Source organism: Camellia sinensis, chromosome 1 (genome assembly GCF_055761805.1).
Source record: "Camellia sinensis isolate YWXY chromosome 1, ASM5576180v1, whole genome shotgun sequence".
Taxonomy (NCBI): domain Eukaryota; kingdom Viridiplantae; phylum Streptophyta; class Magnoliopsida; order Ericales; family Theaceae; genus Camellia; species Camellia sinensis.
The window spans coordinates 209,731,399-209,875,577 of NC_138961.1; the positions used below are offsets into that span (position 1 = coordinate 209,731,399).

The window sequence follows — 144,179 nt, forward strand, 5'->3', positions numbered from 1 at the left end:
GCTTCCTACCCCCAGCTGGGAGTGACACCCAATGAGGTGTCAGTTGGGAGTTGGTCTGAAAAAAATAATTTTTTTTTTTTTTCTTTTGATTTCCGACCAGTGGGGGCGCGCCACGTCACTGGGGCGCGACGCCCACTGGGTGTATGAAGCAAGGTTGATTCTATGTTTATAATTGTCTCACTACTTTGTGCTGACTTCATGATTAATTTAGGTAACTCAATAATTGTCTCTGCAAAAGCAACAAATTGAAACAAGGAAATCTATTTAGTTTTGCAATTGTTAAAAATATTTTTTTAGTTTTCAAATTGTAATTTTTTTTAGTGATTTTTTTAATATATTATATTATTTTTTTATTTTTATATTTATTTAATCTAAATATACTTAAAAATTATAAAATTTGAGATTTATTTTTAAATTTACTAAATACAAAAAATACAGCAATTTTTTTTTGTATTCATTAAATTATTTTTAAATTCCTTTATAAATAATTTATTTTTTAATTACATTTAGATTAGGTGTATTTAAAAAATACTAAAATATAGTTTTTAAAAATTCACTTATGACAAAAGATACCAATATTAAAAATTAAAAAAATTATTTTTGAAACTCAAAATAAAAAAGTGTGAATATCTTTCTCCGTTGTTTCCATGTTAATTAAGGGTGTGTTAAGGAATTGACTTTTTTATTTTTTACTTTATGATTTTTTATTAAAAGACAAACCCAAAAATAGGAAGAAAAAAAAAAGTATTAGACCATGAGACCCAAACAATCAAACATTGAACACAAAATCCATTGGAAAATGATTTTTTTTATTAAAATAAGCACATATAAAAAATTTAAAAAAAATTAAATTATCACAACATTCTTTTTATTTTTATTTTTACAAATTCTTTAATAAAAAATTAAAAAAAAAATCAACTAGTGTAACTAATTCGCAAACCAACTCTAAGCCCTTCCAATAGGTAACACTTATATTTTCAATTTTCTGTTTATATTTATAAAAATTTTAAAAACTCAAACAAAAACTTATTTGGTAAATTTTTAATTTATAAATCAATGGTCTCAGTTTATAAATTTGGCCAAAAAATATAAACTCAAAAAATGTGTTTCCGTTTTGAGTTTTGAATTTTTTTTTTTTTTTTTACCACCAAAAACTAGCACCACCCGCCACCATTTTCCACCACCGTCTTCCGCCACCACCCACCCCCCACCACCACCTGCCACCACCACCCACATGCCACCACCACCACCCACCTGTCACTCACCACCCAACACTAGCCACCACCCGCCACCATTCTCCACCACCGTCTTCCGCCACCTATCACCCACCCCCCACCACCACCTGCCACCACCACTCACCACCCACCATCCACCTGCCACCACCACCACCACCGGCCACCCGCCACTACCACCCACTTGCCACTCACCACCCACCACCACCCACCACCCACCACCCACTCGCCACCACCACCACTAGTCATCCGCTACCCACTTGCCACCACCACCACCCACTCGCTACCACCCGCCACCGTCACCCACCCACCCACCCACCATCACCACCCGCCACCACCACCCACCCGCCAACCCCCGCCATCCACTACCCACCTGCTACCACCACCCGACATCGTCACCCACCCACCTACCATCACCACCCGTTACCTACCCATCGCCACCACCACACACCTGCCACCACCACCCGCCACCGTCACCCACCCACCTACCTACCACCACCACTACCCGCCACCACCACCCGCCATCCGCCACCCACCTGCTACCACCACCCGCCACCCACCTGCTACCACCACCCACCACCCGCTACCACCACCACCTCACTCGCTACTGCCCACCACTCGCTACCGTCACCCACTCACCCACCACCACCACCCACCCACCCATCATCTACCGTCACCACTTTCCACCACCGTCTTCTGCCGCCACTTGCCACCACTTGCCATTTCTTACTCTTTTTTATATTTTTAAATTTTTTTGAACATTTTGTCAATTACCAAACACGTTTGTAGTTTATGTTTTTCTAAAGGGCAAATTACAAATACCCCCCACGAGGTTTGGTGAAAATACAGATTCCCCCTGAGGTTTGAAAAATTACATCCCGCCCCCTGAGGTTTATATTTTCATAACAAATTGCCCCCTGAGGTTTTTATTTCCATACAGATCCTCCCATAATTTTTCCTAATTTGTTATGAAAATTTGACCATCAAGAAGTAATTTGTAAATTCTCAAACCTCAGGGAGGAAAATGTATTTTTACTAAACCTCAAAGGGAATGTTCGTAATTTGCCCATTTCTAAAACTAAACAAAAAATAAACAAAAATTAATTTAAAATTTTTATAAATATAAACCGAAAATGTAAATGTTATCAAAAGACATATGTTTGGGACTCTTGGGGTGAAAGTTTGGTGACCCATCTGGTCTTTCAAAATGACTTTGCGTTGGGTCCGCATCAACTCAGGACCACTGAAAGTCATATCAACACTATAATCACAAAACCGACCAAAGAAATTGCAACTTGTTCTGTTGACTTCATCGTTTAAAATAAATTATTAAATTTAATTTTTAAGATTTAAAATAATTAGTGATTTAATAAAGTCATAATAAATTACTGAAATTTGGAAGCATTTCACTGTAATTCTCATTCCTTGGTTTGATTCGGTAAAGAGAAAATATAATTTTACGTTGTGATCGAAAGAATGTGGATGACAATTCTATTAAAATGTCAAAAACATATAATCAATCCATTATTATTGCAAACCAATTTTATCTAATACTTGATGTGTTTAGACAAAAAAATATTTTTTAAAAAATAATTTTAATTTTTTTCATGTTCAACACAACAAGAAAATATGAAAGTGAAAACAAGCCTATTTAAACATAAAAATATTTTACAATTTTAAAAAGCAAAAACATTTTCTAAAATAAAGTCATATTAATGCCATCAGACTAAAGTGATTATTTGGTTGTATTAGAATATTAGTCCATACTATTTATCACTCAACACTTGTTAAATTGTTCCCCAAAAATTTAATAAAAAACACTAAGTTTTACAGTTTAAAAAAATGAATATCAAGTTAAAATATCGTCTGATATTATCCAAGGAAGAAAAAATAATTTCTCCATCATACTACCACCCTTGCCACACTTCCACCACTACACTATTGTCACCACCAACAAAAATGTTTGTTCTTCAAAACAAACTTACTAAGATATTAGATTTTTCTTTTAATTTTTTTTTTTTTTTTTTTTTTTTGTGTCTAGAATAAAGTATAACTAATATTGATGATACAGTTACTACACAACGGGTCTCAGGTGGAATGGGTCGGACTAATCCACGCTTCTTCAACCGATAACTGAGTGTTCAAGCCCACTAGAGAACCTGCACAGGAGTTCAATGGGGAACGGGGAGTCCCCCAGCGAACCCTCCGACGAGCAAGTTAGAGAGAGAGAGAAGTGAAATGTAGAGATATGAATTGGAGATAGAAAACTTAACCTTCTTCTTGTCTTCAACGTCTGCTTATATCCTTTGGTAATCATTTCGCTGTCCCTTCCGACCTGCTACCTTGGCCGAAAGTCTATGCTGTAGCTTACCTTGTTCAGGGTGAGAGGGTGTTGTTCCGACGGAGAGGTGTTGTCATAATAAATGCTGTGATGGGCTGCATTAATGGTGATGTGCAGTGGCAATAACTTTGCAGATCTTTGTCTGTTGATGTGGCTTGTCCTTTACCTGCCGTATGTCTGAATGTTATTGACTCTTTATGCCACATTGGATTCCAGTTGTTCTAGACTTCACCAACTGGGTTATGTATTGGGCTCTAAGTGATGGGCTTGGGTTGTTCATAGTGGGCTATGGCCTTTGTGGGCTTACCCACGTCAGTAGTCCCCCATTCCCGAGTGCAGCTTTAGTCCAACGAAGGGAATACTAATGAAGAGAATGAGGGTGTTAGAGATTGGCAGGATGGAGGTCAACTGACAGGGGTGACCGAGTGGGTGGACCGACCGCGAGGTGGACCGACCGCGAATCGTGGCCGAGTGGAAGGGCCGACCACGAGAAGGCCGATCGCAAAGGTTGGCCGAGTGGGAGGGCCGACCACGAGATGGGCTGACCGCGAAGGTTGGCCGAGTGGAAGGGCTAACCATGAGGAGGACCGACCGCGAAGGATAAGGTGGAGCGGCGCGGGGCTCAAGAGGCGGCGTGTCACGTGGTGATTTGAAGTGGAAAAGACAGGGAAAGGGGAGGAGACAGTGGATCGTGGTCGTACACGTGACAACATCTCGTGGGGGGGAGATTAGACGTTGGATCAGAAATGAAACGATAGGTCATTATGGGTGTTGAAAAGACAGTTTTGGCAGATGTTTGGAAAAGTTTTCAAACTGGCGCAAATTAATTGCGACCCTTGGAATACGGGCAAGCCTTGGGCTTTTGGCATTATTCGATTTACCTACTTTTTTGCGAAAAATCAAAACATCCCAAGTGTTAACTCTTTTGTTGCTGACGATACACCGCTGCAAAATTTTTTTAATTTTCTTGCACCTGCATCCGAAGCGATCCGCAGACATACCATAGAAATGGCCCAAGAAGAAGCTATGAATGTCAGGGTGGATCCGTTTGGTGATGACGACGCAGTGGAGTTAGCAGAGCAGTATAGAACGGAGAGGCAAATGGAGAGGGTGGGGGAACCGGTGGTACGATCTCATGCTTCTACCATGATAGCAGCTCTGAAGCTAATCAGCCAGGCAGAACCAAATCACTGGCACACGAAGGCTGACAAATCAACAGTTACCGCGGCGGAGTTGGAGGCTATTCGCGAAAAATACCAGGTGCCTGCTGAAATAGAATTACTGTTGTCGACGTCAACGGAAAGGCCGTCCGACGCAAGGCCGAGGGAGTTTGCCCTTTACGAGGAAACATTGAAGAGAGGACTGAGGTTGCCACTGCCGTAAATGGTGGTAGATGTTCTGAACCGTTTGGAGGTGGCACCGGGCCAACTAATGCCCAACGTGTGGAAGATTGTACTGGCCTGTGCAAGCGCGTGGCCGAAGGTGAACAAAGGGGCGGCCATGACAGTAGACGAATTCTTCGCATGTTATAAGGCCTCAGGACAACAAGAGACTTGGGTGACGTTGCAGGCGACGGCAGGGAGAGGTCTGGTGGCGGGGCTGCCGTCATCAATTAAAGGTTGGAGGCCGCGGTGGTTCTATGTGTCTGCGAATGGAGGGGCTGGGGTGCGCACGGTGTGGAGAGTGCCCACCAAATCTGTAGAGCCAAAACTGGGAGCAGCAGCAGAGGAGAGAATAAAGAAGGTGAAGGCATGGCGGGAGAAGGAGGGGGTCAGGTGGGACGAACTCGTTCAACCCTCAGCCTTGTTTGGAGAGGGGTTGGGTCCTCAGCCGAGCGGTGGAGATCTAGGGCGAGCTGAATTGAAGGCAAGGAGGAAAGTGCAAGAGGCTGAGGATATGGCCATCCTCGCCAAAACCAGTAAGTTCAAAGAGTCCCGGGAAGACCGACTGTCAAAGCCGATTGCGAGGGAGAGGATCCAACCTCGCCCCAAACCCTTGGGGAAGAAAGACTTAGGTGGATTTGTGCCCCGACCGCCCCCTGTAGATCCTTTGAATGAGAGGGCTTTGAAGGAGATGGATGTGGAGGGTGTGGTAAAGAAGAAGAGGAGAGTGAGGAGGAGTGAAGAAGAGCCTGCCATGAAGAGGAGGAGGGAAGTGATGGCAGAAGAGACCAGAATGGCCAAAGAGGCAGAGAATGGGGGAATGGAGGAGACCCTAGGAGGGGTGGTCGTCCCAGAAGTGGTGGAGATCGCCTCGGAGAGAGTGGAGGTCGTCCCAATAATGGTAGAGATCGCCTCAGAGGTGGCGAGGGTCGCCCCCGAAGTGCAAGTAGAAGGTGGGGCAATTGGCCCTGAGCCAAGGGGAGGAGAACAGCCCCAGGGGGGTCCTCAGCCCCAAGGAAGGGGTGTCAGGCTGACGACCGGGATCTACCATGCTCGCGCAGTGGCCGGACGGCTGGAGGGATAAGAAGGCCCAGCTAGGGCAAGTGCAGATCGCCTTGTGGGAATAGTGGATGAGGCAGCTGTGTGCTCAGTAGCCAGATTCAATGAGGCTGAGTTGTTGAGGGGGTTATGCTCTGCTCAAATGGAGGTAACCACCTTAGCAGGAGCTCTGCTGAGAAAGGCGGCGACTGCAAAGATGAAGGCAAACGAGGCCAAGGCTCAACTTGCAAGTTTGAAGGAGGAGCGTGCAGGCTGGGAGAGTGCCCATGCTGAGCTGCAAGCGGTCAAGTTAGAGCTGGAGAATGAACGCCGCCAGGTTGTGTCGCTCGAGTTCCAACTAGTAGGCGAGCAGAAGAAGCTGGGGGATGCTCAAAAGGACTGCGCGGTTACCATCGAACGATTTGAAGAGGCTATGACCAGCAATGAAAATCTGCATGCCTAAAAGATCAAGGAAAAAGAAGACGCAGACCTAGAGATTGCTAGGCTGTAGAAGAAGCTGGAAGATGAACGTGTTAAGGCAATGGAGGGGAGGGAGGACCTGTAGAGGGAATTGTAGGAAGAGAGGGCCAAGGCGGCTGCTGAAAGGGCGACCCTGCAGAAGGAGTTGGAGGATGAGAGGGCTAAGACAGCCTCTGAAAGGGCGACCCTATAGAAGGAGTTAGAGGAGGAGAGGGCCAAGGCAGCCTCTGAAAGGGCGGCATACCCCGATCTGTGTGTTGCAGCATGGATCAGTTCAAGGGGTCTGCTGAATTTCAGATGGCAGTTGATGCCGTGGTCGCCAGCAGCTTGGCAAGGGAGGAGTCTGGGGGGGCGGGCCCGTCGAGGACAACCATTGAGGGCAGGATTGAGGCAGAAGTTATTGAGAGCTTCCAGCAGTCCGACTTCTATAAACACAAAATGGCTGAGTTCTGGGACAGTGGTTGGAAGATGTTCAAGTGTAAAGCTGAGGAGCTGTTCCTAGACTTATACCTGAGTAGTGTAAAAATTGACGACGATAATGTGGCCCAGACCCTCCTGGTTGAGGGTATTGAAGAAGAAGACCTCGTGTCTAGTGAGGAGGAGTAATTGAAGAAGAAGAAGACCTTGTACTTAGAGTTATTTTTGTGTATTTGTTTTTGTTTTTGAATTACTGTAATGAACTTATGTACAAATTTGTGAATAAATAAAATTTTAGTTGTGCTTTCATTCGATTGTCTGTGCTTGTGCATCTGAAATGAATGAAAATGGTGGCTTGTGTGCATCTGCAAAGTGGAGGTAAAGTTGTAATAAAAACTAAATTTAAGAACTCCTCAATGTAGAGTGGAAGTGATATGTAATAAAAAATCAATGCAGAGTAAAGTTAAAGGCTCCTCAATGCAGAGTGAAATTGAACTTGTAATAAAAACTCAGTGTAGAGTAAAGTTAAAGGCTCCTCAATGCAGAGTGAAATTGAACTTGTAATAAAAACTCAGTATAGAGTAAAGTTAAAGGCTCCTCAATGCAGAGTGAAATTGAACTTGTAATAAAAACTCAGTGCAGAGTAAAGTTAAGAACTCCTCAATGCAGAGTGGAATTTAAAATGTGATAAAATTATGAGTTTGTGTTTGCCACACTGCTAAAGTAGATGAGAATGGTTTATTGGAGTTAGGCTTGACTAGTAAGGAAAGAGGTTGACTTGTAAAAGTTGATGGAGAAGAAAATGATCTGACTAGTAAAGGAAACATGCAAGAACGTCGTTGGAATTTGACTAAGAGAAAAGTGGAGTAAAAACTTGGGCCTGGAATTGTGACTAAGTGTGTCTACTAATGCCACAAGTATGCGTGCTCAGTTGGGGCTAAGCTGTGATTTACTGACGTTGCAAGTAGCTCATTTTGGACCTGGAATTGTGGCGCTCAGTTTGGCTGAGACTTGTTATGCTTGGTCTGGCCGAGTGTTTCATGCTCAGTCTGACTGAGGCTTGTGGTGCTCAGTCTGGCTGAGGCTTTTGGTGCTCAGTCTGGCTGAGGCTATTGGCGCTCGGTCTGGCCGAAGCTTTTGGTGCTCAGTCTGACTGAGGCTGTTGGCGCTCGGTCTAGCCAAGGCTTTTGGTGCTCAGTCTGTCTGAGGCTTTTTGGCGGTCGGTCTGGTCGAGGCTCTTGGTGCTCAGCCTGGCTAAGGCTTCTGGTGCTCAGTCTGGCTGAGGCTGTTGGCGCTCGGTCTGGCCGAGGCTTTTGGTGCTCAGTCTGGCTGAGGCTGTTGGCCCTCAGTCTGGCCGAGGCTTTTGGTGCTCAGTCTAGCTGAGGCTGTTGGCGCTCGGCCTGGCCGAGGCTTTTGGTGCTCAGTCTGTTTGAGGCGTTTTGGAGGTCGGTCTGGCTGAGGCTTCTGGTGCTCAGTCTGGTTGAGGCTTTTAGTGCTCAGTCGGGCTGAGGCTGGTGGTGCTCAGTTTGGCTGAGGCTTTTTAATAAGTGCTGCAACAAAAATGTTATTGAGACAACACACAGATAGCTGAGATATAAAATTGTTGTCATGGAAAGTGCGCGATCCAGTTGATCAAAATTTACATTATGCCAAGGGAGAACAAGTATGCTCATGTGTGTAAATTCGTCAAAAAGAAAATACAATAGCTGAGCAATAAAAAGGTAGGAGTTTATTGAAAGTAGCGCTTCAAGTGTTCAGCGTTCCATGGGTGGGGGAGGTCTTGACCTTCCATGTTCTGAAATCGGTAAGTACCCGAACGTGGTCAGGCTGTCACAATGTAAGGTCCCTCCCATTTGGTTGCCAGTTTACCTTCAGTCGGATTTTTGGTGGCAAGAGTTACTTCTCTCAAGACAAGGTCCCCTACAGTGAACTCCCTTGGTCGGACTTTGCGGTTGTAGTGTGTTCTCATTTTCTGTTGGCATGAGGCTAATCTGACAGTGATGGTCTCTCTGAGCTCTTCGATTAGGTCTAGGTCTGCCCGACGGAGTTCTTCAGTTAGTTCTGGATTTGGATATAATACCCTTGGGGTAGGCAGACCGACTTCCACTGGAATATCTGCCTCAGCGCCGTATGTTAAGCGAAAGGGGGTCTCCCCAGTGGGAGTCCGAGCGGTAGTACGGTAAGCCCAGAGTACATTCGGTAATTCCTCAGCCCAAAGTCCTTTAGCAGCTTCTAGCTTAGTTTTGATGATCTTCAGAAGAGAACGGTTGGTGACCTCGACTTGGCCATTGGCTTGGAGATGACCTGGGGAGGAGAAATAGGGTTGGATCTGGAGGTCTGCACAGAACTTCCTGTACTTGGCGTTGTCAAATTGTTTGCCGTTGTCGGAGATGATGGCTTGAGGGATGCCAAACCTTGCATACGATCGACTGCCAGATGAATTTGGTTGTGTTCCGTTCAGTAATGGTGGCAAGGGGTTCTGCTTCCACCCACTTGGTGAAGTAATCAATGGCGACAATCGCGAACTTGGTCTGGCCTCGGCCGGTGGGAAGTGGACCAACTAAATCGATTCCCCATTTGGCGAACGGATAAGGACTGCAAAGTGTGATCAACTCGGTGGGAGGAGCATGGGAGATGTTGGCGAAGCGTTGACATTTATCACATTTGAGCATGAAGTCGGTCGCATCTTGGTTGAGGGTAGACCAAAAATATCTAGTGCGAAGTATTTTATGGGCTAGGGACCGGCCGCCTGAATGAGTACCGCAGATACCCTCATGGATTTCTCGCATCACATAGGTTGCTTGAGCTGGACTGAGGCATCGCAGATATGGGCGTGAAAAACCACGTTTGTACAAGACACCACTGACGATGATGTAATTGAACGACCGGGCCTTAACTTTGGCGGCTTGCTGTTGGTCATCTGGAAGTTCCCCCGTTGTCAAAAATAGAAAGATGTCCGACGCCTAAGCGATGGGCTCATTCTGGAAGAACTGCACTTCTCGCTGATACGGAGAAATGGTAGGGTGGGCTAGGTATTCGAGACGGACACCATAGCTGAGGTCGGACTAGTCTACAAAAGCCAACTGAGCCATCTCGTCTGCCTTTGAGTTTTTCGCCCGAGGAATGTGTTGGATGTGGAAGGTATTGAAGAGGCGAACAAGGGGAAGGGCAATATCCCTGTAAGCCCGCATTGTGTCCTCCTTTGCATCGAATTCCGCCGTAATTTGTCTGACAATGAGCTGGGAGTCACTGAACACCTGGATGTGGCTGACACCAATGTCCCTGGCCAGGCGGAGCCTTGCTATCAATGCCTCATATTCGGCCTCATTGTTACTGGCATCGAACAAGAAACGGAGAGCACATTTAAAATAACCACCCTCAAGGGCGGTGAGAATGAGGCCAGCCCCATTGCCTTCTCTGCGGGATGATCCATCGACATTGAGAGTCCAAGAATGAGGGTCCTTTGGCTAGGTAGGGGTTGGTGAGGGCGGAGTGGCTGGGGTTGGGGTAGGATTAGTGAACTCCAGGATGAAATCGGCGATAGTCTGCCCTTTAATTGCTGTTCGAGGTCGGTAGGAGATGTCAAACTGGTTGAGTTCCACAGACCATTGCATGAGTCTGCCAGAGAGCTCTAGTTGTTGCATTACCTTCTTCAAAGGTTGGTCGGTGAGGACCACTATGGAATGGGCTTGGAAGTAAGGACGGAGTCATCTGGAGGCGATGACCAGGGCCAAGGACAATTTTTCTAACAGTGGGTAATTCTGCTCGGCGTCCCTGAGGGCCCGACTGATGTAGTAGACCGGCCGTTGAACAAAGTCGTCTTCTCTGATAAGAGTTGCTCTGACTGCGGTGCTTGAAACAGCTAAGTAGAGGAAGAGGGGTTCGCCAGTGATTACTTGAGATAAGAGGGGGGGTTGGCCATGCATTGCTTCAACTGCTGAAAGGCCTCTTCGGACTCGGTCGTCCATTCAAAAGTTTGCCGAAGAACTTTAAAGAAGGGGAGACACTTATCTGTTGCGTGGAAAATGAAGCGGTTAAGGGCGGCAACTCGGCCAGTGAGTCTTTGAACTTCCTTAATCGTTTTGGGTGACTGCATTTCAATCAAGGCTTTGATCTTTTCAAGGTTAGCTTCAATGCCTTGCTGACTGACCATGAAACCCAAGAACTTCCCAGATTCTACGCCGAAGGCGCACTTCTCCGGGTTAAGCTTCATTTGGTACTTCCGTAGGGTGGCGAAGGTCTTTCACAGGTCGGTCAGATGGTCAGCGGAGAGTTTGCTCTTGACTAGCATATCATCGATATATACTTCCATGTTTCGACCGATCTGATGATGGAAAACGGCATTGACTAATCGTTGGTAAGTAGACCCAGTATTTTTCAGTCCAAATGGCATCACTTGGTAATGGTAGGTGCCTCGGTCGGTAATGAAGGAGGTATGTTCCCGATCAGATAGATGCATCAGAATTTGGTTATACTTAGAGAAGGCATCCATAAAGCTGAGCATTTGGTAACCGGCCGTGACGTTGACCAGCAGATCTATGCGCGGGGAAGAGGATAACTGTCTTTGGGGCAAGTTCGGTTGAGGTCTGAGTAGTCGACACAAAGTCGCCATTTACCATTGTTCTTGCGAACCAGGACCACGTTTGACAACCATCTAGGGTAGTCCACGTTCTTGATGAATTGGGCCTCAAGGAGCTTGTCAACCTTTGTGGCAATAAGAGTATTGCGCTCAGGATGAAAGATACGCTGCTTCTAGTGGTAAGGTCAGAAATGGGGTTCAATGCTGAGGCGATGGGTTATGAAGGAGGGGTCAATACCCAACATGTCTGAATGGGTCCAAGCAAAGACATCATTGTGCTTGGTCAGGAGGGCAGTAAGGTCGGCCTTTGCTTGGGGGGATAGTTGGCTGCTGATTTTGGCAGTTTTCGTTAGGTTGGTGGGGTCGATGGGAACCTCCACGAGTTCCTCCACAGGTTCTCATCTGACCAGCTCGTTCTCATCTTGGACGTCAAGTCCTTTAATGATCATAGCTTCCTTCAGCTTGACTTCTTTTAGTGAGGCAACATAGCATTCCCTGGCTACGGTCTGCTCTCCCTTTACAGTCCCGACCCCCAGATCGGTGGAAAACTTAACGGCAAGGTGATAAGTTGATGTGATAGCTTGGAAGGTATTTAGGGCAGTGCGACCAAGGATGATGTTGTAGGCGGATGGGCAGTCGGCAACAAAGAAGGTGAGTAACTTTGTAGTCTGTCGTGGGTACTCGCCGATTGTGATGGGAAGATCAATAGAGCCGATGGAGGTGACCCAGTCGCCAGTGAAACCGACCAAAGGAGTTTGGAGAAGAGACCGACTTTTCTCTCTAATTTTGAGCTGGTGAAAGCAGTTGAGAAAGATGATGTTTGAAAAACTGCCGTTGTCAATGAGAACTCGTTTGACCTTGTAGTTTGAGAAGAGGGCAGAAATGACGAGATGGTCATTATGAGGGTAGCGGATGCCTGTACAGTCGGCGTCCATGAAGGTGATAGGCTCGGTCCACTGCTTGGGCTGTTTGGAGGGTCGATCGACTGTGGCAACTGCTTTATCTGAGCCCTGCCTTGTCTTCCTGAGTTCTGCCCTCTAAGCCAAGCGGGATGGTCCTCTGCAAGTAAGGCCGTCTGAAATGACTCTGATCTCTCTAACAGGTGGAGGGGGGTTACCTGGCGGCCGAGGTTGCTGTAGAGGGCGATCATGGCCTTGGTTAGGTTGGGCTGGCTGCCGGGGGGGTGCACCGGCAGTTGTTTCTGAGGGGCTCAGTTCTTTGCCTCTGCTGAGGGCGGGTGTCCGTGAACCAGCTAAGACGTCCCTGGCGTATGAGGGTCTCGACCTGATCTTTGAGGTTAACGCACTCATCGGTGTTATGGCCATGGTCTTAGTGGAAGCGGCAATATTTGGACTGGTCTTTCTGATTAGAAGGGGTTCGTGACGGTTGGGGCCATTTAAGGGGGTAGTCCCGCTGGATCTGATTGAGGACTTGTTCCATGGGGGAGTTAAGGGGTGTGTACAGCTCGAACCGATCGGGCGGTCAGGCTGGTGCCGACCGGTCAGCTCGGGGGGGCCGGTCGGTATAGTGTGGTGTTTGGCTATTATACTGGGTGTTTCTGGGTTTTGAATCTTTTCTCTTTTCTCTGGGGGCCGGGTTTTTGGTTATGGGATCTTGCCGGGCGGCTAGAGAATCCTCAGCATTCATGTATTTTTGGGATTTTGAGAGTAGTGCTGCCATGGAGGTCGGGGGGTTTTTAGAGAGGGAGAACAGGAAGTCGGACGATCGCAGACCGGCCATGAAAGCAGTGAGGATGACCTTGTCATCATTTTTCGCTACTTGCAGGGCCTCGATGTTGAAGCGGGTAACAAAACTGCTTAGCGACTCCCCCTCGGTCTGTCGAATGTTGATGAGTTGGGTTGCGGGGCGTCGCTGGCGCTGGGCTCCAATAAAATGGCTGAGGAAGGAGTCATTGAGATGCTGGAAAGTGGAGACGGAGTCTACTGGTAATTGGCTAAACCACAGCCGAGTTGACCCCTTCAGTGTCACGGGGAAAGCTCGACACATGATCTCGTCAGGGAATGCATGGAGGATCATAAGGGTTCTGTAGGTCTCCAGATGGTCGACTGGGTCCGTCGTACTGTCAAAAGAGTCGATGGTAGGCATCTTAAACTTGGGGGGTAGAGGTTTGTCGCTGATGGAGGCGACAAATGGTGAGTTTGCTGTGGTAGAGGGTTTATGCTGGATGTTTTGCATGACCCCTTGGAGTTGGAGCTTCATGGCTCGGAGTTCCGCGTCCCAGAGAGGGATGTGGTCACCTCTGGAGGACAACGAGGGCTGGACGCTGCTAGCCTCTCCTTCAAGGATTGGTGACGGGATCAACGGATGTGGGCCCCGGGGTGGTAGGTTTATACTTGGAGAAGGGGGTTGCAAGCCTTTTCTATTGGGCGGATTAGGCTGGGGAATAGTATGGCTCGGGGCTTGTTCGTAGTTGGGGGGAATATCGGGAGGTGGTAGAGGGGGCATAGGAAGGTTTCTTTGGAGTAGGGCATTGATCAAGGTTTGGTTTTTCTCGACCATGCGGTTAATACTGTTGGTAAGCTCGATGAAATACTGTGATGGGTTGTTTTGATTGGGGGGGTCGACAGCATTTTGGTGAGAAGCCATGGATCTAGTCGTAACCATACACTTCGATGGGTAGCGAGAAAGGGTTATTGGAACGGGGTCTTCGATGACAGTGAACACAACTGGCGCGAGAAGCAAAGCTTTCCCACAGAAGGCGCCAACTGATGATACAGTTACTACACAACGGGTCCCATGTGGAATGGGTCGGACTAATCCACGCTTCTTCAACCGGTAACTGAGTGTTCAAGCCCACCAGAGAACCTGCACAGGAGTTCAATAGGGAACGAGGAGTCCCCCAACGAACCCTCCGACGAGCAAGTTAGAGAGAGAGAGAAGTGAAATGTAGAGATATGAATTGGAGATAGAAAACTTAACTTTCTTCTTGTCTTCAACGTCTGCTTATATCCTTTGGTAATCATTTCGCCGTCCTTTCCAATCTGCCACCTTGGCCGAAAGTCTATGCTGTAACTTACCTTGTTCAAGGTGAGGGGGTGCTGTTCCGACGGAGAGGTGTTGTCGTAATAAATGCTGTGATGGGCTGTATTAATGGTGATGTGCAGTGGCAATAACTTTGCAGATCTTTGTCTGCTGATGTGGCTTGTCCTTTACCTGCCGTATGTCTGAATGTCATTGGCTTTTTATGCCACGTTGGATTCCATTTGTTCTGGACTTCACCAGCTGGGTTATGTATTGGGCTCCAAGTGATGGGCTTGGGTTGTTCATAGTGGGCTATGGTCTTTATGGGCTTACCCACGTCAAATATTAACACGGTAAACACACTATCATCTCCACCACAATAGTACATATACTTGACCCTTGTCACTGTCACTTTTAATACATTAATTTTATAATTTCAATGTCCTGATTAAGGAATTGTTTAAAAGTTAAAAAATCAACGGATATCAAAAGTTAATTGTTCATTCTGATTTACTCTATTTTTTGTATGTTTTTTTTTGTAAAAATAAAAAATATATATATTTAAGAGATATAATTGAGCACACAAGAAAGACGAAAGATAAGATTGTCCAGATCGAATGCTTACCCTTGAGAGAGGCAAGACTAGGGGTGCATCTCGGGCGGGTTCAGTCGAGTTGAAGGTTTGCCCAAACCCAACCCGAATTGTGTTTGGCAGTGCTCAAGTCCGCCCAAGCCCGACCATCAATCCGAGCATGGCTGCCCAAGCCCAGACCAAGCTTCATAATTTGAACTCAAGTTAGCCCGAATTGCCTGAATTTCACAAGGCAACAACACAGCTTCTGAATTTTTCCATACAACAAACAGTGCTTTATAATATACATAAGTCCATTAGTCCATATAACAAACTTAAACATCATCCCAGCCACAAACATTGCTACATATAAAAGTAAATTTCACAAGGCAACAAACAATGCTTCATTATTCCATACAACAAACAGAGTAGTTCTTAGGTGTTAGCCAAAGAGTATTTCTCTAGTGTATTGTAAGACCAGGATTGATATTAGTATCAATATCTTTAATTTTCATCCCAGCAGGTAATTCTCAATCAAATAAGTAAAGAAGATTGGCAAGTGCAAGCTCTACTATTGCAACTCCCAGATTGATTTTCATAATGTTTTTCGACTAGATCCAAATGGAATTAGTCCAAAGTCCTCTAAAATCAATATCACTGATTTTGAGTGGTAATCGAACGACGAGTGGCCAAAAATAGACAAATTGAAGCAGAAATACAAACACAGAGAGGGATCTACCAGTTTTGTGTGGCGTCGAAACTTATCGAAAAGGTGGCGGCGGCGGTGTTCGTGGTGTTGCCGTTGTTTGTAGCGTTGTCGTCGTCGTCTGCTGTTCTTCAACTCTCATGAAAAAATGAAATGAGAGTCTGAGAGAAAGGGAAGAAAGAATAAATAAGGTAGGGTTTTGTTTTTAGTTTTAATCTAATGGTCCAAATAAAAGATGCTAATCCAATGGCCAAAGACCAACAAAAAAAAATAAAAAATTAAGGGCTAGCTATTTAATTTATACATATATTATATAATTTATTAAATGTAATTCGGGTTCGGGTTGCTCAGGTTAGCCACTGACTCCGCCTAGGACATCAAAAATCTGCCCGGGCACGTCCAGATTACAAGATATTATTGTTCAAGCCCTAAAAAAACTTGGACTGGGCACAGGTTGCTCGGGTTGAGCCCGCCCGAGTTGCACCCCTAAGCAAGACTAGTTCTAGATGGGGAAATTATTTTTTGAAAGGTCAGTAACAATATGATATTTTATAGATAAGCAAGAAACTGAAGCTTCACTTCTTATTCATGATGTACTGGCTTGAATTCACTTTAGGAAATCTTTCTCCTGAAAGTAAGTGTTTGGTCTGCAACACGAACAGGTCAAGATGTGACGTCGATCACATTGAGTGGGGCCATTCTCTCCTATTCACCCTTAATGATATGAAATGAACCACGTAGAAAGAGATTCACACTCCTCTCTCTATCTCTCTCTATTCTTTCTCTTCCACCTTATTGGAGGTCAAAATGATAATGATATATTAAATAATGTATCACCACTCAATCAAAAAATTATCTCAAAGATTTTTTCATTTTATTTTTTATTAAAAAAAAAATACATGTTCCAAACCACTCCTAAAACAAATGGAGTGCAAATATGGAGATGGTGATTTTTTCGCTCTTATCCAATAAGCCGGGTCAGAGCGAGGTGGGTTCTAGCCTAAATCAGATTTGAGGGTATTGTTAGGCTTCAATAGACTTGTCGTAGGACTCACATCGATAATTCGAACTGTTTAATATATATGATTCATCGAGTATTTAATTTGTATAAAAAATCAAATTGATCGAATATTGATAGACATTTTATATTATCACATTGTATCAACGGTAAGTATGATTTCTTTTAAATAAATTAATTATAAAAATATGATCAAATCAAATTAAACAACTATTGATATTTGATTATGTAATTTTTTACAAAAATAAAATTCTCAACAAACTTTAGCAAATCAAATTATCAATATATACTCCGTAATGGGTCTACGGAAACTAGGGGTGGGCGCGGGTCGATTGCGGCCACGGAATCTTCAATCTGCCATCCGTTCACCAGATTGACGGATTGAAGAAAATCAATCCGCATCCATCCGCCAATCCGGCGGATGTGGATTGAGCGGTTTGGCGGATGGATGCAAATCGGTTTGGAGGTTTAAAATTTTATAAATTTTCAACATAATTCAACTTGTGCACTTCCTCAAAAAAAAAAAAAAAGAGCATTACAGTCAATGACTTAAAAAAATATTACAATCACTGTATGCCTTATCCAAAGAAATAAAGTTTAAAATTTTAGAATATCACGATCATTGCATGCCTCATCCACATATTACAATCACAGCATGATTCATCCCCATAAAGTATTACAATCTGTGATTCTTAAAATATAATAACAATTCAAACCACCAAAACCATGAACAGAGCAGTAATAGAAATTGAATGTCTATGTATTGTTACATCTACATATATTTTTGAAAACAAAAACCAACCAGCATATATCATATTTTCTATTTATTATTTTTAGAGTTAGATTTAAAAACTAAAAAATATAGATGAATAATACGTTTATTTTTTTCAATTCAAAAAATATATTCAAGTTGAAATTTTTTTTTCAACAGAATATTTAAACTCTTTTTTAATTGAAAACACAAACATAATATTTAAACGAATTGAAAATACAAAGTCTTATAAATTACTAGGGGTGCTCGCGATTTGGCGGTTCGGTTGCGGTCAAAAAATCTCAAATCTGACATCCGTCCGCCAAATTGACGGATTAAAAAAAATCAATCCGCAACCGTCTGCTTGTCATCACACATCCGTCCAAAATGCGACGGATCAGATCGATTCAATCGATTTTGGCGGAGCGATAGATCCGCTGCACCCTCTAACGGAAACGAACAAACACGCTCCAATCGAGATACTCAAGCTTCTCCTTCTTATCAGCATATCTAAGCGATCCCAGTAACTGACTAGCCAACCAGGGTGATTTGTACTGCCCCATCTGACATCTCACACGGGTCGGAGCTGACCGCCGCGGTCTGGCAGCGGGTTGAGCAGTTTGTTTTTTGTCTCATTCCCAGCAGTTGGGCGCGCCAAAAGTCCCTCTCCAAAATCCTTGGGGGATCTGTTTCACAACAAATTTCTTATTTTGTGTAGTCTTTCAACCTAGAATCACTTCTTCTTCTTCTACTTTGGGAAAAACCCTATTTCATTCCCCAAAACAGCTATTTTCATCTCAAGGTGACTCTCAATCGGTCCATCAGTACTGGCTTTGTTCTGATCTCTTCATCGAAGACTATTCCCTATCAGAATTCAGGTATTTGTTTATTTTTCATTTTTTGTACTCAATTGCGTTGACTCTTTTGCAATGTGTGTTTATCATATTGTTTGGGATTATAAGTAGGATTGAGTGAGAAAATTAATAGTGTAGTAGGATTAAGTTAGATACCTCAGATAAATTGTGTTTATTTGCGTAGGGTTGTTTGGAATGATACGATTTGTAAAGAAATGTGCAGAAGAATAAGGAGGTGATATAGCCTAAGGGCATAGGAGATGTCAAACAAACTCTAATGTATAGTAATATTAGTTGATTGGGATTAAAATATTATTTTCATCTATAATCCTATCTTCTCCCTTCATTAGAGGTAGTCGTAGTTCCATCACATAGTCCCATGTATCCGTGACATTTTTTCAAAACAAACCTTTGTGGGATCCATGGATTATTAATCCAACACCCTCTCCAAATTACTAAACAAACACGGCCTTTGATTATGGATACATGTACACATATTTTTATGGCATCTGTGATCCTGATATAGCTTTCCATGTTGTACTTACGGAAGAATGGGCCTGAAGTTATGGTTCACATTGTGCAACAAATAAACAATTTTTTTTTCCTGATCATTTGAAATTCCAGCAGAGTATGAGGAGATAGTATATAACACTAAGATCAATGGTAAGATAAATTGAAAAATGGATATAATATGTGAGTCCTTTCTTGTCTTGTCCGATACTGTGATTTTTATGACCCCCTGGCAATGAGCCTCATTTCCAAATTAGGTGATTCAAAACTTACTTCAAGGAAGCAGTGAATTAAAAGTTGGTCTAGTGTTGTTGATTGGGATTATATCATTGTTAGTCATTTTGTGGATCTCTCTCTATGCCTAAAAGAGAAATAGTTGCAATTTGCGTAGTTTTAATGCTAAGAAAGCCTAATTTTGATCAGATATGTTAAGTGTTATGTGTTCTTTATCAGAACAAAACCTTACTGCTGAGTGAATAATTCTGGTAGCATGTCATTTTCACGAAGCCATGTCATGCCTATCTGACGTTAGACAAGGGAGCTAATTCTTCAGCTTATCAATTAACAGTAACACCACATGGTACTCCATATCATGTTTTGATGTCTTGCTATTTGCTGTCTTTGACGCTGATTCATGTCAATGTTAACTACATCTCAAAACAATTATCACAGAAGCTTGCTACAGCCATCATTGTGCTAGTTCTTTAGTCCTACTTTATAAGGTTCGACAGTAAATATCAGCAGCATCCAAGTTAATGGTAAAGCTTAAAGAATTAAACCATCAAAAAAAAAAAAAAAATCAGTACATTTTGGTATAAAAAATTGCGGTAGTCCAACAATGTCCTATATGTTCAACCATTTAAGTAAAAATTAAATTAGAAATCATAGAACAAAATTTGATTAAATTTGGGCTATATTAATTTATTCCAAACCCTTTTGGAAATGTGCCATTATTTTTTAAGTAGTAATGTGTTAAATGTTCTCTTTTTCCAGTCCACTTGAATCCAATTAGGTCTTTCAATTTTGTTCACGAAAACATTATTTATTATGAGAAAAAGGAACAAATCTCAAACAAACTGACATCACATGTTAGATCAGTTTTTGGTGAACCTGATCTGTCAAATATTAGGTCATTTTCTGGGTCTGTGAACATTTATGTGACAAACTAAAGAGAGATTTAGACAGAATAATGGGAGAGCATTTTTGTTCAGTACTATTACCATGCATAATTATTTGACTGTAGGTAATATATCAATTAAGCCATTTATATTAATTAATGGTGTGCCAACTCAATTCCACTTGCCTGCACATGATACGGCTTGGACTTTCTCTCTCATATTCACAAGGCGACATCTTGGGACTGGATACACCCGCTCTTTTCGTCTCTCCATCTACCCTCTCTTCTGTCACGGTCTCGTAGAAATCCTAACTCCTCTACCTTTCAAATCCAACCCTCTCTCCCAACTAGAACAGTCAAATTTAATTGATTCTTCAAATCCTATTTCTCAAATGGTTGAATTTGTGATTGAACTTAGATCTAATCGAAGTTTGACATTGCCGCTGACTAAGATCTCGTTGATCGAACTTCGTTTCTAAGCTACAAACTCATAGATCGAACTTCTCTGTAAGGTATGCACATCTTCTTACTCCTTGAGTCAGCTGTGTCAAAGTGAGAAGGGCCGAATCCGACCTAGATCCCGCACCCACACTTGAACCTGTACCTGTGTCATGTCGACATGGGTACTCCCCCCAAAATAGTTAGTACATGTAACACAATTGATAACTTTGCACAATTATGCAATGGTGGATGTTTGGTTTTCCTTTATTGGTCATGTCCTGTCTATACTAGTAGGAAACTCCTATTTGGGTGGCGTTTCTTATTTAGAGATGTGATTCCATGCTCCCAAGTAAGAAACCTATAAAAAAACTTGCTCTCATCTGAGATAAAATCTCTCAAACATACAAATCTCAAACAAAAGAAAAACAGCTCAAACTTATTTTAGTACTTTCTATTTACATAATAGTTATTTATATTTAGTAAGGATAATTTGTAGTTGATATCAATTTCCACTAATAATTCATATTTTAACATATATAATACAACTAAGCAAAAAAAAATATTAAAATATATTAATATATAAAATATATACATGGTCCCATAGATCTTGTTGATTGAACTTCGTTTTTAAGCTACAAACTCATAGATTGAACTTCTCTGTAAGGTATGCACATCTTCTTACTCCTTGAGTCAGCTGTGTCAAAGTGAGAAGGGCCGAATCCAACCTAGATCCCGCACCCACACCTGCACCTGCACGTGCACCTGTGTCATGTCGACATGGGTACTCCCCCCAAAATAGTCCATACATGTAACACAACTAATAACTTTGCACGATTATGCAATGGTGGATATTTGGTTTTCCTTTATTGGTCATGTCTAGTCTATACTAGCAGGAAACTCCTATTTGAGTGATGTTTCTTATTTAGAAATGTGATTCCATGCTCCCAAGTAAGAAACCTATAAAAAAAACTCACTTCCATCTAAGATAGAATCTCTCAAACATACAAACCCCAAATAAACAAAAGAAAAACAATTCAAACTTATTCTAGTACTTTCTATTTATATAATATTTATTTATATTTAGTAAAGATAATTTGCAGTTGATAGTAATTTCCACTAATAATTCATATTTTAACATATGTAATACAACTAAGTAGAAAAAAAAATTTACAATATATTAATATATAAAATATATACATGGTCCCATAGGCACTCCCTACCTTAGAATCTTATATGTGTCCTCGCTCCCTCAACCCCACTTCGTATCCATTTTCGTCTGTTCATAGGAACTAAGAGTTATGTCACGTGATCAATGTCTAGGGGGTCTATTGCTTTGTTGGTGCCCTGGAGGAGCTTGCTACATCTTTCTTTTGCCATCTTTTACTTGTGTTTTTAACATATGCATTACCTTATGCGTAGTTAGTCTTTGTGTTTGAGATGGCCATGAGAAATGCTTTGTATTACTCTAAGGCTATGATGCACGGATACGGATACGGGACTCGACACGGACACAGGGACATGCAAATTTTTTAAAAATGAGGGACACGACATGCTGGGGACACGTTTAATATATATAATTTTATTTATTTATTATATGTCTAAAATAAAAAGAAAATCATTATTTTTTATACAATTACAATAATAATAAAATTAATAAACATATTTTTAAAATTTTTTTTAATAAAAAATGAGTTTTTTTATAAATAAAAATAATTTATTTTATGAATTTTAGGTTTAACAAAGATAAGGATAAAAAAAAGAAAAAAGAAAAAAAAAGAGATGGAAGAAAATAAAGGAGGAGAGAGAGAGAGAGAGAGAGAGAGAGAGAGAGAGAGAGAGAGAGAGAGAGAGAGACGGGTGAATCAGTAAAAGGGGGGAAAAATAAAAAAGATGAACAAAAGAGGGAGGGGAAAGTGAAATCAGAGAGAGAGAGAGAGAATAGGAGAAGACGAAGAAAGGGGAGGAGAAGAAGAAGGTGACAAAAGATGAAGAGGAGGAGGAGGAGAAGAAGATGAGAGCATACGAAGAATACCTCAGCTTCTTCAATTGATTTGAATAGGTTAGGGCTCCTCTCCTCCCTCGATCTCTTTCTCTGTCTCCTCTCCTCCCGCGATCTCTTTCTGTGTCTCTATTTCTCTTTCGTTGTCTCCTCTCCTCCCTCGATCTCTTTTTCTCTTTCTCTCTTTCTCTCCAACAGTTAGGGTTTCGATCCACCTCATGCGTGTCCAGAAAGTGTCACAGCGTGTCCATGGCATGTCCGACTGGAAAAATTCAAAAAAAAAAGACACATTAGAGAGAGTGTCGGACATGTGTCCACCACGTGTCCATGTCCGACACGTGTCTGACACTCGTACGGAGGCCCTTGGGACGTGTCGGTGCTTCATAGCTCTAAGGTGTGCAAAATTCAGCTTAGATCAAGGATGGGTTCTTTGTTGGAAACAAGGTTTTGAATACTATTTCACAAGCAAACCGGTTTTAAAACAGTGCAATTTTTCGCCTAACTTCTCAAACAAATTGGTGTTTCGGCCAGTAGCTTCACCTTCATTTGGCTCTTGCTTTTAGCTATGTTATCAAATAGCATAGCAATAGGTGTTACCTAATATAATAGGAAAAGAATATTTTTTTGAACATGTACATATAATGCTCTGTATTTTGTTATGTTGACCCAAAATGGGTGATGCTCTGTATTTCTATCTTACTCTGTATATGTGTTTTAGCATTATTAATGTTATGCAAAAAATTATTTAGTGCAAGGTAATTATTTTTATTATAAATATATAATATTTGTTGTTATAAATCCGAAATGGTATTCGAAAACTTACTGGGACAGTATGTACGGTACCAATGGACAAAACGGTACATTGGCCACTGGATTCTTCTTTTTCTTATTCTGTGTATGTGTGTGTAACCTATTCCTTCAGGGGTGTCAACATGAGTCCATTGCAAAGATAGCAAAGGGATTCGTTCATTTTTTGGTCTTTTGGTTATATGATCTTTCTCTAGAGTGCATTAGTCTTCAACATTGTTCTTAATGGAATTTAGGGGTACAACTCAGGTGGTTCGGTTGGGTTGAGGAGTTATCTAGGCCTAACCTGAGTGGTGCTAAGAGTTGTCCAAGCTCAACCTTCATCCCGAACTTGTTTGCCCAAGCCCTTCTCGAGCATAATACATCAAAACAAATAATTTATATGATGAGAGAGATGAGAATTGAAAAACTGCTATGTCGCTATGGTGGTCTTTGCCATTTTTGAGTGAGAAAAGTGAAGGGTAGGTTTTGTGTTATGTTACTTGTGTTTATGATAGATCATTTTAGAATTATGGAATGCCTAATAATTTATATATATATTTATATAAAATTCGGGCTACTGAGGTTGCCCTGGTTGTTTGGGGTTTTTTCCCAAGCCCGACCCAAAATTATGAGTTTCTAAATTTCTGCCAAGGCCGCACCAAATTCATAAATATGTTGCCCTTAGACCTAAAAGATTTAAGCTAGGCTCGAGTTACTCAGGCTAGGCTTGAGTTGCTCATGTTAGGTGCGCTCAGGTTGCATTCCTACTAGAATCTAGTTCCTCTTTTCTATCAACAAGATAATTTTGTTCGAAAGCAAACTAGCCTTTTCATCTTTGGTGTTTTTATATTCAATTTTTTTTTTTTCTTTTTTGCAAGCATTTAAACTGGGGGGAATGTCCCAAAATCATATGTTAAGCATTATTAGTTTATAGGAATTCAATGAAGGGTATTTCTCGTGAAATTCTTGAAAACTAAATAGAGAGCATGTTGTTTTTGGCTTTTAATTAATATGCATATACATGCTTCCTAAGTTAATTGGTACATACCAATTGCTTTTAAAAGTTGTGGACAGCAGCTATTATGGTATTTATTAGTGTTTAATCAAAGGCCCAACCTTAAGGGAAAGGGTTAGGGTTAGGGTTGATTGGGAATCACAAGATTATGGTGTTGGGGCTAAAAGTGCTATAGCGGCTGTGAAAAAAAAGGAGGGTCTAGAAATTTCACCTAGAATTTCTTTGATATCACCCTTGTAGGTAAGCTTCATAACACATCAAACAAAGTTTTAAAAGTTTCCCACAAATTCCCAAAATCTTACTCATATTGAACATAAGCATCGCATAGGCATTTATAGGTTATTAAACTTAACAGGACTTTGTGACTAGAAATTACGAAACAGAGAAATTTTGACTAACTAGAATTCTCTAGACCTAATAATGACCATGTGTTAGACCCTGACCATGATTTGACCCTTTGACAACCCTTGGACCAGAATAGTGACCAAAATATCCTGCAAGTTTGAAAATTTCTAAATTACTACTTTGTCAAGATGTTAAAAAAGACGAAGACATATGTCCAACAGTATTATTCTTTAAAATTACAAAACTGAATTAAACGTGATTGGGGAATCCTAAAGGTCCAGGTGGAATTCCATAGTTGCCCCATAAAGCATTTTCCTGCACTGGATTATTGTTGAAACATCTGGTGCCAGATTTGTCTTGTGATCGATGTTGCAAAGTTTACACTAATGCCAATTAATATTCAATTTGATTTGCATGTCTGCAGAAGTGTGCATGCATGTTGTCTAACAAAGTAATGGTGGCATCAAAGTTGATTTCTATTCTGCCCACTTCATTTATGTGTAAAAGAATTCATATTATTGAATTATAAAAATAATGCTCTGTAAATAATAAATAGGACATGACTTTATAGGCCATGATATAATTGATAACAATTTCCTTCACTGTTTACTGTCTTAGTCTATTAATCATTTGCATTAAATTGCAGAGGTTATTGTAAGAATTATTGCTAGCCACTATAGTTTGTGAGGATGGTAACAAAATGTGCAAAATTCTTGCCAGTTTTTATAAAGATAGTGAATTCTAAAAGTACAATAAAGAAACTCACATTTTTTCTTATATAAATAAAACAACTACTATCATATGAATTGTAAGAGATTGTGTTTTGGTTATAAAATGACAATAGAATTTGTAAATCATGTTTTTTAAGTTGTGGACTGTTTCTTTAGAAACTATTCATTAGGAGAACTGATGCAAACAGTTAGTTGAAATTCTTCCAATATCCTTGTACTATAAGGAACAACATTCACATATATATTGTACTGAATAATCATTTGAGAAGAAAGTCAATAACCTTAGGTTAAAATCAATTAGCCACATTTTTCTAGTAGTTGACCCTGTTATTCTGTTTCCCAGCAGAGATGAACATGACACTCTTTATGTGTTGGTAACTTTTCTCTCTTTTTGCAATATTTTACTTTTTAATTATTTAGGAAAGTATCACTTAAAAGGAGGAATGTAGGATCCATCCATACTAGCTTAAGATCCTGCTCTGGTTCCATGAATCTGTAATTCATATTGTTGGATAGCTTGATATACATCATTAGGTTTATTTCCTAACTGCTTACGCTTTTGGAACAATTGGTGACTTAACATGGTATCAAAGCTTAGGTTGAGAAAGGTCTTGGGTTCTAGTCTCTCCATTGGCATTTTGTGCTTTGTCCCTGTTTGGTTCTTCTTCTTTGTTTGGTTTTGGCTTCTCTTTATGTTTGATTCTCTGTTTGTCTTTCCACGTGCTAAATGGGATTGCATGTGAGGGAGGGTGTTGGATAACTTGGTATACATTGTTGAGTCCATTTTCTAACAACTTAAGCTTTGGGGATAATTGGCGACAACAAATATGAGATTATAGTGTCGAGTATGATCTAACATCATAGAAGTGCGCTAATTAGTTCTTATAATACATTCTTTTCAAATATCAATGAGAAAGAAGATAATTGTGAGGGTTTATGTGTAAGATTTTTGAAGAATTTCTATATATTCAATTGCGTTTCAATACAATGTGTACATCTGATATATACAGCAATTCTAGACCTAATCCTAAATAGGAAACAAGAATAAACCTATACCAATCCTAAATAGAAAATAATATTCACACAATATATACTATACTAATATTATTCTCACACCCCCACTCAAACTCAAGGTGATTGGGCAGAAAACACTGAGAGTTTGCCAAGAAGAAATTGAAATTGAGTAGTGGTGTGAGTCTTGGTAAAGAAGTCAGCAAGCTGCAGAGTTGAAGAGACGAAAAGAAACGAGATAGATTAGATTGCAGATGCTGACGAATAAAGTGACCATCAATCTCAATGTGCTTGGTCTGCTCATGGAAGACAGTGTTATGTGCAATTTGAATAGCACTGCGGTTGTCACAATAGAGGGAAGTCGGAGAAAACTGAGGGACGCCCAAGTCAGAGAGAAAACAATGAAGCTGGACGACTTCAGCAGTAGCATGAGCCATAACACGATATTCAGCTTCGGCAGTAGAGCGAGCAACAACAATTTGTTTCTTGCTTTTCTAAGAGATCAAGGAATCGCCAAGAAACAAACAGAAACCAGACGTGGACTTGCGATCAGTAACATCACTGGCCCAATCAGAATCAACATAGGCCACCAAATTCAGGGAGAAAGTAGAGGACAATAGTTAACCCTGAAATATAGTACCTCGAAGATAGCGAAGAATCCGAACCAAGGCAACCCAATGTGCAGAGCAAGGAGTAGAGACAAACTGGCTAACCACTTGAACAACATAGGGAAGATCAGGACGAGTAACTACCAGATAGACTAAGCAACCAACGAGCTCTCGATATAGAGTAGGATCATCCAGAAGAACACCATCAGCAGTGTTGAGCTTTACATTAAGCTCAATAGGGGTATCAGAAATCTTAGTGTCAGTAAGACCAGCACGATGAATAACCTCATTGGCATACTTGACCTGAGAGAGAAAGTAGCCCTTGGTAGAAGAAGCTACCTCAATACCAAGAAAATACTGCAATGTGCCCAGATCCTTCATTTTAAAGGTGCAAAAAAGATGCTGTTTGACCTCAGATATAGCAGAAGAGTCAGAACGAGTGATGATTATATTATCCACATACAGTAATAGTGCAACAAATCCAGCAGAGGTGTAGAGAAGAAATAAAGCAAAGTCTTGGGCACAAGGATGAAACCCAAGCTCAGTAACAACAGTCTGAAAGCGATCATTCCAAGAACGAGGAGACTGCTTCAGACCGTACAGAGCACGCTGAAGGTGACAAATCTGTCTAGAGGAATGGTGAAGGCCAGGGGGAGGACGCATGTAAACCTCCTCAGTGAGATGACCATTAAGAAAAACATTCTTAACATCCATCTGATAAAGAGGCCAAGAACGAACAATAGTGACAGAGATCAAAGTACGGACAGTAGTCATCTTGGCAACAGGAGCAAAGGTCTCTTCATAATCAATACCATACTCCTGTGAGAAATCTTTGGCAACTAGACGAGCTTTGTAGCACTCAAGAGAACAATCAGAATGAGTCTTTATTTTGTAGACCCATTTACAACCAACCAGATTCTTACCAGCAAGAAAAGGAACTAACTCCCACGTACTAGTTTTCTATAAAGCAGACAATTCATCCTCCATAACTTGAACCCAATCATGATCCTGACAAGCCTCCTTGTAAGACTGAGGTTCTGAAAAAAAGTGAATAGTAGACAAAAAAGTACGATAGGAAGCAGAAAAACATGTATTAGACTAACCCAACTTGTTTGGAGGATGACGTGTTAGAGTAGGGTATCGATGTGCAGCAGGATCAGAGTTATCAGAAGCAAGAGGATCCGCAGTAAGGGCAGAGACAACCGGTGGAGGAGGAGCCTTACGACGAGAATAAACTAACAACGGAGAAGGAGAATAAACCGAAGGAGGAGTAGTAACCATAAGTGAAGCAGGAGGAGAAGATAAAACAAGCTCAGGAGGAACTATGGAGGTGTATTACTCATCAGACGGGACCTCAGAAGAAAACGGATCAATATGAACCAAACCCTCTTTGAAAATTGAGGCGGTGAGAGGAGAAAGCTAAAAGTAAGATAGACGTTCGAGAAAAGAAACATAACGGGAGACATAAAGACGACGGGAAACAGGGTCGTAACACCGATAGCCTTTCTGAGTAGAACTATAACCCAAAAGGATACAGAGGACAGACCGGACACTAAGTTTGGTCCTATCTTTGCGGGGAAGAAGGACAAAACAGGTAGACCCAAACACATGAAGAAGGGAGTAGTTAGGGGTTTGGGAGAACAAAGCCTCATAAGGAGATCGACTAGAAAGAAGGGGAGTAGGCATGCGGTTAAGAAGAAAAACAGCCGTAAGAACTACCTTCTCCTAGAATGGAGCCGGAACAGAGGTAAAGAGAAGAAGAGACCTAGCTGTCTGAAGGAGATGACGGTGTTTGTGCTTGGTTCGACCATTTTTGGCAGATGTATTTGTACAGGAAGTTTGGTGAATGGTACCCAAATTGGCCAAATACTCACAAAACTCATTTTAAAAATATTCTCCACCCATGTCAGACTGTAACACTTTAATTGTAGACCCAAAATGAGTAGTAATCATAGACTGAAAGGTACGGTATATCTGATAGAAATTAGACTTATGAGTCATAAGATAAACCCAAGTGTAACGGGTGCAGTCAACAACAAATGACACATAGTATGCAGACCCCCTTTTGGTGAGAATAGAAGAGTCCCAGACATCAGTATAAACTAAAGAAAACGGTGTAATAGATATAGAAATACTTTGACAAAAAGATAAAGCTGTTATTTTGGCAAGTTTACACCCCTGACACTCGGTAAGTTGGCTAGGAGAAACTTTACCCAATATACTTAACTAAGCTAAAGACCGTAAGCGGTTAGCAGACAAATGCCCTAATCTGGAATGCCACAAATAGAAAGGACTTCACAGAGAATCTAACTGAAAAGAAGAAAAGGCAGTCAAAGAGGTAGTCATAGGCGGATGCATGCTCTCTACCGCATAGAGGTCTCCAACTCTACGGCCAATCCCAATTTGCTGCTTGGACATCTGATCCTGCACAGAACAAATAGAAGAAGAAAAGATAACATCAAAACCAGAGCTATCAAATTGATTAATAGATAATAAACTGACAGATAACTGAGGAACATATAAGACAGATGGAATAGAGACTGCAAATATAGCAGATAGTAGGATAGACCCAATAGATATAACTGACATACCAGACCCATTAGCAGCAATAACAGTAATAGGAAAGGGAGGGGAGTACGATTCTGATGTAAGAAGAGATAAGGAGTCATATGATGAGAGGCACCAGAGTTAAAAAGCCAGACAGATGAAGAGATATTTGAAGAAGACCTAAGCAAACCTGAATGAAGAAAGGAAACAATGGAGGCAGATGAGGATGGTTGGAAGGTAGACAGTGTATGCTGAAGCTGACTAATCTGAGTACTCAAGGAAGCCAAGTCAGGATCAGGAGTTGGGGCAGATGCAGTAGAACTAACGGAAGCTTGAAAAACACTCGGAGAAAAAGGGCAAAACTAGGTCCGAGACTGCTGAGAATACGAGCCAGACAGGCATCCCTTCTTGGGACAGTGATACTTCTAATGGCTCCTCTGATGGCAGAAGGCATGTTCATGTGAAACAAGGAGCCCTTTCTTGGGCTTTATAGAAGCTGAACCTGTCATCACCATAATAAACCCCCCCCCCCCAAAAAAAAAAAAAAAAAAAAAACAACAATAGAGAACCGTAATAAACTGAAAGCTAATGGGGCAACAATGTAATATCAAGAAACTTGTTTGGTCCAAATAAGAATAAAAGAGAACAGTGGTCAGCCAAAGAAAGACACCCAGGTCCACTAGACTCAGAATAAGAGAGAGAGAGAGAGAGAGATGTCACAATATAGGTCGCGACTTTGATAGGTGCGACTGATGTCGCAATTCCAGCAACTGACGAAGACGAAGTCGAAGAACTGATGTCGTAACTCCAACAAGAGATCAATCACTCGTGAGTCATAAGCAGAGAACAAGAAGCACCGAGGCAACTAGCAGATGCAACGAGCACAGAGTGACGCGAGTCGTGAACCAGAGAGGACGATTCAGCGAACCAGAAAAACCACGATCAGAGACAGCCACGAGAGAGAACCATACGACCCACGAAGCAAGGAGCTTCGATCGATCGTGAACCAGAGAGGGAAACGACGAACCAGAAATAAGAGGCTAAGGTTTCGAACATAGCTCTGATAACATGTAAGAATTCTGAAGAATTTCTGTATATTCAATTGTGTTTCAATACAATGTGTACATCTGATATATATAGTAATTCTAAACCTAATCCTAAATAGGAAATAAGAATAAACCTAAACCAATCTTAAATAGGAAACAATATTCACACAATATATACTATATTAATATTATTCTCACAATATGAAGGAGTTAAGATGTATTATTATTTATTAGTAAATACTTGTGAGTGTTTGTGAAAGAGTCGAGTTATATTATAGCCTGCTCATCATTGTTTTTGAAGTCCGATGAAACAAATTTCAACGGAATTTGCCTAGTGTTGTTTGATGAATGGGCAGAGCTGCTTGAGACTTTGGAGCATGAGGCCAAAGATGAAACCTTGTTGGCATTTTCTATGATGTAGAGGCTCTTTTCCACTTGATCATGTGTTATTCTTTCTTGATTGATGGTAATATATCCATTTTTTAAGTCACTTTTTATATAATCCTGAAGTAAATTGAACGAGTGTACTTTTTGTTGCTATGATCTGTCACTCATGATATATGCCTTTGCTGCCCTTCTGGACAAGATTCATGTCAACCCACAGAAATTGATCATTTTGTAGCTTGTTGGAGACTAGGGATAAACAATTACAAGAAAAAGCTACATTTAAGAATGTTAGAAATCTGATAAGTAAAGCAAAAAGAACACGGTTGTGGTTTCTTATCTCTATTATGTACATCATTTGTACTGCTTTATACAGGCTTGGTCTGTGTTGCGCTCAGCTTTAAAATGATATTATTTCATATATATCTTAAGTTGCTACTGGTCCATGGCATGTATTTTCCAATGAAATGCATCATGTGGCCTTGTAATGGTCTGCATGAAGTGACTACTTTTCTTTATTCATTGCAAATAACAATTTTATTAATTGGTTAGGATGGCTAGTTTGAGATCAGTGTAAAATCCTGGTAGAGGTGGAGCCTCTGTTAGACACATTTCCCCACCAATAAATACTCTCTTAGAAATTAGTGGCTTGCTTTGGAAAAGAAAAAAGAAATGGAAACTACAAATAAATCCACTGTTTTTATGCTCAGTTTTATTTGGATTTAAGATAACATATACAATTTGTATATAAAAAATATATATAGTTAGTAATTGAAATAAACTTCATCTTTCAAGTTATAAATTTCTTTTCGTAATTATTTTCTTTACTTCTTGTATTAATTCTGTTAAAAATGGTATGCAGGTTGATGACATGAACACCACTTCCCATTGGATTTTCCCAAGTTCAAATCCCAACACTTGGCATGCTTCTGCACGTAATGCCAGATTTGAAATGGTAAGTATTGTATTTATTAGTTTTTTGCAAAATTAGCTTAGTTTGATTTCTAGTTTTCCATAAACAAGTCTCAACATTGCTAGATTCTAATGTAACCAGCTGCATCACTATCATTCAATCTGATAGCAATCTTCTTTAGAGCTCAGATATGATTGCATGACATCACACGTGTCAATGTAATTAATAGAGTTATGTAATTGTGTTGAGCTATTGTTTCCACTCCTATTCTAGCACTCAGCCCAAGATGTGTATTCCTATTAGGGAGTCTCCTCATGTTATGTGTTCTCATTTGGAAAGTTTGACCTATGTTACATGAACTTTTCTAAATTTGTGAAGTACTGGTGTTAGGCACTTGATAATTGGGTAAAGCTATAGGATATAGTGCGTGTGAGATATAGTTGAACCTGCACCTGATAAGAATTTCTAAGTAGTTGAGTTTACTATTTAATATAAGCCTCATGTTTTATGCATTACATGCCCTATGTTAGCTTGTGAACACCTTATGAAGTAAAAAAGTTTTTAATAAATATGAAATCCAGGAGTGTTCTTGACATGGGAACTAGACGAACCCAACACTTAGAATGACACCCGCATTTGAAGTCCATGTAACAGCGTCTGACTGCGTAGACAAGGGTATAAATGGATGTAGTTGAGCCTGTGAGTATCACCGATGTAGGACAAGTGTACTTCCTACAATTTAAGTCACCAAAATGAAGAGATGGACAAGAGAAGAAAGGAATATCCAGGAGAAAATTTTGGCTTCTTTAGGGTTGGTAAAATATTGATAAGATGTAAGAAAATAATAGGGTTTTGGAGTTCAAACTTGGCAAGATTGAGCAAGGTTGTTTTCACTGTTTTAGACTGTGAACAATGATGTGAAAAGTAAATTTAGGTGTGTAAGTTGCTTTGGGTTGCTAGGATTGATCTTATTTAAGAAGGGAATGATTGGACTTTTCAATATAGAAATGGTTTTAAATATCTGCTGGTACATCGTATTGGCCGATCTTTATCGAGTTTTTGTTCTTCCGATATTGATACACCCCTGGTATACAGGTGGGAATGAAAATAAGATGTGTATTGGACGACTCCCGATACATATCAGTTCATAACCAATTCATGTGTTGATTCACGACCAATATGATCAGTTCATAGCTAATATGACCGGTTTGGCTGCTATAAAGCCTTTTTTTTTTTGTGGCTAATGATTTAACAAAAAAAAATTCATGACCATGTCACCCGACTCCCGATGCATATTGCTCGATACTTCCAATACCATTACAACATCTCTTGATACTTCTATTTAAAACCTTGAATATACGTTATATGAGTGAAAAACTGAAGTTCAAATCTAGTAGCATCGTATAGTGCAAAAATAAGAAGAAGAAGAGAAAACTAACCCTCTCAGGAGTTAGGAAACATCACACGACCACAACACAAATTCTCATTAAATAATTCTATTGAATCAATGAGATTGCAAATATATTTATAGGCCAAAAGACTCTCCTACTTCTATAAAGATTAGGACTCCAATTTAGAAACTAAGAATATTTGGATACTGCAAATATTCAAGACCAACTCTGACCGTGACTTATAATTCTACTCCAACCATGATATCAATTCGAAATAGGAAACCTTGACCCTTTTAGCCTCTATGACTATTCTAGACATAATAAAAATATTATTTAATGATCCATTTAATAATTTGACCAATAGGAAAACCCATGGACGACATCTACAGCCTGTGTCCAGAAAAATTACGAATTTACCTAAATAACCCAACTACGAAACACTACCATGGATACTTTTTGGACCAAAATGGCTTCTCAATGATAGTGGGACACATTGCCTTTGATTTAGGCTTACTTGTGTGGTCATGCAATAGATGTTGCATCAATCACAATGCTTGGGATGAGCTGAGATGATTTTAATGAGACTGTGTTGAAGCTTGGCTTATCAGAAATCACAAATTTTGCATGCTATTCAAGCTTGGCTTGGACACAACTTATCAATCAACTGGGAGTGTAAATCTACTGTTTTATATACAGCTGTCAAGACATGGTTAGCTTGGAGTTTGAAATTTAAAAAATTGTGACAGATAAATCAATAAAGGAAAAGTAAGTGTTTCTTTATAAAGAGAAAGGTTTAACCTATAACACCATATACCTTATTCTTTGTTATACCAAATACTATGCATCATTGTTCTTGAGCTCATATGAGCCAATCCTAGTCATCTCAATCTTTGCTCATTAGGGGTGAAATCGGTTCGGTTTGGTCGGTTATTGAGCAAAATTATCGCCGAACCGAACCCTTCGGTTTTGTATATGGGTGCACCGACACTGACCAAGTAAAGCTTTCAACTGTCCCAAACCGTTCTATATCGGTACGGTCGGTTTCAGTTCGGTTTATTCGGAGATGGTATAAATATTTATTTTACTCTGTTTTTCTTGATTTTCTCATAAACCAAACAGAGAGAAGAAAATATTTGAAGACCCAAAAGGTCACTTTCCATGGCAGAAGAGAAGGAGCATAGAAAAATGAGAACTCAAAATCGTAGAATTTTGAAACAGAACTATAAAAGCTCTAGGGAAAGATGTGGAGTAATAGAAGTAGAGAGAAATCACCACCCATGGAAGATATTCAATTCACTTTCCAGATCTGGTAATGAAGATGAGGATCTCTGTCATGCAGCATATACATGGATTACTAGATGCTAGATTTGGATGAGAGTGGTAAATCGAAGACATCGATGAGCCAAAGCTTTATGGACTTTGATGGTGATTACAAAAAACTATTGGAGAGAGAGAGAGAGGAGCAATAAGGGGTTTAGCTGCTGTGTGAGTGATGATTGAGGGCGATATATATGTTACATGTGTGGACGACTCAGATTACTTCTAGGATATGTGTGGATGGTTGGGATGTAAAATAACAAACGGTCCGGTTCGGTGGGTTTCGGTCTCTCATATAAGAAAACCGCAACCGAACCGAGTCAAAAAAATTTAATAAAAATCAAACCGCACCGACTGTTCTAAGGGATTAAACAGACCGAGAATTGTTTTTTTCGGCCGGTTTTGTCAGTTTGTTCGGTTGTGTCGGTTAAACTTTCACCCCTACTGCTCATCATTATAACCAGTTTTAAGACTAAGTTTGAACTTAGTTTGTCTAGGGAGCACAAATATGGATATGGGATACGGCGATGAGCCAAAGTCTTAAAAAGTTGGATATAGGTACGGTAGGGATACGTTCGTAAAAAAAAATATTTTTTTTATATAATATGCATGAAAATAAAACCAAGCAAATTAATAAATAAAGAGAGGGATTCCTATTAAATAAAGAAATACTAACAATAAAATTCCTAAAATTAAAAATTTGGTACAAAAATATTTACATTAAAACAAAAAGAGGAAAAAAATTTAAATAATGTAGCCTAATGGATAAGGGAAAAAGACAAGAAAAAAAAAGAAAAAAAAAAAAAACGAGAGTGGAGAATATTGACCATTGAAAAAAATATAAATATAAAATAATAAAAATTATATACTTATTTGGCGTATTAAAATATAAAAAATAAAAAATTGGAAACTTATTTGGCCTATCCCTCGTGTATCCTTCACATATCCTACCATCTCTCTTAAGTATCCTTCGCGTATCCCTCCCGTGTTCGAAATTTTAAAAAAAACATCAGGTACTTAGTTATTGTATCCGATTTGTATCCCGCCGTATCAGATGCATATCCGTATCTGATACATATCCAAATCCAATACTCGTACGACACCTTTTTTAGAGTATCTGTGCTTCACAGTAGGTTTGTCAAATGAATGGACTTGAATGAGCCTATAAACGAGGCAAGTTGAATTGTTCTAAACAACTCAGTTGATTGCATTGCACTACTAACTCATACTAGAAACGTAGAGTATTATATGTTGTTCGTAAAGCCTATCATGGCAGTAGTTTGAAATTAAAGATTAGTTGAGCGATTGCAACCAAAGTAAATGTATAAAGATGATTGTTCATTGGTCAATCTATAAACTACTTGTCATGTCAAATACTGACACGACACGACACAACATGGCACTCGTTAGACACTTCCTAACACCCGTTAGACACACGTCCAAACATGTCTTAGTATTTTTTAAAAAAAATTTAGACTTTGACATGTTTTAGACACTTGGAGAATATATATGTGTCTATCACTTAAACACATATGAAGAACATTACAAATTTGAATAAAATAACTTGAAAGTTGAAATCCAATTAGAAAATAAAAACAACGTAAATTTATACCTATTCTCTTTTTTTAGACTTCAAAAATTATTATATTTGAATTAAACATTCATATATATGACATACAATAATTATTTATCCTTATACATGCCATATAATAAATATATAAAACAATGTATTTTGTATCCCCACGTGTCGTGTCATATATTTTTAAAATTTTCATATCAGCATGTATGTGTCGTGTCACATGTTTGCCATGTCCCCGTCCCCTCTCTGTGTCCCTATCCCATTTTGTTGATATTACCATGTCCCTGCTTCTTAGATTGCGCTCTTCATATTGCTTTGGCAATCTTGATAGAACTGTCAGTTGAAAAATATATATGGCAACTAACTATATTTAATGTTATAAATTTACGTTACAGTTATAAGATTGTCACAATTTGAAAAACAATGCATTACTTCAACCGAGAAAAGGAAATAGCAATGAAATTATGCAGAAAGAACAGGCTACCTTTGTCCTAAAAATTAGGGCGATTCTCCACTAAATTTCTCTTAAACTAAATCCAATTTCTCATTTGGTAGTACGAAAGTAAATGTATAAGCGGATTGTTCATTGATCAATTTATGTTGAATTATTGTCAATTATTGTTTAATTTGATTATTTGTGAATGTAATATTAGTTGCATAATAAATAAAAATATACAAAAAAATATTTTTATTATCGTAACTGTCTCCATTTTTTTGAAATCACCATGTCCCGTATCTGTATCAATGCTTCTTATAGTGCACTCTTCATATTGTTTTGGCAGTATTTGGAAAACTAGACTTGCAACTCCTTTGTTACATATTTAATGGTCAATTGGTGATTAACCAACCACCTGTAATTTATATCCTAATTTACGTTACGGTTGTAAGATTGCCACAATTTGAAAAACAATGCTTTACTTCGATTGGGAAAAGGAAAAATCAATGAGATTATTTGGAAAGAATATTCCACAAATTAGGGTGATTCTTCCCTAAATTTTTCTCGAAAGAAATCCAGTTTCTCAATTGGAACCGAAGTAAATGTATGAAGTGGATTGTTCAGTGGTCAATCTATATTAAATTAATGTTAATTTTAATTGTTTGTGGATGTAATATTAATCTATATAACAAATAAAACTACATAAAAAAAATATTTTTATATCGTGTTCCTGCCATGGTCGTGCTCCTTAGATTGCTCTATTCATATTGTTTTGGCAGTCTTGGTAAAACTAGACTTACAATGTGTTACTTTGACTGGGAAAGTAAAAGCAATGGGATTATGTAGAAATAATGGGTTGCCTTTATCTAATAAATTAAGGTGAACTAGACTTACAACTCCTCTGTTACATATTTAATGGTCTGTTGGAGATTAAATATGCCAACAAACTATATTTAATGTTGTAATTTACGTTACGCTTGCAAGATGGTTAGAATTTGAAAAACAATGCATTACAACTCTTCTATTAATTTGAAAAATAATGTGTTACTTTGACTGAGAAAAGGGAAAATCTATGCGATTATGTGGAAAGAATGGGTGGGTTGCCTTTATCCTATAAAGAAGGTGGCATGTCATGTGAGACACCACATCAAACACCAATACGATACGACACTCATTAGACACTTCCCAACACTTGTCGGACACGTGGTACTATTTTAAGAAGTATTCTCGACTTTGACATTTTTTAAGGAAAAGCATAGGCGCCGAGGTTCTTGATTATTACCATTTGCTCATCTAATCAATGTTAAGAGAACCCCTTTTTTACTTTTACATTCTTCTGTACACTCTTTACATATTTCAGTACACTTTTTACACATTTTTTAACACTAACAAGAAGACCTAAAGGCTGTTTTACAAAACGATTTATATATATTATGCTTATTAAGACTTTATAAATTTATATATATTCTCCTTATATTTGTCATATAATAAATATATAAAACTACATATTTTGCATGTGTTCCCCACGTATTGTGTCCTACATTTTTTGAATTTTTCTTTTGTTGGCATGTTTGTGTCACGTCACATGTCTCCGTCTACGCTTCTTAGACTACTAATTTGATTGAAACAATTCATACCATTCAGGTAATTATATATATTTTTTTCTGGTGTTGAATCATCTAATCGCCCTTATAATGTCTCTCTTGCATCTTTAAAGGTCAAGTGGACATTAAATATGCCAACCACTATATTTAATGTCATTAATGTCAGTTAGGTTTGTAAGATTTGCATAATTTGAAAAACAATGCGTAATTTTTATTGTAAAAAGGAAAAATCATTGGAATTATGTGGGAAGAGTGGGTCGCCCTTATCCTATAAATTAGGTCAATTCCTTCCTAAATTTCTCTCAAAGGAAACCCAACTTCTCGTTTCTCCTTAAAAAAAATTTCCATGGCAAGGAAGATGGCCGGAGGTCGCAGAAAGATTGAAATGAAGTTGATTCCTTCAAAATCTGCTCGCCAAGTTGCCTTTTCAAAGCGCCGATTAGGCATTTTCAAGAAGGCAAATGAGCTATGTATCTTGACTGGCTGTGAGATTGGTATTGTTGTCTTCTCACCTAGTGGGAAAGCCTACTCATTTGGCCATCCTTCTGTTGACACAATAGTGCAGAGGTCCCTTTACCAAAGCCCCATGGCCGCTGCTATAGATCAGGATTCTCATGGATCTATTGTTCCTGCACTCAGCCAAGAGTACACTGAGATGTGTAGACAACTAGGGGCAGAGAAGAGGCGAGGAAAGGAGCTTAAGGAGAGTGCGATGAAGTGGCAAAGGCCCTACTGGTTGGATGCCCCAATTCATGAGCTCAACTTGGATCAAGTACTGGATTCCAAGAAATGTATGGAAGAACTTAGGGCTAAAATAGCCAAGAGAGTCAACGAACTTTCAGTTGAGGGATCTGCTTCACATTTAGCTTCTTCTGCAAAATTTGTTCGAGACATTGATCTCAATGTTGCTATCCCTGATGCAATATAAGCTTTTGTTCACCCTGGCATTCCTTTATAATTCGGTTAGAGGAGGGTTTGGGCTACTTGTTTTATCATGAATGCTTTTCTTTGTGCGACATTTGATTCACTGGTATATTGGTTCATCCATATGCCTGACTATCATGTCATTTTGGTTTGGTTGGCACCGTTGAAAACAAATATTCCTAGGTGTTTTATCTTTGTGTTATTGTTTTAAATTAAATAAACAAACTTTCCTCCAAATGCTATAATAGTTGTTTATCCTTATATGTGCCATATAATAAATGTATAAAACTACGTATTTTGCACGTGTTCCCCACATATTGTGTCGAACATTTTTTTGAAATTGTTTGTGTCGGCTTGTTCGTGTCATGTCACGTGTATGCGCTTCTTAGACTACTACTTTGATTGAAACAATTCATACCATTCAGGTAATTATATTTTTTTCTTGTGTTGAATCATCTAATTGCCCTTATAACGTCTCTCTTGCATCTTTAAAGGTCAAGTGGACATTAAATATGCCAACCACTATATTTAATGTCATTAACGTCGGTTAGGTTTGTAAGATTTACATAATTTGAAAAACAATGCGTAATTTTTATTGTAAAAAGGAAAAATCATTGGAATTATGTGGGAAGAGTGGGTTGCCCTTATCCTATAAATTAGGTCAATTCCTTCCTAAATTTCTCGCAAAGGAAACCCAACTTCTCGTTTCTCCTTAAAAAAAATTTCCATGGCGAGGAAGATGGCCGGAGGTCGCAGAAAGATTGAAATGAAGTTGATTCCTTCAAAATCTGCTCGCCAAGTTGCCTTTTCAAAGCGCCGATTAGGCATTTTCAAGAAGGCAAATGAGCTATGTATCTTGACGGGTTGTGAGATTGGTATTGTTGTCTTCTCACCTAGGGGGAACGCCTTCTCATTTGGCCATCCTTCTGTTGACACAAAAGTACAGAGGTCCCTTTACCAAAGCCCCATGTCCGCTGCTATAGATCAGGATTCTCATGGATCTATTGTTCCTGCACTCAGCCAAGAGTACACTGAGATGTGTAGACAACTAGGAGCAGAGAAGAGGCGAGGAAAGGAGCTTAAGGAGAGTGTGATGAAGTGCCAAAGGCCCTACTGGTTGGATGCCCCAATTCATGAGCTCAACTTGGATCAAGTACTGAATTCCAAGAAATGTATGGAAGAACTTAGGGCTAAAATAGCCAAGAGAGTCAACGAACTTTCAGTTGAGGGATCTGCTTCAAATTTAGCTTCTTCTGCAAAATTTGTTCGAGACATTGATCTCAATGTTGCCCCTGATGCGATATAAAGCGGTGGGCTGGCCGAAGAGGATGGTTTGGGCTAGTTGTTGTTTATCATGAATGCTTTTCTTTATGCGACAGATTAGTTGGTATATTGGTTCATCCATAGGCCTCATTTTGGTTGGGTTGGGATGGTTGAGAACAGATATCCCTGGGTGTTTTTATCTTTATGCATTTTGTTTAAAATTAAATAAACAAACTTTCCTCCAAATGCTATTTGATTAGATACTAGATACTCAATAATCTGATCTCATCATTGTTTGTGTTGAATAATGTAGTCATTGAAGATGGTTTTTCTTTTCTTTTTTTAAATAATTTTTAATTCCTGTTTTTTATTAGTAAAGAAGGTTTTTTTTTTCTTAATTTGTATATTGTTGTCCTTCGCTAAGAAGCATGGACACGGACATGAGACACGACACAAACACGAAACATGTCCGGAAGGTTTAAAGAGTGTCAGTGTCCGGCATGGACATGACACGGATACGCTAACTTCTTAGAAGTGTCCATGCTTCTTAGGTCTAGAGTTGTGGCTCTAGTCAATATCAAAGGTCAAAGCACACCTTTCACATGTCAAACTTTTAAAAAATAAAAAATCTATTGACTATATGGGATTCTATGTTTTGTTTTGATAAGTGGAACTGTGTCCCAGGGTCCTTTGGGCCCTCCCCAAGAGCGTGAGCCCGAGAATCAAGTGACTCCCCCTAATCGCCTGATCCGGGCAGGGATTCTATGTACTTATCCAAAACAAAAAAACAACCCACCGTGTGTCCTTGACATGCCAGCACTGTGTGGGCCAAACATGTCATGTTCATAATGATGTAATTAATTGCCAATGACATGTCATGGGTCCTTGAAATGGTCTATACAAGAAGTGAGTTATTTTTCTTGTCATTTTAAAAAATATTTATGTAATTGATTCTTTTAAATGGTTATGAGTTTAATGTGCAATTGTAGTAGAGGATGAGTAGACTATCTTAGATGCAATTTGTTTCCCCAGTAACTACCTCTTAGAAATGCAAATTCTTGGCTTGGTTGAATCTAAAAATTACTGGGTTGTTTTGGAAAATAAAAAAGAAGAAAAAATTAAAAAAGAATTTACATTGGTCTTAACTTCTTATGCTCAGTGTTATTGGGATTTATAACAATGTATAGAGTAATGTAATAAATTATTTAGCAATTCAAAGAAACCTCATCTTCAATAGCTTAAGTTTGTTTCCAGCATTATTTTCTTCACTTTATTAAATTTTCTCAAATGTTACAAGGTTTGACAACATGAACATCACTTCTCATTGGAGTTGCCCAAGTTTGAAATCCAACATCCACATGCATGTAAGGAAAGTCCTGAAATGTTGAGAACATTAATTATTAGGTTTTGAAAATTAGCGTAGTGTAATTTTTGGAGTTCAGAATCAGGCTACATTACTAGATTCTTTTTTTGGTGGGTTACAATTACTAGATTCACTTCAAACCTACTCCACCATTATCACATCACTCTGATAGCAGATCTTTGCAGTGAACAGGTTTACTTTTATGATCACACATGTCAATGTAATCAATTGAATTATCTAATGACTTTGAGTCATTTCCTTTCTGTTCTGAACTGATCCTAAGAAGTGTTTACAACTTTCCTGCCATAACAATTTTGTCCACACATTCATAGCTTTATATTTGTGTGTGTGTGTGTGTGTGTGAAGACATGCTTAATTGAGTTTTGAATTTTAAATTAGTGTGGGACTACCCAGTGTTTGCCCCAATTGTTCGAGGGTTCTGGTTGGGATAAGATTGGATACAATTCAAACTTTTATGTTATTTACACAAAACGGCTATTTGCATATGCTAACCCTTGCTGTCATGCTTGGCAGCCAGTGCTTTTGTCATTGCATTAAGTAATACCCCGTTGTAGATAAAGAAATAAATGAAAAATTAATGTCACGGCATGAAGTGAATGAGTTAGCAAGTGACAGATCACGTACAACTTTTATTAGAATGAAGGTATGGTCTTTACTGCACCTTATTATTTTGTAACACCAAATCCCATAAAGTTTTAGGCAATTACATGTTTGTCCCTATTCATCGTTTCCGTGCTTTAGCAAGTGACAGATCATGTACAACTTTTATTAGAATGAAGGTATGGTCTTTACTGCACCTAATTATTTTGTAACACCAAATCCCATAAACTTTAGGCAATTACATGTTTGTCCCTATTCATTGTGTTAAAATCCACCTACTCTCCACCTACTTCACCCACTTAAACCTACTCCACTAAACCTAACCCACTACACCACTACCACCTCCACTTCACCTACTCCTTACCTACTACACACTCACCCTCTTCTATATATAGGAATCATGAATCATTGTAATAGATATCAATATATATCAATCAATAATACAATTCTCTATTTCTCTTTATACATTAAATTTTCTACATGGTATCAGAGCAAGGTTAAGCACTTAGTATTTTTCGCTTCACCGGCGGGCGGCAACCTCGCCTTGGCCGCCCGCCGGACCTCAACCTAATCTGCTAGAATTTTCTACACATACCTTGAAATTTCTTCGAGTCCACCACCACTGCCTCTCCTCTCACTGTTGTCCTCCCATACACCACCGTCTCGATCGTCTTCATCTACAATGTTGCAGTGAAGGATCTCAAGCGTGGTTTTGTTGCATCCAACTCAAAGGATGATCCAGCCAAGGAAGCTGCAAATTTCACCTCCCAGGTTATTATTATGAATCACCCGGGTCAGATTGGTAATGGGTATGCTCCAGTTCTTGACTGCCACACCTCCCACATTACTGTCAAGTTTGCTGAGATTGATCGTCGATCTGGCAAGGAGATTGAGAAGGAGCCCAAGTTCTTCCGTGAACATGCTCTCCTTCCTTTTACTCTTGGAGTGAGGCAGATGATTTGCTGCTGTAACAAGATGGATGCTACCACTCCTAAGTACTCAAAAGCAAGGTATGATGAAATTGTGCAGGAAGTCTCTTCCTATCTGAAGAAGGTTGGTTACAACCCTGACAAAATTCCTTTTGTCCCCATCTCTGGTTTTGAGGGTGACAACATGATTGAGAGGTCCACCAACCTCGATATGATTACACAGCCCAAGAGGCCATCAGACAAGCCTCCTCTTCTCCACATTCTTGATAACACCAACAGCAACAGTTTGACGCATTTATTAGAGAAAAGGTCCAAAGGCAGCTCCTGTCAAAGCTGATGCTCAGCAGGCTGTACCACCTATTGAAGTGCCAGCACTATCCTTGCACATGGGGGGCACCCACTCATTTCTTTATTGTTTTCTTTTACTCACCCATGTGACCCACGATGCAACCTATACTTTTTCTTTTCTTTACACTCTTGTTCCCCACTTTCTTTATTATTATATATATATATATATATATATCTCTTTTTATTATATTATATTAAAAAAAAAAAAAAAAAAATCTTCATCTCTCCTCCGTTTGATTTCCAACTCCATTATTTTTATTTTTATTTTTATTTATTTTCTCCAAACCACTTTCCTTATTTCCTCCATCTTTTATTTTTGATTTCAAATATATTTTTATTATTTTTTCTTTATTTTTCTTTCACATTCTTTTTAATCTTTTTCCAATTCCCTTCATACCATATAGCTTTGCACACCAAATCATATTTTATTCATCTCAGGGATTAACCCCGATCACAATTTTACACACACAAAAAAAAAAAAAAAAAAAAAAAAAAAAAAAAAAAAAAACCAACAAACAAACAAACCACCACAACACACCCGCACCCACAGTGGTATTTTTCTTCTCTACTCTGCTGCAGGTCTCTTCTTCTTGCTTTTCTCTTGGGTGTCCCTTACCGGCGCTGCCTCCATACTACCCACTCCACCGAGCACGTTCACTCCCTCCTGCTCCTCCACTGCAGCATATGGTAGACCTCCAAATCGAAACATCACGGTGGCCTTCCGCTTCAGCTCCTTGTTTTCTGCCCTTAGCACGCTTATCTCTGCTCGCGCATCCTTATACATGCGTTGGAGCAGAGCCAGCTGGGAGTTTACATGCTGCACCTCATTTGTCCTACTCTGCAGCCGGTTCGACAAATTTGTGACCGCCGTCATGGTTTCCACGCATGACTTCAGAGTATACTGATTAGCCTCAATATCAGTTTGCATCGCCATTTTTTGCTCCACCGACCGCATCGGAAAGTTCAATGGAGCAAAACCAGAGGTGTTTGGTTGCGGTTCACTGGCCACCGCACCAGTTATTTCTCTTGTGGGCTCGTTCAGTTCTGGAAAGAGCGTGAGCAGGTTCTGGGTAGCTGGACGGGAAGAAGAGGCCATGTTTTTGAGTTGCTAAGTGTTTCAGAGAAGGGTTGGTTTCCGGGTGTTTCAAGATTTGCAGAGACAAGCTCTCCGAGCGTTCAGAGGTTTCAGACTCGTATGCACAGCCTTCGCCTCAACCTTGTTTTAAATAGCCAGGGCCAGCCACGCGCATTGCGCGCCTCTTGCCGCCCGACAAACTGGCACGCCTTTTCATGGCACATCTTTTGATAAAGTGGGCACGCCTTTTGATGGCACGCCTTTTGATGGCACGCCTTTTGAAAAAATTGGGCACACCTTTTGAGGGTGCAACTTTTTTAAGGGTCCGACAAGACTCTGTAAACTGTCCCGACATTGATTCCGGTTAGCTCCTTTATGGGTCCGACAAGACTCTGTAAACTGTCCCGACATTAATTCCGGTTAGCTCCTTCATGGGTCCGACAAGACTCTGTAAACTGTCCCGACATTGATTCCGGTTAGCTCCTTTATGGGTCTGACAAGACTCTGTAAACTGTCCCGACATTGATTCCGGTTAGTTTCTACAAGGGTCCAGCAAGACTCCGTAAACTGTCACAACAACTGTCACAGCATTGTCTGCTACAACGGTCCGACATGACCCCATAAACTGTCTTCTACATCGGTCTGACACCGCCATCCAGTGTCCTCTACACCGTTATGACACCACCATACAGTGTCCTCTACAACGTTATGACACCCCCATACAGTGTCCACTACAACGTTATGACACCACCATACAGTGTCCTCTACAACGTTATGACACCCCCATACAGTGTCCACTACAACGTTATGACACCACCATCCAGTGTCTTCACCAATGGTCTGACACGACCATACAGTGTCACCTATCCTCTTTTATTTTTATGTATTTTCTTGTTTTGTTACTCTCTCCAAACTCAAGTTGGTTAGTTCCTATCCCCCTTGAGTTTGCGGGGGGCTGTTAAAATCCACCTACTCTCCACCTACTTCACCCACTTAAACCTACTCCACTAAACCTAACCCACTACACCACTACCACCTCCACTTCACCTACTCCTTACCTACTACACACTCACCCTCTTCTATATATAGGAATCATGAATCATTGTAATAGATATCAATATATATCAATCAATAATACAATTCTCTATTTCTCTTTATACATTAAATTTTCTACACATTGTTTCCGTGCTCATATGAACTGAGCTTAGGATTACTTAGACTTAGTTCATCATTTAATATGAGCTTTAGAACAAAGCTTGTTGAGCTTAGAGTGTTTGGTAAGTGAACAAACATGAATGAGTCTACAAGTGACAAATTCTACGTTGTTTTGTGTGGCTAGAGTATTCATATAACAACGTATCTAGCAATTTCCGGAATTACACCATTTATGATTTTTTTTTTCTTTTCCCAATTGTGCTTCCTTTGTTTTTGTTGCTTCTTTTTCTCCTGAAAGATGGATGGTTTTGCATCAAATACCACTTGAAATTCCCCATGTTCAAACCCTAGCACCTATCCTACTCTTGCATTAAATTGAAAGGGAAGTTGAAATATAAGAAAGTTTGCTTTGGACAATTTTATTATTATTTTTTTTTTTGGACAATTGAAATTGGGCAAAGGCATTACAATATCCACATCAAATCTGCCCCATTACTAACCTAATCAAACCAAACCAAACCAAGTCTTAAGTCCCATTAAATAGGGTTGGTTGCATGAATCCTTCTTCTCCACTTGACTCTATCCAAGGCCAATTCTTTAGTCAAATTAAGGAGATTCATATCTCTATTTATTATACTAGTTCATGTCAATTTAGGTCTACCCCTTCCCCTAATACTACTATCAAGAGTCACTGTATTGTATCTCTTCACTACTGCCTCTCCTTGTTTCCGTTGTATATGACCAAACCATCTTAATCTATTATCTCTTAACTTATCTTCTGTCGGTATTACTCCTACCTATTCTCGAATATGCTTATTTCGAACTTTATTTTTTCTAGTCTTGCCACACATCCATCCATTTGCCCATTACTATTATATGTAAATCTGATAATAGAGGTTTTTTAGTGCTTGCTCAAAAAAAGATAACATGTGTCAATATAATCATTGGTATTTTTTGAGGACTTCATGCTATTATATTATTTCCTCTCATTCTAAACCTTAGGTTGAGATGTGTTTTTATTGGGGAGTCTGTTGATTTTGAACACTCTTGACTAGGGATGCAAATGAATGGAGTTGAGTTATTTGTTTGCTTATCTTTCTTTACCGACTTTTGGCATTCTTATGTATTTTTAATCAAAAAATAAAAAATAAAAAAATTTCTAGTCACTACTTTTCTCAACATAGTATTTGATCATGTGGCCAGTTATTCAAGTAATTCACCAAAATTTTGTGAAGTAACCAATGGATGTCATGGGATTTGATATTTTCCAATTATTATGTTCTTTGTAATGTTTCTGCCATTCATTTGTTGTTTGTTTAATGCAACTTGTGTTCATCCATTGCTAGATGATAATGCAGTTGTTGATACGCCGTTGCAGGTTTAAGATTTCATGCAAAAATGAAACAAAATTGGGAAAGCTGCGGTTGATGCATACAAGGATAAAGCTCATAGCTTGTCGATCTTTGCTACGTTGATTCTCACTGTGGTTTCATGAATTTGTTGGTGCTTCAAAAGTGTCAATGTGCTTACAGTTTGTCTACGTCAAATAAATATTAAATAGATTAATTTTGTTCAAATTTACGTTCTGTTACCCCACCTCTCTATGTTAGTGTGCACCTTTTCCCTTTTGGTTGTGTAAGACCATCTCCAACCCAGCGCCTTTTGTTTCATCAAATTTAAATTTGATGAAAAAACCTACATTTTGCTGCTCCAACCCTTTCATCAAATTAGTATCAAATCCAGAATTTCTTAAATCTTTCATTAAATTGAGGATGGATGTATCTTTCATCAAATCACTGTTCATAACTGTTGGAGCTGCAGGTCATTTTCACCACCAGACCATCAGCTGGATGTTCAGCTGAATGTCCCCCCGGATGATCACCTCCTTGCGAAAATTTGTGAAAAATTACACTAGCTAGTCAACCGGCTGGACATCTGCCCGATCGACCAATGTTTTGATGTTAGTCCGTTGGAGTGCGTGATATCAGATGAAGTTTTTACTCAAATTTGTTAAAAAAAATATACAACGTTGGAAATATTATAAGTTACTCTTTTTTGTTACTATTCGCTCTGGAAGACGGTACTTGTATTTTTAAATTATTTCTTAGTTGTAGAATATCCTTTTCTTCATCATTTCCAATGTTAATAACTTTTTTTTTTATTTTATATATATTTGATTTTATAGATTTGAATACTCAAACTTTCGAACTTCTGAATGTTGAGTAATTTATAAACCAACGGTCTATTGACAATGTATTGTATACAGCATGATGATTTTGTGAATAATTGTTACAGCTTATGTTTTGCAAGGTGAGCTTCAAACTTCTTTTTGTACTGATACATTGAGGGCATTGGCCCCCCGGGAAGGCTGCTCTCGCCTTGCAAACTGCTTCTCGAATGCTCTGATGAATAAATGGATGCTCAAGGCTTGATCTTCCCCGAGAGCCTTTTTATACCAATTCAATGATGTTCTAGCCTATTTCATGATTGATTTGCAGTCCGCAGAAATTGTTACCAAGGATGGAAGCTGATGATTTTACCTTTAAAAATGCCGGAACCATGAATTTTCACCGACTCAACAGGTTAGCTAGCACATTAGAACTATAATTCTTTTTAGACTCGCAGAGTGTAGTACTTTTTTCTCAAAGTTTTACTTATAGTGAGGCACCCCAGGCTTGGGCAATTCCGTAACTTGGTTGTTCAAGTTCTTTGGATGTTGAATTTAAATTATCTTCATTTCACGATCAATGGCAGCAAAAGATCTAAAATTTTAAAGCGATGTGTTAGTTGTTTTCTCTTTAACCTTATAGATTTTTGGATTATATGATACAAAATTGTATGTTGGCCCCTCCAAACCTGTAAGAATTGCAGTTAGATGCTATAGTTTTTTTATTTTTATTTTATGAGGTCTAAAAAAGTTTCCTGGTAAACTTATAAAAATTTGGCTTTCGTCATATATATGTTGGTATTTTATCATACTAAATAATATTTTGATCTCGAAGTTGATTAAATAATTTTTGAAATAAAAATAAAAACATGAAACATGCTTGGCTTAAAACTTGAAAGGAATACTACATCTACCAAATTTTGGCTCGATCAAATCGTTTGAATTTGTACTTTCTAATTGCCCGACCGATCATTTAAGAATAAAAATAATATCCACAATTAATAATGGTAACAATCTCGATTAATAAGTAAAATTCAAACAACGGTGTATTAATCATTTTGAAAAGGCGAATTTTATACATGGGCTTGGGACGCTATATATGAAATAGGCTTTTGCTTAAAATTTCAATTTTACCTTTGTCTAAGGTTTTATTTGGCAATTATATGTTTTGGTTAAAAAATTAAAAAATCACTATAAATTATTATATTATTTTTTCTATTTTTCAATACATCTTTTTATAAAAAAATTAAAAAATTACTAAAATAGTTTATTTTCCTAAAGTAAACTCTAGCCCACCCTAGCAATGATACATTCCCTTAATTTTGGAATTCTAATTGAGTTCTAAAATGATGTGGAAATTCAAAAAAAAAAACAAAAAAACAAAAAAACTCCAAAACTAAAACATCACATCAATTGATGAAACTCACTCTCTAGAGCTTCTTTAGAGTTCATATTTTAGAACTCCTAAACATTTTTTTAGCCCACCCCACCACCAATAAAATCAAATCAAACCCTTCACACGTGTTGATGGTGCTAGGTTTCCATGTCACTAAGGTCTCGTTTGTTTTTAGATGTAAAATGGAGGGGATTCATAGTGGGGGATTAAGTAAAATTGTGTTTGTTTTGATGATAGTTGTTGGTGTAGGAATTGTTAAATTATTTTTATATAAAATAATAAAACAAATAAAAAAATACAAAAACATTAAAAATTAATGTTAAAAAAAAATGCCCAAGATATAAAAAATCAAAAAAATAAAAAATAAAAAAAAAGATAAAACAAATAAAATAATGATTTTTTACTTAACAAAAAATACAAAAAAATAAACATTAATATTCAAAAAAAATGTCCAGCATATAAAAAATTAAAATATCTTGCGGACTAAAATTCTAATACCACATCCACCTCCTCCATCTCAATCCCCCTTCCACGACCTATCCTAATACCAATGGATTAAGAGTCTCCTCCCATTTCTTAAAACAAACATGACATATAGTGAGTCTCACCTCACTATCAATCCCAATCTTCTCCTTATAACCCAAACAAACGGGGCCTAAATAGAGGTATAAATTTGGCCCGACCCTGCCCATGTTGGGCCTCGCAGGATCCCACCGAAATTCGGACCGAGCCGCCAAAAAATTAACCCCAGGCCCAGAGATGTTTGGGCCATGCCGGCCCGGTGGAAGCTTGAGTGGGCCTGACTAATTTTTTTTTGTTTTTTTAAATTTTTTTTACTAAAATTTTATTATTTTTTACTAAAAAAGATACTTAGCCTTGGATAGACCGGGCTTTAAATAGACCTTAAGCAGACCAATGGATCGGATCCAGAAGTCAAGCCAGGCTTCAAAGTAATAACCCAAACGTAGGTCCAAGGACTTAAACTGAGCTCGACCCCAAACCAAAACGCGCCTAAACGGATCAAACCCAACCCCAAATCGCAGACAGGCTTCGGATCGCCCACTGGGCGCAAATCATTTTTGCGCTGCTAGGCCTGATATCACTACCGAAAGCGCCAGAGAGAAGAAGGAAAAAAACAAAAAAATCAGGTATAGAATCATCGATCAGTTTGACACACGCGGAGAGAGGAGAGAGAAAGGTCAAAAATGGCGACGGCGATGGCGAGATCTGCAGTCCGAACGGCACTCCGCGGTGGACCTCGGACTCCAGCTTCTAAGAGAACCTTTGCTTCCTCTGCCCACGACGACGCCAGTATGAACTCTTCACTCTTTCTCACTCCCTCTCCGTATATATATATAGATGTAATTGTTTGTCGTTTATTTATATATGTATGTATAGATTGACAACCTGATTGAATCAAAATCAATTTCGATTCCATGAACCATCATGACTTTAGATTATTCTTAGGGTTGCACTGCACATATGGCTTCTAGGGTTTTCATTTCCTTGCATCGTTGAATCTTTGATTGAATATTTTCAAATAATAAAATTTTATTAATACGATATATCGTTGTTATGATTTCCCCCAAAAAGAGTTAGATTTTTGAAAGGTTGACTTGTTTTGACCAAAGATGATGAGATATATGTTTCTGTCGTAATTTTTTCTAGCAACTTCTAATTCTCTGGTAAATACAGCCCTTTCGATCAATTCTTCACATTTATCTTTAAGGGGATTTTAATTACAAATTTTGAATGAAAGTTTTTGAAGAGTTAGGTATTAGTGCATCACTTTGACCCAGAGTGCTGTAATTTGAATGTATATATAGTAATAATTATGTGATGCTTGGGATACAAAAATGTGTGTTCCCTGAAAATGAAAAGAATAACAATTGCATACGCCGTAGAATTGAATGATGTCCTCATCATATAAGGGTGAAGTATGAAGTTAACTCTACTGTTAGTATCATGTGGTGTTTCTGTGTGATCAGAACTCATTCAATTATTTTATTAAGCACAACTTTATAATTTTAGACATCTGATTGATTTTCAATTTTGGTCTCATCTCCTCCCTCCACCGCTTTTGTGGTGAAAAAAAAAAAAAAAAAGGTTTGATTATGCAATTTTGATAAATGAATGAATTGATTCATGCTCAGAGGAAACGGCAAAGTGGGAGAAGATTACTTATGCTGGCATTGTCACATGCACTGTTTTGGCAATCTATGACCTTTCCAGGGGCCATCCCCATTACGACGAGCCTCCTGTAAGCTTTCTTCTGGGTTTTGGCCCATCTAAATTTCTCTTATTGGTGTTTTTTACTTTTATATGTAAGTGTTCGTTGTAGTGCCCTCATGCCTAATCGGATATTGAGGATATTATTGCCTCCTTCTTCCAGCATCTGAATTACTGAAATATGTATTTTGTTTTTTTGTCACACTATTAATTCGTATCCCTTACTAGTCCTAGCTTTGGATGCAGCCATACCCATATCTGCACGTTCGCAACAAAGAGTTCCCTTGGGGTATGTTTTTATACACTATTAAGGACTTGAATCTAATGTTCATTTGATTTTTATCTTCTTGTATTATTTCAGTTGAGAGAACAATAACTGGATAAATTGATAAAGAGAGGGTTTGATACAATGAGGAAGGGTGCATCTGTTATGCCTTATGCATTATGCATGTTGAACATTTCTGGTCTTGAATTATTGAAAGAGAAATAGAGGATAATTCAATTTAAGCTAGGTGCACAAAAGAACAAGGTGGGTTAAAACAAGATAAAAAATGAATAATTGTGTCAATTTCTTGACAAAGATAAAAATTAAAAAACTATAAACATTTTTTTCCTCCCTTGAGGATGAAATCATACATCCCCCCCCCCCCCCCCCCAATGCTCATTTGATTTTGTTTTAGTGGTGGTGGTGGTGGTGGTGGTTTTTTTGAGCCCCAACACTACTGAGTGTGGGCACGCATGGGCATTAACACTTTAATTTGTTGATTTTTTATGACATGCAGGTCCTGATGGCCTTTTTGAGCATAAGCATCATCATCATTGATCCTTGAAGGCCAACATCTTGGAGATGTATCTAGGAATAATTGTTGTTTAGTTCGTTCATCCTGTGTCATCTGGAAATTTCCCAAGTTGGAGACCTCTATGAATGTTATTATTTGTATGTGGGGTTTTTCATCCAGTGTGTTTCTTGTTATGCCACTTCGCTTTTTATACCCTGTTTGCTGCCAAATAAGGTTTACATTAATACTTATAATTTGTATGGTTATGAAAGTGTTCTTGATGTGCAATTTGTCAAGCATTAATTCCTGCTTGTAGGTAGCAATTTCTTAAGGTATTCTGCCTTGCCTATACCTCTCATTGGGCATCATGCCTCACTGGATATTGATTTGCAAGTATCATGGATTTTTGTCTTTGTTAGATCTTCATTTTTTACACTAACTAAATGTGTGCATTGTGAATAAGATGGGATTCGTGTGAAGATTGACTGTCCGTTTGTTTTTCGAGTTACACCTCCAGACTGGACTAACAGTGAGCTCCTCCTCCCCAAGTTCATGTTTGTTTTCTATTTTGGCCAACGAAGTCACAGTCTCAACGGACTCTGAATCCCGTTCAACGAGCAGATTAGCATAGGTCTAGGAACTTGGTATTAGAGATGAAGCCGTTGGTATTACAATGTGAAAGATAATTTTGCCCATAACAAGATTTAATCACATCATCTGACTCAACGGTATTTTATAGTTTTCAAAATTGAAATTTGCAAGAAGAAAAAAAAATCGTGTTGATGGTGATGATCGGCGTCGTTGGCGTTGTTGACGGTGATAATCGGCGTCGTTTTGGTGATCTCGTTCTCACTCTTCATCGGTGTTATCAGCAAAGCTCTGGTGATGGATGGAGGCAAACCTCAGTTTTTTTTCTTTTGTTTTTTGAACAGAGAAGGCAAAGCTCTTCTCTTTCTTTTTTTTATTTTTTATTTTTAATAGAGAAGGCAAAGCTTTGCTGATCATGAATAAAGCAACATTTAATTGAATAAAATTTTCAATACACTGTTTTAAAACCATGGGTTGGTTTTGAAAACCATGGGCTGATTTGATTTTTTTTTCCTCTCATTATTTCATAATTATGTTTTTTTAAATAATTTAATATAAGAAAAATGGTTTGGACCCCTACAGGGAGCACCCCCACGGCCCTTTCTGGCATGTGATTGGTTATTTATTTATTTATTTTTCCCCTTCAATCACCAACCCCCATGTGTGTGTGGGGTAGTGGGAAAAGGGGGTCTCCATCACTTCCGTCAATATAATAATATTTTTATAAAACATAATTTTTAATATTAAAATATATTACAAACAAATACAATTTTTTATAATTCACTCACTAACAATTGCCAAATTTGATAGTAATGCAACAAGGGTATTTGTGGAATTTATTAGTTAATTCCACTATTATCTCTCAAAACAAATAGAAATTATTGTTAGTCCGTTGGTTATTAAACAAATATAAATTTTCTTAATCCTTTTACTAACAGTTTTCTCATTAATAATTCTTTCACTAACAATCTCACTTAATCTAAAATCTTTTTACAGACAGCTTTCTTATTAATAATTCTTTCACTAACAATCTTGCTTAATCTGCCTCCGACAACAAATGTATCTTGAGGTCCCAAACATGTGCAAAGGTTGGCGATCATGCATGGTCTTTATAGATTTGTGGAAATGAAAGACGTGAATTACCAATTCCGAGTCAACGCAGCTGTCAGCCCACACATTAAGGAATTGTTTGGGATGCTACTAAAATAGTATTTTTTTGCCTTTTTATTTTTTCATCACATTTTCTTTTTATTTTTTTACACATTTTTTTTATATAAAGATAAAAATTATTAAAATAACTTATTCCAATGTACACCGTACCATTATCACCACTACCACTATTACATCCTTATCATTGTCACAGTTGTCATTGTACTATTGTCACTGCCATTATTACCATTTTTTACCACCACAGTCATTACTTTCGCTACCATTATCATTAGAGAAAATTAGTCTAAGATCTCTCTCTCATTTTTAGTAATGGAAAAGATTCACAATATTACTTTTTAATGTCTAAAGTTCCCAAGCCCACACTCATATGTCATATCAGAGAAATTTGACTCTCTCTCTGTTTCTGATCTTCTTTCTATCAAACCTCATTTACGCAAGAGCACTTCCACTAGACTTCCCACAATGTTTCAAGTGGCTTTTCAAATTAGCCAACATCGAGAAGCTCTTCTTGTTGTAGCGATTGCAAGAGTACATCTTCGAACAATGACTTCTCTTGAAGTAATTATTCATGCAAATTGTTGATTTTAATGGCCTGAACTTTTTATGCAATTTGTTCCGATTACACCCTATGAAAGGACACGAAAACTGAGTCTTCCTCTGGCTAAACTTCGACGAACACCTCTCCAGTTTTGCCAGAGCCTTCGGCGTCTTGGATTGGTTCCCGTGGGCTCACATGTGCATCCGCAAATTCGCATCGCGCTTGAATCCTTTCCCACAAATATCGCAAAAATGAATGTGCTCTGCAACAAGCTTCACCGCATCGAGCTCTATGATCTCCCAATCATCGCTTCTAATCTCATCCTTCATCTCTTCGTCATCCACCTTCAAAGTCATCACACTTTTTTCCTCGCTCATAATCATCATATCCATAGAAGTTTTTACATCAAAACTGCTTAAATTCTCTAAAATTTTCAGATCTGGTATTGCGTTGATTATCGAGGTCAGATTTTCTGATCCGAGAGGGTTTGGGAGGTATGATCGAAGGGAGGAGGGAGAGAAGGGCGCTGATTTAGGGCATTGGTAGTGCGAAATGTATGAATTTGAGCAATTTATTTTGCAGTAACTTTTCAAATCAATAGAAAACCTATTTTCTCTGGGTTTCAGTCTCTGGTCCAGAATTTCTCTGGCCTAGAATTTTCTTTGGTGAGCACTTTACTTTGGTTGTGTACTATTAGTATATATATTACACTTCTCATTCTTTTTCTTCTATTAAACTGATAAAGGATTTGATTGGTAAAGGATTTAGAATTTTTTCTGGTTTCAATTTCTCTAGTACAAGATTTTGAATTTTCTCTAGTAAAGGATTTGAATTTTCTCTGGTTTCTCAGAGAAGGAATTTCTACAGAAGCAAACAATTTTGTTTAGAGAAATTTCAATTTTCTCTATAGAGAAGGAAAATTTCTTTAGAGAGGAGAGAAGGCAAGAGAAATTCTTTGGAAAGTAGGTCAGAGAAATTTGAAAGTCCAGAGAAATTTTGTTTCTTAGTTGTACTCAGTGCAATAATTTTGTACATGATTTGTCTGGTGTGCACATTTCTCTCTGCATCAGCACTGCTGGTAGTGTTGCTGTTTTGCCCTTTTTTTTTTTCCCCTTTCTTTTTTGAGTTAAAAACCATAACTGTTAGTTCTTTACATAATCTAGAAATTTCTCTAGAGAGAAACAGAGAATTTCTCTGGGTTGGAGAGAATTTCTCTGGATAGAATTTCTCCGGAAAGTTCAGAGAAATTCACTGGATGAAATTTCTCTAGATCAAATTAAGAGACTTTAGACATTATAAAAATATTAGATGTCCTTTATGCTATAAAATATTAATACCAGAGATCCTAAAATAAAAACCCTTATTGTTATTGTTACAAGCATCATCACCACCATTTTACAACAATCACTACTACCACTATCACCACCGTCTATCTGCAATACAGCACCGCACCATAGGTATCATTCATCTACCATCATTACAATGTAAAAAGTAAAAAAGGAAAATTTGAAACTTTAAATTTTATTTTGTGCATATTAAATAACTTGCTAGGTAAATTACATGACTTTCTTGAGGTATGAAAAAATATAATAAGTTTTATCATTTTAGCATAATTATATTAATTTTTTGAGATAATCATAATAAAAAAAAATTAGGATTTGACTTTGGTAATAAAATAAATTTTGAATTTTGAATTTTCAAATTTATTAATTTAAACTTAATTTTTTAAATTTTTAATTTAAATTATTTATTTATTTTTGTTAACTACAATTGTCGAAAAAATAGTATTTTAATTATTAAACTCAATATAAGTATAAATAAAATGTTTAAAATACCCATGAATAACTAAAATATTAATTTTTTGTCAATTTTATGTAACGAAAATAGGCAAATGTTTTAGATTAAAAACAAATCAAAAGTTTAGAATTTAAATTAATAAAATAAAAAATTCAGAATTTATTTTATTACAAATGTCAAATCTTGTATATATATTTTTTGTACTTTACCTAATTTTTAATTCAAATAATTCATAATTTTTTTTTTATCAATAATTTATTATTCATGTAAATAAAAAAAATTAAATAATTACTTTTTAAAAATTTAAATATGCAATTTTTTTTTAAAAAATTTATTCTTATATTTTTACATTATTTGTATTAGTTTTTTATACTTAGATGCTACTAAAAAGAAAATTTGATATTACGGTGTTAGTAAAAATTATGCCAACTTCTAATCGATAGGATTTGAACAACAATTTAAACAAATAATTGAACAAGATCAATCAAGTGACTGTGTATTTGATTCAAATTGTCTTGAAAGTATAGGGATTTTTTTAGAACAAATTACAATCGACAAAAGAAATGAAGTAAACAAAAAGGAATTTCATAAGGAAACTACTTAGAGTTCACAAAGTTATCAAGTACGAATTACAGAATGAACTACTCCTAAACTGAGAGAAAACTACTTCTAAATACAAACTAAGGGCGGATTTGGCATAGTCTAATAAAGATAAAAAGTAAAAAAAAATATTAAAAAAATCAAAAAATTGTCACTATTCATAAAAAAAAAAAAAAAATAAATTTATACAAAAAAAAGTACAAGTCAAGTTAAACTTTTGTAATGAAGTGATGTGTTGTCTGCAGACTGCAGTGATGGTACAAACAATCAAGCGGATGCATTTCTCATGTCATGATACACAAGACAATGTTATTAAGCCTGTGGGGGCCCATCACGGGCCCCGTTATGATAATCTGAACTGTTGAATGTGTAGAACTTGTCGAGTACTATATGTTTGTAAAAAATTACGTTGATTGGATATCGATAACTATATGATCAAATCAGTTTTGTATAAAAAAATGGACAGTGAACAAATTAACGGTTGACAAAAAATTAATCCGATTAGATAGCTATTGATATTCGATCAATGTTATTTTTTATAGGCATATAATACTAGATGTGTTATACACATTCAACGGTTCCGATTATCAAAATGGGACCCGCAGTGGGCCTCCACGAACCCAACAAAACTCGTGAGGCCTTATCTTATATACATATATGTTCTAAAGTTATCACCATTTTGAAAGCAATCTGTACTGTTCTTCAATCAGCACTCTCAGTGCGCATAGAACAGAGGGGTAATAATGTAATTTTTATATTTTATACAATATTTTAACATACAATTTTTCATAAAAAGTTAAAAAATTATCCCAAACAACCATATTTTATTCCTCTATTTTTTAATTCAAAAAGTAAAAAAGTGCACTTATTTAGAACATTTCAAACAACCCCTAAGTGTTGTTGTTTTGTGTATGTAACAACCCAAATTTTTAATTATTCTGTAAAATTTATACTAATAAGGGGAATATAATTATTTTAAAGAATTAGGGCCAAAATGTAATTATAGGAAATTAATGAGATAAGTATAGATTTGAGAGATTTAAATCCAAATCTGAGGGAGATTGTCGTGGACACGTGGTAGGTAATGACAGGGCTTGCCTCCCTATAAATGAGAGAAGATCAAGATCAGTGCAAAAGAAAAAGAAAAAAAAGAAGGAAAAAAAAGAAAAGAGAGAGAAAAGAGAAGAAAAACACAAGAATAGTGGAGATAGGAAAGTAAGGAGTAAGAAGGTTTGTGATAGTGAAAAATAAAGGTTAAGGGTTAATATTGTAACAATCTGAAAATTTTAAGTTATCCCTTAAATTTTATACTAGTATTATAGTTGTATGCGATAATATATTGTTAAATAAATGATAATAAATACAGAATCTAATTTGGCATTGGATTATCAAATATGAGATTAATTAGGGATTATTATTTGAGGCCAAATTAACAGAAATATAGAATTATAATACTAGTTGGGCCAAATTAAAGTTAAATACAATAAATAAATAAATATAAAAGTACAAAATAATAATAATAATAATAATAATAATAATAATAATAATAATAATAATAATAATAATAATAATGGATGTGGTAGTAAAATAAATAAATAATTTTCTGTTGGTATACGATAGAGTGTAATTTAATTAGAAATTAATTAATTTATATAGTTATATTAGAAAATTGGGTCAAAGTGTAATTATCTTAAATATTTATTAAAGATAAGTATAAATCTATATAATTTATTAATCAAATTTGGGGAAGATACGCGTTGGCCACGTAGCTAATGTTCTTACCTCCCTATTTAGGGAGGAGGTGATCAACTGGAAGAAAAGGAAGGAAAAAAAGAGAGGAAGGAGAAGAGAAAGAAATGAAGAAAACGAAAGAAAAAATAACGAAAGTCGAGAGGATCTTTGGTAGTGGAAAGAAAGAGTGAGGTATTAAAGTTAAGGTGAGTTATATTATACCTTGAGTTACCATAATATATTTTACGTATGTTTTGACTTACCATAATTTATTTTATACAAGTTATGTTTTATAAATTATTATAAACTATATTAATATTTCAGTTAGGTGGATTAATTTCTAACTCTATTTGTTAAAATGAAACCTATGGATATATTTGTTTAATTTTTAATGAATATTTGACTATAACCTTATAAATAATTATGTTTTGTAAGTACCACCATGAAAGTCCCACGCCTTGGGGGACTTAAATAACCATTGGCCTCTATTTGGTCACCTTGTGGCCCTCTGTTGTCATGGATCCATTGACCCTCTGATTTCTGGTGTGGAGCAAAGTGCTGTGCGGAGATAAGTGCTACACTATTGTGGGAGCCATCTCTATAATCTGTACGAGCCACCTCTTGAATCCGTACCTCTGTTCTGACGGTCACTCATGTAACCTCTGTTTCGTTCTGTTCGGCACCGTGGTTATGGTTATTTATTTATATAATCTCAGTTTTGCTACTTAAATGATTATTTGCTCGACTAAGTTATTTTAAATATTTTAGTTACATAACTATCCATGGTTATTTTGTGTCCCTTATACTTTTGGTATAATATTTCTCCCTTTGCCATGTGCTTATAGCTGTTTATCAATTTTCAGGAAACAATGCAATTCAGAAATAACTTTTAGAAGTGGGGCTGCGGAATAGACAAACACAACATTTTTGTGATATTTTTATATGTAAATATCGACATTTTTGGTCAATAAATTTTGTAATAAAAATAGAAGCTCCGATGATTATTTTGATACCCACACTTAAATATTATTTCCGCTCGCGTTTATTAATTTGTTTAAGAATTGGCCGGAGGTAACTTCAGTTACTGGCCATTACGATACTTAACCCTTGGGTACGGGGAGCGGGTCGTGACAAATATTAAGGTGAGTTATATTATACCTTGAATCACCATAATATATTTTACATATGTTTTAACTTACCATAATTTATTTTATACAAGTTATGTTTTATAAATTATATTAATATTTCAATTACATGGATTAATTTTTGAACTCCATTTGTTTAAAATGAAACACATGGATATGTTTGTTTAAATTTTAAAGAATATTTGACTATAACCTTATAAACAATTATGTTTTGTAAGTACCACTACGGGAGTCTCACGCCTTGAGGGACTTAAATAACCATCGTGTAGACTGTCCCGAACTCTGTTCCGCGTGCGAGGGTGCGAATTGTTGTTCTAGCTACTACAGTTCAGACTCATGTCACGGTTCTGAATCTAATCTCACAAAGTGCAATGTAAGACTGATAAATCACCAAAGAGTCCAAATCCGGCAAATCGTTTTGGAAAATCGATTTTAATCAAAAAGCGCCAAACATGGACTGCTTTGCCAGATTTCAGAGTCGCCACCTAAATATTTTGTTTTGTGAAATTTAGGAAACCCTGACTCGTGCCTAAGGCCACGTGTCCGTCATCACCAAAGTTGCCTCGGCTCGGGAACTTAGGTACGAGAGGGGAAGGTCATGCAATGAGCACCCCCGCTTGCCCGATCAAAGGATCGGCCTCTATTAACATGATATGTTATTTTTGAAAACACATGCATTCTTATTCCGGTTTATTAGCTAGCTTACTATGTAATGCGCATAGCATACAAGTATAGACTAAATCGCAAGAATTGGAATGAAACATTTCATGTTTGTTTTTGAAAATGATTTGAAAGTGCTACTCGCAAGTAGGCTAAGACGCGGATTTGCCACCCTTAAGTGGGCTTAGAAAACATGATTTGCCACTTCAAGTGGACTTAAAACACACATTTTGATGAATTGTTCCAATTCAAGCAACGAAGCCTTCATCCACAAGCATTCACACAGTTTATCAGTTAAGCAAATAGCCTCATGGCAAGCATACTAAACATGATAGTCACTTACACACATGCAAGGATACTAAAGCGTAAACACTCACAGTGTACTCCGAGCCAAAATAGATGCTAGTTAGTAATCAATGCATGGTCCTAGTTATGTCAACAATGCCTAATGCAACACATGCAAAAATGCAACTAAAATAGGCTCGGCTATCTAAGATGGCATATGAATGCTACTTGATAACATGTATTCAAGTTGGTATTGAAATTCAATGCAGTTTGTATAATGCGCCGAGCCCGTGCATGCAAAACAGATGAATGATGCACGCATGCAAACATAAGTATGCTAATCGAGATATGCCCTAAACTAACCATCAAAAGCTGATAAGTAAAAGGGAGAAACACGTGGGGTTGGAAGACATGCATCACACACACGCACACTTATTACAACAATACGCCTTCTCGACGGAGGGTCCGAATAAATCAACTAACTAGCTACGCTAAGCTAATTAATTACAAACCGAATTGAAACTAGCTATACTAAGCTAATTAGAATATTACAAAGATGAAATAAATTAGCTAAATACATTAACTAATTAATTACAAAATCAACAAATTAACTAGCTAAACAAAGCAGTTAAAATGGCCTTGGGGCGAGAAGTGCATGCATGCTCGATCGCCTCGCTCGGAAATCCACTATTGTGCCTCTAAGGCCTCTGTTTGCATTCTTTTGGACTTCTGAAAATTGTGCCAACTTCCTAGATACTTCTGATCCACCTTAAGAACATGCTGAGAGATGGTTGGCCAAGAGGAATGGCCATCGGCCAAAGATAATGGTCATCGGCCACTTTTGATAGCCGATCGGCAGGCTTGGTGGCCGGTCGGTAGCCTTCATGGCCGGTCGGCCACTGCTTCCTGCAATTTCTCCTTTTGCTGTAACGGAGCACAAACAGAGGCATGGCAGTGTATTTGCAAGATATGTATCCACAACCACCCTCCCTATCATTTTTCAAGCTCAAGGGAGTGCGGTACTCGACTCTCGGACCATCAATCACGCATCTTAATGCATGATGGCCAAAGAAGCCAAGTTTGCACAATTCAATGTCAATGAATGCACAAATAACACAATGAGCCTACATCTCTATCATGCTTGATCAAGAGGGTCGGCGATCGAGAAATGAGGCATGTTCCATCACTTCAAATATGAAACGTCCCTCGTTTCTCGTGTTTGGATCAACATCCGATCCAAACACAATGCAATGCAACACACATGAAAACAACATGCTATGCAACAACATGCAAACAACATTCAATGCAACAACATGCAAACAACATGCTCTCGTAACAATGCTAGAATGGCATGCACAAGATTCTACCATGCAAACAATGCATGCATGACATATTTGGAGGCTAAAGCATGAAAGCAAGTAAAGAGCATCATAAAAAAGGCATGCAATACGATGCTCAATGGACTTAAACCACATATGGACAGACCTAAAAGGGTCCAAAACAGTGGCCAACACACCAAAACTTAGGCACAAAAGGGCCAAGAACACATGCTCATGTGATGGCTCATCAACTAGGCATAAAGGTCAACTCTTAAAAGCACTTAAAGAGTGAAAAACAAGTAAGTGTGACAACACTATATGCTCTGAAATATCATTCCAAATGATGCCATGCAAATACCTCAAGTCAAGCATGCAAGATGCCTCAAAACTCAAAGCTAGTCAAGGCATTAACAATATAGCTATACAAAGCAAGCCTCAAAAGGCCAAGAACACCCAAAACAGTCCTAAAGTAAGTCAAAATAATGCTAAAACATGTATGGAGTATAGCCAAGACAAGCTAGCATGAAGGACCAAAACATCAAGTAAGCTAGGCCAATGAGCATGGTTACACTACAAGTGTAAGAAGCAAATGAGGGATGCTCTACCCAACTGTAGACACCCTATTTTTGACCGATCTTAAGACTCAGACGTCATCGATTGAGTGCTCGGTGATAGTGTATGTTGTGTTCGTTTCAAGTTTCTCGAGTTTTCGGCTGAGTGCCTTGCCTCCGGGCTTCTGAACTCTTTGTGCTTTGGCTCGGTTTGTGGACTGAACCTTGTTTCCCTTCCCTGGAAGGAGAAGGAGGTCTGTGGACCACCTTTTTGTGGTCGTAGACCACTTTTCTTGCTTGGAGACTAGTTCCGATTTTTGGAGCTTTCAGTCGCGCGCCTTGTCTCAAGACCGCTTAATGTTCTCCGTTTGGCTTGGTTTTCGAACCATGCCTTGTTACCTTGGCCTAGAGGGCCACTGTGGTCCGGGAGACCACTTTTGTGGTCGTTGACCACTTTTGGTGCTGGTAGACTAGTTTTCGAGACTTCCGACTGTGCGCCTTGCCTCCTGGACTTTCGTCTTGCATCCTTTTTGGTTTGTTTTTGGTACGAACCTTTTTTTCCTTGTTTGGAAAGTGGTATAAGGGTGGGAGACCAGTTCTTCCCCTTAGAGACCATTTTCCTTCCTGCTAGCCAGTTTTTTGGTCGACCAACTGGTTTTCTTGGTCTTTGAACCACCTTTTCTGGTCGGCCACCACACCACTGCCTTGCTTTTATGCTGCAGACCATCTCCCACCATGGCCGACCACTTTCTTCCCTGGCCAACCACTTCCACTGGTCGGCCGACTAGTAGAAGTAGCTGGCCGACCACTTCAAGTGGTCGACAGCTTTTCATCAACTTTTTGGAGATATTTTTTAGCCAGCTGCAATAGCTGGAGAGCACAGAAGTGATCCTCCATACATGTATGGAGGGATGGCTTTAGGCCTAAGCTTGTCCAACAAGCTTAACCTTTGGTTCTCTATATAAGAGAACCTCCCCCTCCCTCCTCCAGGTTCAGATTTTGGTGCTTGAGAGTTATACATATATCTTTGTATCTATCTTGCATCTTTTCTTCATATTTGTGCTTGAAAGTGCATTTTCATAACACTTTTGCACACAAACACACACTCAAACACCACCTTTTTGTTGCTGAGGCGCCTTGAGGTTGGTTTTGGAGTTTTTGGACTGGTTTTGATCCAAAAAAGCTGCTTGAGTTGTTGCTCTAAAGGTGTTCTTCAAGGGTGAGCTTCTATCCCTTAAAACCCTTGTTTTGGTTTAATCTTTTGAACCTATTTGCATGCTGTTTTGGGCTTAACTTTCTACTACAAAAAGTTCTGATTTTTAGTCCTTAGCATGTTTGTTTAAGGTCTCTTTTGTGTTGGGGGTAGTCTACCCCCTCTTAGGCCTTGTTTGGCTTTGTTTTGTACCATCATTTTAAGCTATTGGGACCACCTTGTTTTGGCCTTCTCACCACTGAAACTCAGAGGATTTTCAGTAGTGAAAAGTTGGTTTGAGGTCCCAAATAGGAGAGGGTCATCCTCTCTCCTTGTGTTTTGTATGCTTGCCTTGTATGCCTCATGTTTGAGCATGTTTGTTAAGCTTGTGTTGGCTACATCTCAGCCTATTTTAGGCCTTATTTTGACATGGCATACCACTTTTTTGGTTTGGTTTTGTCATCACATGCATGGTTAGTACACTTGTAGTGTAAATTTTGCAAACTAGTCTTGTATGCTTCATGAAGTAGCATGCCTTTCTAGCATGATTTGATTCTATCTCAGTAGGTATTTGGTGTTGTTCTAACATGCCTTAGATCTATTTTGGGTTGGTTTGATATCCCCATGCATGCTCCATGCACTTGTAGTGCAATCCCATTTACTAGCCTAATGTGTATCATGCTTTAGACCATCATTCTAACATGATTTTGGCTTAACTCTAAGAAGCTTTTGTCAATGTTTTAGCATGCTCTAGCTCTGATTTGCGTTTTTTTGGTCATGCATGCCATGCTTTGTATAGCTATAATGCATTCTAGCTTGTTAGCTTTGTGTATCAAGTCCACTAGCATGCTTTGCTTGGGCTATTTACATGATTTGGCATCATTTCATATGTGATATCAGTGCATGAAGTGTGGTTATGCATTCACATTTTTCACTCTTTCCATGCTTTGGAGAGGTTGTGCTTTATGCCCTTAACATGAGTCATTGTGTATGCCTTCATGCCTAAGCTTGCGAGCTTTCATTTCAATGTGTTTTTGGGGTTATTTTGCCATGATATAACTCTAATTTTTGTTGGCGAACCCATCCCATGCTTGGTCTTGGTAGGTGTAGTGTAACCCTCTCTTTTGGCCTTGCATATTCCATGCTTCATGCCCTTTATGCTAGCTTATTTTGGCTTCCTTCCATACATGTTTTAGTATCATTTTGACATGCTCTAGGATTGTTTTGGGTTGCCTTGACCATATGCGTCATGTTTTGCATAGTTGTAGTACAAATGCCTATGCTAGCTTCAAGCTTTGGGCACCATAGCATGCTTCATTTGTATCATGTACATGATTTGGCATCATTTAACATGACATTTCAGAGCATATAGGACTGCCATGTTCCCACTTCTTTCATTCTTTAAGTGCCTTTGAGTGTTATGCATTGTTGCCTTATTTGTGGCCTAGCATGCATGCCATCTTGCCTAGGTCCTTGAGCTCCCAACTTAGCATGTTTTGGTCCTTGTTTAGACCTATTTGAGCTCTGTCCATGGCTGGTTCATGCATTTGTGCCATGTATTGCATGCCCCTTTTGTAGTCTTCTTTACTAGCTTTAATGCTTAAGGACCTTTGCATGCTATACTCGTGTTGATTGAATGATTTGACATCATTTCATACCTTATTCCAGTGCATATAGTGTTGTTACACTTCCATATTTATCACTCCTTGCGCACTCTTGAGGGTTGTTCTCTTAGGCCTAGTTGATAGGCCAATGCATGTGCATGCTTGTATATGCTTTTGTGCCTTAGTTTCATCATTATGGCCACTGATTTGGGCAGGGCTGAGGTCTGTCCACATTCAGTTTAAGTCCATTTAGCATGTTTGTTTGCATGATTGTTTGCATGCTTAAGTTACATTGCATTGAGTATGCCATGTTGTTCATTGCATTGTGTATGCTATGTTACATCGCATTGTGTATGCCATGTTCTTTGCATTGTGTATGCTTAAGTTACATTGCATTTTGTATGCCATGTTGTTCATTGCATTATGCATGCCATGTTGTCCTTTGCATTGTGAATGCCATGTTATTCTTTGCATTGTGTATGCCATGTTACATTGCATTGAGTATGCCATGTTGTTGCATTGCATTTGTTTGGATTAAGTGTTAATTCGAGCACGAGAAACGAGGGGCGTTTCATACTCAAAGTGATGAAACGTGTCTCAATTCTCAGTCGCCGACCCTCTTGATCATACATGATAGAGGTCAAGGCTTTATGTGTTTAAGTGTGCATTCATTTCATATTGAATTGTGCAATTTGGCTTCTCGGCCATCATGCATTGAAATGCACGATTGGTGGCCCGAGGGTCGAGAACTGCACTCCCTTGAGCTTATGAAATGATAGGGAGGGTGGCTATGCACACATACCTTGCAAATACATTGCCATGCCCTTTCTTGCTCTCTGTTGCAGCAAACTAGAGAAGTGCAACAACAAGTGGTTGGCAAACTAGAAAAACTAGCTGGCTGACCACTTTTTCTGGTTTGCAGCAATGGTAACTGGTCGGCCAGTGGCTAGCAACACCCCTAGGTGGTCGACTATGCTCCTACAGGTCCCCAAGGTAAGTTAGAAGCTTTCTAGAGCTTTGTGCAAGGTTCTGAGAACAGTTGCAAACAGAGGCAAATCGAGGCATCGCGTTGGATTTCCGAACGAGGCGACCGAGCATGCATGCATGCACTCTTCATCCCGAGCACCTCTTTTTAATACTTTCCTTAGCTAGTTTATGCTTTGGTTCTGTACTTAAGTAATTAATGCGTTTAGCTGCTTATTTGTGTTGTAATAACTAGTTAGTTAATTAGTTTCATTTTGTACTTAATTAGTTAGCTTGTCAGTTAATTAATTCTGTTTTGTAATAATTAGTTTAATTAGCTTAGATTAGCTAGTTAGCTTCTTATTCGGACCCTCCGTCGAGAGGGCCAACTGTTGTAATAAGCGTGCGTGTGTGTGATGCATGTCTTCCAACCCCCATTTCTTCCTCCCTTTTACTTAACCGCTTACGATGGTTAGTTTTAGGACATATTTCAATTAGCATACTGAGAGGGAGATTTATGATCTGGAATTGGGCCGAGGCAACGGCCGAGCAAGTTGAGAGCCTAATGGTGCATGGGGCCGAGATGACCGGTGATCCGCCTGGAGATGGGCTGCCAGGAGTTGGGCTGGGTAGGAGTTGGGCAAGCATGTGCCGCCCCAGACCGTAAAGAAGCTGCTCGGCAAGGCAATGCTCGGTTGGACTGAGCTGCTTGATCAGGCGATGGTGGAGCCAGTCAAGTTTAATGACCGGCGCCCGGAAAGGCGTGGTCAGCCGAGGTAATCGTTTAATCGGCAGGAAGGCCGACCGCAAGAGATGCCCCGGGCTAGGCTTTGCCGAGATGCCGCCTAGCCCGGTTCTCCTTGGGCTTAGCCCGCGAAGTGCTTGGGTATGAAGCACAGCACGGGCGTGGATAGAGAAGCTCGGCTGTCGAGCTCCAGCTGAGAAGGCAGGCAGTTGAGATTAGGTGATATTCAGCAAGGTTTATGCTGACAGATGAGATAGCGGAGCCACGTGTCAGGAGATGACTGGGAGTGGATATGGGGCGCAGAGGGTATATAAGCATGTCTGTGCCCTTCATACGCAGACAGACGAACACTTTGTAAGGAATTCTTACACTCAAACACTCCTCTCTCTCTCTCTCCATCCTAAGGTGTGTGCTAACTTGATCGTCGGAGGGTTTTTCCGACCACACACCGCCGGGTAGCTCACCGTTATTTGCTCGCAGGTGATCGGACGGAAACGGAGCTCGGAAGAAAGGAGTACGGGCTTGCCGGAATATTTGCTCCCCGTACAATTGGCGCCGTCTGTGGGAACTTGACAGACAAAACCTTGTCTTCCAAGTTCATCTGATCGCCGTTCATGGCGAACAACGACGAGTTTCCGTTGTCTGCCATAGACGAAGCCACCCCGGAGTTCACCCGAAGGAGAGAAGGTCCTCTCGCCATCCATCTAATGGCGAACTTGGGGACGCCCACCGGAGGACAGTCAGGAGACGCGCGGGATAAGTGCGGAAGAAGTCATGGTCATTCACGGAGTCCAGACGGTCACCGGCGGAGGAGAGACTCACACGCCAGACGTCTGGAAAATAAGTTGAGGGACCAAGACGCTGTCATCCGGCGAATGGCGGCGAAGATGGAGGATCTGAAGCGGCATGTCAAAGGGAAATGTGTAGCTGGAGTGGGAGCCCACAGTGAGCGCACCCCATCCTGCCGTTCAGGCAGCCAGAGTCAGCGACGTACTCAGTCCATATCTATTACCAGAAGTTACTAGGTTGGTGATTCCGACGAGCGTGCAGAAAAGTCTAGCGCGCAAGACAGCACCTACAAACCCTCGCGTCCGGTGACGACGTTGAGGTACTCTTACTCCGCTCATTCAGAGGATTTACGGGCGGTCTTAAAGGAGCGGGCTCGCAGGCGCGAAGCTCAGAGAATACCGGCTTTCCAGCGGCTATCCTACGGGGTTCACGCCAGCGAGGAGGTCGGAATGCCTCCACTCCGCCAAGCAGTGTCACTCTTTGGCCAGGCTGAGTGCCACCCCTTTTTCCCTGGAAATAAAAACAACACCGCTTCCGGCAGGCTTCCACCAGCCTAAGTTCACACTCTACGACGAAAAAACCGATCCTTACATGCATGTGAGCCACTTCCGACAGGTTATGGCCGGACATAGGCGAAATGACGGACTTATGTGCCTAATCTTCCCGTCAAGTTTAGGCGAGCTAGGCTTAAAGTGGTTCGAGAGGTTGCCGGAAGGGAGCATACAAAGGTGGCATCAGTTGGCCGAGGCGTTTGTTACACGCTTCAAAACCAACACAAAAACACCAAAGGAAGTTGATCACTTGCTGAGTGTCAAGATGGAACCGAGCGACACACTGAAGGTATACAACTCAAAGTACTGGGAAACCTTCAACGAGATCTTGGATTGCCCGGTCAACCTTGCAATCACGCAATATAAGCGTGGTCTCCCGGTCGGCCATAGATTGCGGGACTCGCTGACCATGCACCAACCGACCTCCATGGGCTAGCTCATGCAGCGCATCAATGAGCACATTCGAGTAGAGGATGACGCGTCAGCTTCTACCGTGAAGGCAACTCCGGTAGCAACAGACAAGAAGACAGCAGGCAAAGTGCATGCAGTTGGGCAAGAGTTCGGCCGCTCAAGTGACCAAGCAGAGGAATCGGACCGTGGATCAAATCGCAGAAACCGGGGTAGAGGACGTCGGAATGACCGGGATGACTACCCTCGAGATGACGTAGCGGACGCAAACAGAAGGTTGAAGGCCAGGACTGGCATAACCACGGTCTTCAAGATTCCAATCTATCGCATACTTAGTGAAATCCGAGACGAGGAGTATGTCCGGTTTCCTGCTAAGTTGGGCGATGGACAAAAGGGCTACAATCCGCGGTATCGTTGTACGTTTCATAGGGAGCGAGGCCACCGGACTGAGGATTGTTTGCCTTTAAGGCAACACTTAGAAGAGCTGGTCGCGGCTGGGCACCTAGACCTTTACATTGATGGCGGCGTGAAGCCGAATCAGGCTCCGGTCGAGCCCAGGGGACAGGATGACCGAGACGCACCACCACAGGGAGTTATTAATGTCATCCACGGCATCGTGGAACCGGAGCGTGTTTGCGAACTCCGGGGCATGATAAAAAAGGCAGAACATATGAGGAAAGTTTTGTCAGTACAGCCTGCCATCAAAAGGGGGAAGCCTGAAGAAAAAGACGTGATTAGTTTCACCTCAAAGGATCTAGAGCGTATCCAGACGCCGCACAACGACGCCCTAGTAGTAACACTACGCGTCAAGGAATTTGATGTTAAACGGATCTTGATCGATCAGGGAAGCTCGGTCGAGATCATGTATTATGATGCGTTCAAGCAGCTCAAACTCCGTGAGACAGACTTAGCTTCGGCAACTTCGCCACTGGTTGGTTTCAACTCGCAGCCGGAGTGGCCCTTGGGAAAGATTATCCTGCCGGTCAAAGCGGGATCCGTGGTCAAGCAAGTGGAGTTTTGGGTGCTACAAGTGCCTTCGACGTACAACCTTATCCTTGGAAGGGGATGGCTTCACGTTATGCAAGCTGTAGCGTCGACCTACCACCAGGTGGTGAGATTCCCCTCGGTTATGGGGGCAATCGAGGAGATTTGGGGCGATCAGGTCATGTCCAAGCAGTGCTTCGTGGCGGTCAACGGGAGTCGGACTGCCAAAGGATTCGTTCAAATGATTGAGGGACCGGAGGACCAGGGTGTCTTGGATGATGTGGGCACTAAGGCCGAAGACAAGGCTGTTGAGGAATTGGTTGAGGTGCGAATTGATACAGAACAGCCGGACAAGTTCTTCTTGCTCGGCTCAAGTCTCACGGCCATAAAGAGGACCGAGATGGTTGAGTTTTTGATGGCTAACATCGAATTCTTCGCGTGGTCGCCTTACGACATGCCTGGCCCTGATCCAAGTTTTATCTGCCATCACCTCAATGTCTTCCCTGGGGCAAAGCCAGTCATTCAGCGAACAAGGAGATCGGCACTGCATCACGCCGAGGTAGTTGCAGCGGAGGTGAAGAACCTGCTTGAGGCACGGGCAATTCAGGAAGTGCACTACCCTCGGTGGATTTCCAACACAGTAGTGGTGCCCAAGAAGAATGGTAAGTGGCGAGTTTGTGTCGACTATAAGACAGTCAACCGAGCTTATCCCAAAGATAGCTTCCCTTTGCCGCTAATTGACCAGCTTGTGGACTTGACTGCTGGACATAATAGGCTCAGTTTCTTGGATGCCTACTGCGGCTACCATCAGATCGCCATGCATGGGCCCGACCGAGAGATCACCTCTTTCACGACTCCAAGGGGACTCTTCTGCTACCGAGTCATGCCTTTTGGTTTGAAGAACGCCGGGGCAACCTTTCAGAGAACGGTGACCAAAATGTTTGCTCCTTTGCTTGGCCGGACAATGGAGGCTTACATCGATGATATGGTGGTGAAGAGCCGACATGAGGCAAACCATTTGTCCGACTTAGCCGAGATGTTTGCCATTCTAAAGAAGCACAAGCTGCGCTTGAATGCGTCAAAGTGTGCCTTTGGCGTGGGATCCGAAATTTTTTTGAGGTTCTTAGTCACGAACCGAGGCATCGAAGCAGACCCTACTCAGATCAGAGCCGTGCAAGAGTTGAAGCAGCCCAGCTCGGCAAAGGACGTGCAGCATCTAGCCGGGATGGCCACCGCGCTTAATCGGTTTATAAGCCGATCATCAGATCGCTGCCGCCCTTTCTTTCAAGCATTGAAGTCAAAGTTCTTGTGGGACGAAGAGTGTGACCGAGCTTTGGCCGAGCTCAAGGAATATCTGTCTTCTCCGCCACTGTTGGTTACACCATAGCCAGGTGAGGAACTCTACCTTTACCTCGCTGTCTCCCAGCACGCAGTCAGTGCGGTGCTAGTCCGCGCTGAAGGAATCAAGCACCTCCCAATTTTTTATGTCAGCAAGACCTTGCTGCCGGCTGAGACGAGATATTTGCCGCTGGAAAAGCTTGCGTTGGCATTGATGATGGCTTCAAGGAAGTTGGCGCATTATTTTCACGCCCATACCATCGTCGTACTGACCGAGTTTTCCCTCAAGGCCTTGTTTGAACGAGCGGACTTTTGAGGCCGAATTCTTAAGTGGGCGGTCGAGTTGGGACAGTTTGATGTGAAGTTCCAGCCGCGCACTGCTATCAAAGCCCAGACTTTAGCAGACTTCGTCGCCGAGTTCTCACCTAGCACTCATCCGGTATGCCCGGTCGATATTACCGTAGCAGATGATGAGATGCACGCAAGACCATCCGAGATACAACCAGTTGGTGGAGGTAGCGACGTGGAGTTTGCGTGCACCATTGAAGCCCCCTCAGTTTGCACGGTTTTACCACCCGGTGATGCGATGACGGAGCTGAGTATCACCGACCCATCTGCTCTGTCCGGTCCCGCATCACCAAGGGGGGAAGAAATGGAACCACACAGCTCAAAACCTGCGGCCGGCATAGCACCGCAACCTGATGATTCGCCTACGGACTTGAGCATTACAGACCGACTTGGTGAGTCCGGTGCCGAATCACCAAGGGGAGCTGGAGTGGAACCAATCAACACGGAACTTGAACCCAGACAGCCAAGAAACCGTGATCCCATTGCCCTTCGCAACTCTCAAGACCCATCAGACTGCTGGAAGCTTTTTATAGGGGAAATGTGGAAGCTTTTTGTTGATGGAGCGTCCAACCGTCATGGTGCCGGCCTAGGTATCGTTCTTATCGCCCCGGATGGCCTAACCATTGAACATTCTATCACGCTTGGCTTCCCAGCATCTAATAACGAGGCTGAGTACGAGGCCCTTCTCGCCGGGCTCAAGAGCGCTATTCAAATGAAGGCTGCTGAGCTACTGGTGTATAGTGATTCCCAGCTTGTGGTTAACCAAGTCTCTGGGATTTATGAAGCAAAGGGCGACAGGATGGCGAAGTACCAAGCTCTGGTCAGGGAACACATCAAGCAGTTTCAGGCAATCAGAGTCCAACAGATTGGCCGTGAAAAAAATAGCCGAGCTGATGAGCTGGCCAGTCTCGCTTCGATGGTAGATAGTACATCTCCAAACCCCCTGATAATTGACTTTCTTCCACGGCCAAGCATTGAAGACGTCGGGCAGACTGATGTTCTCTGCGCCACGCTAGGTCCTTCCTGGATGGACCCCTTAATCTTGTTCCTCTGAGACCGGACTCTACCAACTGACAAGAAAGAAGCACACAAAGTCCGGGTGAAGTCAGAGCGGTTTTGGCTCTCTCCATCTGGTGCGTTGTATAAAAAGTCCTTCACCGGTCCTTATCTAAAGTGCGTGCACCCGAGTAGTGTTGAGGCCTTCTTGTACGAAATTCACGAAGGCATTTGTGGCAGCCACATAGGGGGCAGGTCCTTGGCCTACCGAGCTATTTCACAGGGATACTGGTGGCCGTGCATGCAGGTCGACGCCCAAAAGTACGTCCGCAAGTGCGAAAAATGCCAGAAATTCGCCCATCAGATCCATCAGCCTGCTAGGGAACTTCTCCCCCTCACCAGTCCTTGGCCCTTCGCCATGTGGGGGCTAGATATAGTGGGGCCACTGCCAATAGCACCGGGCAACCGGAAATTCTTCATTGCGGCCATAGATTACTTCACGAAATGGGTTGAAGCTGAGCCCTTGGCAACAATCAAAGAGAAAGACGTGAAGCGGTTTGTCTGGCAGAACGTGATCACGCAGTTTGGCGTCCCCAAGATCTTGATCTCTGACAACGGCACCCAGTTTGACGGTCACCTGTTCCGAGGATTTTGTGAAGATTTGAAGATTGAATTCTACAACTCCACTCCGGCCTACCCGCAGTCCAATGGTCAAGCCGAGGCATCGAACAAGACTATTCTGGATGGGTTGAAGAAACGACTGGAGAAGGCAAAGGAAAAGTGGGCTGAGGAGTTACCCATCGTCCTTTGGGCATACCGAACAACCCCGCGGCGATCTACCGGGGAAACTCCATTTGCTTTGGCTTATGGCATGGAGGCGGTCATACCTTTGGAAGTTGGCATGCCCACCCTAAGAAGCGAGAGTTTTGAACCCGAATTGAACGCCGAGGCTATTGCCTTGGAGCTGGACCTAGTGGAAGAGCGTCGGGATAAGGCCCTCATCCATGTGGCCGCCTACCAACAAGAGCTCTCAAAGAAATACAACAAGACGGTGCACCCCAGACCGTTCAAAGTTGGTGATTGGGTTTTGAGGAAGGTTATGGGCAACACCCTGGTGCCAGGTGAAGGCAAACTAGGGGCAAATTGGGAAGGACCCTACAAGATCACCGGTCTGGCAGGCAAGGGGGCTTACCACTTGGAGGATCTAGAGGGAAGAGCAATACCCCGGTCATGGAATGCGGCCAACCTGAAACTGTATTATTTCTAAGATTTTTCTTTCTTTTCTTGTGCAAAGGAATTTTTTGGCTTGCACTGCAGAATGTAATTCTTTTTGTCAAATATATAGAAGTAACTTTGCTTCAGCACTTGGACTGTTGTTTTAATGTAAAAAACCGAGATGATTTACTCCGGTTGGAAGAGTTGGTGTTTTGTCCAACTTCGGATTCCCAACCGAGATGGTTTATTCCGGTTAGAAGAGTTGGTGTTTTGTCCAACTTAGGATTCCCAACCGAGATGATTTACTCCGGTTGGAAGAGTTGGTGTTTTGTCCAACTTCGGATTCCCAACCGAGATGGTTTATTCCGGTTGGAAGAGTTGGTGTTTTGTCCAACTTAGGATTCCCAACCGAGATGATTTACTCCGGTTAGAAGAGTTGGTGTTTTGTCCAACTTAGGATTCCCAACCAAGATGGTTTATTTCGGTTGGAAGTGTTGGTGTTTTGTCCAACTTCGGATTCCCAACCGAGATGATTTACTCCGGATGGAAGAATTGGTGATTAGTTCAACTTTGTTATTACCAACCGAGATGGTTATTTCGGTTTATGAATTTGCTGTTTTGTTTTGCTTAAGTACTTCAACCGAGTTATGAATTCCAGTTGACGAGATGTTCTGTTCAGTCTATGATTTATACCGAAATGTTTTGCTGAAGATGGAATTGATGACAACCGTGCAAACACTTGGCAAAATTTGAGTTTTTCATTGATAAGAAAGTCAATACAAAAGGTGGGGACAGAGCCCGGTTACATCAGAAGCGCTGAAAGCAAAAATACAAAAAGAGAATAAAACTAAACTAAGGGGGAGAGATTGGTAAACTCATCCTCGGTAGCATCAAGGTTGATGGTTGGGCTTTTGTCTTGGGCACCGGGCTCGTCATGGCCAGGCTGCTCCTGCACCTCGGCATCCTCTGCCTCTCTATCTGTCTCGGCGTCTCCCTCTTCAAGCCCTTCCTCGGCCTCAGCTTGCAGAGCACTGAAGACATCGTTTGCGTAAGGCACGAGGTAGACCGGTAGCGAAGCAGGAGGAGGATTGGCAAATACGTCGGTGTCAGAGCCCTGGCCGAGATGCTCGCAGGCAGACTTCCAGCCAGCTTTGAAGTAAATGCCTTCTGTTGCAAAGACTTGTTTCTTATAGCTCTGCTCGCCTTCATTGAAGCCGGCGTTGTTAGCAGCCCGGCAGTCTTTCTTCCGCGACTTTTTGAGCGCATTTACCTCGGTCTGGAGCTCATCTTGTTTTTTCACGGCCGCATCCAGCTGACCGAGCAGTCTGTTGTTGTCTGCGTTAGCCATCTCAAGTGAAGACTTTGCCCGACAGAGCTTGGCTTGGAGGCTCTGGACTTGGCTGGCTGTGTCATTGGCCTTTTGCCGAAGTCTATGGATGCGCTCCATTACTAGGTGTTGTTTCTGAATGGCCTGCAAGAAGCAAAGTTGATTAGAAAAGGAACCGGGCAAACACTTGTGAAAATTTCAGAGGTACGTTGACTTACCCTAGCCATAGACTTCATAGATGATTTTACCAACTGAGTGTCAGGGACGTGGTCGCTGCCGACCACGTCGCTCGGTAGAAGAAGAGCTTTGGAAAGATCGAAGGCGAGGAAATGCTCTTTATTGCCCTTGATCGAAGCCGTGGCCGGGATGTCTTGACCCCGGTGCTTCAGCTGTGGACGCCAGGCCGGCACTGGAACAGGATTGTCAGATGGCCGCTCGGTACTCAGCTCGGCGACGAGATCGACAGATGGGTCTGCGCGAGCTCTTTTACCAGCACGACAAGGAGCAGGTTCTCGGCTGGACTGCCTGGTCGCTTGAGAGGCAAGAGCGACCACGGCGCCGCTGGATTGACTGGTGGCTGGCGAGCGGGTGACAACGCTCGGCATCTTGGCAGATGTGGCGGTGAGCAGGTTCTTGATTCTGCTTCGTTTGGCCATCTCTTGCTCCTCTGTCAAGCGAATGAGTGGAACGTCTGGCAGAGTTGGATCTGGTGGAGGCGTTGGAGCGCGGAGGAAGTCTGTAACTTTACTCCAGCGGGGAGCGGAGTATCTGTATGTGGGACTGTAGCCGAGCAATTGGTTGCAATCTCGGTCGCGGTAGCGGAGCGCGGTCCTGATTGCCTCTACGTTGGGGAAATGATAGTTGGCTTGCAAGGCTTGGATTGCTGCAAAAGAAACAAGAAAGAAAATGACTAAGTACAGAAACATGAAGACAGTATATTAACTGAGCTAATTTGTGCGGCTTACATGTGCTGCCAAAGCTTTTGCTTATCATCCAGCCCGGTACCTCGGCTGTCTCGTAATTGCCTGATACCCAGAAGAAATCATCATCATGAAGATCCTTGTCTGGTGTGCCGGTCACGATTTTCTCTCTGCCCAGTCTAATCTTAAGATAATAGGCGAGGCCGTCGCTGGTGTGGCCTAGGGTGTATTGGCGCAGGATCTCGGCTAAACCTAGGCTTATGCCTAACCGGTTGTTTAGCTCGTGCACACCGTTTATTATCCAGTAAGTGTTGGTGGACACTTGGGTGGGTGCTAGCCCGGTTCGGTGCAGGAACTCGGTAATCAGTGGATTGAGTGGGAAACGAAGGCCCCCTTCGACGATGGATAGCACGGTGAAGGGGCATTCCTCCCTGCCCCAAGGCGTTGTCTCAATTTCTGCAAGTTCAAGGTGGACATTGGCCGAGATGCCGTACTCCTCCCTGAATGCAGCCAGCACAGCCGGAGTATCTACGAGAAATCGAAATTTCCCCATTTGTGGCTGGCCTAGGTTAGCTCGGCTGAGGGGTTTGGCACTGTGGTAATTGGTTGTTGCTCGGCCTTGAGAGCCTCAGGAATGGACAGTGGTCCCCTTGGACTTTGCAGGAAAATGATGGCAAGTGTGAGCGCGGTCGGGCGAAAGGAGCTGGACTTTAGCTCGGTCATTAAGAGTGCCAAACCACCTCGGTCGTCTAAGCTAACTAAGGAGCTCGGTCGCCCAAGCAGACCAGATGTTAGCCCGGTTGAGTGACCAATTCCTTTTGTTATCTCGGTTTTTGCTGGGGTTGAGACAAACATGTTATTTGCTCGGTTAGATTGATTTTTTGGATCAAATGAAGACCAGGAGCCCGGTCCGCCCCAGTTCTTCAGTGTTCTTCAGGAAAAATAAAGAACACCAAGAACAGTGGGAGGTTTGGGACGGTCTCTATGGCCTATGCCCTAATAACTAAGTTTTAGTGCCCTAATGTGTGAAATATTGAAGAAGATAGCAACAAAAGAGGGATGGAAAGTCTTACCAGTGAGGGGCAACTACTTGTCCTTCGAGCACAAACGCAAAGAATGGCAAGCGGGGCTTGGAGGAAGATGCTAGAGCTCTGGCGAGTCGGATAGCAGAATGACAGTAGGAGGAAATTGAGTTAGAAGGGTCTTGTATGTATAGATAGGAGAGACCGCCCAAATTCAAAATTCTGGCAAAAACGGCGGGTTGGCTACTCGAGAACCAATGACAGCCCGCCACGTGTCACCATTTATGGCGACGTCAGAACTGAAGAGACAGGTTGAAGAGTCGAAGAGCCAACCGAGCTACTTTCAAAGAAGAGGATGTCAGTCGAGGAATATAACCGGGCTAGTTTGCAGACAGTAAAGTTAACTAGCCCGGTCGCCCTTTGGCATTTTGAAGACCGAAGAAATGTTACCCCGGTCGAAGTATAGGTAATCCCAGTCACGCTTGCGCGGACGGAATTAAGGGGCAATTGAGAGGGAGATTTATGATTTAGAATTGGGCCGAGGCAACGACCGAGCAAGTTGAGAGCCTAATGGTGCATGGGGCCGAGATGACCGGTGATCCGCCCGGAGATGGGCTGCCAGGAGTTGGGCCGGGCAGGAGTTGGGCCAAGCATATGCCGCCCCAGACCGTAAAGAAGCTGCTCGGCAAGGCAGTGCTCGGTTGGACTGAGCTGCTTGATCAGGCGATGGTGGAGCCAGTCAAGCTTAATGACCGGCACCCGGAAAGGCGTGGTCAGCCGAGGTAATCGTTTAATCGGCAGGAAGGCCGACCGCAGGAGATGCCCCGGGCTAGGCTTTGCTGAGATGCCGCCTAGTCCGGTCCTCCTTGGGATTAGGCCGTGAAGTGCTTGGGTATGAAGCACAGCACGGCCGTGGATAGAGAAGCTCGGCTGCCGAGCTCCAGCTGAGAAGGTAGGCAGTTGAGATTAGGTGATATTCAGCAAGGTTTATGTTGACATATGGGATAGCGGAGCCACGTGTCAGGAGATGACTGGGAGTGGATATGGGGCGCAGAGGGTATATAAGCATGTCTGCGCCCCCCATACGCAGACAGACGAACACTTTGTAAGGAATTCTTACACTCAAACACTCCTCTCTCTCTCTCTCTCTCCATCCTAAGGTGTGTGCTAACTTGATCGTCGGAGGGTTTTTCCGGCCACACACCGCCGGGTAGCTCACCGTTATTTGCTCGCAGGTGATCGGACGGAAACGGAGCTCGGAAGAAAGGAGTACGGGCTTGCCGGAATATTTGCTCCCCGCACACATACTTATGCTTCGCATGCGTGCATTCATTCATCTGTTTTGCATGCACCAGGCTCGGCGCATCATACAAACTGCATTGTATTTCAATTCCAATTTGAATACATGTACCAAGTTGCATTTCATATGACATGATTAGAATGGCCAAGCCTATTTTAGTTGCATTTTTGCATGTGTTGCATTAGCCATCTTAACATGAACTCGGATCATGCATGATTTCTAACTAGTTCTCTGTTTTGGCTCGGAGTACACTGTGAGTGTTTACGCTTTAGCATACTGCATGAGATGTGTATGTTGCCATGTCTAGCATGCTTGCCATAAGGCTAACTGCTTAGTTAATTAACTACATGAATGCCTATGGATGAAGGTTGGATTGCTTGAATTGGAACAATTCATCAAAATCCTTGTCTTAGCCTACTTGTGAATAGAAAACTTTAAACCATTTTCAAACAAACGAACATGTAATGTTTTGTTCCAACTTAGGTGATCTGGTCTATACTTGTATGCTGTGCGCATCACATAGTAATTCTAGGTTAATAATCAGAATAAGAACACATGTGTTTTCAAAAACAAAATATCATGTTAGTAAAGGCCGATCTTTGATCAGGCGAGCGGGGGTGCTCATTGCATGACCTTCCCCTCTCGTACCCAAGTTCCCGAGCCGAGGCAACTTTGGTGATGACGGACGCGTGGCCTTAGGCACGAGTCAGGGTTTCCTAAATTTCTCCAAAATAAAATGTTTAGGTGGCAACTCTGTATCTGGCAAAGCAGTCCATGTTTGACACTTCTTTATTAAAATCAGTTTTTCAAAACGATTTGCCGAATTTGGACTCTTTGGTGATTTATTGGTCTCACATTGCACTTTGTGAGATTAGATTCAGAACCGTGACACGAGTCTGAACTTGTAGTAGCTAAGAACAAAATGATTTCGTGCCCTCGCGACGGGGAGAGCGGAGTTCTTCGGGCGGTCTACACCAACCAAAAACAGAGTTGTATCATGGCAAAATAACACCAAAAATGCACTGAAATGGTAGCCCAAAGGCTTAGGCATGCATGCATACAAGTTAGGCCAAGATCAAGGCATAAAACACCAACCCTCCAAAGCATTGAAAGAGTGCAAGATGTGAGAGCATAACAGTGAAACATGCTCTGAAATCACACATCAAATGATGCTAAATCATGCAAATAGCCCAAGCAGTGCTTGCTAGTGGACCCAGAACAAAAAGCTAGTGAGCAAGATTGCACCATGGCTATACAAAGCAAGGCATGCATGACCAAAACAACTTCAAACAGAGCTTAAGCATTGCAAAACATGAGTAAAAGCTTGTTGGAGTGAAGCCAAAAACATGCTAAAATGATGGTCCAAAGCATGATGTATGTTAAGGCTATAGGGAGGATTGCACTATAAGGGTATGAAGCATACAAGAGGCAACCAAACCAAACCCAAACAGAGCTATAACATGTTTGGAAAGTCACAAAAACATGCTAAGGTGGAGCCAAAACATGCTAAAAAGACATGTTACTTTGATGAGCCATCAACACAAGCAAACAAGATACAAAAAGGGGGGACCACCCCCACCTATTTGGAGCCTCAAAACACACTTTCTACCATTGAAAATCCACTGGATTTCAGTGGCTAAAAGGCTAAGAGAAGATGATCTCAAAGGCCTAAAAAGATGACACCAAGCCTAAGCAAATAAGGCGCACAAGAGGGTAGAACACCCTTAACACCAAAGAGGTCTCAAAGAAACATTTTCAATACTTAAAAATGAAGCTTTTTTACAGTTGAAAGCTAAGCCAAAAGAAGCATGCAAAGTTGGCCAAGCACTTAAGTAAAACAAAGCTTAAATGAAGATATGGGGCTCACCCTTGAAGAACAAGAACAAGGCAGCAACTTCCGAGGCAAAACCAAGCTTTTGAGCTTCAAACAAACCTCCAAGGACCTCAGCTCAAGAGTGAAGGTGTTTCACTAGGTACTTTAGTGCAAAAGTGTGAAGGAAAATCACTTTAAGGCACAAATTAACACAAATATAGAGAGAGAGGGAGAAATATATATATAGAGAGAGATATGTTTTTGTATCTCAATTTTCTGAACCTCTGGAAAGGGAGAGGGACCTTTCCTCTTATAGAAATCCAAGGCTCAAGCTTGTTGAATAAGCCAGAGGCTTGGTCCAATCGCTTCATACATGTGTATGGAGGATGAGTTCTATGCTCACCAGCTGGCATATCTGGCAAATAAATATCTGCAAAAGCAAATAAAAAGGCCTCGGCCAACAAATATGGCCGATCGGCCATTAAAGGTGCTGACCGACCATCAGTGAAGCCAACCGGCCACCACTGATGGCCGATGGAAAGAAGGAATGACAGATAGGCATGAGGCCTGGCCGATGGGTTATAGGGCTGGCCAACAAGCCACCCTCTTCCCTTAGAAACAAAACCACAAGCTCTTGGTCCACAACCAAGCACAAAACAGATAAGTTGAGAGGCGCCAAGGCAAGGTGTGCAGCCGAGACCTTCAGAAACTCAAAACGAACACGAGCATGGATGATCATCGAGTGTTCAAACGATGACGTCCAAGTCTTGAGGACGGTCAAAAATGGGGTGTCTACACATCAGCTTTTGTTTGGTCACTTTGTGACCCTCTATTGTCATGGATCTATTGATCTCTGTTCTGTGTGGAGATAAGTGCTACACTTGTAAGACCCCTGTTCTGTATTTTGTTAATTGGTCCTTAATGTGAGTAGGATTATGTGTCTAGTATGATTTTGTGTGCCATTATGTGAAAATATGTGGTTTTGAATTTTCATCTGTTCACCGTAGGAATATCTGTTTGATTATCTGCTTTGGAAATTAAATTGAAGGCCTTATCGGCCACAGAACCCGAAATTGATTGCGCCATTGTGATTGGCATAATTTTCAGAACCTACGGTGAAATTTGATTGAAAATTGATTCGGATCAGATTAAATTGATTAAATTAATGGATTAAGTGCCCAAATACCTTATATTAAAATATTGTGCTTGAGTAGGGTTGTATAAGGGGCCATGATATGTTCAATTCCCTCTTTTATTTTATCTTTGGCTGAAATCAACTCTCTAGAGAGAGAGAGACCCGAAATTAGAGGGAGAGAGGGGAGATAATTCAAGTTTGGTCTTGAAGCTTGATAATCTTGAAGCCATACTCAAGAGCTTGCTATTGATTGGAAAAATTGAGCCCCTAGACAGGTAATTGACCTTGAATTCATAAGTTTGAATTTATAATTTTGTAAGTTCAAGGGTTATTTGTGATCAAGGGCATAATTTGAGTTGTAATTGTTGAATTTAAAGCCAATGGATGCATGCATGTGTGTAATTGTTTTGAATTTGCATATTTGAACTTGAATTGCATGACTCATGATGAACTTTGGTTGAAATCCATGTATTTGACCATCTTTTCATCATATGAGATGAGAATGAGGGTTATATGTCACATGCATGTACAATCCATGGGAGTAGGAGCTTTGAATGCATGAAGTTGTTATGTTGGTAACGAATTTGGTAGAAACTGAGTCATGCATGGGTTTGATTTGTGAAATTGAGCTTCAAAATGTTGTAATTTGATGTTTGTTCGATGTTAGTACATGTTTATGTGGAATTTGAGCCCCAATCATGCATTTAAAGCCTTTGAATGTCAAGTTGAAGCTCAAGAACATGTTCTGGATTTTCCAAAAAATTTGATGTCCGCTTGAGCGGGGTAATGTAGACACCCTATTTTTGACCGACCTTAAGACTCAGACGTCACCAACTGATCGCTCGGTGATGTTGCATATTGTGCTCGTTTTGAGGTTGCAAAGTCTCGGCTGAGAGCCTTGCCTCCGGGCTTCGGAACCTTTTTGTGCCTTGCCTCGGTTTGCGAACCAGGTCCTATTTTCTCTTCCTGAAGGGAGGGAGAGGTCTCGTAGACCATCTCTCAGTGGCCGTAGGCTACGTTTCATGGTTGTAGGCCATTTTTCTCATTTGGAGACCAGTTCCCGATTTTTCAGAACCGTCGGCCGTGTGCCTCGGTTTGGAACCGCTTAACTACCTTCGTTTGCTCCGATCTTTGGCACACACCTTGTTTTCTCTCCTTAGAGGGACACTATGGCCCAGGAGACCACCTTCGGGGTCGCACGACACTTTCGGTGCTTAATAGCCTGTTTTCAAGACACCCGGCTGCGCGTTTTGACCCCCAAACCCTCGTTTTGCATCGGTGTGGGTTCATTTTTGGCATGGACCCTATTTTCATTGTTAGGAAGGTGGTACAAGGGTGGGAGACCACTTTTCCCCTTGAAACCAGCTTTCTCCTTGGAGACCACTTTTTTCTCTCCTCTAGCCAGTTTTTTTGTCAGGAAACTGGTCTCCCTCACTTTTGGGCCATAATTTCTGGTCTCCCATATCACCACTGAGTTGTATTCATCTGGGAGACCACCAATATGGGTAGGCTGGCCACCTTTTGTGATTGACCCTTTTGAACCTTGCACAAAAGCTGGTCTCCCTCACTTTTGGGCCACAATTTCTAGTCTCCCACCATACCACTGAGTTGCATTCATCTGGGAGGCCACCAATATGGGTCGGCCGACCACCTTTTCTTCTTGACCCTTTTGACCCGTGGTCGGCCGACTAGGGGGAGTGGTCGGCCGACCACCTAGACTGGTCGGCCAGCTTTCTGCTTTTTTGTCTCATTGAGTTGAAGCCAGCTGTGCCAGCTGGAAGCCTCAGAATGCATCCTCCATGTGTATGGAGGATGTTTAAGCTAGTTTTTAAGCTTCTTGGAGAAGCTTTAGACCTTCTCCTCTATAAAGGGAAGGGCCCTCTTCCATTGCTAGGGTTCAGAAAAATTGCTGAGGCATACATATATACACCTCTCTATATCTCTCTCTCTTGTGTTCAAAAGACCCTTGTTCTTGGCCATTTACACTACACCTCTTAGCCTAACCTCTCCATCATCCATCCAAACACCTTGGAGCTCATTTTCAGAGGTTGAAGACTTGCTATCTTGGTCCAGAAGTTGCTGGTTCCTTTGGCTACAAGGGTAACACTCCATTTCCCTCTTTTTGACATTATTTTGCTTCATAGTTTAGCTCTACTTGCAAGCATATTTAGACTTTGTCATAAACTGAAAAAAGTCTTTTTTTGATCTTCTAAACATGTTTGTTTAAGACCTTTTTTCTGTTGGGGGTCATCTACCCCCTTGCATGCTTCATTTCCTCATGTTTTGAGCTGTGCATTAGACCATTTGTGTTGGCCTTGGTTTGGCCCTTTAGCCACTAAAATCTAGTGGTTTTTCAGTGGCTAACATGTGTTTTTGAGCCTCAAAATCAGAGAGGGGTGACCCTCTCACCCCTTGTTTTGTTTACTAGCTTTATTGGCCTTACAAAGGAGCTCCATTTTCATGTTTTGAAGCCATGTTTCAGGCCACTTTTTGTGAGTTTTGTGACCTGAATAAGCTCTATCTAGAGCCCTTTTGGCCATTTTGAATGTCTATTATGCATGTGTAGAGTAATCCTCTTCAAGACCTTTCAAAGGGGCCTTCACTTGTGTGCTTCCTAACCTCATTCTAGGCCTTTTTTGGTGGGTTTTAGGACCCTCATAACCTCTGTCCAGAGGTGATTTTTCCATTCTTGATGTCTATCTTGTATGTGTAGAACAACCCCTTTCATGGCCTTCCAAAGGGACACATCATTCTTGCATGCATGGACTATATTTTAGTGGGTTTTTGGGCATATTTTGGCATGCCATACTTCTGTTTTTGGCTGGTTTGGTGACCTCTCATGTGCTTCATATAGTTGTAGTGCAAATCATAGTTCACTAGCTTACTTTGCATGCCTTGTTGACCCTTGTTTTTAGCACTTTTTGGCCATGCCTTAAACTGATATTGTGCGTATTTTGGACTGCCCTAGCCCTGTTTTTGGGTCTCATGGTCGAATGATGCTTGTTCTGCATACTTGTAGTTCAATGTCCATGCCTAGCTTCGAGATTTGAGGTCTATTGCATGCATATACTGAGGTGTTTTCATGCTTCGAGGTCATTTTGCATCATATTTCAGAGCCTATGTGAATGCCATATCCTCATGTTTTCTCCTCTTTAAGTGTGCTTGAGAGTTGTGCATGAATGCCTTGTTTTCGGACCATTGAATAAGCTCCATATCTTTGCATTCCGAGCCATCATTTTAGGCCATTTCCCTACTGTTTTAGACCTGCCTAGGGTCTGTTTGGGGTTGGTTTTGCCATTAGTGCATTGCTTTGGGTACCTCTTGTGTGACATATTTGCATGTTTCGGGACCATCTTTTGTGCCATTTCAGAGCTGTATCATGTGTCATTCTATGTCATACTTCATCCTCTGCCATGCTTAGTTAGAGTTGCATGTTATGCCTTAGGATCAGTCATTTGCATTCGTGCATGTTTGCATGTGTTTCGGTTGTCTCATTTCCATCATATGGCCACTGATTTGGGCGCGGCTGAGGCCTCTCCATTTTGGTATAAGCCCATCGTGCATTGTGTATGCCATGTTGCAATGTGTTGTGCATGTTATGTTATTTTAGGCATTGTGTATGCCATCTCATTTCCTTGCATTGTGTATGCTAGGTTGTTAGTCGCATTGTGTATGCCATATGGTTCATAGCATTGTGTATGCTAGTAGCATGTTTGCATGATTAGGTCGCATTGCATTAGGATTGCATGCTAGTTGCATTTGTGCATGTCATGCCATCCTTATTTGTTGCATCGTGTTTGGAGTAGGGTTTAGTCCAAACACGGGAAACAAGGGACGTTTCGTACTCCAAGTGATGAAACGTGCCTCGATTCTCGGTCGCCAACACTCTTGACTGTCCATGATAGAGTTGTTGGCTTTACTTGCTTATATGTGCATTCATTTCATACTAAGTCGTGCAATTCGACTCCTTAGCCATCATGCATCAAGATACGTGATTGGTGGCACGAGGATCAAGGTCTACACTCCCTTGAGCTTGTGCAAGGACGGGGAGAGTGGTCTTGCACACATATGTTGAAAATACCTTGCTTTTTCTCCCTTTTGCCTTTGTTGCAGAAAAACCAGAATCCAGGGATAGAAAGTGGTCGGCCGACCAGGTTTCCTAGCAAGCCGACCACTTTTTTTGGTTTCCACCACAAAGGGTGGTCGGCAGGTGTTTCCCAAGCCAATATCTGGTCGGTAGCCTTCCCAAGGTAGGGTTTCAGCCTTCTGGAGCTTTGTGCAAGTTTTTGAGATCAATTGCAAACAAAGGCGAGGCGAGGCATTGCTATGGAATTTCCCGATGAGGTGACTCGAGCATGCATGCATCCATCGTCACCCAAAACAGAGCTGAGGCAGTCACATTTATGTAGTTTACATGCTTACTTAGGTAGTTTGTTAATTAGTTAATGTTGTGTAATAATTAGCTGTAACTGTTATTTATTCGGACTGTATTATTTATTTAGACCCCTCGAGGGGGGACAATGTTGTAATAAGTGTGCGTGTGTGTGATGTATGTCTTCCAACCCCACGTCTTTCTCCCTTTTATTTATCAGCTTATGATGGTTAGATTAGGGCATGTTTCAATTAGCATACTTATGCTCGCATGTTTGCATTCATTCATCTGTCTTACATGCATCAGGCTCGGCGCATCATACTAACTGCATTGTATTTCAATTCCAAGTTGAATACTTGTTAGTTGTAGCATTTCACATGCCATCCTTAGAATAGCCGAGCCTACTATAATTGCATTTTGCATGTGTTGCATTAGGCACTTCTGTATAGTTAGGATCATGCATGGATTTCTAACATAGCTTTTGTTTTGGCTTGGAGTACTCGGTAAGTGTTTATGTTTCAGCATCCTTGGGTGTGTGTGAGTGATTGCCATGATAGCATGCTTACCGTGAGGCTATGTGCTTATGTGATATATCTGCCTGAATGTCTGTGGGTAAAGGTTGGGTTATCTAAATTGGAATAATGCATTGATTGTGAGTTTTAAGCCCACTTGAGAGTGGCAAATCATCTTGTTTTCTAAGCCCATTTGAGGGTGGCAAATTCACATTTTAGCCTTCTTGCGAGTAGCAAACCGTTTCAAAAGCAAACATGAGGTGTTTTGTTCCAATTCAGGCGATCCAATCTATACTTGTATGCTGTGTGCATCACGTAGTAAATCTAGGCTAATAACCAGAATAAGAATGCATAATGTTTTCAAAACTCGATATCATGGTTAGTAGAGGCCGATCTTTGATTGGGAGAGCGGGGGTGCTCACGAAGTGACCTTCCCCAATCGTACCCAAGTTCCTGAGCCGAGGCAACTTTGGTGATGACGGACATGTGGCCTTAGGAAAACGAGTCAGGATTTTCTAAATTCTCCAAAATAAAATATTTAGATGGCGACTCTGTATCTAGCAAAGTAGTCCATGTTTGGCACTTCTTTCAAAAAATATGTTTTCAAAAACGATTTGTCGGATTTGAACTCTTTGATGATTCATCGGTCTTGTATTGCACTCTGCGAGATTAGATACAGGACCGTGACATTTGAGTCCTGAGCTGTAGTGAGCCTAATGAACAAAACGGAGGGGATTTCCCTCCCGGGACGTTCGGGGACGTCTACAGGGAACCGCCGCTCGAGCGTGGAATTCGTGCTCCCAGCATATTTTGCAGACATGACTTCTGCTCGAGCGGGGAACCATGTGGAAAGGCCTTCCGCTCGAGTGCCAGAATGCATGCTCGAGCTTAATTTTGACATAACCAGCACTTTTGCAGGCCTTAAGGGTCTGCTCTAGCGGGGAAGTCCACGCTCGAGCGGGGAAGTCCACGCTCGAGCGGGGACCCTGTTTTCTGGAATTTTGAAAATGCATTCTGTGTTCTGTTTTCCGTTCCCTTTCACTTCTAAGTACTCTTAGGCATACATTGAGCATTGTAATTGAATTAAAAAGATAAGAATGAAGCCTAAAGAGGAATATGTGAATTAAAGAACAGATTGAACTATTTGTGACCCATATGTGTTATGTGATATGTAGGGTCAAGCTCTAGAGCAAATCCACAAGCCGATCACTGTGAGTAATATCTAAAATACGTTGTTATCTAATTACTTACTTCTATGTAAGTTTTGTAAAGTTCATTAATTTGAATGGTGGACACAGTTTGATATGAAAGTTTGAAAAGGCCGAATGGCCAGTTTGATATGAAAGTTTGAAAAGGCCAGAGGCCGTTTTGACAAGAATGAATGATTAGGCCGAAGGGCGATTGACATGAATGATTGGGCCGAAGGCCGATTGACATAAATGATTGGGCCAAAGGCTATTTTGACACAAATGAAAGTTTGACATGCATGAATGGGCCAGAGGCCAGTTTGACACGCATGAATGGGCCAAAGGCCAGTTTGACATGCATGAATGGGCCAAAGGCCAGTTTGACATGCATGAATGGGCCAGAGGCTAGCTTGACATGAATGAAAGTTGAATGAGCCAAAGGCCAGTTTGACAAATGAAAGATGAATGGGCCAAAGGCCAGTATGTTTGGAACCACAGTCACTTGACTTAAATTGTGTATATATATATATGTTAAATAGAAATATGAATTGGGCCCAAGGCCGTTTGAAGCATGTTGTTCTACATACCGTTTGTATAACTCTTTTATTTGATATCATTCACTGGGCTATCGCTCACACTCATTCATGTGTTTGTAGGTGAGCCAAGAGAAGTCCAAACCCAGCCCTAGTGAAGCCTATATGGAACAACTAAGGTTTTGAAGAGTCAGCCCTTGCGTCTCACGCACGAGACACGTCTTCGCCCTTCTACCATTCTATGTTATTTTGTCATGTTGGTGAGGACTTTGGTGTACGTCTATATATAATGTTGTTTTGGCTGACTTAGATTTGAATGATCCTGTCTGTATAGAACTTTATGTTACTATACTTTCTGTTTGTGGGTTATTAACATATGTATGTATGGAATGTTATGATGTGCATATAAGCACGGCTCTATGGACAAAGTTTTAAAATTGCTTCCGTTTGGCCCCCGTTAACTCTGTTAAAATACGTCTGGTTTGGTTTGAGGCCATAGGTAATCTCATGATTACTAGCCGGCTATGCCCTTAACCCACTGGGGCGGGTTCGGGTCATGACAGAGTGGTATCAGAGCACGAGTTAATAACTCACACACTTGTCCAAAAGAGCAATAAGCGTCTAGATAAGATCTAGGATGCATTCATGTGACATGTGCGAATTTGAAAGCATCAAGAATACGCTTAAATGTTCAATATAAACGATTATGTATTATAAGTTTGTGATTCGCTTGCATTGCAAAATATTTGAATACGTATGCTCTTTTATATATGCATACCTGTGAACCTTTTGTATAAAGTATAATGCAAGTTTAATCAGATGGTAAGAACATGTGATTATATGAGATATGAATTGTTACACTAGTGTGTACAACAAGTTTGTTTTGTTATAATGCACATACATGAACATATGAGTCATGAAAAGTTTCTTATGTGCATTCAATTCCGCAAATGGGTGTCTATGTGAAATATGAACATGATTTCAGTATATAACTACTTAGTAAATGTTCAGCATGTGATATCTGATAAGTATGCTATCATCTGTTACGTATGTGATTAATTGTGCCTTGACGATACATAAAATGGGAATATAACAATGTGCCTATGTGCGAATGTACACATGTGTATCTGTGTTTATCTTTGTATTGGGCATCCCGGTATTTGGCAAGGCTTAATAAGAATTTGTGTAGAACATGAATAAAGTAAGGGCATACGAGTTGGCAAACTCTTCCATAACCCGACTTGATAGACTGGAAAGAATAGTACAAGAAATGGCAGAGATTTTTGAGACAAAAACGTCAGTTGCCACTATGATGAGAACCTTTGCCACCATCAGTGTAAGAAACGCTGAGGGGTTTATTATCAGACTTCTGGGCTTGTTATAGGTGTGGTAAGGTGGACCATATGGTAAGGAACTGTCCCCGAACTGGACAAAATGTGAATAAATCTTCTGCCTCAGCTAGATTCGTACCAATGGTAGGAATTGCTAAACAGGATAGAGTAACTGCACTCATCCCAGAAAGCACTTAGAATACTGCGACCGTTATCCCAAGTATCTGTACTGTTTATAAACGAATGCTTATGTGATGATTGATTCTGAATTAGTACATGTGCACATCTTTGCTTAGGATATTAATTGATTTGGATCGACATCTTTTTTTGTATCTGCTGCATGTGTATCTAGATTGGTCAGACCCACAAGATCAAGACTGTATTTATTGAATATATAGGTGCTCCATTTGGAAAATTGTGAAATACGTATTGGGATGCTGATTGACTCTATATATGCACATACACATCCAAACCTATGCTCAAGGTGATTTGGTATATTACTGTCTTCAATGACTAAACCACTGGAATTATGACTCTGTGATTGTGTGACCGAGTTGAGCACCCTAAATGACGAACTCTGTAATTGTGAGACCATGTATTCTAATTGGTAGAAAATTGACTGGACTTTGTGACTATGTTAAGCTTGACTCGTAAACCTATGTTTTGTGACTAATTTGGAACCTCTGCGTGACGAATCCTATGCTATGCATAACCGAAGAACTTTGTTTAATGTGTTATCGTGCACCATATATGTGCATATAAGACTTGTTTGGGAACTACTGTATTGATTATGGTACATACCTCCTGATCTGAATAACTGCATGCATACACAACTATACCTGAATTTATGTAGGCGATGCTGTATTGTACATGATTTGAAATACTTTGATATGAACAGTTGTGATGAACAACTCTGATGTGACTTTGAGAACTGATAAACTTAGGACAGATGTGAGACTATCAACCATGTACCTAGGCAAACGAAGTATGCCTTATAGAACCGAATGTACCCTATTTGAGAAAACTTTTATCTGATTCGATCCGACAAAACCTTTGTCTGATATTGCCTTGATAGGACCCTCATTGGATATGATTTGATGGGACCTTTGTTTGATTTAATTTGACAAGACCTTTGTCTGGATCGATCTGGTAAAATCCTCTATCTAATTTGATTTTGTAGAGGGGGATTAAGGATTGCTTGTAAATAAATAGCCAGATTATTCTTGATAGAAAAACTGATAGACCCAAAACTTGAATCCGTTCGGAATACTTGACTTACCCGAAAGACCTTTTGTGGGCTATCAATAGATTGGTCTAACCATGAACACCATTGAGAACTGACCTTCAACTATTGGGACATATGTGTTATGAATGAATAGAATTATGCAAATCCAGTGATTGGGTGTCTTAAAGAACAATGCTTGTGTATTGTCATATTCTTGTTTGCTTGACGCTATGGGAACCGATGATGACAGATTGATTTGATTGTACACAGTACTGAATACTTATCCTCGACTAGTCAGAATATGTTTCATATGTCAGCTTTAGTGTTATCGGATTTTGGGAAATCAGGTTATGTGAGTGGTATTGTGTTTGTTTTGATGACATTCTTGAGACGTCCTTTCGTGCTAGGGGACGTTAAGCCTATGTAGCACCTTTGTTGAGATATATCTTTTGCCACCGACGGTTTTGTACGGGTGGGTTTGTCTAATCGACCTCGGGTCGGCCACCGACGGCCGTGAACGGGTGTGTTTTGATTCCGAGACGATTATTCATTTGTTTTGTCCGGAATGTCATCCTTGGGTATTATATGGATGTTATTAACATCCAAAAAGCTTTTAAAAATCCTGATTGTTCGAAAGTATGCGAATTCAATACACCTAGTGTAAATAACTGCTCAGTGCCATTATATTCTGCAATTGGGGCTCTGAGGATGTGTAAATTGTGTTCAACATGTGATCGACTGTTTTGATATCATCTTTGACATCATAGGGATTAATATACGAATTGCCTTATGCTTTTGGCGACTATGAGATAGTGTGGAAAGACTCGAAGGAACAGGGAATTGAATGTTGAACCGAATTGTAAATTGTAAACTGTTGAATGAATTGAGAACACGTGTTTCTATTAGAAGTCGACTGCCTCGATGTTATTGTACTTTACAATTGGTATTATGGGGATATATGAGTTACGTATGTTGTGTGATTGATTGCTTCGTTTTTATCTTTGTTGACTCGGGAATCTGTGTCTGGATTCGCTTTAAATTCCCGTAGACTTTTGCTTGACCTTGAATAACTGTGATGAGTCACTGGACTAAACATCGAATCGGATTGTGAATTACAGAATTATTGAGGAATGAATTGAACTTTTGTGACAAGGGAATAGACCGAACTCCTATGGTAAAGTTAATTGGCATTTGAAATAAAAATGTTGACGACCGATTGTGAAGAAGGAAATTGTTGAATTGTGTCTAAATATTGTTCGGTGCCAACAGGTCGAAGTCGAATATCAGACGATGACAGAACTACTTCAACCTTTCTCTATTTTGGAATGGAAATAAGAATGTGTGGCTACGAATTTCATTGTAGAGCTACCTTGAACACCCAAGGTATAAGTCCCCTTTGGGTTACTGTATGTCGAATTACTAAGTTTGCTCATATCCTCCCTGTAAAATCTTCGTGTGATGCTTATAGACCAGCCACTGGTTACATCGATAAAATTGCTTGTTTGCATGGGGTCCCAGTATCTATTGTTTTAGACAGGAATCCCAAATGTGCCCGAATTCTGATAAGCCTTCAAGGGGTAATGGGGACTGGATTGTGATTCGACACTGCTTGCCGTCCGAAAACTGATGTATAATTAGAAAGAACTTTCGGGAGGAATGCTCCAAGTACATTCAGTAGATCTTTCAGGGAATTTGGAAAGTCTATTCATTGTTGGCAGACTTTGCTTACAACCACAGCTTACACTCTAGTTTTGGTATGGCACCATACAAGCCTTGTATGGAAGAAAAGGTAAGTCTCTGATTGATTGAGAACTGAGTGTTGCTTGATTTTGGGACTAAGTAAATGGCTATCAAAAAGGATTGGAACCGTTGAATGAAAAGTGTTCCGACTTGTGTTCGACTAAAGGTAAAATAAGTTTGGAGGACCAAACTTCCTAAAAGGGGGAAGACTGTAAGACCCCTGTTCTGTATTATGTTAATTGGTCCTTAATGTGAGTAGGATTATGTGTCTAGTATGATTTTGGATGCCATTATGTGAAAATATGTGGTTTTGAATTTCCATCTGTTCACCGTAGGAATATCTGTTTGATTATCTGCTTTAGAAATTAAATTGAAGGCCTTATCGGCCACAGAGCCCGAAATTGACTGCGCCATTGTGATTGGCATAATTTTTAGAGCCTACGGTGAAATTTGATTGAAAATTGATTCGGATCATATTAAATTGATTAAATTAATGGATTAAGTGCCCAAATACCTTATATTAAAATATTGTACTTGAGTGGGGTTGTATAAGGGGCCATGATATGTTCAATTTTTATTTTATCTTTGGCTGAAATCAACTCTCTAGAGAGAGAGACACCCGAAATTAGAGGGAGAGAGGGGAGATAATTCAAGTTTGGTCTTGAAGCTTGATAATCTTGAAGCCATACTCAAGAGCTTGCTATTGATTGGAAAAATTGAGCCCCTAGACAGGTAATTGACCTTGAATTCATAAGTTTGAATTTATAATTTTGTAAGTTCAAGGGTTATTTGTGATCAAGGGCATAATTTGAGTTGTAATTGTTGAATTTAAAGCCAATAGATGCATGCATGTATGTAATTGTTTTGAATTTGCATATTTGAGCTTGAATTGCATGACTCATGATGAACTTCGGTTGAAATCCATGTATTTGACCATCTTTTCATCATATGAGATGAGAATGAGGGTTATATGTCACATGCATGTACAATCCATGGGAGTAGGAGCTTTGAATGCATGAAGTTGTTATGTTGGTAACGAATTTCGTGGAAAATGAGCCATGCATAGGTTTGATTTGTGAAATTGAGCTTCAAAATGTTGTAATTTGATGTTTGTACCATGTTAGTACATGTTTATATGGAATTTGAGCCCCAATCATGCATTTAAAGCCTTTGAATGTCAAGTTGAAGCTCAAGAACATGTTCTGGATTTTCCAGAAAATTTGATTTCCGCTCGAGCGGGGGAACCGCCACTCGAGCGTGGAATTCGTGCTCCCAGCATATTTTGCAGACATGACTTCCGCTCGAGCGGAGAAGTTCACACTTGAGTGGGGAGCCATGTGGAAAGGCCTTCCGCTCGAGTGCCAGAATGCACGCTCGAGCTTAATTTTGACATAACCAGCACTTTTGCAGGCCTTAAGGGTTCGCTCGAGCGGGGACCCTGTTTTCTGGAATTTTGAAAATGCATTCTGTGTTCTGTTTTCCGTTCCCTTTCACTTCTAAGTACTCTTACGCATACATTGAGCATTGTAATTGAATTAAAAAGATAAGAATGAAGCCTAAAGAGGAATATGTGAATTAAAGAATGGATTGAACTATTTGTGACCCATATGTGTTATGTGATATGTAGGGTCAAGCTCCAGGGCAAATCCACAAGCCGATCACTGTGAGTAATATCTGAAATACGTTGTTGTCCAATTGCTTACTTCTATGTAAGTTTTGTAAAGTTCATTAATTTGAATGGTGGACACAGTTTGATATGACAGTTTGAAAAGGCCAGAGGCCGTTTTGACAAAAATGATTGGGTCGAAGGCCGATTGACATGAATGATTGGGCTGAAGGCCGATTGACATAAATGATTGGGCCAAAGGCCGTTTTGACACAAATGAAAGTTTGACATGCATGAATGGGCCAGAGGCCAGTTTGACACGCATGAATGGGCCAGAGGCCAGTTTGACATGCATGAATGGGCCAGAGGCTAGCTTGACATGAATGAAAGTTGAATGGGCCAAAGGCCAGTTTGACAAATGGAAGATGAATGGGCCAAAGGCCAGTATGTTTGGAACCACAATCACTTGACTTAAATTGTGTATATATATATATATGTTAAATAGAAATATGAATTGGCCCAAGGCCGTTTGAAGCATGTTGTTCTACATACCGTTTGTATAACTCTTTTATTTGATATTATTCACTGGCTATCACTCACGCTCATTCATGTGTTTGTAGGTGAGCTAAGAAAAGTCCAAACCCAGCCCCAGTGAAATCTGTATGGAACAACTAAGGTTTTGAAGAGTCAGTCCTTGCGTCTCACGCACGAGACACGTCTTCGCCCTTCTGCCATTCTATGTTATTTTGTCATGTTGGCAAGGACTTTGGTGTACGTCTGTATATAGCGTTGTTTTGGCTACTTAGATTTGAATGATCCTGTTTGTATAGAACTTTATGTTACTATACTTTCTGTTTGTGGGTTATTAACATATGTATGTATGGAATGTTATGATGTGCATATAAGCACAGCTCTATAGACAAAGTTTTAAAATTGCTTCCGTTTGGCCCCCGATAACTCTGTTGAAATACGTCTGGTTTGGTTTGAGGCCGCAGGTAATCTCATGATTACTGGCCGGTTATGCCCTTAACCCACGGGGCGAGTTCGGGTCATGACAACACTATTGTGGGAGCCACTTCTATAATCCGTACGAGCCACCTCTTGAATCCGGACCTCTGTTCTGACTGTCACTCCTGTGACCTTTGTTCTGTTCTGTTTGGTACCGTGGTTATGGTTATTTATTTACATAATCTCAGTTTTGCTATTTAAATGATTATTTGTTCAGGCTAAGTTATCTTAAATATTTTAATTACATAACTATCAATGGTTATTTTGTGTCCCTTACATTATTGGCATAATATTTCTCACTCTACCATGTGCTTATAACTGTTTACCAATTTTCAGAAAACAATGCAATTCAGAAATAGTTTTTGAAAAGTCTTAGACACGGGACTGCGGAATAGACACCCACAACACTTTTATGATATTTTTATATGTAAATATCGACCTTTTTAGTCAATAAATTTTGTAATAAAAATAGAAACTCCAATAATTATTTTGGTACCCTCACTTGAATATTATTTCCGCTCGTGTTTGTTAATTTGTTTAAGAATTGGCCAGAGGTAACCTCAGTTACTGGCCATCACGATACTTAACCCTTGGGTACGGGGAGCTGGTCGTGACAAGTGGTATCAGAGCAATGGTTTATAAAAAAAATAAAATAATAAATAAATAAATAAATAATCATCATTGGATCATAGGACACACGCACATTTAAGAAGTAAGATAGAGGGTAATTAGTACCTAAATATTATATTTTGTTAGTCGATTTAATTATATTATAATTTTATATGATTTTATATATATATATTAATTTTTTTTTGTGTGTGCCTAATTTGTGAAGGATATCAGATATAATTTATATTTGTTATAGTAAAAGAAAGAAAAAAAACAAAGGATGTTGAGCTCAAGCACCCACTAAAATTATAATATAATTAAATACATATAATTTCTAGTTCAGTATTAAAAAAAAAAAAAAAAATTCATTTCGACTTTTTAAAAGTGAGTTCAATTATAAAAATACTAATTTTGAAACTATTTTCCATCAGTGGAAAGTTCACGGATAAAAGAAATGAAAGCTCATCTCAAATTCCTTCAACTATTTCATGTGATTATGTCTTTCATTTCCAGTCGTTTGTTTAATTATGTTCTCATTTTTTTTCTTTTCAGAAATAAAATCAATGAAAATTTTTTAAGTCACCGATTGTTTCTTATTTTGGTTCAAAATAATTTTGAGAAATAAACAGTGAGTTGTTTTTGGTAAAGTTTAATATTTTCTATCAAATTAATCATCTAATATATATTTATCAGAGTGCGCAGCGGATAGCTTACACATATGACAAATTTCGAGGACAAAATTTTAAAATGAGGGAAGATTGTAACAATCCGAATTTTTAATTATTCTGTAAAATTTATACTAATAAGGGGAATATAATTATTTTAAAGAATTAGGACCAAAATGTAATTATAGGAAATTAATGAGATAAGTATAGATATGAGAGATTTAAATCCAAATCTGAGGGAGATTACTGTGGACAAGTGGTGGGTAATGACAGGGTTTGCCTCCCTATAAATGGGAGAAGATCAAGATCAGTGCAAAAGAAAAATTAAAAAAAAAAGGAAAAAAAGGAAAAGAGAGAGAAAAGAGAAGAAAAACACAAGAATAGTGGAGATAGGAAAGTAAGAAGTAAGAAAGTTTGTGATAGTGAAAAGTAAAGGCTAAGGGTTAATATTAAGGTGAGTTATATTATACCTTGAGTCACCATAATATATTTTACATATGTTTTAACTTACCATAATTTATTTTATACAAGTTATGTTTTATAAATTATATTAATATTTCAATTACGTGGATTAATTTCTGAACTCTATTTGTTTAAAATGAAACCCATGGATATGTTTGTTTAAATTTTAAAAAATATTTGACTATAATCTTATAAAAAATTATGTTTTGTAAGTACCACCACGAGAGTCTCACGCTTTGAGGGACTTAAATAACCATCGACTTTTGTTTGGTTACTTTGTGGTCCTCTATTGTCATGGATCTATTGACCTCTGTTCTTTACAGAGCAAAGTGTTGTGCGGAGATAAGTGCTACACTATTGTGAGAGTCACTTCTATAATCCGTAGGAGCCACCTCTTGAATCCGGACCTCTGTTCTGTTCTTCCTATGACCTCTGTTCTGTTCTGTTCGGTATCGTGGTTATGATTATTTATTTACATAATCTCAGTTTTGTTACTTAAATAATTATTTGTTCAGACTAAGTTATCTTAAATATTTTAATTACATAACTATCCATGGTTATTTTGTGTCCCTTATACTCTTGGCATAATATTTCTCACTTTGCCATGTGCTTATAGCTGTTTACCAATTTTCAGGAAACAATGCAATTCAGAAATAGTTTTTGGAAAGTCTTAGACACGGGACTGCGGAATAGATACACACAACACTTTTATGATATTTTTATATGTAAATATCGGCCTTTTTGGTCAATAAATTTTGTAATAAAAATAGAAGTTCCAATAATTATTTTGGTGCCCTCACTTGAATATTATTTTCGATCGCGTTTATAAGTTGTTTAATAATTGGCCGGAGGTAACCTCAGTTACTGGCCATCAAGATACTTAACCCTTGGGTATGGGGAGCAGGTCGTGACAGTGTATCCTTTTTCTTGCAAAATCTCTAGCTTTTATACCACCCTCCTCCGTATTCTCACCCATGACTACATGACTCTAAACATGTAATTGTCCCTTCCTCAATTGCTCTTGCAATTGCCTCCTCATTCCAAAGCCTTCAAACTTCGTTAACTCCTTAACTTTCCTGTCGAACTACCTTCCCTTTATGTTGCCACATGTCCTTCAACATTCTGGGTTCCCCATCGATAGACAAGAAGCTTCATTCTGCACATGACACTTTCTGCAAGCTACCCACCAAGTCCATGACTTAGTCTGACAACTACTCCTTCTTTATAAATTTATTGTTGGTGATAATTACAAATAAAACACCAGAAAATACAAATAATAAAAATTACAATAACGATTGTAAGGGCTGAGGCGGGGGAAATTCGCTCTCTTTAAGAAGATTCAAGCCCTCTGCAGTTAGGCAAAGCCTCACACCATTGCAGCAGAAAAAACCATGACTTGTTCCCCCCAGGATACAATAACCCGACTAAGTCGTATGGTTCACGAATACTGCACAATAGGTTGAACCCAAAACTTTATCACATACACCCTTTATTTATTTTCCTGATAATCTCACACAAACATAATAAAACAACAAAAATTTCTTATTGTCTTCCAAGATAAGAGGTTAGCTCAATTTATAGGAGATGAAAGCTTGGTGAACAAGTTCCTTGGCGGATTCTTGGAAGTTGCATGGAGGTTTCTTGGAAGTTGCTTGGAGGAAAAGTATAGGAGAGGAAGCTTGGTGAGAAAGTTCCTTGGAGGAGACTTGGAGGCTGTAGCACCCGACTTCCTTCGCGCGTCTCCCTCCGCGAGTCTCTCTTTTCGGAGAGGGCGCGAATTTGGTCTTACTACAGTTCGGACTCCTGTCATTGTTCTGAATCTAATCTCACAAAGTCCAATGCGAGACTGATAAATACCAAAGAGTCCAAACCCAACAATTGGTTTTGAAAAATCAATTTTGAATGAAAAAGTGCCAAGCATGGACTGCTTTGCCAGCTTACAGAGTCCTCACCTAAATATTTTGTTTTGAGAAATTTAGGAAACCCTAACTCGTGCCCAAAGGCCACGTGTCCGTCATCACCAAAGTTGCCTCGGCTCGGGAACTTAGGTACGAGAGGGGAAGGTCATGCAATGAGCACCCCCGCTCGCCCGATCAAAGGATCGGCCTCTACTAAGCATGATATGTTGTTGTATAGACAGATGTGTTCTTATTCCGATTATTAATTTAACTTACTATGTGATGCGCACAGCATACAAGTATAGACTTGATCGCGATAATTGGAACAAAACAACTCATGTTTGTTTTTCGAAAATAGTTTGAAAGTACTACTCGCAAGTAGGTTAAAGCGTGGATTTGCCACCCTCAAGTGGGCTTGAAAATATGATTTTGCCACTTTTCAAAGTGGGCTTAAAACTCGCATTTGATGAATTGTCCCAATTCAAGCAATCAAGTCTTCACCAAAAGGCATTCAAGTAGTTAATCACATAAGCACATAACTTCATGGCAATCATGCTATCATGTCAACACTCACACTCATGCAAGTATGCTAAAGCGTAAACACTTACAGTGTACTCCGAACCAAAACAGAAAACTAGTTAGAAATACGCATGATCCTAACCATACAAGATGCCTAATGCAACACACACAATATGCAACTAAATAGGCTCGGCTATCTAATCATGGCATACGAAGCAACTTGAGAACATGCTTTGAAACACGTATTCAAGTAAGTATTGAAATACAATGCAGTTTGAATGATGCGCCGAGCCCGTGCATGCAAGGCAAATGAATGATGCACGCATTCAAGCATAAGGTATGCTAATTGAAAAATGCCCTAAACTAACCATCAAAAGCTGATAAGTAAAAGGGGGAAAGAATTGGGGTTGGAAGACATGCACACACGCACACACCCTTATTACAACAATATGCCCTCGTGAAGGAGGGTCTGAATAAATAAGCTAACTAGCTACGCTAAGCTAAGATGATTATTATAGACCAACTAATTAACTATTCTAGCTAATTAATTATTACAAAACCGAATTGCATAACTAGCTACGCTAAGCTAATTAATTACAAACTGAATTAATTAATTAAACACTGAACTAATTAATTACAAAACAATTAAGCTACTGAACTAAGCAGCTAAACAATTCAGATGAACGGCCTTGGGAAGCGAGGGGGATATACATGCTCTGTTGGCTTCGCCCCGAAAATCCACTACCTTGCCTCTAAATGCCTATGTTTACACATCTTTGAACCTCTGAAAATTGTGCCAACCTCCAGATTGCTTCTGTTTGATCTCAATAACACACTGATGGCCGATCGGTCATGGTTGGTGATCATCGGCCAAAACTGGTGTTCGGTCAGCCACTGATTCCCTGCATTTCCTCCTTTTGTTACAACAGAAAGTAAACAGAGGTATGAAAATGTATTTGCAAGGATATGTGTGTACTGCCACCCTCCTTATCATGTCTCAAGCTCAAAGGAGTGTGGCACTTGGCTCTCAAGCCACCAACCAAGCAATTTCGATGCATGGTAGTCAAAGTACCAAGCTTGTACAAGCTTAGTGATTGCACACATAAGACTCAAAGTGCTTCTCTCCTATCATGCATGATCAAGGGGGATAGCGACCAAGAAATGTAACACGTTTCATCACTTCAAGTATGAAACGTCTCACATTTCTTGTGTTTGGATTAACCTCCGATCCAAACACAAGCAATGCAAATAACATGTAAACACTTCATGTATAACATGCTAAGGGCCAAATACAATGAAACTATTGAAGGACACAATACTAGAGACATGCAATACAATGCTCAAATGATCAAACCAGCTCTGAACAAAGCTCAATCATGCCAAAGCAATGGCCCAAATATGCTGGAATTGAAGCCCCAAAGCTTAGACAAACATGCATACAAATTGGCTCATGAGCAAGGCATAAGACACAACTCTCAAAAGCATTGAAAGAGTGGAACACGTGAGAGTGTGACTACACTATATACACTAAAATTACATGCTAAATGATGCCAAAACATGCACTCATCACATACACAACATGTTGAAGGCCTCAAAACTCAAAGTAAGTCAAGGCCCCTAACACTACAACCATACAAGGCAAGCCTCAAAGGACCAAGGCCACTCAAAATAGATTTAAAGCATGCTAAAACATTAGTAAAAACATGCTGAGATAGAGCTAATACATGCTAGAATGATAGACTAACCCTTTAGGCATTCGAGGCTATTAAGCAAGATTACACTACAAGTGTAAGAAGCAAGCAACCAATGACTAAACTAGCCTAAAACAGAGTTATAGCAGGTCTAAAAAGTCACAAAAACATGCTTAAACCAAGCTTCAAAAGGGTAAAAAAGCATGCTCACTTGGTAGGCCATCTATGCATACAAACAAGATACAAGGAGAGGGGACCACCCTCTTCTATTTTGAGCCTCAAACCAACTTTCTACCACTGAAATTTCTCTGAGTTTCAGTGGTAGAAAGGCCAAACAAAGGTGATTACAAAGGCTAAGAAAGGTGGCTCAAGAGGCTTTATAAGCCAAAGAGCAAAAGAGGGGAAACGCCTCTTAACCAAACAAGACTCAAATCAACATTTTAAAGCCTTAAAATCAAAGTTTTTTAAGAGGTTAAAACTAGCCTTAAAATTGCATGCAAAGGTGATCAAACACTTAATCATAACAAAGCTTAAGAGGGACAAGTTGTTACCCTTAAAGAACAGCAGCAAGACAGGTCTTCCTCTGAGCCAAGACCAGCTTTTGAGCTCCAAACAAACCTTCAAGAACCTTAGCTCCAAGGTAGTGGTGTTTGAATAGGCGTTCTAGTGCAAATATGTGAAGAAAATACATTTTCAAGCACAATATATATATATATATATATAGAGAGAGAGAATTCTAGAGAGAGTGAGATTTTGCTCTTCCAAAATTCAGAACCTTTGAAAAGGGGGAGGGACCTCCCCTTATATTGAAAATGCAAGCCAAAGCTTCCTTGACAAGCCAGAAGCTTGTTTCCATCCCTCCATACACGTGTATGGAGGATGGCTTCAGTGACCAACAGCTGACACACAAAATATCTGAAAAAGCACAAAAAAGGCCGCCGACCATTATCAGTGGCTGACCGGCGATCAGTGTAGCCGACCGGCCACCACTGATAGCTGATGGACATAAGCCCTGGCCGATGGGTTGTAGGGCTGGCTGAGAGGCCACCCTTTTCCCCCAGAAGCAAAGCTGCAAGCCCTTAGTCCACAACCAAGCACAAAACAGACAAGTTAAGAGGCTCCAAGGCAAGGCGCACAACCGAGACCTTCAGGAACTCAGAATGAACACGAACATAGATGATCATCGAGTGTTCAAATGATGACGTCCAAGTCTTGAGGACGGTCAAAAATGGGGTGTCTACAGTTGCCCCTCTTTGACAGAACTCAAAAGTCATGAAATGACGTGAGTGGATGTCAAAGTCCAAAGATGACCCATTTTTGAGAAAGCTGAAGACTTAGACAAATAGACAAGATAACAAAAAAGATGCGCCCGTAGGCAGGGGCAAAATGCAAGTGACATGCACAATGTAGAACATAACTTATGATTATGCAAAGAGGGCTGCAATAAAACATCTAGATGCAAATGTTATGCAAAGAAATGCTACAGCCAACTCGTAAGCAAACACGCTACGCGTGGGAACTACAAACCGAACTATAGTTCGTGCAGAAAGGATGTAAGAAATTATGCAATCTTCACAGCACTTTACGCAGAAGAGGCTAAAAGCGACTATTGGGCACACCCGAGGTCTCAAACAAGATTCTGATGCATTGCATCCGAAAGGAAAATGAGTGGCATAAGCATTGGAACACGTTCTAAATGCTCTTAACCAAAGAAGGTCTAACCCGTCGCGCATGTGAGGAGAAAGAACAACAATGCCTAAGGCATATGAGGTTAAATGCGATAGATACATAGAGTGAACATGTGCGATAGATGCACAAAGCTGAACATGTGTGATAGATACACAAAGTGAATATGTACGATAGATACACAAAGTGAATATGTACGATAGATACACAAAGATGAACATGTGCGATAGATACACAAAAATGAACATGTGTGATAGATACATAAAGATGAACATGTGCGATAGATACACAAAGGTGAGCATGTGCGATAGATACACAAAGGTGAGTATGTGCGATAAATACACAAAGGTGGGCATGTGCGGTAGATACACAAAGGTGGGCATGTGCGATAGATACACAAAGGTGAGCATGTGTGATAGATACACAAAGGTGAGCATGTGCGTATAGACGTCCCCGAACGCCCCGGGAGGATGATCCCGTTTTGTTTATTTGGCCTCACTACAGTTCAGACTCAAATTGTCACGGTTCTTAATCTGACCTCACAATGTGCGATGTGAGATTGATAAATCACTAAAAAGTCCAAATCCAGCAAATTGTTTTGAAAAATAGATTTTTAGAAAGAAGTGCCAAATATGGACTGCTTTGCCAGATACAGAGTCGCCACCTAAATGTTTTATTTTTGGAAAATTTAGGAAATCCTGACTCGTTGCCTAAGGCCACATGTCTGTCATCACCAAAGTTGCCTCGGCTCGGGAACTTGGGTATAATTGGGGAAGGTCAGCTATGAGCACCCGATCCGAAGATCGGTCTTTACTAACCATGATATCTAGTTTTGAAAACGTTATGCGTTCTTATACCGGTTATTAGCCTAGATTTATTATGTGATGTGCACAGCATGACAAATATAGACTGAGTCGCCTGAATTGGGACAAAGCACGCATATCCATTTGTTCGGAAATCGGTTTAAAATTTGCGACTCGCAAGTAGGCTAAAACATGGATTTTGACGAGTTGTTCCAACTCAAACAATCCAACCTTCACCCACAGGCATTCAGGCAGTTTATATCACATAAGCATATAGCCACATGGTAAGTATGCTGTCATGTTTAATATTCACACTCATGCGAGATGCTAAAGCATAAAACACTTACAGTGTACTCCAAGCCAAAACAATGAACATGTTAGTAATCAAATGTATGATCCAAGTCCATGTTAAATGGCTAATTGTAGACACCCCATTTTTGACCGTCCTCAAGACTTGGACATCATCGTTTGAACACTTGATGATCATCCATGTTCGTGTTCGTTTTGAGTTCCCAGAGGTCTCGGTCGCGCGCCTTGCCTCAAGATCTCTTAACTTGCCTGTTATGTGCTTGGTTTTGCACCAAGGACTTGTGTTTTGTACTTTTGAGGGTGGGAAGAGGCATGTTAGCCGTCCCTGAAACCCACCAGCCGTGGCATGATGCCACCGGCCTTGCCATTTTGCTACCGACCAAATGTTTGGTCGGTCGGCACTTGTGTTGGTATATCGACTCTTTGTGTGGGTCGACCGACCATTTATTTGGCCAATTGACTCCTTTTCTGGTTGATACCTCCTTTTTGCCTCTTTGAGGCATGGTGCATGCCAGCTGTGCCAGCTGGAGTGCATGGGCTTGTCCTCCATACAGTATGGAGGAATTTGCACCCTTTGCACCCTTTTGGTCTAGCTTCTTGGGGAAGCTTGGACCTTTGTCTTAGCTTCCTCAACAGGCTTGGACACCTGTCTCAGCTTCCTAAAGAAGCCTTGGCCCCTTTGCCTTAGCTTCTTTAGGAAGCCTTGACCCCTTTTGATAGTTTCTCTTGGAAGCTTAACCCTCCATCTTGTTCTATATAAGGAGACCTTCCCTCTCCTTTGTGAGGTTGAACAAAAAAACCAGACCTAATACATATATATCTGATATATACACCTTCTCTCTCTATATCTCCCTCTCTCTCTTCATTTGTGTGTGTTAGAGAGCCAAAAAGTGTAGTTTGTTCTTAGTTTTGCACTAGAACACCTACTATTACACCATATTTCAACTTGGGAGGTGTTGAGAGGTTGTTCTTGGAGTTTTGAGCTCCTTTTGATCATAAGGAAGAGGCTGAGGTTGTTGTTCTTCAAGTGTTCTTCAAGGGTAACACTATTTGCTTTATATTCCCCAATCTTGCACTAGTTTTTAACCCACTTTGCATGCTGTTTTAGACTTTGTGTATAAATTGAAAAATTCTTGTATTCGCATGCTTAAGATCTTTCATTAAGGTCATTTTGTTGTTTGGGGTCGACCTCCCCCTCTTAGGCCTTGTTTGGCTCTTTGTGTGCTCTCTTTGTTAAGTTTTGAATACTATTGTGTTTTGGGCTTCTCACCACTGAAATCCAGTGGATTTTCAGTGGTGATGAAGAGGGTTTGAGGTCTTGCATAGGGGAGGGACACCCCTCTCCCTTTGTCTCTCTTTTGTTTGTATTTTTGGCTCATAAGGGTAGCATGCATGTTTAGTTGCTTTTGGCTTCGTTTCAGAGGGTTTTGGGTATTATTGGGTCATATTACATCTCTGTTTTTGGTCGGATTTATGCCCCTTTGCATGCATAATATACTTGCTTTGCATTCCTCCTCTTTGCCTAGAAATGCATCTTGCCTTTAAGACCATCATGCATGCATGTTCTTGCCTAACTTTGTGAAGTTCTTGGTCATATTTCATCATGCTTGAGGTCTGTTAGGCACTGATTTGATCATATTTGCCATGTTTGGTATAACCTCTTTGCATTTTGGCTTGTGAGCCTTTAGTGTGTGAGTCATGAGCATGCTTGAGTCGGGTTGTTTTAGTGAGTTGGAATCATTTCTCATGCCATTTCAGTCCCTAATCCATGCTTGTATGCTTGCATTCATCATCCCTTTCATGCCTTGAAGTGTTGTTCTTTTATGTCTTGAAATAGGTCTTAAATGCATGCCTCTTGGTTTGTGTCCCTTAGCTGCCATATCAGTGGGTTTTGGAGGTCCTTTTTGCATGCTAAAGCTTTGTTTTGTATTGAAAAGTTCATGCCATGTTTGCTTGGGGTAGGTGTTGAGTAATACCCTCTTTCGTGCCCTTGAATGCCTTCTATCTTACACCCATCCCCTAGCATGTTTTGGCATCATTCTTCGCATTCTTTTCAGAGTTTAACATGAGCGTTTAATGTCCATGTATATCACCTTTGAGTGTTCTTGAGAGTAGCCTTCCATGCTTGGGTTTTTGGCTCATTGGTGTGCATGTTTGCATGAGCACTTGTCCATCATTTTTGGCACTTTTGGCCACTGTTTTGGGGTGTGGCTGAGGCCTCCCATTTCAGTTTAAGACCACCCTTGTATATAGTTGCATACTTAGCATGTTACATGTTGCATTCCATTAGTTGCATGCTTGCATTATGTCTTGTTTACATGTTTGCATATTGTTTAGTTAGTTGCATCACATAGTCTTGTTGCATGCTTGATATGTTCATGTTTAGCTTGCATGAATAGGTAGCATGGCATTGCATTAGGTGCATTACTTTGCATTGTATATGGCATACGTCGCATTACATTTTGCTTTGTTTGGGGTGTCAAACCAAGTATGAGGATTGAGAAGTGTTCGTACTTGAAGTGACGAAACACGTTTCAATCCTCGGTCGCCAATGCCCTTGATCTCAACATGATAGGGCATTGGCACTCATTTGTTTTGTTACATGCATTTACATTGATTGGCAAACTTGGTGTCTTAGTCCATCATGCATTGGAATGCGTGATTGGTGGCTCGAGTACCAAGGGCCACACTCCCTTGAATCCATAACATGATTGGAAGAGTGGCCATGCACACATTTGCTTGAAAATTCCATGCCATACACTGCTTGCCCTCTGCTGCTGTCAACTGCAGGGTTCTGCAGGAATAAATGGCCGATCGGCCATCTCTAGTGCCGACCAGCCAACAGTGTCCAGCCAATGACACCATCTTTGGTCGATAAGCCTGTTCCCACACATTTTGTTCTGGCCGGTGGCACTCCACAGCACTCAGAAGGAAGCTTAAGGCAGTTCTGGGGACTTTCATAATTTTCAAAGGGGCGAGGCAATGTAAACAGAAGCAACAGTGGCATGGTACCGGGTTTTCAGGCAAGGCGGATCGAGCATGCATCATCCACACATCCCGAGGCAGGGCTGCGGCCATCTTCCTTTTGCATTTAATTTGTTAAATAATTAGAAGTTCTGTAATAATTAATTTAGTAGTATTCCTTTGGTTGTGTAATATTTATTCGGACCCTCCGAGCGAGGGCAATTGTGTAATAACTGTGTGTGAGTGTGTGTATGTTTTCTAACCCCCACTTCTTTCTTCCCTTTTATTTACTAGCTTTCGATGGTTAGTATTAGGACATATTTAAATTAGCATACCTTATGTTATGCATGCGTGCATTCATACATTTGTCTTGCATGCACCGGGCTCGGCGCATCATGCTAACTGCATTGTATTTCAATTCCAAATTGAATACGTGTTATCTGTTGCATTTCACATGCCATGTTTAGGATAGCCGAGCCTGTCTAGATTGCATCTTTGCATATGTTGCATTAGCCATTTTAAACATGAACTAGGGTCATGCATATGATTACTAACTAGTTTTTGTTTTGGCTTGGAGTACTCGGTAAGCATTTATGTTTTAGCATCCTTGCATGAGTGTGAGTGTTGCCACGATAGCATGCTTACCATGAGGCTATATGCTTACGTGTTATAACTGCCTGAATGCCTGTGGGTGAAGGTTGGGTTACTTAAATTGGAACAATGCATTGAATACAAGTTTTAAGCCCACTTGAGAGTGGCAAAATTATATTTTCTATGCCCACTCGAGGGTGGCAAAATTCATGTCTTAAGCCTACTTGCGGGTAGCACCATCAAACCATTTTCAAATAAACAAACATGACATGTTTCGTTCCAATTTAGGCAACTTAGTCTATACTTGTTTGCTGTGCGCATCGCGTAGTAAATCTAGGCTAATAACCGGAATAAGAACGCATAATGTTTTCAAAACTAGATATCATGGTTAGTAGAGGCCGATCTTCGGATCGGGCGAGAGGGGGTGCTCATAGCTGACCTTCCCCAATCGTACCCAAGTTCCCGAGCCGAGGCAACTTTGGTGATGACAGACACGTGGCCTTGGGCAAACGAGTCAGGGTTTCCTAAATTCTCCCAAAATAAAATATTTAGGTGGCGACTCTGTATCTGGCAAAGCAGTCCATGTTTGGCACTTCTTTACAAAAATCTGTTTTCCAAAATGATTTTCCGGATTTGGACTCTTTGGTGATTTATCAATCTCACATTGCACATTGTGAGATCAGATTAAGAACCGACACAAATCGAGTCCAAACTGTAGCATGAGGCCCGAGGGCGCATCTACACTAATGCATCGCATACAAAATGCAATCTAGAATAGACTTGGCTAATCTAAGAGTGGCATTTGGAATGCAACAAGTAACACGTATTCAAGTTAGATTTGAAATACTATGCAGTGAGTATGATGCGCCGAGCCCGGTGTATGCAATACAAATGAATGGATGCACGCATGCATAGCATAAGGATACTAAATTAAACATGCCCTAATACTAACCATGAAAGCAGGTAAGTAAAAAGGGAGAAAGAAGTGGGGGTTGGAAGACATCCACACATGCATCTACACTTATTACAAATTCGCCCTCTCTCGGAGGGACCAAAAGAATAATACACTTAATTAACCTACAAGCTAATTAAATAATTTATAGACTATCTAATTAATTAACAAATCAATTAGGCTAAGGAAAGCATTAAAAGGCCTCGGGAAGAGGGATGCACACATGCCCGGATTGGCTTCGCCCGGAAATCCAATGCCATACGCAAGCTGCCTCTGTTTTCCCTACTCTGCTCCTCTGAAAATGGCATAATTCCCAAGGTACACCTCATGAACACTGGGGAATGACACCGGCCATGAGGAATGGTCACCGGCCAAAGGGAAGTGGTCATCGACCATCTATGGAGCTATCGGTCATCCATAATTGGTCGATCGGCACTTAATGTAGTCGACCGGCCAAAACTTCCTGCAGAACCTGTTTTGACAGCAGTAGAGGGAAAAACAAGGCATGGCAATGTATTTCAAGCAAATGTGTGCACCAATACACCCCTTATCATATTTATGACTCAAAGGGGGATGGTACTCGATTCTTGGACCACCAATCGCGCATTTCAATGCGTGATGGCCCAAGAAACCAAGTGTGCATTTTGATTTCAAATGACATGCAAACCAAATAAACATATAAAGCCCAACCTCTATCATACTCAATTCAAGAGGCAAATCATGCATGCTCAATACAATGCAACCTAAGCATGCTAGCTAAATGTGCAATAAGAGCATGCAAGCAAACAATGTATGCTAGGTACACAACCTATGCAAATAAGCATGCAAGGCATGGACCACTATGCTAATGACCAATCATGCAAGATGTAATCTAAACAAACAAGCATGTAAGGCATGCAACATGTTAAGCAACTTTATTAAGGGAGATTGCATGCCAAATGCAACATGATTCAAGCATGCAACACATGCGATAGTCCAAGTATGCAACAACACACAAGGTGAGCATGTAACAACATGCAAACAATGGACTTATACCAATTTGGGCAGCTCTCAAACAAACCCAAAACAGTGGCCAAATGCTAAGGAAATGAGGTGCAAATATATACGAACATGCATGCAAATGGACCAACACTTAAGCATCAAAGAAGCAACCCTTAAGCACACTTAAAAGGGGATAATCATGGACAAATGGCATGCATAATAAGCTCCGAAATCATGTTATAAGAGGTGCCAAACCAAGTAAACAAAGCAAGCCAAGCATGCAACAATGCCCAAAACTCAAGACAAGCCAAGGGGCTTAAACCAAAGCTATATGAAGCAAGCCCCAAAGGGCCATGAGGGCCTAAAATAGGTCCAATACAGGTCTAAACAAGACCAAAGATGCATCTAGATGGCATCTAAATGGTCTAAACATGGAAGAATGCACAAAGGCAAGCATACAAGCATGCCATGAGGACTGAAATGACATGGTAAGTGGTTCCAAACCACTGAAACAAAGCAAGTAAAGCATGCTAGAGGGGTCAACACTCAAGGCTCAAAAAGGAGATTACATGGTAGCTATACAAAGCAAAACATGGATGACCCGAGCAACCAAAAACAGACCTTAGGCATACTAAAACGTGCATAAAAGCTTCACAAAGCTAAGCCAAAACAAGTAAGCATAGTGGTCTAAATGCTAGGCACATGTTAAGGCAATTCATGGCATTACAAAACAAGTATGCAAGGAAAGCATGGTGTGTTTAAACCAATTAAAAACAGTGCTAAATCATGGCAAAATAAGAACAAATAACACTTAAGACATGGCCAACATGCACTTAAACAAGATGCTCACACATGAGGCTAAAATGGCCATTTTTTAAGGCAACAAGGAGAGAGGATGACCCTCTCCTTCTTAGGAACTTAAAGCACCATCCCCACCACTGAAATCCCTCTAGGGATTTCAGTGGTGGGAAGGCCAAGATAAGGTGGTCCCGGAGCTCACCAAAAATAGCACAAAATGGGGGCCAAACACGGCCTAAGAGGGGTCAAACAACCCCAAAGCTCAAAGCAACCTTAAATAACTATTTTAAGCAAATAAAAACAAGACTTATAAATGTTATATACTAAACTCAAAAACAGATGCAAGTTAGGCAAAAAGACTATGAAAAAATGGGGTATTTAAAGGTAAAGTTCTTACCCTTGTAGACCCCTTCAAGAACAGCACTCCAGTTGTTTTCCTTAGCTCAAAACCAGCTCAAAACTTCAAGAACAAACTAATGGCTCCTCAGCAACCAAGGTAAGGTGTAAAACTAGGTATTTGTGCACAAAAGTAAGGACAAACACACACTTATACACAAAAAGAGGGAGATATAGAGATAGAATAAATACACCATGGCTAACCTTAATCCAAACCTGTCACGCCCCAAACTCGCCCCTAGAAGTTTGGCAACGAGACCGGCCAGTAATCCTAGATTACCACAGGCCTTGCTATACAAAACATAAATAAAAGGGGCTCGCGGAAGCGAAAACAATAACCACTAATAGTCCAAAGAGCTGTGCATTTATATGAACATACATTACATGCCAAAAATGTTAATTTACCCACTACATTACATCACATATAATCAAAATTCATGTACAAAACATAGGCTCATGCCACATGTACAATCAAAACCAAGCTTCCTAATGGCCTTCTAGGCCTAGCCCCAACTCGGAGGCACCAAAACACCGGGTAGGCTTCAAAACGGCGGCTCAGTTCGGACTCCGCCTAGGCTTGACTCCCAGAGTGCTCACCTATAAATACATATATACAAACAATGAGCTAAAGCTCAGCAAGTAACATAACAGTAAAGAGGTTAGTGAACGAAGTCCGACATTTTCATAAATCCACAATAAATCAATCATAAACTATATCAGTCATCAGTCATCATAAGAACATACGTAATGGCATACTCCACAGAACCTTTCATAACAGTCTATCAGTCAACAGTCTACGAGATCTCGTAACTAGTCATGGGCTTGTCCTTCCATGCCGTTCCCCATGACTCATGACGCATGGGCCTGCATGTTCCCGCCCCCATAACCCAACTATCTATGGATGCCATACTAGATTCGCAAATCAGGACATTCATTCACGAAAAACATTCTCATTTCAAAGCATAGCATAACGTAATACATTTAAAACATAGTTCATAATAACATATCTTTACAGAAATGTTACTCACAGAGGGTTTCCGAAACCGAATGCACGGTCTTCAAATCTTGACCTGCAAATATCAACATATCACACATTTCTCAATACACATTCTCATTAAATCCTGTAATTCATGCACTTCATTCTTTCCTTTACTTCATTTCATGTTCATTCTAATCTTTCTTTACTTTGATTCATACTCATTTCATGTTCATAAGATGATAAATGATGCAATTAACATGTTAAAATCAAGTCTGCAACTTCCCCAAAATTTTCTTGAAAAAGGCCTTCCCGCTCGAGCGCCACTTTGGCCGCTCGAGCGTACTGTAAAAAGTCCCAAAACTGCTGGGAGGCTGTTTTCACCGCTCGAGCGGGCTTCTCTCCGCTCGAGCGTACAGAGCAAAAATCCGAATTTCTGGTTCTTCTTCCAAGCTTCATTCTCCTCTTTACAAAGTCACTTTCCACATTTATGAAATCCAAGACCCAAAACACTTAAAACCCATCTTAAATCAATATCAAAACTTCAAATCAAAACCCATATGGAACAATAGAAGTTCAAATCTTGGAGTAAAATAGAAAATCATAAACTTGAGCATAAAAGCTTCATTCTTAAATCCATGGAGGTTCTTCCTCAAAATATGACAAATATAACCATAAATCATCTATTCATGCCATGCATGCTCAAATTAAACATATTTCCCCTTTCAATCCTCATATTTAACACAAGATCATTGATGTATCAACCTTATTTCAGGAAATTAGAGAGGAATTCTTACCTTAATCACTTAATTGTAGAAGATTTAGCTTGACTCTCTCCTTCCTCCTCTTCTTCCCCTTTCTCACGAATTCTCTCTCTCTCTCCTTTCCAGATTTTTTTCTTCTCTTTTGTTTTTGAGTCAAAGAGTCAAAACATCCATCCTTATCTATTATATAACAAAATAAACCATTATGCTCAAAACACTTAAGCCAAACATGACTTACGAATCAGACGAAATTCAGTCCTTAATTTATTTTCCCAAATGGCTCTAAAAATTCCCGGTATCACATAGGCGTGCTCAATTTCGTTTTCTGAACCCATTACGGTCATCAATTTCAGTTCCGAAGTCGTAATCTCAACAGGTATTTTCTAAGTTCAACAGATAATCTTCAATTAAATCATACTAACACATAATTAATTACTGGTAATCATGGTATACGGTTCTGGGTCGTTACAAGACCTCTGGAACTCAACCCTCTAACCTCTGAGGAGGGGGGAGAAGCCCTCCTCTTATAGAGGATCACTCTTGCAAAGCTTACAAGAGAAACTAAGCAAGAGTGAAATCCCTCCATACACATGTATGGAGGGGGTGTAAAGTGTATGCCAGCTAGCACAACTGGCATAAAAATATCTGCAAAAGCAGATGCACAGTGATCGGCCAGCCAAAAATAACAAATTGGCAAAAATAATGGTCGACCGACCATCAATAGTGCCGACCGGCCAAATATATGGCCGATGGCAACAAAACAATGGCCGGTGGCCTCAAGCCATGGCCGGTGAGGTGTGGGGGTGGCCAACAAGCCATTCCCTATCCTCCAAAGCAAAAACACAAGTGTTTGGTGCAAAACCAAGTACAAAACAGTCGAGTCGAGCAATCCTGAGGCAAGGCATGTGGCCGAGACCTCCGAGAACTAAAGACGAACACGAACATGGATGATCACTGAGTGTTCAAACGGTGACGCCCAAGTCTTGAGGACGGTCAAAAATGGGGTGTCTACAGTTGCCCCTCTTTGACAGAACTTGAAAGTCATAACAATGACGGGAGTGAATGTCAAAGCCTAGAGACGACCCATTTTTGACAAGGCCGAAAACTTAAACAAAACATACAAGCTACAAGCAAAGATATGCGCCCGAAGGCAGGGCCAAAATGCAACTGACAATGCAAGAAGCCAAACATAACTCACGATCATGCAAAGAAAGCTGTAACGAAGCATAACATGCAACCGTTTTAAGCAATCTAACATAAATCCAACTACACTACAATGCAGAAAGGATGTAGGAGAATTATGTAATTCTCGCTACGTTTCATGCGGAGAATACAATACCTGTCCGGTTCATCTGGTTGCACCAGCTTCAAATGAACCGTACATACAATATCGCGCCTGTAAAAGAGAGAAACTTAACAGGTACAATATTGTTAGTAACATGTACAACAATGCAATTGAAAGCTGCGTGACAACGCAATGCATTAACAAGTGCAAATGAGGTACGCAAGATAGCGCGATGCGCAAAATAGCGCAATTGAAATGCATGCGAAATGTGAGCAAGGTGCACAAAACAGTGCGATGATATGCAAAATTACAAAACAATGCAAAAACAATGCAAATGATATGCAATGCGTTTGAAACATAATCAAACCATAAGTGGTTCAAAACCACACAAATGGCATAAGGATGATGGAGATACAAAGTCCGTCTACCATAGAAAAGGTGTCGCAACCCTCAAACCACAATACCAACAGTGGATGCAGAACTATAAGTAATGTAGACGGACACAAGAACAAGTAATTGGGTGGAATGACATAAGTGGGGAAATGACCCGCTGAGGAAAGACCGTGATCCTAAATATTGGACGCAACAAATTGCACTACAATGTAATATATACAATAGATAAGGCCTATGGCCAAACCGTATCTTGCCTAGGAAAGGCATGGACACATACAAACCACGTTTAACACAGAAATGGTGTCGTCACCCTCAAACCACAATACCAGCAGTGGAATAGGCGTGTACACATAATATCATAACTGTGCTTCGACGTGAAAAATATGGGTACATACCAGGCCAAGCTCAACATGGAAAGGCGTAAGCCATAGATGGATGATGCATGCAATACTAAACTATGTGCAATACAATGCATGCATGGCAATGCAAGCTATATACAATGAATGCATGACATATGCACTATTTACAATGAATGCATGACATATGCAAAGTAAGGAAGAATGCATTACAATGCATGTAAGGAAAGATGCATGACAATGCAAGCTATGCACAATGCAATATTTACAAGCTAAAATGCAATGGATGCAGTGGATCAGGCCTGCGGCCAAACCGTGTCTTGCCTAGGAAAGGCATGGACACATACAAACCACGTTTAACACGGAAACGGTGCCGTCACCCTCAACATTAGGTGCGAACACATAATATCATAACCGTGCTTCAACGCGAAAAGTACGGGCACATACTAGTCCAAGCTCAACAAGGAAAGGCGCAAGCCGTGGGCGGGGGTGATGCAATGAATGCATGCAATCTACAATGCCATATATACAATATGCAATGGATGGATACTATGTACGATGCATTATATACAATGAATGCTATGTACAATGCAACCTGCTAGGGAGAATGCAACGGATGCAGTGGAAAAGGCCTGCGGCCAAACCGTGTCTTGCCTAGGAAAGGCATGGACACATACAAACCGCGTCTAACACAGAAACGGTGCTATCACCCTCAAACCACAATACCAACAGTGGAATAGGCACGTACACATAATATCATAACTGTGCTTCGACCTGAAAAATATGGGCACATACCAGGCCAAGCTCAACCAAGAAAGGCGTAAGCCACAGACGGAGGTGATGCAGGGAATGCATGCAAGCTACAACGCAATATATACAATATGCAATGGATGTAAATGTAATATTTACAGTGGATAAGGCCTGCGGCCAAACCTTGTTTTGCCTAGGAAAGGCATGCACACATGCAAACCACGTTTAACACGGAAATGGTGCCGTCACCCACAACACTAGGTGCGTACACATAATATCATAACCGTGCTTCAACGCGAAGAGTACGGGCACATACCAGACCAAGCTCAACATGGAAAGGCGCAAGCCATAGATGGAGGTGATGCAATGAATGCATGCAAGATACAATGCAATATATACAATATATGCAATGGAATGTATGTAAATGCAATATTCACAGTGAGATGCATGACATATGCACTATTTACAGTGAAATGCATGACATATGCACTATATACAATGAATGCATGATAATACAAAGTTTTTTTTTGTTTTGTTTTTTTGAAAATGCATGAAAAGTGCATGATGGTTATCACGACCCGAACCCGCCCCCATGGGTTAAGGACGTAACCGGCCAGTAATCCTAAGATTACCTACGGCCTCAAACCAAAACTGACTTAACACATCAGAGTAAAGGGGCCAAAAGGGAAGCAAAATTTCAAACTTTGTCCATAGAGCTGTGCTTACATGGCACATCAAAACAAACCATACATATGTACGTTAATAACTCACAACAGAAACATAGTGACATAGGTTCTGTACAGATAGGATCATTCAAAATTAAGTCAACCCATAAAAACCATAAGCAGACATATACAAAACTTCGCCAACCTGACAAAATGTAAATACATAACAAAAAGGCGAAGGCGGGTCTCATGCGTGAGACACAAGGGCTGACTCTCTCAAAACCTTAGTGGTTCCATACAGACTTCACTGAGGCTGGGTCTGGACTTCTCTTGGCTCATCTACAAACACATGAATGAGCGTGAGCGAAAGCCCAGTGAATAATATCAATCAAATACAGAAGTTAAATAACGATGTAGATCAACATGTTCCAAACGGCCTTAGGCCCAATTCATATTTCCATTTAACAGATATATAACTATACGAAATTCAAATCAAGTGACTGTAGTTCTAAACATTCTGGCCTTTGGCCCATTTAGATTTCCATTCGTGTCAAAACGGCCTTCGGCCCATTCATTTATGTCAAAACGGCCTTCGGCCCGTTCATTTTTGTCAAAATGGCCTTCGGCCCATTCATTTTTGTCAAAATGGCCTTCGGCCCATTCATTTGTGTCAAAACGGCCTTCGGCCCACCCATTCATGTCAAAACGACCTTAGGTCCATTTATTTCTATCAAAACGACCTTCAGTCCATTTATTCATATCGAAACGACCTTCGGTCCATTCGTTTACGTCAAAACGACCTTAGGTCCATTCATATATGTCAAAACGACCTTCAGTCCACTCATTCATTTCAAAACGGCCTTTGGCCCACTCATTCATTTCAAGACGGCCTTCGGCCCACTCGATTATGACAAAACGGCTTTCAGCCCAATCATTTATGTCAAAACAGCCTTCGGCCCATACATTCGTATCAAAACGGCCTTCGGCCCATACATTCGTGTCAAAACAGCCTTTGGCCCATTCATTTATGTCAAAACGGCCTTCGGCCCACTCATTCATTTCAAAACGGCCTTCGGCCTACTCATTCATGTCAAACGACCTTGGGTCCATTTATGTTTATTCATATCAGACTTACGTCCATAATCCCAATTAGCAATTCATAAAGCTTATAAGGGAGTAAACAATTGGACATTCACAAGCATTCAAATATCGATATTACTCATAGTGATCGGCTTGTGGATTTGCCCTGGAGCTTGACCCTACACGTTTCATGAACACAAAAGGGTCATTAACAGTTCAATCCGTTCTTTTATTCACATATTCCTCTTTAGGCTTCATCATTATCTCATTAACTCATTTACAATGCTTAACATATGCCTAAGAGTGCTTACAAGTGAAAGAGAACGGAAAACAGAACACAAAATGCAAAAACAGGATTTCAGAAAATAGGGTCCCCGCTCGAGCGTGGACTTCCCCGCTCGAGCGGACCCTTAGGTCTACGAAAGTACTGGTTGCCTTCAATTCCAGCTCGAGCGTGAACTCGGCCGCTCGAGCGGACTGCCTGTCTACATAGCTCCCCGCTTGAGTGTCAACTTCCCCGCTCGAGCGGGAACCATGTCTGCAGAAAATGCTGGGAGCTCGATTTCTCCGCTCGAGCGTCACTTCACCCACTCGAGCGGACATCGAAAATCTAGGTTTTCCAGATTGAGTTCTGGAGCTTCAACTCGACATTCAAAGGCTCTAAATGCATGATTTCGGCCCAAACTTCACATAATCATGTATTAACATGGTACAAACATAGAATTACAACATATTGAAGCTCAATTTCATAATTTATTTACATGCATGGCTCATTTTCCACCAACTCATTACCAATGTAACCATTTCATGCATTCAAAGCTCATATCTTCTCAATTTGTACATGCATGTGATGGATTAGCCACATTCCCAACTTAGATAACACAAATGGTGATCAAGACATTAGTTTCCTTTAATATTTCACATGAGTTATACACATTTGTGCTCAATTCAACAAACACAACTCAACTTCATTACAATCTTGTTCTTGATCACCAAGATAGCTTGGACATGCACAAAATTACAATTATAATCCAAGAATCACTCACCTAGGAGCTTGATCCTCACAATCTATGATCAAATCTTGAATTAGACTTCCAATCTCCAAGTTTCAAGACCAAAGTTGCACAATCCCTCTTTCTCCCTCCCTATAGTCGGCTCTCTCTCTCAAATTGAGTTCAAGAATCAGCCAAAATAAGCTAAGGGAGAGAAATAAGGTGTAGTGCTCAAATATATTAAGTCCCACTAAGTCAATATAATAATGTAAAATAATGGGGTACTTAATTTATCATTGCAATCAGTTTAAATTGATCATAATCAATTTTCAATTAAATTTCACCGTAGGCTCTAAAAATTATGCCAACCACAATGGCGTAATCGATTTCGGGTTCTGTGGCCGATAAGGCCTTCAATTTAATTCCCGAAGCGGTAAAATCAAACAGATATTCCTACGGTGAACAGATAGAAATTCAAAACCACATATTTTCACATAATGGCATACAAAACCATAACAAACACATAATCGTATACACATTAAGGACCGATTAGCATAATACAGAACAGGGACGTCACAATGATGCATGTATTAATTTTTTGAATGCACGACAACGTGTGCCTTTTGAAAGGCATGACAATGCACATGACCTTGAATGCGCGACAACGCGCGTCTCTTGAAATGCATGACAATGCATGTGAACTTGAATGTGTGACGACACGAGTCGCTCGAAATGCATGACAATGCATGTGAAGTGCGCATGACAATGCGACATAAAGAAGATGCATACTAATGCAAATATGGCATGCGCATGACAATGCGAGTGAAATGACGTATAACTCAACGCGCGTTTACGATAAAGCGTTGTAACGTATGCACATGGGGCAACTTTCGAATCTCTCAGGAGACAAAAGGATACAAAAAGGATACGCCATGCACGTATTCGAGTGCTACGCACAGAAAACACAGTCCGGAGTCAAAACGGAGTCCGGTTGAGCTTCAGAAATGCACTCTCTTGCACTGTGTTGAGCAATGGAGGCCCCAAACCACATCAAAGACCCAATCAAAGGTGTAGGAGGTTCACCGGTCATCGGGGGAGGTCACCGGCCATCCATCGGCCAAATATTTGGTCGACCGGCCAACAGTGTGGCCGACCGGCCAAATCTGCCTAAATCGGGGCAGTTTGGACATTTCGGCACGGGTCTTTTAAATAGGGCCTCTAGCCCTATTTCTTCACTTCCTTCTTGCTCAAAATCTCTTCCCCTCTTCCTCTAGGTCATTTTTCTTCCTTCTATTCTCTGTTTTCCTTGATTTTAGAGCCCATTTCGATGCTCGATTCGCGAACACCTCATCGTTTCGCATGTTTTGAACCGAACGAATCTTCGTTTCGGTCTTTTTTTCTTGATTTTTACCACTTGGGGTTTGTTTCCCTCAAGTTTTTCTCGATCTTTGTGCCTTTTCCACACCTCGACCTTTCCGGTCATTTTTCGCCCTCTCGGGGTTGACTTTTTAGTTGATTTTTCATATTTTCGCCCGGTTTTCACATTCCCGGCCACTTTCACACTCTCTTTGAGATGGCAGATGATCTTCCAGGTGGTGGGGCTCCCCCAGAGATGGATATGGACCCAGAGGCCGAGCTCTTGCCGCTTCACATCCGGCCGTTTGATCCAGCAGCATACAGACCGGCGATTCATGTGCTGCCTCCTGACGGACTTCGCCAGTTCAGGAGTTTTGACAGGAGGATGCCATCAAAGCTGCTTCTGCGTGAGCCAAAGACGCACCTTTCATATGGCGCTTCCGAGGTATACTCTTCCCCGTTTCATTTTCTACAAAGTAGAATACCTAACTGCCATAGTTGATTCTGCCTTTAACTGTTTGATTCGGATACACCGATATACTATATGCTGTAGTTGACTGTGAACACACCTGTATTCGGTATCTGTTCGAATTGGAACATGCGCACACACACTGTATTTGCCTTGAACCACTCAAACACCTCGACACATCATACACTGTAGTTCATTGCGAGCACACCAGCACCCAATGTTTGTTGAATCTGAACATGTGCACACACGCTATATCTGTACTGAACCACACAAATTCACTGACACATCATATGCTGTAGTTCACTGCGAGCACACCGGCACCCGATGTCTGTTTGAATCTGAACACGTGCACACATGCTGCGTTGTTACCAATTCTGAATGCTCTTCAAAACTGTACATTGAATATTGCTTCGCAACTGTTTGTTTTTGAATACAGGGGGATTCCCATGCCTTCCGGGGGTATGGGAACGTCGCCGCTCGAGATTGGTACATGGAGCTATCGGACGCAGTCCATCACATTGTCGACCAGGCCGGCTTCGACGCCTTCTGCAGGGGACTCTCATGTCTTACTGCGAGCAGGCCTCTTCTTGTCGCTCTGGTGGAGAGGTGGTGGGACACCACTAACTCCTTTCACTTCTCTGCCACGGGAGACATGACGATGACTCCCTATGACTTCTCGATGCTCACGAGCATCGGGGTAGGGGGTGATCCGATCCCCTTTGACATAGACATGGACGAGGGAGAGGCCGCTCAGATATACTTGCTTGGCGACCTACCACCTCTTGCTCGTCCAGGCTTCGTCAGATACTCATGGTTTGAAGACCACTTCCAGATTCAACCAGCTTTAGCTGAGGAGGCACCGATGGCTCAAGAGGAGGTGGAGCGGTATTGTAGACGGCGCTCGCGGAGGGAGGCCTCATGCTACAGTTCGGACTCGATTTGTGTCACGGTTCTTAATCTGAACCAAAGAGTCCAAATCTGGCAAATCGTTTTGAGAAACAGATTTTTGAAAAAGTAGTGCCAAACATGGACTGCTTTGCCAGATACAGAGTCGCCACCTAAATATTTTTTATGGGAGAATTTAGGAAACCCTGACTCGGTGCCGAAGGCCACATGTCCGTCATCACCGGAGTTGTCTCGGCTCGGGAGCTTGGGTACGATCGGGGAAGGTCAGCTATGAGCACCCCCTTTCGCCCGGTCCGAAGACCGGCCTCTACTAACCGTGATATCCGTTTTTGAAAACTTTATGTGTTCTTAAACCGATTGTTAGCCTAGAATTACTATGTTATGCGCGCGGCAAACAAGTATAGACCGAATCGCCCAAATTGGAAATAAAACATTTTATGTTCGTTTTGAAAATGGTTTGCTACTCGTAAGTAGGCTAAAATGCAGGTTTTGCCACCTTCAAGTGGGCTTTTGGAAAAGATGGTTTTGCCACTATCTAGTGGGCTTAAAAAAAAAAATCGCAGTTTTAACGCATTATCCCAATTTAAGCAATTTGACCTCCACCCACAGGCATTCAAGCAATTTATCTCATGTAAACACTTAGCCGCATGGCAAGCATACTCTTATGGCAACATTCACACGCATGTTGGATGCTAAAGCATAACCACTTACATTGTACTCCGTGCCAAAACAATAAACTAGTTAGCAAATGCGCGTGTCCTAGTTCATGTTATTTTGCCTAATGCAACACATACAAGGTGCAATTCTAGTTAGGCTCGGTTAACCTAGATATGGCATACGATATGCAACCAACTAATTCATGTATTCAATTTTGGAATTTGAAAATACAAATGCGGTTAGCATGATGTACCGAGCCCGGTGCATGTTAACAGATGCATGAATGCACGCATGCATATCATAAGGTATGCTAATTTCAAAAATGCCCTAATCTACCATCATAAGCTGGTAAATAAAAGGGAAGAAAGAAATGGGGATTGGAAGACATACACACACTCACCCACACTTATTACATGTTTACCCTCACTCAGAGGGTTCGAATTAATATTACAGTCCCAAAATAATGAACAAATAAAATTATTACAAAATTTCCTAATTAATTAAAAAAAAAGGAAGCAAAAGAATGAAGAGGGTGGCCACAGCCTCTGCCTCGGGGCGCGCAGATGATGCATGCTCGAATCCGTCCTGCCCGGAAAACCCGTACTATACTCTTGTCGCCTCTGTTTGTACTGCCTTGTCTTTCTGAAAATTTCCAAAGTGCTGGAACAAGCTCTCTGCATCCTGCAGAGCACCACCGGCCAGACAGAATTGCCACCGGCACTCCAAAATTCCCGTCGGCACTTTATCAGATTCATCGGCACTCCAGATAGTGCCGGTCGGCACTAAATTCTGCCGGTCGGCAGAAACTTCCTGCAATAGACAATTTGACAGCAAACAGAGGACAGGCAGTGCATAGTATGGAGTTTTTGGACACATGTAAGCATGGTCCTACTTCTTATCATATTTTGGACTCAAAGAAGCATGACTTTCGATCCTTGAACCGTCAATGGTACATGGTGGGTCAAATGACCGAATTTGCCACTTGATATGAAAATGCATGCAACGAACAACATGAAAACCGGGGCCTTATCAAGTTGGAGTCAAAGGTCCCGATGACCGGGGATCAAGGCACATTACATCACTTGGAGTATGAATGGTCCTTGATTCCCACACTTAGTTTGACACCCCAAACCAAGTAAATGAAATGCATGTGATGCTCACAAGCCTCAAATGTGTCATGCCACCAAGATATAAAACACAACAAGCAATATGCAATTATCATGACAAAATGTATGATACCAAGCGCACAAGATACAAACATGATGCAAACATGGAGCAAATTGACCATGGAATTGATATGCTACAAAGCTTAATGGAACAAATATGCAACAAACATGGAGCGGGCATGCAAGATGGCTTGAAGTGGCAAAGGGGGCAGGCCCTTACCCTTCTCAAAACAGTGGCCAAAAGTGCTTAAAATGATAGACAATCAACTCATGTTAACAAGCAAACTTATGGTCCCAAAGCTAAGGCATTAAAGGAGACAACTTACCCCCACCAACATGGCCATTCATGGCATGATTAAAACAAGTAAAAACAGAATTTATGCATGCAAGATATGACCCCAAAAACTCCTAATATGGCAACTAAAATAAGCCCCATGAAACAAATACACCAAGGCTCATTCTTAGGCATAGGAAGACACAACCTCAAGATATGGAAAAGACCATGCATGCACACATGTAGGCATGATTTTTGGACTAAAATGGCATGGCAAAGAACCTCCACTCATCAAAGTAGACCAACCAAAGCACTTATGACTCATATACTTGAGGGCTCACAAGCCAAAATACATAGCAACCATAACAAATATGCCAAACATGACCAAGTTGATAACCAACAGATTTTTAAGCATGGAAAAACAATGCTAAATGCTTCGTGGAACCAAGCCAACACACACAAAAATCATGGCCTAATCATGGGATGTATTTCTAAGCAAGATGGAGCAATACAAAGCAAGTATCACAAGCATACAAGGGGGCCCAAATCCGACCAAAAACAGAGGTTATGTAAGACCTAAGATGCCTAAAAAAGTACTGAAATGAAGCCAAGAAACAACAAGCACACATGCTATCCTTTTGAGCCCAAAAAGCAAGGAAACAAAACCATAAAGGGAGAGGGGTGTCCCTCCCCTATGCAAGACTTCAAACCAACTTTTTTGACACTAAAATACACTGATTTTTGGTGATCAAAAGATCAAGAGGCTGAAGTGCACAAAACCTTATCAAAATGGCACCAAAATAGGCTAAACAAGGCCTAAGAGGGTGAGTTTGCAATCTAACCACAAAGTGACCTTAATGAAAGTGTTAGAGCAGGAAAATATGAGCCTTTTTTATGTTATACACAAGAGCCAAAACAATAAACAAAATAGGTAGAAAACCAATGCAAGTTTGGGGAATAAAAGGGAAGATGCTCACCCTTGAAGAACCCTTGAAGAACAAATGGCCTAACCTCCTTCTTTGGATCAAAACCAGTCCAAAACTCAAGAAACAACTCCCCCAAGTCCCTCAATCTCGGACTAAGGTGTAATGGTGTGTGTAATGGTGCAAAAGTAAGGTAAAACACACCTTTTGGGCCAATAAACACACACAAGAAGGGAGAGGGAGAGAGGTATAGAGACAATATGTATCTATATCTCTAAAGGTTGATTTTGCTTCTGTTTTTCTAACCTAGAACCAAGAGGAAAGCCTCTCTCTTATAGGACTCCCTCTTGCAAAGCTTATTCAACAAGCTTGGCTAGAGGGAAATCCCTCCATACACGTGTATGGAGGGGAAAGGAGTTGGTGCCAGCTATCACAGCTGGCACAAAATATCTCCATAAAGTGGAGGAACAGTGGTCGGCCGCCCAAAAAAGCTATTTCGGCAAAAAACAGTGCCGACCGGCAACAAATTATGCCGACCGGCAATAAAGTGTGCCGACCGGCAAACAAAATTGCCGATGGAAGAAAAAGACCAGCCGGTGGCCTCCAGCCACTGCCGGTGGTGTACGGGGATGTCTCACAAGGCATTCCCTGCCCTTCTAAGGCAAAACAAAAGTGTTTGGTGCGAAACCAGACACTAAACAGTCGAGTTCGGGGATCCTGAGGCAAGGCGCGCGAGCCGAGACCTCCGGGAACTCCAAACGAACACAATCATGGAAGATCACCGTGTGTTCAAACAGTGACGTCCAAGTCTTGAGGACGGTCAAAAATGGGGTGTCTACAGTTGCCCCTCTTTGACAGAACTCGAAAGTCATAACAATGACGGGAGTGAATGTCAAAGCCCAGAGACGACCCATTTTTGACAAGGCCGAAGACTTGGACAAACAAACAAAATACCGATAAATAAATGGTTGTGCCCACAGGCTGCCTACGTATCCCTTTGCAAGGAATCAAACCAGCGTAGTTCAGGGGCATGATGCAAATGATATGCAGGAAGACTTTGATAATTGTACTTATACGCCACGCGAAGCCAGTTTTGAAAGTTGGACTTATACGCTACGCGAAGCCGGTTTTTGAAAGTTGGACTTATACGCTACGCGAAGCCGGTTTTGAAAGTTGGACTTATACGCTACGCGAAGCCGGTTTGTATTCAAAACAATGCAATGTACTAACAAGTACAAGTGAGGTGCGCAAGATAGCGCGATAGAATGCATGCAAAATGCAAGTAAGGTGCACAAAACAGTGCAATGTGCAAGAAAGCGCGAGTGATTTGAAATGCACAAAACAGTGCGAGTGAGATGAAATGCACAAGAAAGTGCGATTGAGATGCGCGAAATAGCGCGAAATGTAAACTGCACAAAACAGTGCGATGCGCAAAATAGCGCGAATGATAAACTGCACAAAACAGTGCGATTGAGGTGCGCAAAATAGCGCGAATGTAAACTGCACAAAACAGTGCAATGCGCAAAATAGCGCGAATGATAAACTGCACAAAATAGTGCGATTGAGGTGCGCAAAATAGCGCGAATGTAAACTGCACAAAACAGTGCAATGCGGTTGAGGTGCGCAAAATAGCGCGAATGTAGCTGCACAAAACAGTGCGATGCGCAAAATAGCGCGAATGATAAACTGCACAAAACAGTGCGATTGAGGTGCGCAACTTAGCGCGAATGTAAACTGCACAAAACAGTGCGATGCGCAAAATAGCGCGATTGAAATGCACTAAACAGTGTGATACGCTAGACAGCGCGATTGATTTGAAATGCACTAAACAGTGCGATACGCTAGACAGCGCGATTGATTTGAAATGCACTAAACAGTGCGATACGCTAAACAGCGCGATTGAAATGTAATGCACAAAATAGTGCGAGTGAGATACAAAGTGTAAGTGCACAAGATAGTGCGAGTGAATGCATGTTCTATGCAAATGAGGTGCATTTTCTATGCAAGTATGGAAGAGTGCATTTTCTATGCAAAAGATACGAGCATTTTCTATGCAAGAAACAGGAGCATATTCTATGCAATATTGAAAGCATATTCTATGCAGAATCGAAAGAAAACATATTCTATGCAATGGAAGGGCATCAAACATGTACTCTGGTGCCTCCGATTTACCTTTCGGAGGACTTTGTAACACACTCAGCTCAAAAAGGGCACACCCTGTTTATGTTGGCAAGAGATAACATCTGTTGCTGCTTTAATTGCCATTCTGACTTGAAGCAGGCTTACACTTGGGGTCGAGATACACTCATACTCCAGAGAAATGGCGAGGTCTGGGAAGGTGCACCTGAAATGCAGTCTCGGATCTTGCCAAAGCTGGAACACCCTAAGATGCTCCAAATTTTCTTTTTCTTTTGCTTTGCAGTCTGGAACCTGCATAGCTTCAGATAGGTCCTTGTTCTTCTGTTCACACTTATCGGGGGTGGACCCTGCAGTTTTATGAAAGAACAAATACTGTTTTGCACAAATGTGGAGAATGGCACAGCACTCTGAGCACAAGATGATTTTTTTGGAATTGAGAGATGAGTTCTTAACCGGGTATTGAGCCGACGACTGGCCACAGCCAAAACGACTCGACAAGGGAAAAACAAAGGTAAACAACCTAAACACATCGAGTAACACTCGAAGCGACTCAAAACAAGAATCGAGACAGACAAAATAAAACACAAGACTCAAATGTGCACATGGAGCCTGTTTCCCCGGGTATTGTTTCCCACCCTTTCTCATTTGTGATTCTCGCATCGCTCGGCCCTCAGGCTCTGTTTTTCTGAAAAATCCCTTTTCTCACTTTTTCTCTCATCGCACATCTCTCTATTCTTCAATCTCTCATTTTTCAATCCCTCCCCAGGGTGGTTGATGAATAAACAGGAAGTTGCGGGTTCTGGCTCCAAGCATTCTGCTAGATTCTCTTCTTCTGCTCACAATAGTGAACTTTCTCCCACAGAGGGGATGCGATGCGGCTGGATGTGCAGCGACGATGCTCTTACTGGGGAGTTTGGACGTGATTAGATCTGTCCAAACAAAGGAGTGGAATATCTTGATCCGTTCCCGTTCGTGCTTCGCACTTGGCTTGATACCTCGTTGCGTGGAGGATGTGAGAGCCTTCTGCCCTTTTGCGGTCAGCTTCAGTGGTGCCCTTTTCTGGCAGGTAGAGTGCCCTTTCTGGCAAATGCATTGACAACAGGGAAAAGCCAGGAAGCCTGACTCAACTGTGCCCCTAGTTCATCATTTTAACCATTTTTTGTTTTGGTTTTCTACTAAAACAATTTTGACCAATATGAGAGTTAGATTAACATACTTGTTCGATTTTTGATTTGAAATCATGCAAGTTAGGCTATGAGCACTGAAAATTTTCCTTTTTTGGGTCCAAGAAATGGTCCAGTTTTTGGAAAAGATGGAACAATTTTCGAGAAAAGTAGTCAACTTCAGTAAAAATTCTCAAAAACTATTTTTACAAACGGCCAATGCTTAACAAGCACGGAACCCACTCTTGAGACGCACAACCTCGGATTTGGAGGAAAATTGGCCCCTTTCTCGAAGAGAGCTACATGGCAACGGAAAGTTGCCCCTTGTTTGCATGGCACCGCAGCGCGTTGAATGGCAACGGAAAGTTGCCCCTTGTCTGAATGGCACCGTAGCGCATTGTAATCAGTCCTCAGAGCGATGATTGCAACCGAACTCCCGGATACAGAAAAGACAAAGATGACTAGAAACATCACATGGACACAGTTGAATTTGAAGTGTTTCAGGGCTGGACTTCAGAATGAAGTTGCCTACGTATCCCAAAGATGGGAATCAAGCCTTACGTAGTTCGGGGTAAGGTACACTCGGGTATTAACCTCTCCTTTTTAGGCTCTAACTTTTGCCAAGGCGCCCGTTGCGGGTTTTCGACCTTGCGAGCTTTGTTCTTCTTTTCTTTTCAATTCTTTTCATTTCTTTTCTTTTCATTTCTTTTCATTTCATTCCCTTTTTTGATTTTCTTTTTTTTGTTCTTTTCTTTGCATTTTTTCTTTTTTGTATTTTTCTTTTGCTCTAACTTTTGCCTGGGTCGCCCTTCCGGGTTTTTGGCCCAGCGAGCCTCTCAAAGGGTAAAAGTGTAGCTTTGTCCATGTCAAATGGTTCTGAGATCTCGAATTCGTCTAAATCCAGGAGAGTGACTGTTGTTCGCTGACAGTGCAGGAGTCCATCCCATGGGGGCTGGATTTGCCCCTAGTGTTGTAGATCGGAACTCAATTTTTCTTTAACAATACTTTCTCTTCCCTCCCTCTGGGATTTGGCGTTCTTGCCGGTCTTCATTGATTTGCAGGACGACCAATCTTCGGCTCTTCGAACACATCTGGCATTTTTGCACCTAGTTCCAGGGATACTTCTGATCTAGCTTTGCAAGCTTCTTTTGATGACATCTGATCTTCTTGGTCTGACTTCCCTGCCCCTAATTTATGGGCTGCTTCAAATCAGGCCACACAGGCTTCACATCGTAGTTGACCGTTGAACCTTCTGAATTCAAGTTCAAGGTTTGGGAGCGAAGGGGTTGAGTTTCGAGGCTGAGGGCGATCTTAGGCTGCACAATCTCAAGAGCGATTCCACGCAGGTCTTCGCAGGACCGCGCAAAACATTTTTTGAAATTTTTTAAGAAAGCGACAAATCGCTCGCGCCGAAGACAGTGTAGAACCAATCTGGATCAAGCCAGGGTCCTTCTCAGTACTCACATTAACAAGCATGATCTCAATCATTAAGGGCTTAGCATGCCTCTCTTTCTCTTAAATGATCAAAATTTTGCAAATCCCGAGGAATTCCTTCCTCTTCGTTTTCACCGCAGTGTTCAAAAAAAGTTTTGAAAAAAAAACTTAGGTCGATACAATGATTTCAAGGCACAGAAAAGGCAGGCGAAGAGCATTGTCATTCCATTCAATACTTCTGGCACAACTGGCACACGGCAGAAGCAAACACAAGAGTGTGAAAATCACTGCTGTTCATTCAAATCTGTTGGCACAACTGGCTCCAAGGAAGAAACAGAGCAAAAAGACAAACGCAAAACAAGATAGTGATGTCCAAGGTAACACCCCCGGAATCACCCGACTCTTAACAAAACAGGACTGACTCGATACAACAAGACAGACCTGAAACAAAAGGACTGACTCAAAATAGACTCAAAACAACACAACAAGACTGACCCAATACCCAAGTCAGCATGTACAAAACTAGCATTCACAAATGCTCAAAATAGTGTGTGCCATACACCACATCTGGAGTAAATCGAGCGCCATCCGCAGGTGGTTCATCCCCCGATCACATCACATTATCCCCCAGGTTCACTGATCCAATGACGATAGACTTCGCTGAGTTGGTGCGGCGATGACCTTATTGTCAATCAGATCTTGTATTTCGTGGCGAAGACGAAAACAACAATCAGTGACATGGCCGACTTGCTGATGAAAGGCACAGTACTTGGTCGGATCATGGGAGGAAGGAAGTCTATCTGGCAGTGGTCGCGGCTCCAAGGGTTTCAAATTCCCCTCTCTACTCAAGATCCTAAAGGCCGCTGATAGAGACATGTACAGTGGTGCGAACACCCTCTGGCCTCGAGGTGGATATTTTGAGGTTTGTGGAGTTTTGCTGGATGCACCAGCAAAGGGATTGGCAGGCGTTGACTGGGTTTGCTGATCATTTCCGAGCACGGGATTAGGGCTGAAAGGAACATTCCTCGCACAAAGGCCCTTCTCCTGGCTTGCCCCTTGATTCAGACTGCTCTCATTCTGAGTGGCGAAAGTGTCATCCACAGCTTTTGTAACAACTACGAGGACTTGCTCTTTGTTCAGTCCCTCAGCTTTCAAAGCCTCAATATCCCACCGAAGGTGTTCATGGGGACCAATGCCTGCCCCTACTTTGCTCCTACTAGTCGCTTCCACTTTGTCAAGAGATTGGCTTTCCTCAAACGCAGCCCGTCCCAACATCGGGGAGTCTTTTGACATGAAGTTCCCGGTATGTGGTGTGGTCGATGATGGAGCCAATGTCCCGGAGGCCAGATCCGTCACGGTTTTTTGAAGATCTTTAATCATTCCCATCAACTCAGAAGTAGTGGGTTCACGGGTTTGAGATGGTTGAAGTTCGGGTGCACCCATCATGCATAAGTCCATGCTTTCTGGGACAAACACCTCAGGCTTGGGTAGATGGGCCGGGGTGATGTATATACTGGGGTCAAAGGTGGATGGCAGTATGTGGATGTGATTGAGGTAGGCAGGAGATGTTTGGTCGTTAGGGTCTGAAGGTGGAGCTATCGTCCGGTTGTCGATGAGATTTTGGATCTCATGACGAAGGCGGTAGCAACGGTCGGTGCCATGACCGCGCTGCTGATGGTACATACAATACTTGGCGGGGTTATGTCTGGCTGGGAGTGGGTTGGGAAGAGGCTGAGGATCGAGGGGTTTGAGATGCCCTTTTTCCATCAAGGCTTTTAGTGCGCTAGTCAAGCTCATATAGAGGGGAGTGAAAGTTCTGCCCTGAGCTCGGGCTGGACCGGCTGTTTGTAGGCTTGGTTTGGCAAAAGGGTTGGCTGTGGCGACTGCATTGATCTCGGTGGGTTTGGGAATGACGCTACTACCAACATTGGTACTCCCTGAAATCACCCTCCTTGTCGGTTCACTTGTTCTGGGAATGATTCCGCTGTTGAACGCATTCTCGACCTGAACCTCCAGTTCATGCAAACTTTTGAAAGTGAATAATGGAGCGACTATCAACTTTTGCAACATATCATGCTCGAGGTTTCGCACCATCATTTGCACTTGATCCCTCTCAGAAGGGCGATCTGTCATCTGTGCTGCCTTTGCCCTCCACCTTGCTACAAATTCCACAAAAGGCTCTGTTGGGTTCTGGCGGGTTGTTTCAAGCTCTTGCATGGTCATTTCAACTTGGGTATTGTAGGAATACTGATCAACAAAGGCCTCAGCCAATTCTTCCCAGTCTTGCTTCACTTTGTCCTCCAACTTAGTGTACCAAGTGGCTGCTACACCCGACAGGGTTCTTCCATACAGGGAGAGTTTCTGTGGCTTGGTCAGACCCATCGGCTTCAGGACGTCCAAGAAAAGTCGGATATGTACCATTGGATCTCCAGACCCGTCGAAACGGTCGATATATGGCATTTTGAATCTGTCCGGGAGCCGAACGGCAGCCTCGGTGTGCCCATCCTCAATGTCGGGAATGGAGTTAAGGCCCTGTGCCTTTTTGAATTGCTTCTCAAGGTTCGCAATCTTCATTGCAGTCGGATTGAGCTCATTAACATCAAGGGAATAAAGCCGCTCATTAGGCTGTACCAGGGGTCTGAGCACCTGAGCTTGAGTCAACCTTTCTCGAGGATTCGGACACTGCAAATCTTCAACTGGCGGAAGTGGGTCAAAGTTTGGCTGGGGTCCCAAAGCTGGATGTGAGGCAGATGCCCCAGATGGACGTTGCATTTCAATACTAGTCTCAGCTTGCATGGCAGTTCCCTGATTTAGCGCTGCTATCATGGCCACAAATTCTTCCGAACCCTGTGCCATCATGGTCTGCTGAGTCCGAACAAAGGTGATGTGGCTGGTGACTGTCGGATCAGATGAACCAATGAGCCCTGTTTGGCCCTTCTTTGCCTTGCCTCGGCAAAAGAACACTGGTTGCCCTTGAATTGAATTTCTGACCTAACAAAGTCTATCAGCACTAGTCCAATGTACCCGGGGGATATCGGAGCCTTCTGAAGCTATGGTTCCAGGACTACCTTGCAAAAGAGAAAACAGACAGCATTTCAGCTCGGATATGATCATAGTGGAATGACTGTGCTCAACACTGATCACTGCTCCCCAAATATCTGTCCCAAAATTGATACCCTCAGGTAAAACTGATTCCCCAAATACTGATGCCCACAGGCCTGATGCCCAAACTTGCAAACTGAAATATGCATTCCTATAGAGATACACTCTAAAAGCACATAGCAAGTAAAAAGAGCCAAAACACCCCTATGTTGGGGTAGGGTTTCCTTGTCCTATTTTGTCAGGAGCTAGGGTTTCACTACGCACGCAGTGGTTTCAAACAACCTATAATCGGGTAAGCAACCTGTCCTAGCTTGGAATGGTCACTATGGATTCCGAATATGCACTAGGTCGAATGGTCAAAAAGGGTGCCCCGGTAAAACCAGGGTTTGTGTTCCCATGCTGTCAGAGCCCATAGCCAGTCAGCCTTATGGACATGTCTTGACAAGACAAGCCTCCGGCAAACCGTTCAGGAATGGCAGATGGCAAACACTGTGTTCCTAGGCGCACCAATGCACATGCAATGCAAAGAAACACATAAATGAGATCAAAACAGGATATCACGAGTTCAAGTCAAGCTCTCTAAAATCCCCAGCAGAGTCGCCAGAAACTGTAGACGGCGCCCGCGGAGGGAGGCCTCATGCTACAGTTCGGACTCGATTTGTGTCACGGTTCTTAATCTGAACCAAAGAGTCCAAATCTGGCAAATCGTTTTGAGAAACAGATTTTTGAAAAAGTAGTGCCAAACATGGACTGCTTTGCCAGATACAGAGTCGCCACCTAAATATTTTTTATGGGAGAATTTAGGAAACCCTGACTCGGTGCCGAAGGCCACATGTCCGTCATCACCGGAGTTGTCTCGGCTCGGGAGCTTGGGTACGATCGGGGAAGGTCAGCCATGAGCACCCCCTTTCGCCTGGTCCGAAGACCGGCCTCTACTAACCGTGATATCCGTTTTTGAAAACTTTATGTGTTCTTAAACCGATTGTTAGCCTAGAATTACTATGTTATGCGCGCGGCAAACAAGTATAGACCGAATCGCCCAAATTGGAAATAAAACATTTTATGTTCGTTTTGAAAATGGTTTGCTACTCGTAAGTAGGCTAAAATGCAAGTTTTGCCACCTTCAAGTGGGCTTTTGGAAAAGATGGTTTTGCCACTATCTAGTGGGCTTAAAAAAAAAATCGCAGTTTTAACGCATTATCCCAATTTAAGCAATTTGACCTCCACCCACAGGCATTCAAGCAATTTATCTCATGTAAACACTTAGCCGCATGGCAAGCATACTCTTATGACAACATTCACACGCATGTTGGATGCTAAAGCATAACCACTTACATTGTACTCCGTGCCAAAACAATAAACTAGTTAGCAAATGCGCGTGTCCTAGTTCATGTTATTTTGCCTAATGCAACACATACAAGGTGCAATTCTAGTTAGGCTCGGTTAACCTAGATATGGCATACGATATGCAACCAACTAATTCATGTATTCAATTTTGGAATTTGAAAATACAAATGCGGTTAGCATGATGTACCGAGCCCGGTGCATGTTAACAGATGCATGAATGCACGCATGCATATCATAAGGTATGCTAATTTCAAAAATGCCCTAATCTACCATCATAAGCTGGTAAATAAAAGGGAAGAAAGAAATGGGGATTGGAAGACATACACACACTCACCCACACTTATTACATGTTTACCCTCACTCAGAGGGTTCGAATTAATATTACAGTCCCAAAATAATGAACAAATAAAATTATTACAAAATTTCCTAATTAATTAAAAAAAAAGGAAGCAAAAGAATGAAGAGGGTGGCCACAGCCTCTGCCTCGGGGCGCGCAGATGATGCATGCTCGAATCCGTCCTGCCCGGAAAACCCGTACTATACTCTTGTCGCCTCTGTTTGTACTGCCTTGTCTTTCTGAAAATTTCCAAAGTGCTGGAACAAGCTCTCTGCATCCTGCAGAGCACCACCGGCCAGACAGAATTGCCACCGGCACTCCAAAATTCCCGTCGGCACTTTATCAGATTCATCGGCACTCCAGATAGTGCCGGTCGGCACTAAATTCTGTCGGTCGGCAGAAACTTCCTGCAATAGACAATTTGACAGCAAACAGAGGACAGGCAGTGCATAGTATGGAGTTTTTGGACACATGTAAGCATGGTCCTACTTCTTATCATATTTTGGACTCAAAGAAGCATGACTTTCGATCCTTGAACCGTCAATGGTACATGGTGGGTCAAAGGACCGAATTTGCCACTTGATATGAAAATGCATGCAACGAACAACATGAAAACCGGGGCCTTATCAAGTTGGAGTCAAAGGTCCCGATGACCGGGGATCAAGGCACATTACATCACTTGGAGTATGAATGGTCCTTGATTCCCACACTTAGTTTGACACCCCAAACCAAGTAAATGAAATGCATATGATGCTCACAAGCCTCAAATGTGTCATGCCACCAAGATATAAAACACAACAAGCAATATGCAATTATCATGACAAAATGTATGATACCAAGCGCACAAGATACAAACATGATGCAAACATGGAGCAAATTGACCATGGAATTGATATGCTACAAAGCTTAATGGAACAAATATGCAACAAACATGGAGCGGGCATGCAAGATGGCTTGAAGTGGCAAAGGGGGCAGGCCCTTACCCTTCTCAAAACAGTGGCCAAAAGTGCTTAAAATGATAGACAATCAACTCATGTTAACAAGCAAACTTATGGTCCCAAAGCTAAGGCATTAAAGGAGACAACTTACCCCCACCAACATGGCCATTCATGGCATGATTAAAACAAGTAAAAACAGAATTTATGCATGCAAGATATGACCCCAAAAACTCCTAATATGGCAACTAAAATAAGCCCCATGAAACAAATACACCAAGGCTCATTCTTAGGCATAGGAAGACACAACCTCAAGATATGGAAAAGACCATGCATGCACACATGTAGGCATGATTTTTGGACTAAAATGGCATGGCAAACAACCTCCACTCATCAAAGTAGACCAACCAAAGCACTTATGACTCATATACTTGAGGGCTCACAAGCCAAAATACATAGCAACCATAACAAATATGCCAAACATGACCAAGTTGATAACCAACAGATTTTTAAGCATGGAAAAACAATGCTAAATGCTTCATGGAACCAAGCCAACACACACAAAAATCATGGCCTAATCATGGGATGTATTTCTAAGCAAGATGGAGCAATACAAAGCAAGTATCACAAGCATACAAGGGGGCCCAAATCCGACCAAAAACAGAGGTTATGTAAGACCTAAGATGCCTAAAAAAGTACTGAAATGAAGCCAAGAAACAGCAAGCACACATGCTATCCTTTTGAGCCCAAAAAGCAAGGAAACAAAACCATAAAGGGAGAGGGGTGTCCCTCCCCTATGCAAGACTTCAAACCAACTTTTTTGACACTAAAATACACTGATTTTTGGTGATCAAAAGATCAAGAGGCTGAAGTGCACAAAACCTTATCAAAATGGCACCAAAATAGGCTAAACAAGGCCTAAGAGGGTGAGTTTGCAATCTAACCACAAAGTGACCTTAATGAAAGTGTTAGAGCAGGAAAATATGAGCCTTTTTTATGTTATACACAAGAGCCAAAACAATAAACAAAATAGGTAGAAAACCAATGCAAGTTTGGGGAATAAAAGGGAAGATGCTCACCCTTGAAGAACCCTTGAAGAACAAATGGCCTAACCTCCTTCTTTGGATCAAAACCAGTCCAAAACTCAAGAAACAACTCCCCCAAGTCCCTCAATCTCGAACTAAGGTGTAATGGTGTGTGTAATGGTGCAAAAGTAAGGTAAAACACACCTTTTGGGCCAAGAAACACACACAAGAAGGGAGAGGGAGAGAGGTATAGAGACAATATGTATCTATATCTCTAAAGGTTGATTTTGCTTCTGTTTTTCTAACCTAGAACCAAGAGGAAAGCCTCTCTCTTATAGGACTCCCTCTTGCAAAGCTTATTCAACAAGCTTGGCTAGAGGGAAATCCCTCCATACACGTGTATGGAGGGGAAAGGAGTTGGTGCCAGCTATCACAGCTGGCACAAAATATCTCCATAAAGTGGAGGAACAGTGGTCGGCTGCCCAAAAAAGCTATTTCGGCAAAAAACAGTGCCGACCGGCAACAAATTATGCCGACCGGCAATAAAGTGTGCCGACCGGCAAACAAAATTGCCGATGGAAGAAAAAGACCAGCCGGTGGCCTCCAGCCACTGCCGGTGGTGTACGGGGATGTCTCACAAGGCATTCCCTGCCCTTCTAAGGCAAAACAAAAGTGTTTGGTGCGAAACCAGACACTAAACAGTCGAGTTCGGGGATCCTGAGGCAAGGCGCGCGAGCCGAGACCTCCGGGAACTCCAAACGAACACAATCATGGAAGATCACCGTGTGTTCAAACAGTGACGTCCAAGTCTTGAAGACGGTCAAAAATGGGGTGTCTACAGGTATGCACGCGGCTTTCTCATATTCTTGCTGAGGACGACCCGCTTCGCCGATCGGGCGAACACCGTGCCTCTCTGTCTGTTGAGCGCTTTGGTGGACGTCACACAGATCCTGCGCTACGACTAGGGTGGGGCAGCCTTGGCCACACTCTATGGATACATGAGTTCATCCTCTCGCCTCAGCGGACAGTTGCTTGGAGGCTACTGGCGGGCTTGGGAGGTACATCTTCTTTCTCTGTTTTACATTTCTGCTCTACATTATCTGTACTCTGTACACCGCACACACTGCGCATCACACTTCATATACTGCACATACGACACACATATAATCTGCTTTACACTGACTGTATACTTCACAATACTTCACATACTGCACAATCTGCTGCCAACTAACTGTACACTGCACACATTGCAAACATGCAATGCTTTACACTGACTGTATACTGCGCACACTGTACATTCTGCGCAATACACTGCACAATACACGGTTCTGCCATTTCTGTTTTATTCTACATTCTGCTTTATCTGATAAGCACACTGGTATTTGTTCTGCAATTATGGGTCTACGCCTACTTCCCAAGGCTTGCCCCCAGTACTCGACGAGGAGACCCCTCTCGGCGTTCCTTTCTCTCGCCGCTTTGATGTGAGATGCATGCGGAGACCCCGGGAGTCGTTTATATTCTTTCGCCACTACTTCGACACCATCACCGCCGCAGAGGTATGCTCAACTTTAGAGTTTATTTCAAGCTTCGCTTTGCACTGTATTTTCAATAATAGTAGATAACTGACTGCATATCACTTTCAGATCACCTAGCAGCCCTGGGCTCCATTGTCAGTTGCGGTTCGGGAGCGATTTGCCGGTGCTGAGGAGTCCGTCCGGTTCAGGCTTCTGTTGGAGGGCCCGGTCTGTCGGGCTTGGTACCTAGGCGAGCGCTTCTTGCGCCAGACCTTAGGTTTACCAGAGCAGATAGTTTCAGGTCCGCCTCCTATCCACATGAGGGACACAGAGAGGTACACCCTGGAGGAGATGGCTGATTACACGATCGGCTGGGATGCTGAGGGCTTCAGGGGCGAGGGAAACTACACAGAGTACGTCCAGACCTACATCATACAGCCTCTGAGCAGTGGTCGTCGAGCTGAGAAAGAGAGACCAACGGTGCCGGCGGCTAGGGCAAGAGCGGGAGCAGGAGCGCCGAGGATGGCTCGAGTCTGTGGCAGGAGTGGGGCTCGGAGATGACGGGGGGTTAGTTGGCCAGCACTGCCCACAATGATGACATGCAAAGGGCAGAGTGGGAAGATGTATCAGATTCCCTTTGCTCCCCCTCCGGCTGATCATGAGCTAGCCGGTTTCTACGACTTGCCTCTGGTATGTACTACTGCATTTTGTACAGTCATTTCATTTCATTCCGTTTGATATTCTGCAGAATACTGATGCACACTTTTGCAGGCTTCCTCTGAGTATACTCGCCAGTCCCTGGAGTTGAACGCCTCCATGATGGGGATGCTACAGCGGAGCTTCGACCTGCTGGCCATTTACGGTATCCCGGTAAGCTCTTTTTCAACCACAATCTCAAACTGTGCATAATCTGTTTCACGCATAATCTGATGCATCGCGCTACCAACATGGCACTTGATACACGACCCTCACGGCATCTGATACACTGTAGCTGACAGACTGTTCACAGCATTACTCACGGCATTCATACACTACGCCTAGTCACTGCATTTTGTACTGACACACTGTTCACAGCATTCATACACTGTACTCATACACTGCATTCTGTACTCATACATTGCTCACAGTATTCATACACTGTACTCACACACTGTATTCTGTACTGATACACTGCTCACAGTATTCATACACTGTACTCACACACTGTATTCTGTATTTATACTCTGTTTTGCGTAGCATACTGATGCGTTTGCCATTTGTGCTTTTCAGCCTCCATTCCAGATGTCGACTGCTGGAGGTGCTCCAGCTGGACCTTCTGTTCCGGCTCGAGGAAGAGGGCGAGGTGGCACAGTATTCCCCCGCACCAAATTATGGCGCACTCATGTTGGGAGTAGCTCTCGGGCACCAGTTCCCAATGATGATGAGTTTGAGGCAGAGGCTGAGGCAGAGGCGGAGGCAGAGTCATCTGAGGAGGAGACTGGAGATGACTCAGACTCGGGCTCAGATGGCGGAGCCGATAACGATGCTCCTGGACCTTCGTCCAGGAAGAGGACGAGGACAGACCCATAGGCCTGAGATGATCGATGCTGATCCAGACTTTTGTTGCTATTCTTCTTTTGTTTGTATTTTTCTTTTTTGCTGGTAGCTTGAGTACCTTCTACTGCCGCGGGCAGGTTTTGTTTTCTCCAAAGCTATGTACTTGAAAAATGGTGAAATGAAACAAACTTTTTGTCTGAAAAAGTGTTACATTGGTACACTTCGTACATTGCATCGCATTGCATCATATTACACCTCAATGTAAATGAGATTGATCTCCTGTCTGAAAATCAAACACTTGTATTGTAATAACCAGATAATGAACCGGCCAACAGCAAAACAACTCAAACAACCCACTGCTCATTCTGAACACTCGGTTCGTAACACAGTGCTTGGTTTAATCTGCATACAGCCCATACACACAGCTTATACAACGCGCTACTTATTCTGAAAACTGCTCATTCTGAACTCATAGCCCATAACACAGTATTCTTAGTTCATTCTGCACACGGCGAAAATAGTCCAAATCTGAAAAGACGGAATACAAAGGTAGAATCGGCAGAAGCTGAAACACACTCAGATGCAATCCGGAACCCATATGTTCACTGTTTCCAAGTGACCTGGGTTGAACCCCTGTGGTTTTACAAAAGAACCGGACCTGTTTTGCAGAAATATGGAGAATGGCACAGCACTCTGAGCACAAAACGATTTGGGAAAAGGGTTTTCAACCGGGTATTGAGCCTACGACTGAACATAGTGAAAAAGACTCAATAACGAAAAACAAAAGGTAAACAACCTAAACACAACGAGACACGCCCGGAACCGACTCAAAACAAGAGCTGAGGTAAACAAAACAAAAGACACGGCACACAGACGTGTTGCCGATAGGAGAGGCCTCTTAAATCACGAGGAGCCAGTTTTTTCGGGTATTAGCAACCACCCTCTTCTCATTTGTGATTCTCACATCACTCGGCCCTCAGGCTCGGTTTTCCTTTTGCTCACTTTTCTTTCATCACACACCTCTCTATTCTTCAACCTCTCATTTTTCGTCCCTCCCCAGGGTGGTTGATGGATAAACAAGAGGTTGTGGGTTCATGTCCAACACTATTAGCTCGCGGCTATTTCCTCCGGTGACGTCTCATCGATGTTCTTGATAAGGGAGTGGAGTGTCTTGATCCATTCTGGTTCGTGCTTCGCACTTGGCTTGATACCTCATTGCTCGGAGGTTAAGAGAGCTTTCAGCCCTTTAATGGCAACTTCAGCTGTGCCCTTTTTGGCAAGTATGCTGGCGATGGGGGAAAGACAAGGAACCTGATTCAACTGTGCCTCTAGTTCATCATTTTGACCATTTTTTGTTTTGGTTTTCTATTAAAACAATTTTGACCGAAATGAGAGTTAGATTAACATATTTGTTCGATTTTCTGATTTAAAATCATGCAAGTCAGGCTATGAGCACTGGAAATTTTCCTTTTTTGGGTCCAAGAAAATGGTCCAGTTTTGGAAAAGAAGGAATAATGTTCGAGAAAATAGTCAACCTCAGTAAAAAAATTCTTAAAAACTATTTTCGCAGATGGTCACTGCTCAACGAGCATGAAACTTACTCTCGAGATGCATAACCTCGGATCGGAGGTAATGGAAAATTGCCCCTTGTCCCAAAGGGCACAGCACGGCAACAGAAAGTTGCCCCTGGTTTGGATGGCGACTCATGGTAACGGAAAGTTTTCCCTTGCCTGGATAACGCCGCAGCATACTGTAGTCAGTCCTCATTAGTGATGATTACAACCGAACTCCTAGATACAAAGAAGACGAAGATGGTCAAAACCAATATATGGACACAGTCACTTTGAAAGTGCGTGGGGCTGGACTTCATGAAGTTGCCTACGTATCCCAAACATGGGAAACAAGCCTTACGTAGTTTGGGGTTTGGGTTCACTCGTGTATTGACCCTCACCTTCTATACTCTAACTTTTGCCAAGGCCGCCCTTCTAGGTTTTCAACCTTGCGAGCTTTGTTTTTCTTTTTTTTTTCAATTCTTCTCTTTTTTTGTATCTTTTCATTCCTTTTTATTTTTTTTCTTTTCTCTTCTCTTTTCTTTTGCATTTTTTTTTCTTCTTTTCCTTTTTTTTTTATATTTTTCTCTTGCTCTAACTTTTGCCTGGGTCGCCCTTCTGGGTTTTCGGCCCAGCGAGCCTCTCAAAGGATAAAAGTATAACAAGTTCATGCCAAATGGTTTTAGGATTTTGAAGCCATCCGTATTCAGGAGAGTGGCTATCGTATTGATTTACAGAAGGATCCATCTTCGACTCTTCAAGCACATCGAACATTTTTGCACCTAGTTCGGGGGGTGCTTCTGTTCTAGCTTCACAAGCTTCTTCTGATGAGGTCTGATCTTCTTGATCTGACTTTGGTGCCTCTTGTTCGAGGGCTGCTTCAAATCTGGCCAGACAGGCCTTGCATTGCGGTTGATCGTTGAACAGTCTGAACCCAAGGTTCAAGGTTTGAAAGCAAGGGCTCAAGTCTCGAGGCTAAGAGCGATCCTAAGCTGCACAATCTCAAGAGTGATTCCACACAGGTCTTCGCAGGACTGCGCAAAACATTTTGTTTTTGAAAGTTTTTAAGAAAGCAACAAATCACTCGCGCTAAAGATAGTGCGGAACCAATCTGGATCAAGCCAGGGTCCTTCTCAGTACTCACGTTAACAAACATGATTTCAATCATTAAGGGCTTAGCATGCCTTTCTTTCTCTCAGTTTGATCAAAGTTTTGCAAAACCCGAGGAATTCCTTCCTCTTTGTTTTCATCACCGCAGTGTTCAAAAAGTTTTGAAAAACTTAGGTCTATGCAATGAGTTTAGGGTGCAGAAGAGTAAGTGATATGCTCCGCCGTTTCATTCAAATCCTCTCACACAACTAGCTCAAGGTAGTAATAAAAATGGGAAACATGATAGCCGCAGCCGTTTCATTCAGATTTCCCTAGTTGTAACCAGCTCCACAGCAGGGACAGACTCAAAAAGAAAGCAAAAAGATAATTACAAAACAAAATGGTGTTCGAGGCAACAACCCCGAAATCACCTGACATTCTATACAATGGGACTGACTCGATACAACAAGACAGACCATTGAGCAAAAAGACTGACTCAAGACAATGAGACAGATTCAAAACAAAAACAAAGAACTGACTCAAAACCCAAGCCAGAAATTACAAAACCGCATTCGCAAATGCTCCCAACAGTGCGTGCCAAACGCCACATCTGAAATACACCGAGCGCCGCCCGTAGGTGGTCCAACCCCTGATCACATACTTGTAGTATCCTCGAAGTCCAACAACTCAGTGGTGACAGACTTTGCTGAGGTAGGTGGGAAGATGACCTCATTGTTGATCAAATCTTGCACTTCGTGGCGAAGGCGGAAATAACTGTCGGTGCTGTGACCGGTTTGCTGGAGATATGCGCAGTACAAGGCAGCATCATATGTAAGAGGGAGATTCTTCGGGAGAGGTCGAGGTTTGAAGGGTTTAAGATGCCTCTTTTTAGCCAAAATTTGAAATGCCCTAGACAAAGGCATGTAGAGGGCATGAAAGACTCTGTGCCCTCGAGGCAGGTACTTCGAAGTCTGAGGGTTCTTGCTAGATGCACTAGCGAAAGGGTCGGCAGGCACTGCCTTGGCTTTCTGATCTTTCCCTGGTGCAGGGTTGGGAGCGGAAGGAACTGTTCTGGCATGACGGGGCCTATCCCGATGTTCTGCCTGGCTTGAACTGCCCTCGGCTGGAGTGGGGAAAGCATCATCCACAGCTTTAGTCATGACTGCGAATACTTGTTGCTTATTCATCCCCCCAGCTTTCAAAGCCTCAACTGCCCACAACAGTTGCTCAATGGGATCAGCATCTGTTCTCACTTTGTTCTTACCTCTAGCCTCAGCCTGATCGAGGGTTTGGGATGCTATATCAGAGCGGAACCCGATTGTTGTTGACATGTCATTGCCATAGCTTGGGACAGCCTCAGGCTGGCTGAGCTCGATCACAATTCGTCCCAGTAGCGAGGGTTCTTGTGGTAGGAAATTCCCGGCATATGGTGCATTTGGTGGCAGAGCCGATATTCCGTAGGCCAGATCAGCCATAGATCTCTGGAGGTCGCCGATTATTCCCATCAATTCAAACGTGGTCAGCTCACGAGCTTGAAACAACTGGGGCGTCCAGATCGGGTGCGCAACAGGCGACCTGGGTGGATGCGGTACATCGACATTGGTCTCATCCTGCAAGATGATTCCTTGGTCTAATGCGGCTGCCATAACCACAATTTCCTCTATACTTTGGGTCATCATAAGTCCACTGAACTTGAACGGTGACTGACGGATCAGATATCTGTCTTGCCTCAACAAAGGAGAACACTGGCTATTCTGAACTAATTCTCTGAACTGAAAGAGAAAACATGCAGCGTTTTAGCCCAATCAGAACAGACACAAGCATAGCTGAATAACTGTACTCTACTATTGATCACTGTTCCCCAAAATCACTGCCCCAAAACTGAGTCTGATACCTGCGGATATAACTGATTCTCAGAATACCAATACTGGTGCCCTCGGGCCTAGTATTCGAACTTGCAAACTGACATGTGCATTCCCTGTAGAGATACACTCTAAAAGCACATAGCAATAAATGAGAGCCAAAACACCCCTATGTTGGGGTAGGGTTTCCCGTCCTATTTTGTCAGGAGCTAGGGTTTCACTACGCACGCAGCGATTTCAACCAGCCTAACATCGGGTAAGCAACCTGTCCTAGTTTGGAATGGCCACTATGGATTCCGAATATGCACTAGGTCGAATGGTCAAAAGGGTGCCTTGGTAAAACCGGAGTTTGTGTTCCCATACTGGCAGAGCCCGTAACCGGTCAACCTTATGGCACGCAGCCTCAAGCTAACTGCTCAGGAATAGCAGACGGCAAACACGGTGTCCTAGGCGCACCAATGCACATGCCATGCAAAGAAACACATAAGTGTAGTCAAAACAAGATATCATGAGTTCGAGTCAAGCTCTCTAACTCCCCAGCAGAGTCGCCAGAAACTGTAGACGTCCTCGAACGCCCCAGGAGGATGATCATGTTTTGTTCATTTGGGCTCACTACAGTTCGGACTCAAATTGTCACGGTTCTTAATCTGACCTCACAATGTGCGATGTGAGATTGATAAATCACCAAAGAGTCCAAATCCGGCAAATCGTTTTGAAAAACAGATTTTTGGAAAGAAGTGCCAAACATGGATTGCTTTGCCAGATACAGAGTCGCCACCTAAATGTTTTATTTTTGGAAAATTTAGGAAACCCTGACTCGTTACCTAAGGCCACATGTCCGTCATCACCAAAGTTGCCTCAACTCAGTAACTTGGGTACGATTGGGGAAGGTCAGCCATGAGCACCCCCTCTTGCCCGATCCGAAGATCGGCCTCTACTAACCATGATATCTAGATTGAAAACGTTATGCGTTCTTATACCGGTTATTAGCCTAGATTTACTATGTGATGCGCACAGCATGACAAATATAGACTGAGTTGCCTGAATTGGGACAAAGCATCGCATATCTGTTTGTTTGGAAATCGGTTTGAAATTTGCGACTCGCAAGTAGGCTAAAACATGGATTTCGACAAGTTGTTCCAACTCAAACAATCCAACCTTCACCTACAGGTATTCAGGCAGTTTATATCACATAAGCATATAGCCACATGGTAAGCATGCTATCATGTTTAACATTCACACTCATGCGAGATGCTAAAGCATAAAACACTTACAGTGTACTCCAAGCCAAAACAATGAACATGTTAGTAATTAAATGTATGATCCAAGTCCATGTTAAATGGCTAATGCATCGCATACAAAATGCAACCTAGAATAGACTCGGCTAATCTAAGAGTGGCATGTGGAATGCAACAAGTAACACGTATTCAAGTTAGATTTGAAATACTATGCAGTGAGTATGATGCGTCGAGCCTGGTGCATGCAATACAAATGAATGGATGCACGCATGCATAGCATAAGGATGCTAAATTAAACATGCCTTAATACTAACCATCAAAACAGGTAAGTAAAAAGAGAGAAAGAAGTGGGGGTTGGAAGACATGCACACACGCACCCACACTGGTTACAAATTCGCCCTCGCTCGGAGGGACTAAAAGAATAATACACTTTAATTAACCTACAAGTTAATTAAATAATTTACAGACCATCTAATTAATTAACAAATCAATTAGGCTAAGGAAAGCATTAAAAGGCCTCGGGAAGAGGGATGCACACGTGCCCGGATTGGCTTCGCCCAGAAATCCAATGCCATGCGCAAGCTGCCTCTGTTTTCCCTACTCTACTCCTCTGAAAATGGCACAATTCCCAAGGTACACCT

At 41.3% G+C, this 144,179-nt stretch overlaps 5 protein-coding genes and 1 long non-coding RNA gene across 6 annotated transcripts; 5 read left to right on the forward strand and 1 right to left on the reverse strand.

Annotated features, from left to right (window-relative positions):
• Positions 1 to 11,867: 11,867 nt before the first annotated feature.
• LOC145822398 (uncharacterized) lies at positions 11,868 to 12,404 on the reverse strand. Its single transcript, XM_082919320.1, has one exon. It carries the CDS (start codon positions 12,402 to 12,404, stop codon positions 11,868 to 11,870), a length of 537 nt encoding a protein of 178 aa, XP_082775446.1.
• Positions 12,405 to 17,946: 5,542 nt separating this feature from the next.
• On the forward strand, positions 17,947 to 48,012 carry LOC114289535 (uncharacterized). The gene is made up of 3 exons (XR_003638643.2): positions 17,947 to 18,375; positions 31,757 to 31,849; positions 47,191 to 48,012. It is a non-coding gene; the product is annotated as an uncharacterized LOC114289535 (long non-coding RNA).
• On the forward strand, positions 38,349 to 41,447 carry LOC145802028 (agamous-like MADS-box protein AGL61). The gene has a single exon (XM_082894242.1). It carries the CDS (start codon positions 38,481 to 38,483, stop codon positions 39,060 to 39,062), a length of 582 nt encoding a protein of 193 aa, XP_082750368.1. The 5' UTR covers positions 38,349 to 38,480; the 3' UTR covers positions 39,063 to 41,447.
• On the forward strand, positions 39,786 to 41,447 carry LOC145802029 (agamous-like MADS-box protein AGL61). Its single transcript, XM_082894248.1, has one exon. It carries the CDS (start codon positions 39,786 to 39,788, stop codon positions 40,362 to 40,364), a length of 579 nt encoding a protein of 192 aa, XP_082750374.1. The 3' UTR covers positions 40,365 to 41,447.
• Positions 42,909 to 43,817, forward strand: LOC145790851 (uncharacterized; the record flags this gene model as incomplete). The annotated part of the gene is made up of 1 exon (XM_082869736.1): positions 42,909 to 43,817. A coding segment is annotated over one exon (663 nt), but the record flags the coding sequence as incomplete, so codon positions are not given.
• Positions 48,013 to 50,360: 2,348 nt separating the features above from the next.
• On the forward strand, positions 50,361 to 52,671 carry LOC114289462 (cytochrome c oxidase subunit 6a, mitochondrial). Its single transcript, XM_028233226.2, has 4 exons — positions 50,361 to 50,686; positions 51,529 to 51,635; positions 51,851 to 51,893; positions 52,387 to 52,671. The coding sequence occupies exons 1-4, from the start codon at positions 50,581 to 50,583 to the stop codon at positions 52,425 to 52,427; spliced, it is 297 nt and encodes a 98-aa protein (XP_028089027.1). The 5' UTR covers positions 50,361 to 50,580; the 3' UTR covers positions 52,428 to 52,671.
• Positions 52,672 to 144,179: the final 91,508 nt, after the last annotated feature.

Excerpts from the sequence above, each read along its gene's own strand:
- LOC145822398 (XM_082919320.1), bottom strand. The coding sequence starts at position 12,404 with ATGGACGCCGACTGTACAGGCATCCGCTACCCTCATAATGACCATCTC.
- LOC145802028 (XM_082894242.1), top strand. The coding sequence starts at position 38,481 with ATGGCAAGGAAGATGGCCGGAGGTCGCAGAAAGATTGAAATGAAGTTG.
- LOC145802029 (XM_082894248.1), top strand. The coding sequence starts at position 39,786 with ATGGCGAGGAAGATGGCCGGAGGTCGCAGAAAGATTGAAATGAAGTTG.
- LOC114289462 (XM_028233226.2), top strand. The coding sequence starts at position 50,581 with ATGGCGACGGCGATGGCGAGATCTGCAGTCCGAACGGCACTCCGCGGT. Across the intron at positions 50,687-51,528 it reads CTCTGCCCACGACGACGCCA|AGGAAACGGCAAAGTGGGAG; the intron begins GTATGAACTCTT and ends ATTCATGCTCAG. Across the intron at positions 51,894-52,386 it reads CAACAAAGAGTTCCCTTGGG|GTCCTGATGGCCTTTTTGAG; the intron begins GTATGTTTTTAT and ends TATGACATGCAG.